Below are 144,179 nucleotides of genomic sequence, written 5' to 3' on the forward strand. Positions count from 1 at the left end.
TTATAGGTAGGTGGACGTATTTTCCGCAATTAGACTCAAATTTCGTCCGTTTTGCGTGCGTGTTACATTATAATTAAGAATAAAAACAAAATTACTTTTTGTCTACGAATATTGAACGTGTATTCAACTGATAATATTAATGTATTTTATAATACTATGTTGTATTTAAAAGTGGTATATTTCAGCTCTAGAATTTTCTTTAAAGTTAGAGGTGGCTAGAGATTTCTCAATAAATCTTACAAGCAAAGCGTGACGAATTACAGTTAGACACGCGACTTAGTTTTCAGTGGTTATATTTTTAAATGTCTTTTAGTTTGTAAGAAAAATCATTTATTTTTTAAATTTATTTTTAGACTGCCCAAGAATACATTAATTATATTATTAATCCTACACATTTTCAATAACATGTCATAAAATCAATTAATTTCTCAAAAATTTCATTCAACGTTCTTATTTTAAAACACAACACATAATATAAACACGAAAAATAGAAGTCTTTTTAAGCGTGATTTCCGCTAGTCATTGTAAGGTTTTTGGATAACTAACACGTGAATAATTATATATAAACTAAAGCCCGGAGCTAGATTTTTTTTAAGCCGGGGTAAATCGGCAGGATTATCATGTGATGTTAAATAATATTTCTGCCGATTAGACCCCGTATTATTATGAAAAGTCCCTCATCCAGTATACTTGCTTTTTAATTTTTTTTCGATGCAATGTAGAAACAAGAAAATGTGCCCTAAGAGTCAGGAATGTCACGTGATTATTTATACTAATCTATAGATTTTGTTGAAAGCGCTAGCAAACTACTAAGAATATGCCCATGATCCATTAAACCTCAATCACACCTTACAAAGTAAAACCAAAAGTGAGGCCAAAATAAACAAACCAGATTGATTATATCAAAATAATACTAATAAAATATTCAGAAGTTCAAATTTAGAATGCGCTTCACACTTTCATAGCAAAGCTTTTCCATACAGATAAGAACTTCGTAATTATTCATTCTAAATTATATTCCTAGTTCATAGTTCGGTTTCAAAATAACACGATATCAGAATTAGCTGAGTGATAAATGATAGTTTGGAATAACGGAGTCAAACATTAATAATTTCCTTTGATATATCGCAAATAAACAATGTCGAGTTTGTTGCGCGTGATCGTAAATGATTAATTTATGAATGAGTGTTTTACAATTAATTGCATAGATCAGGGTGTTAATAGTTTAGCTCACTCCAGATTATTAGATAAACCAGTTGCGGTACCATAGAACCAACTTCTTTCTTGGCTTTTAATACTGGGAAAATAAATCAGTGGCGCTACAACCTATTTAGGTCTTGGCCTCAGATTTTTTAATCTGTTTCATGATAATTTTTAAATCTAATAGGAAAGTAGATGATCAGCCTCCAGTGCCTGACACAAGTCGTCGACTTTTTGGGTCTAAGGCATGTCGGTTTCCTCACGATGTTTTCCTTCACAGTTCGAGCAAATGTTAAATGCGCACATTTATTTCTATAAAGTCCATTGGGTGCACAGCGCGGGATCGAACCTACGACCTCAGGTATGAGAGTCGCACGCTGAAGCCACTAGGCCAACACTGCTCTGAGCCTCAGATTTCTAAAATCTCTTTTATGATTATTTGTTTTTTTCTAATAGGCAAGTAAGATCAACTGTCAGTAGGTTTTCAGTCAAGGCATGCCGGTTTCCTCACTGTGTTTTCTTTTCACTGTAAGAAAGCGTATTAAATATGCACACTGACAGTAGTCCATTGGCGCTCAGCCGGGGATCGAAGCATCGACCAACAGAATTGAGAGGCACACGCTGAAATCCTTAGGACAACCTTGCTCTTTGGAATATCTTACAGCACTTCAGAAATAAACGGATATGTCTCAGATTTTATTGCTTAATAAATTATCGTTTGGTTGTAATCAATCGCATCGTGAGGGATAATTTTTATTGATAAATGAATGAATCATTTTTAATTAGATCATGACGTCTTTCTACCGTGCTGTCCAACTGTGTAAAATTACAGTATATGATGTATTTTGTCAAATAAATATATTTACTATCTAAACACAGACAGAATATCAACACGCCCTAGTTACAAACTTTATTAGACTGTTGATGGAGTATTCTAAAGTTCGGCATAGTTTGAAAACCAAACCAATAAATGAAGCATATGATATTGAGCTTACGCCGTGATGTATGAGCCGATATGCAAATGTATTCAAATGCATGATTTATTGCGATACACATATTTCAAGGCAGTTAATGCATCGGTTATTATGCATTATACTGCATAGAATACTTTGAAATAATTATCGCCCATTGAAGCTTGTTTATTAATTTATAATATATATTATGTTTTATAGTACTTTAAAGTTTAAGTTTTAGATAGTATGTATTGTATTAGTAATAAGCCAAAAAAAAATGAATTTAAAAGCTATTATTTTAAGTCATTCTTGCCAACATACGTCTAAAACATATTTTAATCATATAAAATAAATTTTGAAATGGTTATTCATTGGTAATATATAAGCTAACACCCACGGCAAAAGCTCTTAAATAAACTATTCATTGCTTTAAAATAGAACCGTAAAATACGTTTAATTTTATTGCTTATACAACTTTTATCCAGAGAAAACCGTTTTAGTAAAATATCCACTAACACCATTTAATGCGACCAATTCTAGGCCAACTAGTGCAAGTCGCCAATTACGTAATCCCTGATTAAAAGATATCTTCCTATTACCAAAGACTTGTAGTGTGAGAGCTGGGCTGTTATTTTAAATTAAAGTCGTTATTTAGTTATGGATGTGTTTATCTTAAATACGTGAACATCTTACTGCGGTGAATATAATAGTGTAGTGCATACGGATTTCTTAATAGTTAACTGCGTGGACAGTAAAGTAACTTTCGGGGTTTATTTTAAATATGACAAATCGGAAAAAATCCTATTAATCTTTTTTTTATAGAACATTGGGAAAACGGACAGGGAGCTCATCTTTTGTTAAGTGATAACGACATCTATAGACACTCTCAATGCCAGAAGGCTAGCGAAGTACTAACCGAGTTTCCACATAGTAATGGTGGGCGCCAAAAACTGTCTAAGAGACAGTTACACAATTCGTATTTGTGAAACTGTCTGAAGTAAGGACTGACATTTTTGGGTTCTCATATCTATGTGTTCTTAATAACGTATTTTTTGAGACTATCTTTCATCTAGTATATGGAGCAAACTAAGACAGAATCAGTCATATAAAAACCAGTTTAGTACCGCGCTTTATTTGAAATATTTGACTATTTATTTCAAATATAGTCAAAACAATACCAGGCAGGTTAAATAGTAAAATTTTGACTTGAACTCCAAAAAATGATTTTTTTAAAGTCTATCAAAAAGTTTACCCTAAAACTTTTTGATATCGGGAGTAACTATCGGTGCAAATATTTAGCATAAAGATATATTTGTTGTAGGCGATTGCGTTTGTTACAATTAAAATTATAGTTAAAAGTGCATTTTCGGGTTTTGACAATTTAAATCTTCAATTCGCAAAATCTTAGTGAGCTCTTGGGCTATAAGGTTTTAATGGGCATCTTTTAAAAGCTGGTAACGAGCCTGTTAATTAATCCACACTAAGGTAAGCCTTAGAGGTTCATTACATTTAGTTCTGAATACAAATTATGAAATGGTTAAAAAAGGTATTTAAAGCACAAAGTTTTATTTTATATACAACGTGAAAATGAGTTTTAGAAGTAGGTTACAGATTTAATTGTATAAAATTTTGCTTAGAAAATGTACACAGCAATAGTGAATTGCATTAAATAGTTTTTGCAATTGTGCTATTTAAACTGGGCCATAGTTATTTAGGCTAGTCAATGATGCCCTTCCTGACTCGTATACAATCGGAGACGGGAAGCTGAGGTGACTTTCAGAGTTCATTCAGAAATGGATAGACAAGCAGCAGGCTTAGACAATACCTTCACAGAGTCACCATAATTATGGCCTCTGTTTCCTCCGTTTTCGGTTGACTTTTTTTTATAGAACAGTGGGCAAACGGGCAAGAGGCTCACCTGATGTTAAGTGATACCATCGCCATGGACACTCTCAATGACGGAGGGCTCGCGAGTGCGTTGCCGGCCTTTTAAGAATTTGTACGCTCTTTGTCACGAGTGTAGTTTCGCTGAAGATACAGCACAACACACTTTATAGGTTTATTACTGAGGACTGGACCTGTCACTTACCGACATAGTGAAAGCATTGGTGGCGGCTTTGAAACACTTTTATAGCCAAACTACAAATCCATCATAATATATAACTAAACTCAACGCCGTACTCACGTACTCTGCTGTGAGTGTACGGTATTGGTTTTTTTTTTTTTCATAGAACAGGGGGCAAACGGGCAGGAGGCTCACCTGATGTTAAGTGATACCGCCGCCCATGGACACCCTCAATGCCAGAGGGCTCGCGAGTGCGTTGCCGGCCTTTTAAGAACTTGGTAGTTGGGCTTGCAGTAGCGTAGCTGACGCTCTTGATGGGGACACAGATTATTTCCAAAAAAGGCTCTTGTATATAAACGAATCTTGATTTAGATCAAATACAAAAAATCATCAAATTGTAAATCTCATGTGATCGGGACTTCCAGAGAAAGACGATACAAGTTTTCAATCAAGAAACTCTTTTTGAATTAAGTTAAAATGGACGTAATATATGTGTCGTTTGAACCTTTAGTCCCCTAAGAATATTTGTGAAATATGACATCATATGTCACGGACCACTGTCTTACGTGATACGGCGAAGGGTAATTCTTTAGGGCCGATTTATTGCGCGTTTTGAGGAAGATATAATTTTTTTAAATTGGTTCGTTTTAAGGCCTTGTGTTATGTGTTTTTATGAATTCTGTCTAAGACAATTTATCAAACAAAAAAATTAAGTTAAATTTCTTATTTAAGTCTAAATAAATTTACTCTTAAAGATATATAAAGGTCTACATTTTACATACCCAGTCAGAATCCTTCATTAGGTTATAATGGTCGGATTATACTCCCATCTTATTTTAGTTTCCTATCGGTTAAATTATAATTATTATTTCTAAATTATTATATTTATTTCCTATTTCCCTGAATTAACATTATATGAATTAACATTATCAATATAATGTCAATTCAGGGTTTAATGTTTCACTAAAAATAAGGTCACATGCAACCTTATTTCTTTAGTTATCCAATTCATATTGAAAGTTGTGATTCGTAGCTTTTAAAAATATTTGGTTTTCAAAATACATATTTTTAATATTATAAATTTTGATGAGAGTGATATTTTAATTCGACCGATCATCATTTGATTCACTTATTTTTTTGTTTTCTTGTACGTATTCTGTAGTATTGAAAGGTAAAGTATTAGTTATCAATTTAACCACCCTCATTATTTCCTTATCCTTACGACTGGCAATTTTGTGCCTTTCTTCGTGTCAAGGCGAGATATACTCTTAGCTGGGCTTCTTATTTTAAGATAACATTGTGTAACGTTCTTTATAAAATTCGATAATTTTAATGGTTAATATGCACGATTTTTTTTGTTTTACTTATAAATATGGCTGTAAAAGTACTTCTTATCTGTAATTTTCATCTAATTAACCCATACTTAATACATTTATAATTTAATATTGGCAAATTGTTGCCATAAACGTATATAAAATTAATTATTTTAATATATTTTTATTACATTTGTCACGTTAAAGATGGCTTTTAATATATGAATATGGGCTTACATGGATCCCTACCATACCAATGACTTAATAATAATATATTATAGGGATAAAAAAGTTTAACAAAACATTCGTCGGATTAAGAATCAGTCGTTTAAAACAAAATGGTATTATCAAACATTTCTAAAAAACCATTACGAACAAGAAAACAGTGATTTTTCCAGCTAATTACAGCAATAATTCTTTAATATTAGCCGGCTTACTGCGTCGAGAAATTAGACCACTTTCCTTATAGCCGATTACAAGCCATTATATTTTTTGAGCCTCTTATTTTCCTCATTTTTCATAATCTCATTACTTACTTTGTGTGTAACTTATGAGGCATGGAGCAGAATTCTATGTTATTGATAAAAACATATACTAAGGGCCTGTTTCACAATGTCCCGATAAGTTCCAAATAAGCTAATTATTACTTATTGTTATGATAAATAGTATTTTTGCGTTTCACGACTGCCAGATAGCGCTATACGTCATGAAATTCGAAGTATCTTATTTGGAACTTTTATCTTTCGAATAATTTATGTGTTGCATAGCTATTTGGCACTTTAGCCATACATTGTGAAACAGGCCCTAAATATGATACTTTTCCGTCGCTGTTACCGAAACCAAGATCTCGGATGTTGCTAATTTATTTCTTCTATAACAATATTCATTTCTGTAAAGGTTCCCAAGCCATAAATAAGAAAGAACTATTTATTTAAGCTTTTAATCTAGTCTATTTACTAACATTTATCAAATATATTACATACTAGTTAGTTTTTGTTAAGATTATTTGTGTATGGTCTATTTTTGACGACATCCTCGCAAACTTTCGATCAATTTCATCCCAAGCAACTTTTAAAAAACTGATGGCAAAGGGGGAGGAGGCACATCTAAGTAACACCAGGAGGCTCGCAAGTGCGTTGCCAGGCTTTTAAGGCGTCATATAATCATTCTTGTGGTCTTCCCATATATGTCTTTCCAACGCGTGGCTACACCTGTCCATCTGCAGTAACAATAAAGTTGAGAGAATAAATTTTCTAGTATATTCTTTTCAGCGTCAACTTTTACCCCAAATATGAAAGTTATAATATAGTCGGGAACAGACGATTAATTCCAAACTACCATTAACATATATTTTTCCTCTTCAATCCTTCCTAAACTTAGTTTTCTGAGCAATTCGTTTAACCCTCTGTTAAGATTGTTCACATATAGATTTCATCAAATTTAAATCTGATTAAAATGAGAGAGTTTTATTGCATTTTTTTTTAACTTTTTAGCTATTGCATAGATTTTTTGGGGCTTTGAGCGTGGCGACCGAATCAAGAAAATCCGTAACGTATGACCTTTGTCGCGCAACAATAAGAAGACTATGGTTACTTTAATACAAACGAACCAAATTTTCTAAAGTTTAATTTTATTGTTATACTAGCTGCCTCCGCGAGCTTCGTTTCTCCTTAATGCCTAGCCTACTTTTAAAGTATATATGCCAACATTTAAGGTTGTTCTGTGAATTTTTCTCTATATGATCCTCGAAAGTTCATGTCATAAGCTTGTAATTAACAAATAAAAATAAAGGTTAAAAAATTAAGGCTTGTGTATTTTTGTATGCCGTATCATAAAAAAATAAAAACAAATAAAATTGTCATAATAATACAAAAAAAGAATATTGGGCTAAACACCTCTTATCGCTTAGGGGTTCAAAGATAGATAGTAGCCGATTCTCAGATCTACTGAATATGCATATCTAATAAATTTTATAAAAATCGGTCGAGCCGTTTCGGAGGAGTATGTGAACTAACATTGTGACACGAGATTTTTTTATATACAGAAATTATTCAGTAAAATGAATGAATTAAAAAAATAGTATCGCGAACACTGTGCACAGTCCGAACCCCCAAAGGTAGGATTTGGTTCACGATTTCGGTTCCGGCGTCACAGTGGGCGGCTACGCCTCACTGCGGTACATAAATCTGTGCAAGACAAGTTGTAAGCTTTTAGAAAAGTATTAGCCATGGCAAAGTAAAAACTGTCGGTAAACTTGCGTTCGGCCATTTATTTGAATCCTACTGGGGAACTTGAGATTACTTTCGTATTTAAATTTGGCGAATGTATTTATTTTTAGATGTGTTAATGATATAGGATTAATGATAATTAATAAAAAAATATAATAAGTCAAAGTATGGTTGTTGTTTGTAACTATTTATGAAGTTGTTTTATATCAGTGATTTTTAGCCACGCTGGTTTCTTTATTTATACTTTTCTTTATCCAATGACAGTATATATAGAATACGTAATAACCAATTGTATGGACATATTATACTTTTTGGGAGGACAAGAGCAGTGTTGGCCTAGTGGCTTCAGCGTGCGACTCTCATACCTGAGGTTGTAGGTTCGATCCCCGGCACTTTGCTTTGCTTACTAATTGGCTTTCTTTGCGCATTTAACATTTGCTCGAACGGTGAAGGAAAACATCGTGAGGAAACCGACATGTCTTAGACCCAAAAAGTCGACGACGTGTGTCAGGCACTGGAAAGCTGATCACTTACTTGCCTGGATAGATTAAAAAAAATGATTATGGAAAGAGGTTGTAGCGCCACTGATTTATTTTGGGGGGAACACTACTTGTATGAAAGCATGCCCTTCTCCTTTCTAAAACCGTTTTCAACGGATATACCTATATTAGTAGTAGATATATTTTTGTTGGTATAAGATAATATAAGTGGAAAAAATAATCTTTGCCTTATATTATATATTTCGTTCGTATTAAAAATATATATCATAATAAAAATTAATACTTTTACCGCAGATTAATAATGCTCTCTGACATTTCCAATAGTTTGGTAGTCTGTATAAAGCTCGTTAGAATCATTAACATACATACTGTGTCGTTCAGCCAATGCTTGCTGCAGGGGCGTGTAATTTCCGGAATGACGCGGAGTACGCTATACATATGTATTTGTAAAGGAAGACTAAAAAGGTTGGCAAATTCAGGACTTAAAGGGAATGTTTCTTCATCTACACTATGCTATAATTTCGTTGTCTATCACCTAAGAATATTTCAAGTTTGAGTATAGCCTAGGCATATAATAAAACTGAGTGATATGCAAGTAAGAAACAAAAACCTAAATATAAATTTTAATCTGGTAAATACTAAATTATAATTTAGTTTTTATTTACTAGCATTAATCTTTGAAATATAACTACATAAGATTTAAATTTATACAGAAATCATAAGACTAATAAAAATCAAAGTCAAAGTCAAAAATCATTTATTCATATAGGTAACATCATATACATTAAATGAATCTAATTTTACATTTACTGCCAGTTTTCAAATCAAGGGCGTAGAAGGGAAGTGAAGAACTGGTAATAAACTCTCCGCCACTCGTTTTTTTTTCTAAATTTTTTTTAAATACAAGATAAATTTTGTATTGCACATTATACGTTATTTTTATCTAGTTATCCTATACATCCTATATCCTAACTACCTTCAGTACCGTCGATCGGAACCCCTTCAGTTTCTTTCTCGATTCACTTCCTGTAACCGCTTCTATTTCTAATATCAACTCTTTTTTCTACTTCCCCTTGGTCCGTTCCATAGAGTTGTATCACCATTTATGTGTGTATCTATCAGTTCTGGTTTAGGGCATTTATCATTTTTGTTTTATGTCTATTTACATTATACAAATAAAATGAAAGATTAATAACAAAAAAAAACTGATTTACTTTCATTATCTTTTATTCCGTCTGCAATCATACAATTCTTGATTGCACTAGTTAAAATTAACAAAGAAACGGTCAATTGTGCATTTATTTTTATTCGTATAAGTACGTAGGGGCAATAAAAACAAAGTACTTAGGAAGAATGCAGGTTATCTGCAATGCAATTCAGTGAAGCTAGTTAGGTTAATGCTTTTGTACCTTGCAAAAACCACGCTTGTATTCATTTACATTCCGAATAACCCATTTAACGAAGCCATCGTGTTTTTTGCGGTAATTTAATTGATTCAATGTTTTAATATTAGCACAAAGTAATAAGCTAGATAATGGAGTCGGTCGTTAACTTTATTTAAGGCTGTTCATAATTAATTATACAACGGAGATATCAAAATTTTTTAGAATTATTCTATGAAAATAATTTGCGCCAGTTTTCACTTGGCAAAAAGATGAAATTATTCTTCTCAAGGCACATTATCAACCATTCACATAACATGTCTCATATGTTTCTCCTTATTCAAAAAGTTAAATTATTCTAATTACAATGTTTTAGTAATCGTGTTTTCAATTATAGAAACACTATATTTTTAAAATGAAACTTCTTTAGGCGCATGAGGATATAATTTTTATGGATGAAACGTCACGAAGATGTGCAGCGTTTTTGTCGAAGAAAAGGGAGAGAGCGATTGAGAAAAAGTGAGAAATATTTTAGTAGTTACTAATGCTGTCACATACCGTCTTGTGCAGTAATCGCAGATTTTTTATTTATTTATATTAGTAGGTACGTATATAGTGTGTAAATAGTGTGAATATAGATATATAAATACATTGAGTGATCATATACAGGTACATGATCTATTGGGGCTTTTACCTTAGTAATAATTAATTTACAAAGAAGTTTCACTTCTGACATGTGTATTTTGTACGCACGCACTTTTTTATAAGATTTTGTTATGCAATTCTTGCATTATCATTTTTTTGTATATTTTCCTTACTAGGGTTATCTGGAAGAGATCGCTTGTGAGCGAGAAGGCTGCCCGTTGCATTCCATGTTTTTTTTATTAATTATGTTATTTGTTTTCTATAAATGTACCAAAGTGTAAATATATAAATAATGACTGTGTTACTTAATTTTAAAGATTTATTCACAACACGTATTTCTTGTTTTTTAAAATAATTATCATGATCTAAATTAAAAGCAGAACAAAGTTTCCCTTTCCACATTAATGGGATATAATGTTGGTGTCTCTAAATGGGGCATGCGCCATCACTCCGGCCGCTTAAGGGCCCGAATGGGGCACACGAGGACCATTATCTTGCACAGACCGTTGGGTTGGTTCACTCAAATGTCGGAGTTTATGCCTACAATGTTTTAGGCGTAATATATATAAGTTTAAAGTTGTTACATCCAATCACGGTTTGTGAATAAAAAAATTTGAAAGTTTAAATAAAAACCTTTTAACGAATATAAAAGCCACTATATTTACATACCTGGCGACTATAATATTTGATTTAGTTTGTATTATTTTTATATTAATGGGCCCGTTTCTTGCAGAATCGTAAATCGAATCGGTTTTTGTGGCCTTGACGGGCAGCTAAATTTACGTCTGTATAAAATAACCAAAAGTATCATTTTAAAATACGTACAGTCATAGACAACTGTCAAGATATTACGAAATGTCAAATTGACTCTAATAGTAATGAGATATGGCAGGTGTATATCAGACACATATATCAGTATACAGTATCCTCTGATTCTCAGTGTGGTAAAAAACAAGGATTAGTGCATAATTATAGAACATATTTCCTTCATATAAAAATCAAGGGCAATCCTTTACGTTCATATATAATAAAAAAGGTGTTCAAATAAGGGTTAAACTTTCCAATATGACCCGTCGATTTTTGAGGTTTTTTTGATGGGAGATGGAAGAGGGGATGGAGAAATACCCCCTGTGTCATTCCCAACCTGCGGAAACCCATAGTTACGGAGATATTCATGTTTAAAATTTTAAGGCTAGAATGGTAACAATTTAGAAATGTGTCCCTGAATTTGATAATACTGATTATGTAAGTGTCTCTTTACCTTTAATGGAACACCTCCAAGTTATTTTTTCTGCCGGAGTTCCGTCTAAATATTAATAAAGATTATTTGAAACTGTATAATGTATAGAAATTCGTAAATAAATCGTACATTTTCCATTGCTTATTTTTTTTTATTTTCAATTTATCCCTAATGGGAAAGGCAAAGGACTTTAGCCATACAGATTCCATTAGTTATTAGAGACGTGACATTTTGCATCAAAATCGTTTTTTTAATTTGTCGATAGTTTTTTTTGAATAAAAACTTCAATTTTATTCAAATATAATATAAATATTAGTTTTAATATGATAAATAATAGTTTTTATATGATATAAATATTAGTTTTTTATATGTTTATTGATGATTTCAGAAACAGTTCTTAGAAAAAAGAAATTCATATACTAACCTAACCTAACCGAACTAGATAATCATTCGGTTTATGAACGGCTCCGGCGCTACGGAAAACGCAGCCCCTCCACCCTTGCGTACCAAAGCACAGAGGGGCTGCTCTTCCTCCGCGCCTCCGATTATTTATATACACTCTAGGGGTAGGGCAGACAAGACCACGTGGATAGTGGGGTGCTCTGATTCGGTGTTGGGTACTTTTAGGTTATTAAATAAAATGTTATTAAAAAAAAATATTCATATACTAACCTAACCTAACCGAACTAGATAATAATTCGGTTTTTGAACGGCTCCGATTATTTATATACGCTCTAGGGGTAGGACAGACAAGACCACGTGGATAGTGGGGTGCTCTGATTCGGTGTTGGGTACTTTTAGGTTATTAAATAAAATGTTATTAAAAAAAAAATTCATATACTAACCTAACCTAACCGAACTAGATAATAATTCGGGTTTTGAACGGCTCCGATTATTTATATAAACTCTAGGGGTAGGACAGACAAGACCACGTGGATAGTGGGGTGCTTTGATTCGGTGTTGGGTACTTTTAGGTTATTAAATAAAATGTTATTAAAAAAAGTATTCATATACTAACCTAACCTAACCGAACTAGATAATAATTAAGTTTTTTGATTACAAATAATTAATTTGATCATAAGTTACAAATAATCTATGGTCCATATTGGAAAGTTTAGTAGTATCGATACGTCAAATTTTTCGAACCCTTCACTAATCGATACGTGAAATGGTTGATGTTTGACATCAGTTATTTGTCAAATTCATTGTGTTATGGCGTGTTATGGAATGATATTTGTCCATTTGTATGGAAAGTATAAATAAATATATCTCATGAACCGTAAGTTTCCGCAACTTAATACTTTACAAAACGCTTTCTTATGGTGAGTACTATCTACAAAAAAAATTTGAGCATTCAAATCGACGGGTCATATTGGAAAGTTTATCCCAAATAAGTTCAAATAAATACTTCAGAACTGATTGGCATTAAATTATACACACACAAATAGTAGTTCCGCGTAATTCAAAGGGAAATATGTTTTTAAATTACGTAAATAAAATCAGTTTTTTGCCGGCGCCACTCTGTGCGGTATGTTTGACGTGCAACCGGCGTGAAACGTTAAAAATTGAAAGGACTGAGCGAGGTCAATGACCTTTAAAGCCCTATATACACTGAATTGTATGCAGTTTTATGTTGTTCTATACTACTATTTGTAAGACGTATTTCTGATAGTTTGACTCATCATTTCTGTTTTTTGTCATCGTCAAACAAGTATCGAATAAATCACACTTTAATACGAATTGCTAATAAGATGTTTTCTAACGAATTTAAAAGGATTTTATGTTTTAACCTCGTAGCACCAATATTTGCATTCGCTTTGGAGTTGTTAGTTCAAGCTTAGTAAGTTGCACAACAAAATTTGTATTTGTTTTGCGTTTGTCTTACGCCCAGTTTCCATAACATACGTCTTGTATATTGTCGTTACTGTTACCAGGCGTTTTTTACAAAACAGTTTTATATGCCATGAATTTTATAGATCGAAGAAACAGTTACTTGAGGTGTCGGGTGTAACATAAATCCCAAAAATCTAAATTAATTAGTAAGAAAATAATTAAAAATTAAATGCTGCGAAACATTTACTGTCAGTTCTAAAATCACTCTCAACAACGATAACACAGAGTACCAGCATGAGTTGTACGATGAAATTACAAAAGACAAATCTGATGAATTTGAAACCTTCAGTCTTTTATCTAATCTTCTTAAACTGTAACTAAGAATCGGCAGCTTAGTACCAAAAAAAAATAGTCTATGCGTTTAGGAGTCATAGGTACAGACACACACAAACACAAACTCATAACACGTTCCGTTGGATAAACAGGAGAGAAATGTTATAAGCTAGTTGTAATAACAACGATGCATAGCAATATATTTCCTCATTGTAATAATTTATTCGAGCCAGTTAATTTTAAAAATAATTACAACTATGTACGATGAATAAACAGACCGACTTTTTCACAAACTATTTCCCATTATAACCTTACATCGCTTATGCAAGAACTAGAACCAAGTACATTACACGCAAATTCAATTTGACTAAGAGCCCGTTAATAAGCCCGTTTTATACATTGTAAGCGATAGAATACAAGAAAAAAGGGCAGAAAAGTCATCCGATGGTATGTCATACTGACGAGTGTTAGTTGATGCTGACGAGTGTACTGCCGACCTATTAAAAGGTTTACTTCAGTTAATTTAAGTTTTACAAAGCTTAATCCCAATGTTGGGCGTGGTTACTTTAGTTTAAGCTATTCACTAATATTGTAAAAAATTAAGTCAACATATTTACTAGTATAACATTTTTTTATTTATTTTCGTTTTTTTCTATTTTTACAGTAACTTAATACTAATACAATTTAAAAACAATAAATTTAAAAATTAAACTAAACACAATATAAACAAAACTTAAAATCTAAATTCTTTATAAAATACAATTTTTCTGAATTCAGCCAACGTGCAACTAAATATATATGTATATTCGTCTTACAAGCAATCATGTTTTGGGTGCGTAAGACAAGCGTAATTGATGCTGCTCTTAATAAATTTGTAAGCGCCCGAGGCTAGAAATTGGGATATAAGGCAACATAAAACAATCTTTTTATAGACAAAATGATTTATTTACGTATTTTATTTACATGAGAAACTTAATATGTGTATGCGAGCGAGGTACACGTCGCCATTAACCGTCCCAATTTATGTCTACTATGATCACTCTAACATGCATCTTTATCTTTTTGTCAAACGCGCCAATATTGCGAATTTTAGACGGTAATTGATAAACGCACACCCTCATACCGAATAGACTTCTTCAAATAATTTATACTCGGCTTCGGCAAGCTAAGCAAACTCGCTCGAAGAGTATTGTGTGTAGTTCTGTATTTGATTTTTTAAATGATAAGCTACTATGGAGTGAGTTATTTTAAAAAAATAATTAAGATACAGGTAGTACTGACAATAGAATAACCTTGCTCCAGCTTGGTAGCTTATATGCCTTCGTTTTGATTACTTAGCATATTAGATAGTCAAGAGGTTAGCCATATATCTTACACCACGCCGAGTGTGTCTCTCCCTAATTTCCAAAATACGGGCGTGGTGGTCAAAGTCAAAAATCATTTATTCATATAGGTAACATAATGTACACTTATGAACGTCAAAAAAAAGAAATAGACATTAAATGCTTCTAATTTTACATTTACTACAGTCCTCAAATCAGGGGCGTAAAACGGAAGAGAAGAACTGGCAATAAACTCTGTGGAAACATAAAAATAAATTTTCTGTTCATAATGTTATTGGCTTCACCTTGGGACTTGTGAAACGTGAATTATTAGTGCATGCAGAAAAGATTAGAGTAAAATTCTCAAAAACTTAAAAACCAAATAAAATGGTCCTCAACAACTTAATTAAAAGTCTTCATAAACCCTTGAGAAGAAAGCTCCACCTTGGAAAACTCTGGTCTACATTTTATTTCTTGACTCTTGGACTATACAATAATTCTTAGTAACTGATCGCATGTGGCAGTTAAAATCACAGTCCTCAATCACTACCGCGTCATAAATTACCTATATCAGCACGTATATCGCACTCAAAGGGGTTCATAAACAATTAAACATTTATTTAAGCTTAATTATACTAGCTTTTCATAAATTAATTGCGTAAGAAATTGTAGAAATGTGGTTTCTTATTATAAGGTGTTGTTTGAGAATTGTGTTATTCAAAACATTAAAGCACTGGTTGGCTGGTTGGCTTTAAACTAATTAACTTAATGTGAATCTATATCATATTGCCGTACTAAACGTCGGTCTGTACAAAATAGTTCATCAAAAGACTAGATAGAAACTTTAATAATCTTTCATTCATATGTAATGGGTACTTAAAAATAATAATTCGCTGAATATTACCAACACGATTCATTCTTAGACACACTTAAGAGTGTAATCAAACAAATATAACTGAAATTAAAAATATCAGCGTTACTTAATAGGTAAGTTTATTTATATCTTTACAGCATTGTAGTGCATTCTTATTGGCTAAAGAACGCGTCTGGGCTAAAGAAAAACAAGCCAACATAACCTTGTGCGATTCTTTGAAACTTGACGTGGCTGAAATATAATATGTTCTTCAGATTGATTCGGTGTCTAATCTCTATTCAGGCCAAGATGGGATATTATTCGCAGAATTTATTTAATAGCGTATTTGCTATTCATTAACTGTCAAACTCCGATGGGACGGATGTCCGACTCAACCGGGGCAAGAGCAGGCTTAGGACGGACGGATGACCCACCTAGCTCGTCTGCGGCACATCTAAATATGAAATACCTATATTTTAATATTAGTGGTTTGCTTTGCCACAATCTCGTAATAATTGCGTCACCTACTGTTTTTATACAAAACAAAAGTATGTACAGATACGGCAAGTAGTGCTTGGCCAGGCTTCATATTATATTTCATATTAATACTGCACATTTCGCTTCCTATGGAACAATGTTTCAGTGTATTTTTGTTTCAAGTTAACGTGAAACTCAAAACAATTCACAATCTTCTAATGAATTTCAACTGATAGCGAATCCTTCTTTGATTTTGTGGTAAGAAATACGATTGGTTGGATATTAGGTTATTTTTCATTAAATGTTAATTATAAATGTAGTGTCATTATTGTTATATTTACAGGTATGTATTCGGTACGAATTAACGATCACTTAAACTATTTAACGAGGATCTCGTTAGGTCACTACGGCTTTTTTACAGAAATCATTAGTTTCAAATAAGTCGTTAGTTTTAGTCAATATCTATATTTCGAGTTTTATTTCGGAGGAAATGATAGATCGAATAACTAATGTTAATCTGGAATGATTAAAAATGTAGTATTAATCCAAAATTTATAGGATTAATGAAACATGTAAAAAGGTTTTAACACATTAAGTGCTCTTTTATCGAATCGGAGAACTTGGGCGGCACCGCTACACACGGATCCGAGTGGAGCGGGGTCATGGTGTGTTTTATGCCGACAACTCAAATCCGAAAAATGTATTTTATAAAAATAATAATATACATTCATACATATTTTCAAACATACATATTTACTTAATCAAAATTCGCCATAAAAAGCTTTGGTTTTGGGCTATTACTGTGTTTCTCTTGTAAAATGTTTGTGTCATTCAATGTGCTAAAGGTTATCGTAACTAATAAGCAGTTACTAAAATATTTCAGGATTTGGCAAAACTAGTAACTAATATTTATTTTTCTTTCAATTGTTTGGTTACGCCGTCGAATTGTAGAATCAAAGCAATTTAATTTTAATAAAAGGCAGAAATACTCTTACAATTTCAAAAATCATAGGTCAATCTTCAATTGGTCGGGTTGTTTCATAATTGTTATATACGTAATCTGATGCATCTACTGGAAATAATTATTGTTTTAATTGAATTTTTCTATGCTACTCATTTTTTAATATCAACATTACTATAATAATGAAGTTAATTAAAACGCTCATGTTTTGTACCAAACGAGCCTGTCAAAAGCAAGCGAAGACTTAAGTAATAACTTCGTAGCTTTGCACAGAAATTGTGATACCACTTGTTTAATTTCCACGTCAAAATGTAATTTTGAAAATGACCTGGTTAAACTGTTTTATACATTTCAAATTGTATTAGACATATTATTTACTTTGAAATCACCATACCTGACTAACCAGAGAAATAAATATCGTGCGCCTAAAATTTAAAAGAAAACGAACAAGTTTCGATGGACTGTGATTGGTCGGTTGGTTTAGCGTGTCTGTAATTGGACTAGACACGCTCTTCACTCGAAAGTTTTAAAAATGCTTTTGTCTTGACTGTTTAGATTCTTTAATAAGCCTTTTACTTTAAAAACTATTAGCCACATACATAAACACACAATCCTGGATCAATACATTCTTACAAAAGGAAAGTAAACGAGCTAAATTCTCTTGGTAGATGCATTTTTATGATAGTAACTTTAGTATTTCGAAAGCCCACTGGATGTACAAAAGAAGATTTCAAGTAATTAATATATATAGTAAACTTTAGTCTCGCGTACAATGCACACATACTATGTAGAAAGAAACAAAATATTCACAAAATAAAATAATCCAAATTACAGATTTCTAAGATCAAAGTTACAACGGTTGGTAATTAACAGCCAGTGTGTGCCACTTTCAGTTCTAGGAAAGTAGATTTTTTGTTTTGAATTTAACAGAAATCTTATATTCCATTACGTACAAATAAAACAATAATTACATGATTTGTTTTGAGGTTTTATTAGCATCATTTATAAAACAAAAATTAATTGTAAAGATACAGTAGAAAGGATTTCGTTCGTTGTTCATATTCGAAATACTATTTTCGATAATTGAACTGATATTTCATTTTATAATACAGATTACATTACAGATGCAATTAATAAACAAGCTCATTTAATGTCAACGATGTACTTAAATACACACACAAATTACCGCACGGTGAAAACATTTATTTTAATATTGAACATTTGGTTCGCGTGCGTCTTGCGCATCACGTACTTGTTATTACGTCAAAGTCTACACTTTGGGGTCAGTCTTTAAATTAGTTATTCTTATTATAGACACATTTGTGCTCGAAAACCTGTAATGATAAGAGTCAGACACGACTTAGTGCTATGTATGATTCCCGAATCTCCCGTGTCCTACTTACCTGGGTTACCTAGTTAGATGGTGCCGCCGGTGAAAGTCAAAACATTTGATTGATGTAGATAAAAATAAACTTAATGAACAGTACGTAACGTACAAAAATCCTCGGAACAGGTAGGTCGCTCCTTGTAGCTTGTGAAGTGCCCAGGAGACTTCTGTGCTTCTAGAAGGAGCTAGGCTTGCTAAATTAGCCTAGTCTTTACACAAAACGGTCCAAGTTTAGGTCTAATTGCGGAAAATGAGTCCACCAACCTACCTATCTGCCGACAGTATACATAATTTCAACTAGATATTTACTAAGAGCAGTGTTGGTATAGAGCATTCAGTGTGCGACTCGCATCCCTGCGGTAGAAGGTTCGAACCCCAACACCTAGCCTTCTATGTCACTTCGCTAGGTTGTACGCTGAGGAAAAACATGGTGAGGAAACCGGCATGCCTTAGACTCAATTTGAAGCCCAGGCCACTATGGATGTACAGTTTTTTTTTTTCAATATTTACTGTCCATGTAAACGTACTACCAAATTAAAGAATTGGTATATGAAGGTATATATTGATTGGATATCTTAGTCATATAAAATAATTCGAATAATATTCCATCATGAGGAATCTCTTACATTGAAAGTTCATTCGTATTGGATTTCTTTAGAACCAAATAATGTGTATAAATAAAAGTTCAATACATGTATTTTGTGAGCGCTTCGTTTGAGCTTATTATAATCTTACATAAAGAAATGCTGAGTATCATTTTGAAATATTTCCAATATGTATTCAGAATTTCAGCTGGAAAATATCACTTGAATATTTATAAAAGATTATTTTTGATCGCAACTTTAGTATTGGTTTGAAATATTAGATATGCTTCATTGAATTTTTTGACAATATATGTGTGGAAATTGATGTGTAAAAATATTGCCTATTTCTAATAGAAACTTAAGTTTATATTTCTTATTTATCTTAGTCTCCAATGTACTGCTGTAAAGTGTATTGAAGAGCAGGATGTAATGGTTGATCACAAATATTTCGTAAATCAAAAAATCTTGGCGATTTTCAAAAGTCATAGACATTTTATAGCCAATTCTTCACATCCTTCATATGTTAACTGTTAGTAATTTTGAATTTAGAATCATTGATTTTTCTAATCTAAATTATCTTTCCAAATGTTGTCTCGGCTTCTTCGATAGTTAAACTAATGACACAAACGGAAATGATTACCAAGATGTTGACATGTCACGATGGATTCCTGTACCTTTACAGATTCAGGATTAAACAAAGTACTGTCTGTCCTTGTGGCGATACGGATGAGACGGTGTTACATGTTCTGACCGACATTTTAATGTATGGATACGATAGGGACGAATTTAAAGGAAATAATGTTCAACATTAAATTAAGAGGCATCTTTTTGTAATTTGATGTAAAGGTCATACAAAAAGTAGTTAAAAGAAATAGGTAGTAGTGTTTTATCATCCGAGTTACCAATACCATTTACGTAAGCTATTTCCGACGACTACATAGCTGAGGAATTATCTAGAAAATATTTATAAAAAAAGAATCTAAATTATTTACAATAATACAATAGATTCTATTACTGTTTTTACAGAAAATTATCTTTTAGATAAGAAGCATAATGTTTACAAGGTACTACGTTAACTATCAATTAAGAATTTCTTTATAAATTGGGGGAGCAAATATAAATAAAAACAAACTATAATTACATTATCAGTTTATTTGTTGTAAACAGTCTTATTATCGAGCGTTGTTTACATGATGTAAACGATATTTTGGCGACTCTAAGCGAAACTTTTAATATACCTTATTATATCACACTAAGGCAGGGTTAATTATATCTAATTTGTTTATGTAAACGTTTAAAGTTTGTACATACATTTTAGTGAAATATGTATTATCAATTTCATTTAAATGTATCAATTCTTTGCACTAATTTTCCCCTTGCCAATAAGTATGAACACTAAAACTGAGATCTATAGAATGTAATGTAAATATTTTTATTTAAAAACGCTAATGGTATGCAATTGCTCAAAGTTTTGCAACTTGCACGACGAAAATATCTATTCATTTTAAATACTTTTTTATACCTACGACACATTTGTTATCGCATTATACGATTATATTAACTGCAATAATAAAAATTAAAAAGTAAATCCAATAATATAATGAATTAATAATGAGTGTAGATAACATTAACTATTATTATATACGGATATTTTCAATATTTTACCTGATATCTATAATAATAATGTATTTATTTTCAAAACAGGCTTATAACAAACCAGTACCCGAGGCTCCTTATGTGAAAAAATTATTTCAGGAGCATATTTTTCAGTTTATACAAAAAAGACATGTCTGGTGCACATATACGAATATAGCGTAAAGTTTTCGGTTTTTCTCTTCAAATTTTTAACAACCCTAGTTCATCAGTAGACGGTGTTCTATTTGCAACAGTAACCATAATAGAGAAATGTTGCGTCTGGTTTTAAACCTAGATTCTATTAGTTACAGTTTTCGTAAGCACATAATTAATAATTGTTATAAACTAATGTCTGCCTCTATAAACGCGATAAACCCAAAAATGTCATTTACAACAAGAAATTGTGTGTTTTAGATGTATAAATTATAATGGTTTCAAATTGAATGTAATGATTATTAGTATTGTCTTTTATTAACATAACTTTTACACATTTAAAGAAAAACACTTTTTTAACGGATTGAAGTTGGTGTATTATTGTAAACTTATAATTATGTTATTAAAAGCAGATGCAGAAACCCTACATCTTTTAGTCGATACCAACTCCGGGGAAAAAATACAAATAATACAACATTTTCTACAGCTGTGATACTTTTTTGACATTTAACACCTTTTGTCGTCAGTCACCGTGACCACGCACGTTGTAAAGCACGCGAAACGTCGGTTAAATTAACTTCAAAAAACTTCAATCCGTTAAAAAAGTGTTTTTATTTAAATGTAATGATTATTATTGAACAGGACGCAAATAAAATCTACGCGTTATCTATAAAGACATACTATAGATCCCAGCAACATAACAATAAGAACACAATCTTATTTATATTTACAATTTGAAACAATGTTTATTGGATTACTTTAAAGCATACATTTTCGCATTTATTAAACAATCTCTACAGTACATACAAATATACACAACTGACTAATAATATTAACAATGTCCTTCGTATATGCAACCTTTCCTGTGAATTCGCTTTGGCTGCTTCGGTTAGACCTGGAGAAAAAATCACTTTTAACACTTCAGAAGGTAAATGTTGTAAAACAGTGGAAATAAAGATTTAAACCATAAGACAATTTACATGATGGAACAGTCATGTACGCACTAGAAGAATGCCGCATGTATAACGCGTGGGATTGAAAGATTGAGTCAAGTCTTTTGATTGTATTGAGTTAGTAGTAGTAAGAAAGCTATCTTATTATGTATATTGTATATATTTTAGCGATCTGTTTAAAATATCAACTCCATGGAGTAACGAATCCAGACACATCTAAGTGCAGACGTTTTGTAAATCCAGCGCCATTACTGTTTGGTCAGCGCTTCTTTGCATTTAGACGATCCTTTCTTAATAATAAAATTTCCCAATCTATATATTTTGAGATCGTTAAACTATCCAGATACAAACTCGTAAATCACTTTTTCACACACTCACTAGCCAAATTGGATTTCGAATCTTCAGAGGCCTTATTATCTTGGCATGAATTTCAGGTTAGAAAAATTAACACAGCGCACGATCTTAACATCTCTCAGCTACACCCTCAAATACATGCGTATACACACTCACACTCACACATTCACTTATACTTGATGTCTTATAAGACATAGTTGTAACACTGAAATTACTTTTTTTTTAAAACCTCTTTTAAACATGAACCACGGATTAATTATATAGTTACACAACACAGAGACTCCCTAGAGGTGGACTATGAATTTTCTCACAAACCTTCTGTCGTAAAAAAGTTTTTATTTATTTATTATTCAAGATATCTATTAAAGGTATGTTCCTCATAATATTGACGTCGTTTGAGGACTAAGACTTCAATAGCCGATAACCCATCCTTGACAAAAAAAAAATAATTCATAATTAATGGGCCACACTGGGCATTCATTCTTTTTTGACTATTTTAATCAAGTCGGATTATAAAATACAACAGATTACTGTAGGACTTAAATTTAAATTTAATGCTTAGTTTCCGGTTTTACTTCGAAATATGGGTTTATCCCTAATGGATTGATGTGACGGTTCTCGAGTAAAAAATTCGTTTGCTTTATAATTTAGAGTTCAAAATATTTAGTTCAAACAGTTTTGAAGCTGAAATTCAAATGGAAATGCTGAAAAAAAGATAAGTTTTAAGAAAAAATGTGTACGAACCTCCCGCCACGCTTATTTGATTGCTGAAGTCCTCTGGCGAGTTGAGTTTAATTTCTGAAATGACGAGGTCTGGATTAAAAATTGTCGCTCAAAATCTATTTTTTTCTATTTGTGTCTGGATTTTAGGTATCCTGTCGTAAACAAAATATCTTTGTCTTTCGAGAACTGAGATCACGAATGTGTTTTGTTTTTGTATTCATAACAACGGACATATATGTATACATACGTAACAAAGGGTATCTGTTTCATTTATAAAATTTTAATTAACGAGATAAGTATTGTTTTACTGGAAATCGGAACCAGATTAAACCAAACACCATGTGTGATATCGGTGGATAGCTTATTGTAAATTTCTTCCATTAATTAAAAAATATTAATCAATTCTGTTGATAAATCTTAATAAAGTCTTATCGCACTGTACGTATTCGTCTCTTTCTATCAATTAGTATTTAATATAAATGAAAAGAGACAGTTAGATATTTTCGTTTTCGTACATAAGACATCTAAGAATTTATGTTATCTTTAACAATAAAGTCGATATTAGTAGATACGGGCAGTTTGCCAGCGAAAGGCCGCTAAGCGAAGATCCTTTGCCAATTGTATACGATTTTTCCTCGAAATGATACTTTCATATCGACATATTCTCGCAGTCTCGATATTTGCTTTTAATTTTATTGCCGGCTTTGATACTGCCTCTATTCATACATCGAACTTTTCATTTTCGTACACATTGTTAATGTTTGTGAAACATACTGGTACTGGTGTGTTTTACCACGAATTTTTTCAGAAATAAAACTGTATCATGGCCGATGAAAATAAATGACTGAATAGAATTCAGTGTAGAGTCTTAACTAATGGATAGCAGTTTTACTAAAATAATTTATATCACCTGGGCGGCTTTGGTTATAGTAAGAGAGACTTTATTTTTAGTCACATTCGTAGCTTTTCGGTAACTCACTCTCAATATATAGTCACATGTTAAGGGCAGGTTGCTTCTCATTAATTTCCTATATTTGTTTTTCAATATTGTAGTATTGTTTGATGATTTGCTTTTCTAAAAGAGTACTGAGATTTTTTACGCCGGCTTTTTCTCTCAGCCCACACCCTCTGTCTTCTTTGCCGATGAGTAGGTATGCCTATAGGTTCGAATTTAATGACGTGGAATAAGTGATACCTTCATGATCTTATGTTCCAAAAATAAACGTATTATTATAAGACATTTTATGCTGGCTTGCAACTCAGAACCAACTTAAATCGCACCAAAGGCATACCTTGGAAAATATGTTTTAATCTCCGAGTTTCAACGTGACAGACTCACGTTGATCAAAACTGCTTTTAAGCCCTCATAAATAGGGTGAATTATTGCGCTTGACGAAGGAAGACAACATCTTTTTAAGTATTATTTTATTATTTATATATTTAATGTATTAATTGTAAAGCATATAATGCTAGATGTATTTATCCATAAAGGATGTGCCATTACCATAGATTATGTCGGTAAAATCCTTTTATTCATCTTTATGGTCCTAGAAACTGTTATGAAGCCTTCTCACGCACATAATTTGCACGCATGTGAAAACTTATATTTCTCCATATTAACTAGTGACATAGTTTAGTTTATTAGCGGAGGCAATTGAGTCCAAGGGGGAGGCTCTAGCGGTTAGTTTGGACATAGCGAAAGCCTTCGATCGGGTGTGGCACAGAGCACTGCTCTCGAAGCTTCCAGCCTATGGGCTTCCCGAGTAATTATGCGATTGGATCTCCAGCTTTCTGGCCGATCGGAGCATCAAGGTCGTCATCGACGGAGCATGTTCCGACCTTAAACCCGTGAACGCTGGGGTCCCACAAGGCTGTGTTTTATCCCCGACCCTGTTTCTTCTGCATATCAATGATATGTTGCAACTTAGAAACATTCACTGCTTTGCGGATGACAGCACTGGGGACACTCTTTACACTGGCCGGGCAAGTATTTCTCGGGCAGATGTCGATGAGTACCGGAACAAACTTGTGTCTGAAGTAGAAACCCTACTACGTGGAGTCTCTGACTGGGGCAGACTAAACCTAGTCCAATTTAACCCCAAAAAGACACAAGTTTGCGCGTTTTCCGCTAAAAAAACACCCTTTGTCGCTACTCCTCTTTTCGAAAACACTCTCCTTAAAGCCACAGCCAGCATTGGAATACTTGGCGTTGATATATCGAACGACGTTCAGTTTCGCGGTCACTTGGAGGGAAAGGCAAAATTAGCCTCCAAAAAGCTCGGTGTGCTCAGCAGGGCGAGACGGTACTTCACTCCGGGCCACCGCTTGCAACTATATAAAGCGCAAATTCGGCCCCACATGGAGTACTGTTCCCACCTTTGGGCGGGTGCTCCCCAGTACCAGCTTCTTCCACTTGACCGTATTCAACGAAGAGCGGTTCGAATCGTTGACGACCAAAATCTCTCCAAGCGGCTTGATCCTTTGGCGTTGCGTAGAGATGTGGGGTCTCTCTGCATCTTCTACCGCATTTACCATGGAGAGTGTTCAGAGGAGTTGTTCGGATTAATACCTGCAGCTGAGTTTCATCATCGGACGTCGAGGCAGAATACGAAATTCCACCCGTATCACCTCGACGTCCGCCGTTCCACAACTGCGCGTTTTTCCAGGCAGTTTTTGCCGCGCACCACCACTCTGTGGAACCAGCTGCCAACTGAAGTATTTCCGAACCAATTCGACTTAGGGTCCTTCAAGAAAAGAGCGTACCAATTCTTAAAAGGCCGGCAGCGCACTCGCGAGCCCTCTGGCATTGAGGGTGTCCATGGGCGGCGGTATCACTTAACATCAGGTGAGCCTCCTGCCCGTTTGCCCCCTGTTCTATAAAAAAAAAAAAAAAAAAATCTTAATACGTTCCTGTATGATTAAAAATATTAAGTACAGACCAGGGTCCAGCCTTTGAAAAAAAATTAGAGGAAAAAAGTAATACTGGGATGAAACCCATTGGAAAAGGAGTTCTCCACCTTTTACTATTATAAAAATGAAAAGAAAAATTGATAAGTTTTCAAGGGTATAAAACGGTTTCTCTCGATTTTGAAAGTCAAATGGCAAAGCTGTAGACAGTAAAAAATTAAAACATTTTTTCTTTTTTTTACCCTTAAAAAAAACAAGTTTTTGTTTTTTTATTGTTATCTTTTACAAAAAAAAACTTTATCAATACTAATATACAATTTATATTACTAAATACGCTGTAATTGTTATGATTTGAAATATTTTTTTATTTTCCCTTTTTTTGAATTTGTATCGAAAAAGCACCTTAATTTTCAATCGAAAATATCGACCCTGGTCTAGTAATGCAGAGTACCTTCCCTGTACCGGTGATGTCGCTAACCAGTATCAAATTCGATAACTTTAACCTAACCTAACACTAACGACGTTTTAGGTTTAAGGCAAGCCAGTTTCCTTCATCGTTTGAGCTAATGATTAATGCTCTTAAGTGTGTAGGTGCACAGTCGGGAATTGAAACAAGGACCTCAGACGTGAGAGTAACTGCTCTCTCTCGCTATAATAATAATAATAAAAGTACTAGTAATAATTATAATGTTACAATTTTTTTTTTAATATTTGCAATGGCAACCGTGTGCAGCCGCAAATCGGAGAACGAGGGCGCCTGGAGCCCTGCACCAACATAGTGGACATAGAAGTGTGGTCCCAATGCGTAATCGCAGCGGCGGTGCAATCGAGCGATGGCTGCCTCCTATCGATGCGCCCTCTGCGGGCCGCGTGCAATACTAACTTTAGTTTTATAAGATGTTAATTTTATAAAAATCCCTTCTTACCATACAACCGCAGGGTCCCTTCACTTTTCCCCAATGAATTGGTACTGACACAGTTGTATGTACCGATATCACTCTTTGAGAATTGTCGGATGGTCAGCCACATCGATACTTTGTAGGACGACTTCTCTTCGCGTATTGTGTATTTTGGGCTAAAAAATAAAAGATACATTTTATATACTTATATATAGATTGAGATTAAAAGTAAGATCGGTGGTTATAATTCGATATAAATTAAAAATTATACGATAATTATACGTGTCTTTTGTGCTAATGTCCATATACATACTGATAAAGTGACAATATTTCTCCGATATAATAATAATATCATTTAAGTATTTCCAACACACAATACAATATTTACAATATTATTAACCTACATCATTTTATATATTGGCATTGAATAATATTTTAATTATTATTGTCTTTTATTAACATAACTTTTACACATTTAAAGAAAAACACTTTTTTTTATTTTATTTAACACCTGTGTCTTCAGTCACCGTGACCACGCACGCTGTAAAGCACGCGAAACGTCGGTTAAATTTAAAATTATGTTTAAATTATTATAAGTTTAAATAAAATAAATAAACTTCAATCCGTTAAAAAAGTGTTTATCTTTAAATTTTAATTATTGTTAGAATGATCCGGAATATAGTTTACATTATTTAAATAAAAAAGAAGCATAATAGACGCATCATAAGAACAGAATATGATCTAGAAGAATAAAAGTTAAACGCATGTTGCTATCTAATGAAAAATAAATGCAATATACCTATACATAAGGTTACCAAAGAGTTCTAACATTTAAATTAAAAAAATTTTTTTTTATTAGCAATGTTTCTAACTGGACAGTTCTAAACATTTTCAGCGTTACCCACGTATCTTGAATATGTTAAGTAGTGAAATCAGGCCAGTGCGTTCTGCACAGTATCTTTATACTAGGGGAGCAAAAATACGATATTGGGATATTATAGGACGGCAACGAACTTGCGAGCTAAAAAATTATAGCGTAACATTTAATAAAACCTGGTAGATATTTCATTTTAAGTAACCCTTTCGAAAGCCACTTACCTAAAAGGTAGCTTACGGTATTAGAAATGTTATTTTCATCCTTTAAGCGTCATCAATCAAATAGAAAGGAAGTAATTATGTCGGTGCCCTTTGAGGTTAAATGTATAATTGTATAAAGGGTTTATACAATTCTAAAGTCTAAACTATTAACAAATTTATAAGGCTAATTATACAGCATTTTCTATATTTTATAAAGTTTTAAGAGCAAAATATAATATGTTCATATTTTATATCATACAAGCACGGATTTGGATTTCGCGTCGCAGATTTTTTTATTAATGTTTGTGTTTTTAATCTATTAGTAAAGTAACCGATATGGATTGACGAGAGATATAATATTATATAGAGAATCTGTACATATATCTATTCCATCCACTATCCAAAACCTGAACTGGTGTAAGTGATCTGTATATTTACTTTTCATACCAGAGTCACTTGCAATGCCTTTGTATATTATAGAAAGATTTGTCGAGGTGTTCTTCTTTTATTAAATAAATAAATTATGATAAATAATATGTATATGATAATACACTTGTGTCAAAAAATAAAAGAGAAACGACTTAACCTTACGCTTTTGTTTGTCATTAGATATAATTAATTGATGCTTATACAAATACACAATTTTAGAAAGAAAAGTTTAGTTTTGTCATCATTGTTTATTACATATTGGTTTCACTTTTTCTAAGCCAAACATAAAAAAATAATAAGAAAACGAGTAGTGCCTAGAACCTTTGTATCAAAATGTCTGAAAGTTTTAATAGAACAATGCCAAAATACGAAAGATACAACTGAAACTTCGGCGAAATTTGGCACAAAACTTGCTTTTAACGAATCATTAAGAATAACGGTACATTAACCTATGAACTGTGCGCTGAATTATTTTGTTTAAAAAGTATAAACTTAGCTTATTTTTGCACAGCGTAAAAAGACTTCTAGCTCGTTTATAACGTTCTGCTGGAATTTTGTACAGAAATCAGGTAAAAAGTTAAACTTAACATATTTGTAAAATACTCAAACTCAAAATCAAAACATATCTTTATTCATATAGGTAAACATGTACACTTATGAACGTCACAAAAAAACAAATTAAATTAATTGTAAATTTACATTTACAACCAGTTCGCAAGTCACGGGCGTAGAACGGGTAAGAAGAACTGGCAAGAAACTTTCCGCCACTCTTTTCAATCGCCAAGTTTTTAATACAAATTATATACAAAATATACGAGTAAGTATTCGAGTTTTCTTAGAATTTTGTATACACTGTCGTAGCTTTGTGTTGTACTATCTACTCATAGTTAGATCATATGATTTATCATTTTTACATTTTCACGTTACATTGTTTTTATTCCTATTCATTATACAGTTGTGGGAACAGATTTAGTATAATTTTATAATTTAGTCAATACAGTTGGAAGCTTATCCACTTTTGCCAATTTATTTTCAAATATACGAAATGCACATAATACGAATTCCATACGAAAATCTATAGCTTCTTTTCCTTATGGTAAGGTTACCATAATGTTTCCTTTCTTTCAATTTAAAAAATCGACCATTTATTAATACTAAAAAGTAACTTAAAAATAGACGAAGAACGTAAAATTTACAGATACTGTCCGTGCTAAATTCCATAAAATAGTTTTTCATTTTTAAATGTGTGATGTTCAAACATCAAACATGTAAAAATGAGGATCATCAGATACAAATATGTCATACATAAATGACATAAGAACTTTAGAAGGTACAGCGCTAACCATTAAATTAATTAATTGATGAATGATGTAAATATTATCCGTCTAAATTTCTTCTGCTCTGTGTACTAGATGTTTCTATTTGTATGCATTTTCAAAAACATCTTTCTCAGAATTTAATGAATACCAAGGAACGGACAAAAATAATAAGTCGAAACCAACTAAAATTACGTTCAAAAGCAAATTGGAAAGGTAAACATTTTAGTTTTATTTCCATGTATTTTATGTTCCCGAAAATTAGCTGTCTCGCGGTGAATAGAAGAATTTATTTTTTGCATAGCAACCACGTTGATTCATAAATTAGGTTTCATTTCGGAGTATATTTTCAGATCAGTATTGCAGAGAATTAATTAAACTTTCTAATTATTTATTTTCTTACCCATCTAGTAGCATTTCTCCTCTATTTTTGATCCAATAGTTAATTGTATTTGGGTATGCCTCCACATAGCACTTGAGTTTGACATCCGTTCCCAAGGGTGCTCCTAGCAGCTGGTTTGGAACTTTGACTGTTGGAGCAACTGGTTGAAAAAAAAAGATATGATTTGAAATACTAAGGGCCTGTTTCACAACGTATGGATAAAGTGCCAAATAGCTATTCAACACATAAATTATTCGAAAGATAAAAGTTCCAAATAAGATACTTCGCATTTCATGACGTATAGCGCTATCTGACAGTCGTGAAACGCAAAAATAACTATTAATCCTACCAATAACTAATAAATAGCTTATTTGGAACTTATCCGGACATTGTGAAACCCCTTAGAATATAACAGAAAATGATGGTTAGCTGGAAAAAGTACCAGGATTTTATTATCTTTATTAGAACAAAGGGCTGGCAAATTCCTTATTAAATTGCAGGCTATGTTCTATGTAGCCCCAGCCGTGTTCGTAGCTTGTAGCGTTCACTAAACGTATTGCTAATATTGTGTTGGTTACCTAGACTACTGCGCTATTTCCATACAAGAATGATAGTAACCATGGTAACAAACGTAGTTATAATAAGACCAACCATATTTTGCAAAAACTTATTTATACGAATAATAAATAAAGCGAGTATCACACACAATGTCAGGTTGAATTGTGACTTTATATACGAATTAAAATAAATGTTGCCAGTTACCAAGAATATTCTTATCGGGAAATTTATTTGACGCATGTGTAGTGCAATAATTTCCAGTTATAGAACGGTCTTTATCCCAAGAGCGTCGTGCGAAGTGACTGATGCAGTCCACGTCGTTGGCATAACGCCAGCACTACCTACATTTTTCACTATACGAAATAGTCTTGAAGTCTGAATTATAATACGGGTGGCAATGTAATCGATGTTCAGTATGCAGGTTATGACTTCTTAAGGTAACATAGTATTGAAAACTATGAGACAAAATAAATTGTTAGATATATTTTAAAAGGCTTTTTAAAAGGACGTTAATTAATTTGTGTGATATATAATTGTAATTAGTAATGCAACACAGCCTTTGATGTTTATTTGGTAACGTGTCGTTACACCTCCCGATTCTAAGTTCCAAAAAATATTCCACACACTTTATTAAGAGGAAATATGAAAATATTACGAAATTAAATACATCCAACGAAACAGGAAAAGAGTTTGTAAACTCAATTCCATTCAACCATCGTAAAACAGATTTTTCAATCACAAATTGTAAGCGGAAAATTGCATAATATACGAGGCAGTAGAGGTCAAACTCTGGATAGGTTCCAAGGCTGACATCGGAGCTGCCTTCACGGATTACGTTGTAACTCGTTAACCCTTCCCAGAGGTATTGGCAGACCGAATCCTAAGATCAGGTAAGCCAAAGAGCTTTACAATAAAAATGTTTTGAATTTTACTTATACAAAATTTAAACCAGTTTACTTTGCTTCATTTTTTTAATGATGCTAGAGAACAGTCGAAATAAATGAATGTTTTAAGCCCAAGGCGTTGACTAAATAGAATATTTTGGTTTACTGACAATAATTAGTTATGAGAAATGAAGCTATTAACATTGTTGGTTTAAAGAGTCCTTTTAGTAAAAACAATTTATTACTTAATTTAAATTGGTGATAACTCTAATATGATTAAAATGTTTTGTAAAATGGTCGTACTCGTTATGAAATATTAACGTTCTTCTACTACAATATATTCATTACAGTATTCATTATGTAGTTTTATGTGTCGTCAATAGAAATAATCTATATCCAATTAAACTATTTAGGAATACTTTATAATACAAATCCTATATGAACTAATTAGCCGTGCAGAATTTATAAAATATTTACCTAATTATTGGAATATTAAGTTTGAAATACTTTAGCAGACAATTCGTATTGCGGTACTCCCTACCCTCGCTCGCAACTTCGCGCGTATGATTAATTTCAAAATCTGGCATACTAACCACTTTCCAATTTAATGACCGTGCAAAACTATTTCAACCATTTCCGGAATTTCGCTTTCAGGATATTGGAGGGTTTATTTACGCAAATGATGTTTGGTTACTAATTTTATTTATGGAATAGAATTGGAAATATATAGTAATTTGACCGCGTGTAACGAAAATGACGAGTTACCATTGATAATTTAGGCTGTATCAAAAAGGCGTTAGTGGCTATTTAATTATGACGTAATGCATAAAATTTAATATTTTAAATTTTCGTATATTACAATGGTGACGAATTAAATAGTTGAATATAAAAAAATCGTTTGATATATTTTTCAAACTTGATTATTATCAATTAATAATTTCTAATGTAAAACATCACTAGTGTTGTTCTAAAAACGAAGTATTATTAATAAATCCACCTAAATATCTCAATTTTAATGTCATGAAATTGAGAAGAAAATATTATTACGATTTTTGGAACTTAAAAGCCTAATTACTTACAGTTAACATTAAGAGTGATCCTCTTGCTAACGGCCGGAGGCACATCATTGGATGCTATACATAGAAAGGCGCCCATTTGCCGCCTATCCACTCTCCATAGTGGCATTGAGCTGCCTACGTAACTTTCCACTGTAAAAAAACGTCATATCATTATTACTTATATCGTCAAAATCTCCATGCTTGCAACTTTTCTGTGTAAGTGTTTCACTACAATCTTATAAGAGATTGATTAGTTTAATTATATATTGTATATTCATCAGTCTCATATGTTCAGACATCCCGTCCATATCCTGGAGTAATCAAGGGCTATTTTAAAATCAGTTGTAGCTTTTATAAGAAGGAATTTTATTTCAGCAAAAGTCAAAAAATATTATTGAGTCCACCTTTAATTTTCAGATGAAACAATCAAACATTATTAATATGTAATAAATATTTGAACGTCGCCTAAACTTTGGCTTTTGCCTAATAATTTATGAGCTTCCTGCAGCACCATTCATATTATATGTAAATACTGTGTATCCTAATAATAAAATATTAGTTATACATATTAGGATATAGGAATAGGGGTCGTTTAAATCAGCTGTGCACCAATGAATTATTTTCATTTCAGACGCTTGGTGTGATTACTCGGCGAAGGAAAACATCGTTTCTTCAGGAATCTTCCAAATGGCAAATTGGATTGTTACGTGCCATACGATTTTAATTATGAACCAAAACACTGTAATTATGTTTTAGAATTTTGTAACGATACAAAATTGGTTTCCTAACAAAGCTATAGTAAATCACAACGACATTATATTGATTTAAGTTATTATTAACTTAAATGGCCAACCCATCCAAATGACCCATATTTTTGAACTTATTACTAATGGATTTACAAAGTTATAAATTCACTTCCAGATAATATTAAACGCTTTATACACGATTACTTTGAAACAAAAGGTATATTAAAAGCGTAATTAGTGTGCGGGCGTAGGTACTTATCGAAATAATGCTTAACCTTACGTAAGAATATTGATTTAGCTCGTGGGCAGGAAAGGTATTGACAAAGCCAGTAAGTAACGTATAAATATCCTACAAATCATGTTTTCATTCAAACAATACAACGTTATGGCACGGCAGGGGATCAAAATTATAAAGTTGTGTATCATATTAAATATGTGTGCAATGCTAATTGTGGTAATCACAGAACACATTTTACTTGTGTTACTTTAATGACATTGTAGTTTATGACATTTTTCTTTGACTATTTAAATGTAAAGGGAGGGTAAACTTACTAATAACAATCCCCTTAAAAATATGAAATATTTAATAAAAGTTGTAATGTCGCCTCAATTTATTTTTCGATTTCAAGAGTTCAATTTAAAAATCAGGTGAAGCGAGTGATCGAGTCTTTCTGATTAAAATAAAGAATGGATTTTATTTATACTCTTTGAAACTATAAAATCATTCAATTTATATTTAAATAAATTAAACAATGTTGTGTTTATTTGGAAAAATTGCGGTATCATATTTCGATGCTATCTTATACATTTAATCTTTCGTTTTAAAATACATGATTTAAGGGTGTGTAAACATGTCTTAAAATATTTCACTTGAACTCCTCAGACTCCGGGAGCAATTTACGGACACACCTGCGCCCGTTAAGGCTTAGGACACAATATATCTTCACATTTTCGCACATGACACGGTTTACTTTAAGGCTTCGACGCTAAATTTCCAACGATGTTAAATAATATACATTACTATGTTCTTGATTAGTCTTCTCAATTGTGACGAGCATAGTAGATGGACTACGCATTTGAAATAATGAACTGAATTATCATATTGTGTTAATTTTGTAAATTCAGAAATTGTAATAATTTTGAGACACAAATTATAAATAAAGAATGACACAAAATGAAATGTTTATTATTGTTTCCAATATTGAAATTTTTATCAAAATGTGACCATACTACGAATAATATTTCCTTTTGTAATTCATTCGAATTTCAGTAATAAAGTCAGGATATATTTTACGGCTTTTTGTCTTTTTACTTACAAAATACGTTTATTTAATTTTAAACCCCTGCATAACGAATACATACACACATACTAAAACATTGTTTTGTAACTTTAGAACCATAATCTTTATGCTCTATATTCCAATAGATAGAAGTCTGCGTTATTGGACCATATTGGTTTTATTAAAACAGGTAAATGTTAAGGTAATGCAGGCAATTCTTAAAACGTTTTAATCTATCCATAAATATCTGTGAGAATGCGGCTTATCCATAGACATTTATTTAGAAAGAGTGGGACTATCGTTCAATGTAAGTTCTATCTACTTTGTGTCTTTGTGGAATCAAGAAAAAAAATTCTTAAAATTTCCCAAATAAAGCGAAGAAAAAGTCTTCTACATAAACACCTCTTAACCTTTTCATACTCTGGTAACTATATTTTTTTATAACATTTAAATTGTATTGAAGTGATTCTTGACTTTTGACATTAGCTACACTGACATTTTTAATTTAATTTGTTAATTTAGCTACTTTTCACTTATTATTCATTTTAAATTTTTCTTATTAAGGTTGCTTGAAAGGAATCGCTAGTAAGCGATAAGGCCTGCTGTCTCCTCAGTATTTTTTAGTTATGTAAATATATGAAACAAGGTGTTAATAAATGAATAAAAGTATTTAAACTATATAAGTATGTCTTGAATATATAGTGAGTGACTAAACACTTGAAGCCTGAAATTCACAAGCGATTCCTCTATCATGAACATATTTTGTGTATATTACTTACATGACTCTGCGAAAACGCCTGTCGCTTGACCTTTCCCTTGTTATAGCGTAGGTTGAACTGTATCGTATAACGTTCCAAATTTAAACTCTTAGGAATGAAATGCCACCTTTGTTCTATTAACTTTTTTATTAATTGCCTCAAAATGCGAGTCGGCGACGATTATAAAACTTCTAAATTCAAACCACATTATACAACAAAAGAAGTGATTTAACAACATCCATAGAAATCCTATGAAAGTACGATTTTCAAAGTTCTAGCATAATGCAGACACGTAAAGAATTTTCACAATGTAAAATAATCGCGCGTGACACGAAACGACGATGCTTTCGAGTAATACAAAGGTGTGTGCACAATGAACTTATTTTATATTCGCTGTATAATTTAATTATGCATATGCATTGTATTTAAATAAAAGAATTATCTTTGTATTACATAAGCTAATTAATGTATCGATTATTACTTGTGGCCAGTCTCAAAGTTGATTCAACATGTCGCGCAATGTTGTAACGTAAACATATTAATCCCCGTATTTAATTAACCGCAACGTAGAAATGTCGTTAAGGGCCAACAACGCGACAGGGACGACATACACTTAAAAACTCTATTCTATGCTCTATAAAACATTGCCATATATCCTACTGTTTTTAACGTACGGCCAAAACTTCGAAGTAGATGCGTAAGCATTAAATGCTTTAGTTATATATTTATATGCTAGTCTGCTTTAATTTAGATAAAACAATTATTTTAGTTGTTTAACAGGGCCCGCTGAATTTTAGATTCTCGTGGGAATTCCCGAAATATTTTCAGTAGAGTAAATGAAGTAGTAATTCTGTGGTCTCCAAAACTATATTTTATACATAGGGTTATTAAACTTTTATGTATGATTGATACATAAAAGCCTTATTCCATATCCGTTATATATATCATATTCATCTAAACTCAAAACTCATTTTAGAATATATGAAAAAGTTAATATAAAAGATAAGACTCCCAATTGTCAAATACGCAAAGTTTATACCATTATAGACGATACCTTATATCGCGACTTGAACGTTACGCTAAACTTCGGTAATTTCAGCTAATAAAATTTTATTTTATTCAGCCCGTATGGAAATTATCAAGGATTTCATACACTGACTCCGAACTAAATACGAATAAAACGATTTTCGAACACACATTTCTGTTATATGGCCTTTGATACCGAATAGCGTCATTAGTCGTTAAAATCCTCTTCCGTTACGGGCGTGCTCAGTTTCATCTTAACGGACTGAGCCAAGTACTTAACTCTTTTGTATACTTTTTTAAAACATACACTGTTTTGTTATAATAAATTCAGAACCGTTTACAAAGATATCGTTAAGAACAAAATACCGGTTATATTGACTAAAATCAAAGGTCCCTGCGGGTTAAAGTATGTATTAGGTACTTAATACTACGAAGGTCATCGGTTTTTACGACCAAATATGAGTAGTCCCTTAGATGTCGTTATAATAAATTTTCACTGTAAATTCCTTTTCAACAAAAAAATAAATTTTTTTTAACTGGCCTTGAAGAGAATTAAGTGAGAATAATGAGAATAAAGATAATAATGTTTTTGGCTGGCATTAAGAGAATTAATTGTATAATGCGTTATTTAGTTCATTTATATTCAAAGGCTAACGAATAATGCTCATATTAACGTATTTTTTGCATACATTTCGAATTAATATTCTTCCATTTTTTATTAAAAATTCAAGACGTGGGTTATGATTTTTTTCTCTTAAGACTTATAGTATTACTAGCGGATCCGACAGACGTTGTCCTGTCTACACGTCTTTAATTTGAAAATTTCAAACTTTTTTTAATAAGCTAAAACATTCTGGACCATTTTGATGAAAATTATTATTCAAATGTTATGACAATATCTAACGATCCAGCACATGGTCTGCAATAACACAATGATAACAAAACTTTTTTTTAATTTGATCGCAGCGCTAACTGTCGGGACAGACTAAAATTAAAATTCGAATATTGTTAAAAATTTGACACTGCGTTGGTAGCGCCGTCTGTCGGATCCAATGTAAAACATTCCAAAATTAACAACTACTAATTAATTAAAAAAACATTGTCCAGCGGACAAAATTGTGAATCTAAACCATTCTCGAATCTCCACGAACACACACAAAAAATTTCATCAAAATTGGTCCAGTCGTTTAGGAGGAGTTCAGTCACATACACACGCACACAAGAAATATATATATTAAGATTACAGTAAAACTTTAACATGAATTCAAAAGAATTGAGCATTACTTCATTAATCTCTAAAAAAAAAATGATTTTGCAAGATATTTGACTTATTAGTTGTGATTACTGTGCTACTTAAACAACATTATTTTGTAAATTTTAAGCTTTCTGTACTTATTTTATTTTATTGTATTGAGATTGTGTATTTCAAATTAAAAAGTATATAAAAGAGTGGTGGAAACAACTATATCCTCCAGGACTTTGAAACAATTTAAATAATTTACTTATATATTAAGGGCAATGACATACATAACAACATTATAGCCATTATATTGCCCGTAAAACATAACACACCAATTGAAACATCAACATCAGACCCTCTAGGTAGCTGATGCCAGAAACGTTTTCAACGCCAATTCTTATTCAGGATGTCTGATATATTATTAGATTACTTATGTAATTTTTTTTTTAATTTTATATTATTTTTTGTTATATACGAAGTGCAAATTCAAATTCAAATTCAAATTCAAAATTTATTTATTCATGTAGGTAACAATGTACACTTATGAACGTCAAAAAAAGAAATATTAAATGAATTTAATTTTACATTTACTGCCAGTTCTCAAATCAAGGGCGTAGAACGGAAGAGAAGAACTGGCAATAAACTCTCCGCCACTCTTTTTCTCTTTGCTTGTAAGGAGCTGCAACCACTACACCATGTTCCATATGACATATTGAGTAATAAAGAATAAAAAAAAAATTAAAAACAAAGATTTGTCCTCTATCAGCAGGAGGCATGGTGAAATAGGAGCACGCACTTACGTACTCGTGAGAACAACACGCAAAGACGTAGTATAAACAACTAATATCACCGCAAACACGAATTCAAGTACGACCAGTCACCACAAGTAGCACCCGTTCTCGAGTATGACGCATGGCCAGCCATTGGCCCCCTCGCCATATTTTAGGGAGAGAGAGACAACCCGACGCATGGACGCCGCCACAAGCAAAGACATTTGAGTGAGCATGACGATCCTTGAAATGTGCACTTGGCTACACAAGAAAATAGTAATAATACTAATTATACTGAAATAATTTGATACCACATGAATCACGGTTTGTTCCCACTTTACATTTAAAAAAAGTCGTAGATGTCGATGATCGCCCCATACTCTGAAAATGCAGCCGAGAGATTCTGTCGCGTTACCTATTTATACTGAAGCAATTCATATCCAAGCACTATGATCGTTTAAGTATTCATTTATATTATAATAGGACTTAGCAAGCAGTTTTACTTTAGTGAACGATTTAAATTTATTTATTGACAATATTTGTATCTCACTAGGGATTTTGTTGAAAAAACGTATGCAATAACATATAATTGCCTTGGAAAGAATTACTCGTTTTATGCAGCCTTGTGGTTGGTGCGCTAATTTTGTCTTTATTACGAGTACTATAATTATGGAAGCTACTATTCTTTTTAAAGATATCTATATTTTTCCGCAGCTGGTAGCAAGTTTATACAATTTGTAAGTTTTTTTACCCGTAAAGATTGTATTTGGGTAATAATAATGGGAAAAGCAGTACCATAAATATCCTTACATAAGCACTGTTTATATAAAAATAATTTGACAAATATATACATTATAATATAGCCATCAAAGTGAGTTTGTATATATTATTCGTTAATTAAAAACTTTGTGATTTATATCATCATTTCTTCTTGGTTCAAGACAGTGTAACTGTAGTTATTTCGTTTTAAGATGGATTCTTATGTTTTTGATTTAAACCATACTTATGTCAAGCGTAGTGGATGAATGCTAGGTAAACAAGCAAATAATTCAACCGGGTCATTGGTACCTTTTTCAAACTCTCTAGAGTTAGGTTTCTTTAGCAATATGGGCTCGTGGTCTTCCCTCCTCCACGTGATCTTGGGGGCAGGATGTCCAGTCGCTCTGCAAGTTAGAGTCGCATTCTCCAACTCTTGAACCGATACATCCCCAGATGTATCATCGCTCATTATATCTGGAGGCACTGCGGAGAAAAAAATTGAATCAAACCTCTTAAAAAAATAGAAGAATATTTTTGATAAAACACAATATGACAACCTTCAATTTGACATTTCATACTGACATGCTTAAACAAGCTAATGTCGTTAAAATTTTAATATTGTTAAAATTGTAAAAGAAAAATAGTACATAAAAGAAAATTAATTGATAGTTTATTCAAACCGTTAATTATTTACTAACGTGTTCGTAATAGCGTAAAATTGCGATAAATTTTAAATAATTGATAATATTGATTTTAGATAACTCCACACGACAACCGACCACAACAAATAATGCCTATAAAAAATAGAGAAACACATGTACAGTTCATAATGTAAATAACACACCTTATGGCACTCCATTAAAAACATTTAAAAATTGCAAATTGGAATGAAAGTTTTGCCTAACAACCTGAATATTCAATGCCTGAGAAGGGACTAAGCGAAATTAAAACCCTAAATTTATTCTACCCAAATCAAATGAGACAGAAGAGACCATAAAAAAGCGTTCAATGCAAATAGGGGCCCAAGTAAAACATTTAAAACAACAAAAAGATTCCATGTTATTCCGTAAGACGATATAAATCATGAGGACATTTTGGAAATTTCACTTTTTGCCGCTCGAAGTGAAAAACTTTTTACGTTATTGTCACGCTGTTTTTCACCCAAGTTTTGATTTTTTACCGTTTTTTATATTATAATTTTTGATATTCATGAAGATTTCTTGAACAGCATAAATGTTGTTATTTCATAAATATTTTGTATAGCTGGCACTTAAAAGCAAGTGCCAAAGGATAAGCTTTTTACGACCGAACATACTAATATCGTTACGATCATACATCAATCATGCGGGATTTAACTGTACGGGGAAAGAAATTAAGCCGTTATGACACATTATTGACACAACGCAATTTGTTTATGGAAAGAATTTGAATATAGAATGTCGATTCCGAGGATTTTAGTTCTAGAATTACTTTTCGTCAATATGACAATGGTTATCCTGCTAAGCGCCTTTTGTCAGTTCAATTTTAGAACGAATATTTTGCTGTTAAGCTCGGATTTTAAAGCACAATAAATTTTTATTTTAAACCGCCGCAAATGTTATTTCCATTGCTGAAATGTTTATATGAAAAGATATAGGAGATCTTATATATTTTCATACAAACATAGATAAAGATATGAGAAGATATAATAAAACCTTAAAATACGTGAAAAGGATATACTTTCATAGGCCACAGACAACAAATTGAAAAAAAGAATAGTTCACAGAATAACGTCAGAATAAATTCGAAATTGGAAAGGAATTGTAATATTTACCGCACATGTTTATTCAGAACTGAAATATATAATCTTCTTTGTATAAAGTTATATACAGTTACGAATATTTAAGATCAGTATTGGCATAAGCAACCTATATAATAATGAAAGAAGAACTAGTCAAATATATCACATAGCATTAAAAAATCGACTTATTGACTAGTATAAAGGGGTCATTAGATGTAGGTTACATTCAATGAAAGAATTTCTTAATCAGCTTAGTTGAACTGCAACTCACCTGTTTCACGATTGGCTCCGAACTATTGACTAGCAGATAATATCTAATGTTATTGGAATAATTTAATTTAGATTCAATCAATTCATTGTTCAAGCTACTGTCTTATTGTTTGACAACTGACTTCTTTTAGGATTTTGCAACGCTTACAGTCGTAGTAGCAACAGACTTTGTACGATTCAATTAAATAGTACAAAGTTTCATCATCGGACGTCGAGACAGAATACGAAATTCCACCCGTATCAACTCGACGTCCGTCGTCCATAACTTAGCATTTTTAAAGGAAGTATTTTGTCTTGCACCAACGCACTTGCCAGCCCCACCATAGGCGGCAGATTTACTTAACATTTAGTGAGCCTTCTACCAGTTTGCCCGCTTACATAAAAAATATTTTTATTAACTGAGAACTTATGGAGTAAGCTGAGGAAGAAAGAAAAAGAAGACAGGAAGAAACAATCGTATGTATTTCAATAGGTAAATGATCAGGTACATATGTATTCGTTAGTAAATAAAAGTACTTGTAGGGCATTAATCACATAATGCCTTGGAAACTGAATAAACAAAGTCGATATGACTTTGTTTAGTTTATTTAGACAAATTTAAACAACGAAGACTACAGTCTTCCACTAAGCATTCTAATCAGTATCTGAGCTACGCTACCCTAGAATAGTCGATGTAATCTTAATATATATATTTCTTGTGTGCGTGTGTATGTGACTGAACTCCTCCTAAACGACTGGACAGATTTAGACGAAATTTTTTGTGTGTGTTCGAGGGGATCTGGGAATGGTTTAGATTCACAATTTTGTCCGCTGGACAATGTTTTTTTAATTAATTTTCAATTTACTAGTTGTTGTTGATTTTGGAATGTTTTACATTGGATCCGACAGACGGCGCTACCATCGCAGTGTCAAATTTTAAATAATATTCGAATTTTAATTTTAGTCTGTCCCGAAATTTAAAAAAAGTTTTGTTATCATTGTGTTATATCGTGTGTGACCATGTGCTGGATCGTTAGATATTGTCATAACATTTGAATAATAATTTTCATCAAAATGGCTTATTAAAAATTGAAATTTTGAAATTAAAGACGTGTAGACAGGACAGCGTCTGTCGGATCCGCTAGTATCCTATATATTATTCATTATTTATCAATTATGACGCATGATTATCTTGTTAAAACAATGCTTTAATGTTATTCAAGATTTAGAGCGACATGAAGGTAATTTTAAAATTAAACTAAATTTATATAGATTTACTAGGTATCACTTAACATCAGGTGAGCCTCCTGCCCGTTTCCCCTGTTCTATAAAAAAAAATATCATGTGGGTTGTGAAGCCATGCGTGTCATCAGGTTCGATTCCCGGTCGGAGCACATATTTTAATACACTGATCTTCTCCAAGCCGTAAAACTTGAATTGCTCACTACTTTTAACACTGTTATACCACTATAGTTCTTTATTCAAGCTTAAATACCTTTTTGATTCGACACGCCTACGCCCAATACTATTTATGATTGCTATAAAACATTAGGGGTTAGAATCCATTCCAAGGGCCATAAAGATAACAGTAGTTTATAGCCTAATGAAGTGTTTAAGCTCAAATCAAATTTCACCTTTATGGCTTTAATTAGAGAAAAAACTATTTTATAATCCCTAATTGGTTTTATTTTGATAAATGTATAAAATACATTATACACGTTATAATGCGTGTATTATTAAATAAAAATTAATTTAAGTAATTATGAAAAATTATTGGTCCTATTCCTTGATTTATATTTCTACTTTAAAACGTATTTATCGCTAAGTCAAACTTCTGTACTTCAAAAGTATAATGAAGTTTGACACACGGACAAAAATCTATAGTTTTTCTCAGACACGAAGAACGCCGATAACATACTTGTATATTAGAAAAAACAAATAATAACGAAACAAATAAAATTTTTTGTTTGTCCGTTTTTGAATTGGCACATGCGGGTATTTTTTTAAGGAACGTGACGAAGATATGCAGCGTTATTGTCGAAGAAAAGGAGAGAGCGATTAATAACGTTGAGAGAGAGAGAGCGAGAGAGAAAGGGGGATCGAGAAAAAATCGCTATTGCTTTATGTATATTAGAACTTTAGATGGAAAAATTATGTCGCATAACGTCTTGCGCAGTAAACGCAGACTTTTACTTACTCATATTATAATTGGCACGTATTTAGTGTATAAACAGTGTGATTATAGATGTACAAACACATGGAGTGAATAATCATATACTAATACATGATCATCTATTGGGGCTTTCACCTTAGTAATAATTCATTTAAATAAAAGTTTCACCTCTGTACTTTGTACGTACGCAGTTTTTTTTATTAAGAGTATAATTAACACGATTACAATAAATAGGAAGACTTGTAATTAATATATATTAATTAATGTTAATAAGTAGCGGAAGAGCAAGCCATGTGGAAGAGGTACATATTAAATATTTTCTACAAATGGGGTTATAAAAGAAAACTAAGCAAGCAAGTTTTATATTAAAGTGCTTACTTCATATAAATAAACAAGTTCAATGAAGTTTGGCATATTAGTTATTCCTTCAAACGTGAACACTCGAAACAAATACAAAATCACGATTCAGTTCATAAAAGTTATGAAAACTAAACTCAAACTTGCACGAAGTTTTCTTTTTAAGATTTTTTAACTCTTAAAAGCATTCTTCCACTAAGTGTACAAACGTTACATCAAAACTCCATCCGTTCGGATTCACAGATAGAGTTACAACAACTTTATTCAGAACTTCCACGGAAAATATTTAACGTTCAACATTTTATTTTGCTTTGAAGACATCGCATGAAAAATTTCATTGCGAAATGCAATATGTTTGCAGCGACGTCACGCGTTGATGAAATATCTTTATTCCTCGCGATATGAATGTGGAAAATAAATACTGTTATAGTGTCGAGATTATAAAATTCGAAGTATTATACGGCATGTCACTTCATATTCGCTGTTCCGTCAGAATATTCCGTCATAATAACGGTTTGTTTATTACATAATACAGTATGAGAAAGTTTTTTCAACATCTTTGTTCACTGTCATGAGTTTTGCAATACTTCGTCAGGGTGAAAGTTAGTACCAACTAAAAGGAATCCCATATTCAAATAACAAAAGATTTGGAGTATTGAAAACTTTGCAATAAAAGAGCACAAGAAAGATTTCATCAAAAATAATTCTTCGATGCCATGTCCCACCGCGTGACACTCACTCCAATAAAGTAGGGAACAAGTTCGAATTGAATAAGAAATCGCGAACGCCGCATGCAAATGTGACAATATTGCTGAACTAGGGCTGCCACAATGATATTATAGTGAGTAGCCATGTTTTTGATCTTTTTGAGATAAGTCGTCTACTATAGACCTACTAGAATTGATATAAGACATACATATATACTTGCCGAGAACTTGCAGAATGTTCCACAGTGCTGGTCATTCTGTCAGAGCAGTATGTACAATGTTCCAGTTGTCCAGAGACAATGTTGACAATCTGGACTACATCAGCTAGTTTGCGCCTCAGTCGCAAAAAAAGCCTATATAGCCTTAACCTGTTCACTACAACCTAATTTTAATACATAGTATAAGTCAATTTTACTATAATTCATGGTAACCCTACAGAAAACTGAACCTCTTTCATCTAAGCTCCAGTGACAAACTTTATTTTTATCCGAAATTGTATCCTGAAATGTCGGTTTAATACGTTTCGATAGTTCCGTAGTTCTTTGAGAATAATCAAATTCGTTTTGGATAAACGAGTGTTGTTTGTGTCGGTATTCCTCTTATTTCTCTTTCATAATCGTTTCATATATTTTTTTTTATATCATAGTCCTTTTTCAGTTTGCAAATGAATTAAAACCTGAATTAAAACGAAAGGCATTTTACATATTTTTAACACCTAGACAATCAATGTAAGAATGTAAATCATGATAAATTTTATTAAGTTGCTTGTTAGTGATAAGAACGATATATTCCTATAATTTACCAGATCTTTTTGTTTTTTTTTTAATAAAATAACTACACTAAGTTACACACTATACTTTGGCTGAAGTATTTCCAATTCGACTTAGGGTCCTTCAAGAAAACTGCGTACCAATTCTTAAAAGGCCGGCAACGCACTCGCTGGCATTGAGAGCGTCCATGGGCGGCGGTATAACAACAGGTGAGCCTCCTGCCCGTTTGCCCTCTGTTCTAAAAAAAAAAACACACACACACACTACAGAGTTTTAGGTAGTTTTAAACTGCTCATTCGTCTCTTTCTCTAACAGTATTTACTGTACGTAGAAAAGTATTTTCTAACCTAGTTATTAGAAGAATAATGTACCCATTATAATTATACAAAAATAATTAATTAAATTTTAATGATTCATTATTTTGTTCGCAATTTCCTCTTTTTAGCAAAATATACATTTCTAGTTACGAAAGACGGGGATATTTTAAATGAACACGGTGCACTGTATAAGACGACTAATTATAAGGAGAACAGGTAATTTCCACTGGTACAAGTCATAAGAAGCTCTGTAACATTATACAGAAGTAATCCTTTGCAGGCACGAACAAATCGCATTAAAATCTATGCCGCGCTAATATTATTATAAATTTTTATTCTAGAGGTAATTTGGTCTTAATGCTTTAATGATAAAGGTTTGTCTATTTCATGGCACTTTTAAAATAAAAATCACTTAACAAAACATTTTTTTTATTCAATAGTTCTGTTTATTTAATTGTAAATCAGCTTAGTAAAAAATATAAAAAATTAAAAAGGCTTTTTGAAGTTATCGTAATAAGATTTTTTTTTAATGAAGCTATAACAGGCTGTTATGATACCCATGCTAGTAGGTCTGTTGTCGGCCTTTCAGTACGCTTTTTTATGCAGTCGTATGTCTTAGCGTCTATAAATAAGCCTGTAGTACCGTGACAATTAAAAGTTTATTATACACCATACAAATTTTATTTTGTAATAATCAATAATATCTACGTCACATCTATTTAGAGAATTATCTGGAAATAAATTTAAAAGCCTCGCTATAAGTAAATTAAACAATAAAGCTTTTATAAATGTGACGAATACTTAAATGATCCTAATCCTTGGGATTGATTTGCTCCAGTTCAAACAATATGTATTAAAAACTTGGAGATTGAAGAGACTGGCGGAAACTTTCTTGCCAGTTCTTTTTGCCCACTCTATGCCCTTGACTTGCGAACTGGTAATAAATGTAAATTTACAATTCATTTATTTTTTTGAGCTTCATAAGTGTAGGTACTTGTTAACCTATATGAATAAAGATGTTTTGAATGATTAACAATCATCTCAAATGAAACTAATGTCAGGAAGAGAAGAGAAGGCAATTATTGTTCTCCATGTTAAAAATTAATTGATTCGAACTCCTATATTTATTTTGCACCTGATATTTTATTTCGCGAGCATATCGAACAAAAAATAAAACGCCGGCGAGTTCGTTTGTAGTAGTGTTGTCCTTGTCCAACAACACAACTCGATCCGTGGTATAGTTACCAGTCACGATGCGATATCAATATCTTTCGCATTCCACTAGAAGAGTAAACGTAAATATAATAATTTGGTTTCAATTATTTTGAGTATATAAATGGGACTAAATAAAAAAATTATGTCTTATGTTATCTCGAAGTTTGACATGGATAAATGAAATGTTTACAACGCCTCAGTCTATTTCTTATGATTATGGGAAAATGGTATTGAGGAAGTATCATTTCAAAACCTTTTAAAATTCGATTAGGTTATCTGATAGTTAAATGATTATGAAACCTATATGAATTCATTAAATTCATATACATCAAATTCGACTTAGGGTCCTTCAAGAAAAGAGCGTACAAATTCTTAAAGGCCGGCAACGCACTCGCGAGCCCTCTAGCATCGAGAGTGTACGGCGGTATCACTTAACATCAGGTGAGCCTCCTGCCCGTTTGCCCCCTGTTCTATAGTAAAAAATGAATAAAGATAAACCCTTCCTACATTTTTGAAATAAACCATGGTAGCCCACCAGCTAAAACAATATTAATATTTATGCATAGCAAAGAACATGTTAAAACATTCTTTACTTTCAAACATGTATAGCCAGTAAAGTTGATGATCAAAGGGAAATCAACTACAAACTAAACTGAAAATGAACGGGAAAATTATAAAGCATATTTTATACCTGACCTACATTCATGCTAACATTTTATACCAAAAATTCTGAGGTTATTAAATCATTTTAAATGCTATATATTAACTTTTATAATTATTTTTTAATGAGGTGACAAATTAAATCAATACCTGAATTATCACCTTTGGGTATTAATTAGCCTTATATGACATAGTAACTTTATAATATAAATAATAAAATATAATTTAGAAATAATAATCTCACAACTTCACTAGGCTCCTTGAAGACAGTATAGACCTCAGAGCGTTATATTATTAATAAAAATTATAAATTATTCTAGATATCCCAGAGGTGATAATTTCGATGCCAATCTGTGCACCTGTAGACATTCTATCTATGTGGCGTATTTAAAACCTGCTCGTAAGGTAAAGGAAAACATCGTACATGCATATGCAAACAGCATGCCTTCGACCGAAAAAGTTGACGCTGTATATCAGGCACAAATGCCGATCACTAGAAGGTGCAAGTATGCTTATTAGAAAAAAACAAATGAATACGAAACACTCACTTCACTGAGAACAGAAATCTGACACGATCTAAAAGGTTGCAGCGCCACACGTTATTACTTGTAAGTAATTTAGAGTGGAAATTGTACCAACAGGAATTTCACACAAGTATCGTGCAAGTTTTGTTTTATTATAGTACGCTGTTATTAATTATTAAACGTCTAAATTGTATAATATTTTTTTATAGAACAGGGGAAACGGGAAGGAGGCTCAGCTGATGTAAGTGATGCCGCCGCCCATGGGCACTCTCATTGCCAGTGGGCTCGCGGGCTAGTCTCAGTAGACGGTACCTCTTTTTACCTAACGTACCACACAGAATGAAAATAATAAAATGTACATTTAATGTCATGTTTGCATCTATGGTTTTACACGTAGATGTAAATGTGGTTATAGTCTGGCTTAAATGTGTTTAAATGCGTTTATCCGCAATATGTTTTACAACGTTTAGTGGGCTCATGTTTCAAGCCTATTAATTGTTCCGAGTTATCAACCGGTATAAACATTAAATAATACACTTCCTAAAAACTAATAACTAGACTTTTAAGGCAACATATAACGTCTTTGATTAATGATTCTAAATAACACGTAATACAACAATCCTACTCTACCCGTTTCTATAAAAAATGTGCTCCTTTACATCATAAGATACGAAAAAAAATGTTCCTTCCGGACTTACATAACAAAATAATAATTCTTAAAATCTGCTCTATATAACTTATGTATCGTTTAAAAAGAAATAACCCTATAAGCCGGTATTGTGTAAGGGCAATCGATCGTTGAGCCGGTCACGGGTTGAACACTGAACACGCTATCACTACATAAACTATAGTTTACTTTACCTGGATTGAATTTATAACGATTTTTAACACGGAGCTAATTTGTACGCGTCAGGTCGGACCGTCAATTATTACGTCGAATTTTTAAATTCACTCTGACCATTTACAATCATTGGATACTACTACGATCCCACGCCAGTTTTTAGAAAATATGTCTGATGTAGGAGTAAGAGGTCACTCTCAATTAAAATTAAGCCATGCATGCCCACCATGCTGACCAAGTTCGAGTATCAATATTCTTACGATGTTTAGTTCACTGCATAACCGACAGGTGCCATTGGGTCATTAGAGAACGGAAATTCAATTTCAAATATTTCATACAAAATCAATAAGTATATTACTACATTAAACATTATAAATCAAATCAAATCAAAAATCATTTATTCATATAGGTAACATAATGTACACTTATGAACGTCAAAATATACTTTAAATGATTCTAATTTTACATTTACTGCCAGTTCTTGATTTGACGGAACTGAGGAATAAACTCTCCGCCACTCTTTTTATTCGCCAAGTTTTTTTTACACAATGTTTGTAATGAGCTGCAACCATTACACCATGTTCCATATGACATATTGAATAATAAAGAATAATAAAATAAATTAAAAACAAAGATTTGTCCTCTATCAGCAACACTAACACAATTACAGACTAACATAACTTTGAATCGCGATTTTATATGTTAAAATTTACTACACTATACAAGACATCAACAAAGTTTCCTTCAAGGTCAATTAAACTAAGTGGAATATGATTTTAAAATATATTTCTTTTCCCTCGAGCATCCGTACCATTTCATTCAATATTTATAGCTGTTGAATACTAAACAAATAAGTGTCGATCCTTCGAGAATAAAACGGTAGCGAGACAATATTTCCACTTTTTATATAAAATACACTTCTGTTTCCGGTTCGGGCGTCTTGGAAATTATTTATTCAAAGGTACTGGCATACATCTAGTTTTAATATTCAAGAGTTTTCGATGTGACAATTTTGATGGGACACCTATTATTTATAGGTTATTTAAAGAAATGTTAAGGTATATTACCATAAAAATATTGCTGTATCAATCTCAATTAGGCGATTACACACGCTGTAGTTAGGTCTATATTAATTTATAATAGACCTGTGTTTAAATTCTAAAAAATGTAAGGTTAGGCTGGTTGTAATTTTTGTTTTGGAATTTTCGGAGATTTTAAACGTTAAAACCAAGTTTTACAGGACATCTAAGCGTGACCCAATTTTGAATAATTCGTGGGTAGGTGCAAAACCAGTATATTACATATATATACATGCTTTTAGCTTCTTCGGTGTTCGTTGTCGACTAAGAGGTATACGAACAATCAGGAGTTACCGCACGCAATTCTTTCTTCAATACCATTTCTAACGCCGAAAAATTCACGTAGAAATATCACAGTACTCGCCATGTGTGACGATTCACTATATGCACTGTACATAACATAAGTATTTATAGTCATAAAAAATGTGTTTATATTATAATGTTGTGTACATTTTCTTACAGAGAGCAATTCTACTAAAGTATTAATTTGGTATTAGTTTAGTAATTAAAGTAAAATTAATTGTACTGAAATACAATTTAACAGTACCGAATCTACACTCCGATAACCATTAACATCACGATTCTTTTGCGCATAAAAGCTAAAAAAGTAACATCAAGAACCCTTAAAATATAATTTTTAAAATTCAAAATCTTAAGGAATCGATGTCTTCATCAATTCTCTGAAGTAAAACACGGGCGGGGTGAATATATGAGTGTACATAAGAACGTTTAATCCACCCCGCCGTAATGGGACGTTATTTATAGCAAGGGGAAGCCAAATTATTATCCTTCGTCTTTCCGAATATTTTAGAACACGGATATTTTATTTTCAAGACGACTTTTCCGCGTTTAAATCGGCTTATATTTGACTTAATGTAAGGTAACGAACGTTAAGTTAGGTTATTATAATATAACTTCTAGATAATAATTAATATTAGTGTTTACTATGTGTCACTGATAGGTGACAGAGCAGATATACATTTTGGAAGAGTTAGACATTAATTAAAAATCTTGAAAATATTTCTTCTTTCTTACATCAAAATATATATATATATATATATATTGAGCGAGTGAGTTTTATTATAATAAATCTTCTGTGAAAATACACTTATAAGTTGATTGCATAACAGTAAATATTTGATTATTGGTATTTTACCAAATTATTTTGTGTATTTAATTAAAAATTGAAAGTGTAATTCATTTATCTATTATTAAATATCTATGAAATCACTTAAAAAAGAGTATGATTAGTGAAATCCATATTTTGTAAACTTATGCAAAATAATATACGCTTTCTTTTTTTAATATTTCAATTGAAAAGTGCAGCATTAGTAGTTGTTTCTGGTTTTTTGCTACGCAGATAAACAGTAGTAAATAAAATCAATCTCTCTTGGTCTAATTTAGTTATTTCTGTTCACCTAAATTTAAAATTTCCTTAATAAAATGTGAAACTCTAATTTATAATTACAAAACAAAATAAAATCCGCGTATACTCAATTTAAAAATTCTTTAATATGTTCAAAAACAATTAAAAGTGCTACATGTTCAGTGTACATTATTTCCTGTAATGTAACAATCTTAACTTATAACTAAACACGTTTTTTTAAAGCCGTATTGCTCTTTTTAAAAACTTAAAAAATAAATAAAACTAAAGTTTTTCGAAGTTTAACATTAACGAACTAAATTTAATAATGAGATAAACTATATGCATAGTTCCCATGCAATCTTCACATGAGATTTGCATTTTTGACATGAAATCCGTGTATACTAAAAATCAGTAAAATAGAAGCTTGAAGGAACTTTGCACCACTGGGAATTTCATGAATCGCAATTTTAATCTAATAAGTACTAAACGTCAATTTCTATTATGAAACGCTTTAAACTAGACTTTATTTCTCACGGGCTAAAAAGTATTAAGTAGTATAAAGTAGTACTTGATTTTTGTTTTCGAACTAATATAAGTTAGCAGAAAGTTCCAAGGTAAAATGAAAGAAGCAAATCTCCCGAGAATCGTTCAGAAACCGTTTCAAACAAGTGTATTTTAGTATTTATTGCTTTGGAGGCGAGGGTTTCGAAATTAGAGGGTTTTAGGTAAAATCAAGTTGGAATTATTCGATTAATATATTATCAAGGTGTGGCTGTAAATTATATAATTTTATTTATTTGGTATTACCGAAAATACGCTAATATAAATTATTAAAAAATGTAAGACTATTAATGATATATATGTTTGATAGAAATATGAATTAACTAACTGCTAACTAAATTTAATTAATACATGTAACTAAGTGCCAATAATTTGACCAGAAAATATCGAACGAAATTTTTTCTCTACTTAAACTTACCAAAAACATCGATACACCCAATCTGCCAGGTCATAGTTGGTTGGGTATTTATCTGGCACATATAGCAGCCCCGGTCTTCCGCCCTTAGTGGCCTAATACGTAGCTGCCATGTCCTAGGTGGGTCCAGGGTGACAGCATAGCGAGACCCAAGAACCGCCCGCTCATGCATTGTTAGGATTGTCTGATCCTCCGCACGGAGCCATCCAACCTGGATAAATGGTAATTAAATTAATTAACGTTAAAGAATAAACGTAAATTGACTACCGTATTCTGTTACAGAGGTATACAGCTCTCCTAAGACTGATGAAGAATCAAAATAGTGTAAGTAAAACTCCAAAACAACATCTAAGTACCAATATATTCTTATGTTTCACAATCATGACAATAAAGATGTGATGAAAACACTTGACGTTCTAGGAAGCAGAGTTTGCCTGTTTCATATTCTAGCTACTCGTGAGGTAATGTTGCTTGAATGTATATTGTGTGTGTGTGTTATTTTTTTTAATCTTACTATTGGATATTCTTTAACCTAACAATAGTTTGTTAAAAATAATTTTATGAATATCCTAACGAAAAAAGGTATTCGTATAGAAAAAAAATACATTTATGTCAATCCTTAAGAAATTACCCCTATTAATGTGTATTTTACGCCACAGAAAGCATATACTATAGTAATAAAATTCCTTTAAAAAGTAATCAAGTATTATAGCAAAAATGTTATAAAATAAAATCACAGAGCACACATCTTTTACAATTTATTTTCAATTGAAGCCACAGATAAAAATACAAGTACATTCGAGTTGCTACTCGATGTAGTATTCTTAAACCGAGTTCATTACCCAGCAAATACAACAGAAGCGTCAAGAATGCTTGTAATATTGTGGGAACAAACAGTTGTTTGTGTATTGTATAGCTTTATACCTAGTGACACTGATAAAACATGGTTTTATTTAGGATGCGTCAGTTAAAATAAAATTGTTACTTTTGTTATGAGGCAGTGACAAAAACTTGTTTTTAAAACTGACAAAAACTTTATTTAAAATTATGTTTACAAAAACTAGGGTTCAAGTGGGAATATGGAATAGAAGTGCTTTTCAAAGGTTCGGGACATAATACTTAAAGGTTTAAAAACTCATTAATCATAACTTATCACTACGTAAAGAAATGGTTTACTTATACAAGGTAAAGAAATAGTAATTAGGTAAATATTAATAAAACAGTGGGGACCACATAACACTTTAAGATCGATATTCTTTTTTAAATAGTTATAATTAATGTATTATTAAGGTTTTGAACACATGTCTATGTAGATTACATAAATGTTTTCTAACTTATATTACAGTGTGTCTGCGTTAAACGTCAAGAGAGGTTCGATTTCTAACGAAAAACATTTCAGTCTTTAAAGTCATATACTGCCTTTAATAATAAAATTAAATGAAACAAACAAAAATAATCTGACCCATTTCTCATTGAGAAATTACGACTTTATTGACTGCGCGAGGCCGTAAATATAATAACATTTTGTGAAGTATTTGTATACTGGCCATACGCGGCACTTTCAATTCATGCTTTTAAATTTAAAAGCCATACATATATTGCTCGATACATATAAAAATTTTCTTGCTCATCTTTGGCTTATACGAGTACTACACTTGTTACTGTTGCACTCGAAACGTGATGTAACGAATGTAATAAGTTCACATTTATTTATTTTGGACCATAAAGGATTCGTTATACTCTGTAAATCTAAACTGTCTGAAACAACAAGCGATAGATAAGCGATGCCTCGTGGTAGGGAGGTCTGCAACGGTAGGATTATAATACCGCATGCGATCACTCCACCGATCGTGCCCTAATCTGTGATGGATATGTATATTCCATTGTTGGACGACATACCCAAATAGAATATTTGGGTATGTCGTCCATACTTGGTATACTATATCAAACAAAACGTTTGGCAGATTGTTTACTCCAAAATAATATGTGTATTACATTGTATAGCTGAGGCATTTTGCGCCTGACATTTTGAAGTGGACAACGAAAAAAGCGAGGTCATAGAATGTTTATATTCGGGTTTAGGAATGATAAACTCGAATATAAACATTCATCAACTAAAGGGTATGAACGCAAATACGTACCATTTCAAAATATTAAGATGTAAATATTACAGAACTATGGTGCTCTAAGCAAGTAGGTTTATACCATCGTCACATCAAACTTAGTGCGACATGCATAATGAAATCAAATCATGTATTCCAATTTTTAAGTACTTTGAGCTATGATCAAACTGAAATTCTACTAGAAGTAATAAAATAATAATTTTCACATAATATGTTCTTGTCATGTCAAACACCCTTTAACACTCACTAACACACGCATGCGTACCCTTCCCCACTATCACACACAAATACACACACACTCACATACACAATCCCTTACAAACTTCCTTTAAATTTAAAGATGATTCTTGTAGGCCCTTCTAAAAGGTAGTTTTGTGTGGAGAAGTATGGGCAAGAAACTCCACATGTCTTACTCTTTATAAAAATCATAACAAAAATAGAATATAAAATATATTTGTAACTAATGTATAGTTAAATAATTATATATGAAGACGATGTACTCCCAGAATAAATTTACTATACAGATCTATATTGTATTGTTAGTGTACATGTTTGTTTGTATCAACAAATATCGAAACCGTATATTATACATTAACGAGTAATAAAAAACAATAAAACAGCGTGTGAGATAAACATAAAATAATTCATTTGTAGTATTAATTAATCAAGGATAACAAAAATATTATGTAAAATTAGATCAGTAACCAATTGATTTTGTCAAGGCTCTATGATTGCCCTATGGAGGGTCAGCATGAATTTAGTATATATAGTATATATAGCATAATAATTTTAATTTCAATGAGCATTATTTTAAATTCCCTTAACTTGAAAGAGAACACTTCGTTCGAGAAATGAGAACAATTAAAAAATTGCATACACATTGGGATCCGAATCGCGACAGCTATTGGAACTACACAGTAATCTCTGAGTCAGAAATAAGCGTATTAACATACGTTTTATCTTAACTAGAAATGTTTTTTCCGGTGTTAACCGAGTCTTGTGATCATGGTGAATTCGCGATACGGACGTGGCAGTGACACAACAAAAGCGCACCAATTCTTAAAAGGCTGTCAACGCACTCGCGAGCCCTCTGGCATTAAGAGTATCCATGGGTATCACTTAACATCAGGGGAGCCTCCTGCCGTTTGCCCCCTGTTCTATAAAAAAAAATCTCTTGTGACCTCAGACTCTGCATCAATTCCGAGATCCTTAGCCTTTTTTTTAATAGGCAAGTGTGTGATAAGCCTTCTGAATGACGTACACTCTCAACTTTTTGGGTTTAAGGCGTGCCGGTTTCCTCACGGTTTTTTTCTCTACCACGAGTGTTAAAACAAAGGAAGACCATAGGCACAGCCAGGGTTCGAACCTAAGTTGTGGAGAAGAGCCACACGCTCAAACCACCAGGCCAGGCTGGTGGTATACTTCCAATATATTAAGTTGAGAATTTTCTTACTTTGTGCTTGGCGAGGTTAAGAACTGAGCACCCGAGTACTGCTTCTCGGCCCAGGAAGAAGGTGTGGTTGCCAATAGGATGCTCGAATTCTGGTTCCTCTGTAAATTTCTTCGTCGTATGAGAGTCTGAAATAAAACAATAACATAATTACACTCTGTATCAACTATTTAATAAAATAAATAAATAAGTGTTTAAAATGCTAGTTCAGTATTAATACCTCGACGGGTAACATTCTAGAATCTAGAGCATTCTCGCGAACGTGTTGTGTTGGTTCGTGTTAAGTTTTATTTATTTATTTATAGCCTTACATCAGAATCATCAATATATACATTATAGCTATTGTTTTTCTGACTGAACTGATTCTGTGTGCCCACTGGCAAAGGCCTCCCCCATTTTTACATTTAAGGTTATACATTTGGGGGGTTAAGTAAGATCATAATAATTTCATTAAAACATTTCCCCAAGTAAAAAAAAGGAATATAATAAAAAATCCAACTTAATGCAAGGCATGCAGTAAGTACTAAAAATATTATTTTCATATCAATTATACTGACGGATTCTAAGTGATTTAACGATGAACATTTTGAGTTATGATAATATGATTCGTATAATAAATTAACATATAGTTAATAATCAAGTATTGAAGATTATTGCGAGACGCAATTGAACTTCTCGGTATTGTTAATAATCCCGCTATTCATATTTTAAGCAACATCATGGCGTGTCAAGCTGACTAGCTATCAGTACAGTCAACTTCTAACCACACCCAAACCTCGCCCGAATGAACAGGTAAGGGGTATAACACTCAAGTAAGTTTAGTATGTTAATATACATATTATATATTACGTATACACTAAATATGTACTATAAAATACACTTGTACATTATATTAAAATTATCAAAATATATTTTTGTCACAATATATAGCCTACTGCTGTCTTAAAGTGATTTTCTTTTTTTTTATAGAACAGGGGGCAAACGCGCAGGAGGCTCCAGGTGAGCCATGTTAAGTGATACCGCCGCCCATGGACACTCTCGATGCTAGAGGGCTCGCGAGTGCGTCGCCGGCCTTTTAAGAATTGGTACGCTCTTTTCTTGAAGGACTCTAAGTCGAATTGGTTCGGAAATACTTCAGTGGGCAGCTGGTTCCACAAAGTGTAAACAAATATAAAATGTATTAAATTCTATAAGTATAAAAAACTTTTTTATTTACACTAATAATAAAGCTCATTATGGATGGATGGATGGAAGGTTATTTTTTGTCACAAAAAATATAATTGTGAACAAATTTTAACTATATTTTTCAATGAGACTTGGATTTTAGCAGAGAATACAAATCGCTCTAAATCCCAGAAATGAAAAGCTAAGAGTCTTAAATTGCCCTCGTTTAGTAATGTTTAAAATGCTTTGTAATTAGACAACATACAATAACGTGACATAATATAGCCGTTATACGGTTTCTTTGTCACACTTAATTTAAATAAATATTATAAAAAGATATAAATATAAATACGAGTACTTTCTTTTAGAATTGTTAGTTGAAAGAGAAAAATGATGATAGTGAAATTTTACGATGTGCACACACACAAACACCTAAACTCGACATCGTAAAGTTAGGTCTAGGTGGCATGGAAATCGATAACTATGTTAAAGTTGTATATTCTAGTATTTTTATTAAGAACACGTGTTTCGTAACAGTACAATTAAACAGTGTGAATAAATAAATATTATTATGGTGTTTTTAAATCAATTTCATATACGACGGATATAGTATTTACTAATATTTTATTAATGAAATAAAATATTTTTGAGTAATTTTAATATTTATCGTTAATCACTACTGCATTTTAGTATTTTTTTTCCATACGCCAAACAAACATAAGTACACACTCTTTTTTTACATACACATTACCTGAAAGCTTGCTGGTAGAATAAAATCTAATTCGTATTTGTAGAAACTTATTATTTCCTTATCAAGTAAGTCATACTCTCATTGCACCATTAATAAACTTTTACTCCTACCCAAAAATTAAAGTTAAAACTATCTCAAAATTAAACCGAGCTAATACGCTATAATCTAGCAAACTGCATTAAACTTCTAAGAAACTATTTAAGCCTTGCAATTAAGGCCTTTATTAACTTAGTCATAGGAGTCAAACTCGCATAGATGCTAACTTGGTTCTACCCCTTTGTTACCGGGAAGTTTTAGTTTGCGACTTGAGTTTGTACTATATTGAAATATACTTATTTCAAGATGCTTTGTGTTTCGGCTTAGGTATTGATAGTTGAGAGTTTGAGATATAAGCGTGTTCTTAATTTAAGTAAACTCTAAAACTTCTTTGATGTAAATTCCATACTAATATTATTATAATGTGGATTTTTTTAGATTTAAAAAGACTTTAATTCTGGACTGATTTCTAAAATTCTTTCACCACTGCATTTCTCCAATGAACGAATATTTACAAAGAAGTTAGTATAACCCAAGTTGTGAGATACGCTGTGGGAACTAAGCTAACTAAGGTTGTATAGAAGATAGCTACAAAAACGTCTACAAATATATATCTAAGTATTAAATAATAAAATAAACATACATCCGTACATCCGAGAACGATAGCAATATATACGGAGCAATGCATTTACCTCCAGCTGCATATTATTGAAAAATGGCTTTATAAATTAACAACGTTAAAATGAAATAACAATAACGACAGTAATTAACCATCAGTAACGCCGGAAGAAAATATGGATAGCTACTAGTAATGCAATTACTCCGACATGGATAGTAATCTCATAATAATAATCGTCATATATATATTTTTATCCTATGTCACAAGATAGGTATTTTGCCACCTTATTCAGCTAAAGTTTAATGATAAAAATAAATACATGAGTGGCGTTTCAACCTGTATGGGTTTGGCCTTAGATTCTTATATATAAGATAGTCCAATCATGCACAGCCAACCTTGAGAGTCGCACGCTGAAACCACTAGGCTAACACAAAATAAATATCTTTCACTAAATAAAAATTTTAAAAGCCAAAGGAAAATGACGAAAAAATCATATTTTCCTACGGCTTTGCAGACTTTTTCAGGATCCTAAAAGGCTTGAGGATTAAGATGATTAAGGCGCTTTCATAACTCTTATTTTTTTAAGTACCTTGGCTGAGGAAAGAAAATGCGTTTGCAAAAGATTATTGATTACGTTTCGTTATATTGTTCCATTACAAAATGGCTACTTACTTGCCTATGAATTGCAATTGTCAGTCTTAATTCCTAGAATACTTATACATATTAATTATTTTAAATCAATATTATAAAGACTGCATGTAGTATTGTCTTTTATTAACATAACTTTTACACATTTAAAGAAAACACTTTTTAACGGATTGAAATTAGGTATTATTGTAAAATTATAATTAACCTTAAGATACTTGTCGTTTAGTAAAGTTGAAATAATCTTTCAAAATATAATTATGGCCCAAACCTAAAGCTGTTGTTTTTTATTATTTTAAATATATATATGTTTATGCAATACTTGCTTGCTTACTTTGATGGTAGTCGAAAACCGCTTGTATAATATATATATTTGCTATATTACGTATATAGCAAAAATCTGTACGGTAAATAAAACCATAAAACAATACGGTTAGACGCGATATATGTAGGAGTTAGCAAGTACTTATATGAATTCAGTAGCCAGGGGATTATTAAAGATCTAAAGAAAACCCCGAACCCGTGTAGCCTTTCCGAATTGAAACCCACAAATTTAAAGCTCCAATGACCACACAAACGTGTTTATACGGAACATTACTTAAAAACAAAACACAACTTCTTTTCCCGGTCGACCGGTCACAGCCTTCGCGATAAAACACTTTTCACACGTTTTCCTCAATAATTTGAAAGCGGCCTCGGTGAAAAACGCAATATACGAGTTTGGGGCGGCTCGCACCTGCCACGGAATGCTAATGCGAATCTACTATTCGAAATGGTCACAAATCGATTTCGAATTCAATCTTTTACTCGACTAGAAAATGTGATTTTTAAATTCTAGTTCTTAGTTTAAAAAATGCGTTAGACAGTTCACAAAACGTCGTAAATATTTTAAATTAAAGTATATATAGACTTATAATTAAAAGTTACAGCTTTACCCCTTAGTTTAAAAAATAACAAAATTGAATAAACGAAGTGTTTATGCGACAAGTTGGTAGATTAAACAGAAAAATCTCATTTTCCTAAATAAGGTTTTTCATTAAATAAGTTCCAGAACGTTTTGCGTCCCCTTTGGAGTGGAAATTGTGGTGAAACTTTCACGATTATGTTAACTTGACCCGTTTTCAACGTCGTGCGAAATTTAAAGCCGTCTGTCAGCTTAGATTGTGCAATTTACTTTATTTATACGTGTATCCTAATATATATTTTGAAGTCTTATATTACAAAAAAAAATGTGGGTAGGTAATATTTTAACCTTCAAATAAATCTTTTACGCACGCTTCGGTGCTTTATGGTGTACTCAGTTTTACTGATTTATGATTCATTTCCAAACTACAGTTGCTGCTGATTTTTGCGACATCTATTTATGAGTTACTGGACGGTGTAAGGTTGTGTGGAGTGGAGGTTTTTCTGTTTTACTTGGAGGTGGTTCAAAAAAACTTTGGTTTTTATTTTATGCAAACGAACAGGAGGCTCACGTAATGCTAAATGATAGTGATACTTGGCCTTATTCCACGGCCATGGTGCAAAGTCGGGGACCGAGATGACAGTCGTACGCTGAAGTCACTAGTCCCTGCTACAAAAAATAGTAACATATAATATAATATATATATATATATATATATATATATATATATAATATATTCAATGAATATAACGATGCTAATCGTTTGATCACCTTTAAAGCATAATTTTTTGTTTTCAAGTTAAATTATGAAAACGAATATTTAATAATATTTGAACTGAACAATAGTAGCCCGTACTAAATAAAGAACACTAGAACGTTTTCGAATACCTACTCGGAATCCACTTCTGGATCATTACAAAGCTCGCACCATTTATCGGTTCTCGCCAACAACGTACATTACGGCTTTGACCATTACTTGTACTTATAGTGGCTTACTGAACCACCAATGTACTAGTACTTCGATAAAGTGCCACTTTGGAGCTTATTAAAACGTTTTATTGGAAACTAACTTAGAATAAGATACACTTCTCGTATAAAATTATATCCAGCCATCTTACAGGTTGCAAAAAATAAGTACTTCATTTATAGGCCTAAGTGTAAGAAGCTGCTATGACATGATTCCTAGTGAAATATTGGAACTTTCAACAGATTCAAAACACATTAATAAAACCTTGATGTGTAAAGGTTACTACACAGTTAATACCTAGTTAAACTACGTAGAAGATAAAAACGCTTGGCAATAGTTCGAATTATATTGTTATAATTTGTTTTGTTATCTTGGTGTTGTGAATATGTATGTAATGGTAAATGTGGTAAATCACAGAACAGATATTTATTTTATTATTTACTTATATAACTTAAATGACGTTATGGTTTATGACATTTTCCTTTGAATTATTGTTATGTAGAGGTAGGATAAAACTTGCTGAGTTTCTTGCCCGTTCTTCTCAGAACAAGGCCTCCTGGTAGTTTTGCGAACGGATAGCGTAGTGTTGCTCTTTCGCGAATTTTGTAAACGTATTTGACATTCACAAGCATGCCTAAATTGCATAAATGAATTTTGATTGATTGATTGATATAATAATAATTATATTGTAGGAATAGCATATTACTTGGACGCTCATGAGTTTCTTTCCCCGAAACAGTAATTGCCTGCAACACAAAAGATTGCCAGACCGAACAGTCGTAATGTCTGCTTTATTCTTCATTGGATTCGCAAAGCTTATTTTACCCTCAAAGCTTGTATATATATTATATATTAATATCAATCGCAATCAAGTTTATTCAAAGAGCGATATTTCCCACACAGCGAAAACATCTCCCTAATATCGTGAAAGATTTCTTTGGAAATGTTATTTCTATTCTATTGTTACTTCCATATTTCCATATCAAAAAGGGTATTGGGGCGGATACATTGGAATACCTTGAATGTGAGCCACAATAATGACGAGACTTTCATCTTCGAGTGCGAATTGCCTTTTCAACTTGATACCTACATTTTTCTTTGAAAGACTTTAATCACTAATTTAGCAGTCTTCAACTTGTTTAGTGGTATTATTTTTATACCCAAGTATACCTTTGCAGCGCTGTTTAGAGTTTCAATATCCATAATACCATTCGTAAGTCGTTTTTTTCGTGATAACATTTGCAACCTTATTCTATTAAAGCCTCTATTTAGGCAAAAAAGCCGTCCGTAGGTAAACACAAAAAAGTACCGATCACAATCGCGTTTATAAATAACAATTAACGATTCATTTGTTTTTTACTTAAGCGGGGAGAGGAGCATACACTTCACGTTAAATATTTATATATATCATTAAAATTTACGTATTTTATGTACATAAAATATATAATAATAATATCGTATATTCAGAGAGTTTTTAACGTAGTAGAAACACACCAAAATGGTGGAAAAAAATGTTAATGTTATGAAAAATCATATATAGTTAATGTGTAGATGTATTAAATATATTATAAGCTTTTCAACTTATGTATCACACTTGCGATTAATTTATTTGAATTTGTATCGTAACGTAAAAATAATTTAAACTGTTATCGTTTAAAGTTTAATAAAAGTTTGGTTTTGACGGGTCATTGACATTTAAAATGACGATAAAACGTGACTATCTTTACAAAACCTTAGAGGGTGCGGCGTTGCCCGGTGATATTGATCAATCAAGGAGATTGGCCTCTTTGTCAAAATAGAAGAGGATAAGGATAAGCTCATACAATTAATCTTTTAAGAATGTTTTCATTAAAATTCCATTTTTGTATTTACAGTATATTTTACTTTAATTAGCCTTGTTGATAAGCATCTCTTCTATGTGAACTTTATCGTTGATAAAACAGATCGAAACATTTGATATTGACAACCTTGATATTGGACTCACATTTCTGTATATAAGTAATAAAGTCTTTATTCATTTTAAGTACATTTTCTTTTCAAATTGTAAGATTTGAAAACCTTTTTAAGTAAAATACCTGTGTCAGGATTCCCAGCTCTTCCATAAACAAACTTAATTACTTAAAATAATGACATTATTTAACCTTTTTTTTAAACCGTTTTCTTTATATTTATCTTTTTTGAACCATTATCATCACACCTGAGTGCGTGAGTAAGTGTGTGGGTGTAAATGTGTGTATTTCGAAATGGATTTTTAAACAGGTATATTGGTGACCAGCCTACTATGTCTGACACATACCGTCAACATTTTAATTCTTAGACATGGTGTCTTGCTTAAAATATTTTCGTTCATAGTAGGAGCCAACATTCGGACATAGAAGCTTCATTGGTGCACAGCCGCTATATGAATCTATGACCTCAGGTATTAGTCGCTTAAGCTACTAGACAAACACTGCTCAAAACGGGTTTCTAGCCTCAAATCTAAGCTATGACAAATCGCTGTAGTTTTATTATTATATTTTAATTTAAATAGTGTTATCATTTAATTGATCTGTCTTTGATAATCCCCAAATAGTCGTTAAACTGTCGCAACCGCTTCTCATATGTCAATACCCCAACCCAAATCTAATTACCGCATTGACCGCAAGATACATCATTCTTAATGACAGATTTTAATTAACCACAAATATGCAGCCAATTAGAACATTGTCTTGTTTTATTAAAATAATTATTTATATAAATGTGTTGGTCTAGTGACTTCAGCGTGCGACTCTCATACCTGAGGTCGTAAGTTCGATCCTGGACTGTGCACCAACAGACTTTCTTTCTTTGTGCGCATTTAACGTTTGCTCGAAAGGTGAAGGAAAACATCCTGAGGAAACCGACATGTCTTAGACCCAAAAAGTCGACGACGTGTGTCAGGCACTGGAGGCTGATCACCTACTTGCCTATTAAATTTAAAAATGATCATGAAACAGATTCCAAAATCTGAGGCAAAGACCGGAATAGGTTTGTAGCGCCACTGATTTATTTTAACCCTGAGATATTGCGTTTTAACCCCAGCAACAGCAAAAAGTTTACACATTTGCACACAGTTGGTTAAACAACCACATGATAGGAGTTAATATATTATATGTGTCCAGAATAATCAAAGATTCGGATTATGGTTTAAAATTTGATTTATTGCAGCGTCGGTAATGAATATGACCGTTAATGCAAACTTTTTTTTATACTTTATTTTTAGCGAAATATTTTAGTACCAGCAAAAGTTTTAGTTGTGTTGTCAAGGATAAAATTCTAATTATAAGCAATTAAAATTAGTACTTCGATAAAATGCATATTTCTTTGACTGATAGCAATATTTAAGTCGTTGGAAGTTATGTGTCTTGGTGAGAAAATATTTTGGAACGATGTGGCCTTCTCATAATTGAATAATAGGATAGGTATGAATAGATAAAATATTTAAGATGATAATCATTTATAATATAATGTACTTTCAAATAGTTTTTAGCGTACTGCAACGTGCAAACATTCTCACTCTTCATTACTACTTACACGGCGTTTTGTTAAAAATGTTTGTTAGGAGAGGTTAATAAGTACTATAAGCCTTCAGTTAATTTCTCTTAATACGCAAGCAAACGCTCGGCAAATCACAATATTTATCATCTCATATAATAACTTTATTTGTCGTTCTAGAATAGAGTCTTTTTCCTTTTCTCCAAATATAATCTTATTACATCTATATGTCCCAATCATTTTGAGATGAGATTTGATCATTAAAAGATCACACTCTTGTAGATCCAACGTTACATGGAAAAGGCAGAAAAATACTACCAGTGAAATGTTAAGATGCGATACCTTTAAATACGTTATTTACTTGTATTTGTGTATACATTCTTCAGTATGAGTAAGTAGTAGCTAATTTAAATTTGTATATAGAGATTACAGACACTTTAATATCTTTAATATAATAACGAATTCTATGACCTAAAAGCGTATTTTGAATTTTTAAGAGTGTTAAAGTTTGTTTTTGTTTTTTGGTGATTGACCTATCGAAGTTGTAATAGTACGAGATCTGGCTGCACAATCAGTACTTTACGATGAAACAATAACATTAGCGAGCACTTTTTAATGATGCGTTATTAAAGTCAAGTACTTTGCTTTTTTCGTAACACAAAAACCACGACTTCATCTTTATCAATGTTATTTTACGTTAATTTATAGATACACAAATAAAACAACAATGTAAACTTAGAACGATGTTTATTACGAATTCCTAAACAGAGTGGTTTATATGTTAAAATCCGTTGAGAACACTAGCATTCGACGCATGCGCAATGGCTTAAAAGCGTCGCACAGCCGGCAATCACTATCCTTGTCTGACAAATGATCTCTCTTTCACTGCCTTAAATATTTATGATCTTTAACCGCCAGCAACCCTTTGCGGCCACATTTAATTAGGCTCCCGTATATAATAATTAATAGAAAAAATAGGTTCCATTTGATATATAATTGATAATTGTTCGTTATAAATGAATTTAAATTTATAGAAATCACACCTGGCTGCGAATAGGTGCGGCCGGATGAGCAAAGGCAAACGTGATATTTTTTAAATCTTAATGGAATTTGCCGTGATGTAGACATTATTTTATTTAAAACAAAAACGAAATATTTACCTAATATTCAATTAAAATACTAGCGGTCAAATTTTGATATGTATATAGTAGATACTAATCAAAATTTGGCCGGTACATATTCTCCTAATTATAAACATACATAAAAAATTGGTTTTTAGCAAATAACCAATGAACGCACTAATCCTGCAGCCGGATCTTAGACCTTAGGCATGTGAAACGCTTTATGTTATACTAGTGACCCGCCCCAGCTTCGCATGGGTGCAATGCTGATGAAAAGCAGGATTTTATTATGTTTTGTTATTTCCGTCGCTGGAAAGCTCCGATAATATACGCGTTCGATCGCTGCTAAATAAGCTGTAATCGGCTGTATAGATCTATATTAAATGAACAATGTATTCAAGGTATTTAATTGGTTAAGGATTAATGCTGTATTGGTTAAAATTGCTTCGAAATTTAGTCATTATTTGTCGTAAAAAGTAAATGACAAAAAAAAGTTATTGTGGGTTATCCATAAGAGATAGACATATCACGGACTATTCTATAGACCTTTTCAATGTGTACAACACTTAGTACATTATTTTCTTTTCCACTATTTAATGTATGTTATTATAGTACATTACATACGTTTACACATACATTTTTGAATTTAAACAATATTATTAAAATGAGTTTTATATTAGATTCAAATATTTGTTTGCATTAATATTATTTAATAAAACAATTTATCAGTTAAATATTTTTATACTTTTAACCTAAATAATAATATTTTTTTTAAGTTTAAACTTATATTATTTTATTTGAATATTCAGTTTATTATGTTATATACATTCATGTTTTTTTGAGGCTCATCTCATGCTCATATTATTTTCTTGAAGAACCTAAGTCATAATGGTTCGGAAATTCTTTAGTGGGCAGCTGGTTCCATATAGTGGTGATGCACAACAAAAACTGCCTTGAAAAACTCTCAGTTGAGGACTTCCAAATGGATGGAATTTCGTTTTTACCAGGAATATTCTTATATATTTATATCCTAATTTATGGGACTTGTGACTATATTCAGATCAAACATTGTAACCAATATACAAAAAACATTGTTAGCCCATCGCAAAGAACATTCCCTAAAATAATTTCATTAAAAACCTACATCAAAGCCAATACACGTTGATACACAAAACAGTCCATATTTTAATACAATTTCACATGACCCGACCCTTTCAAATATTAATTTTATAAATGGTAATGGAACAAAAACGTGTTTACCTCATGAATTGGATTACACAGCCTTTGTATTAGAAGAATATTTATGATAATCTGCGTACTTCACACCTGTCCATTAAATGAAAGCGATTATTAGATTTAATATTATATTTTATTATTTATTATTTTATTATATTATTAGATTTTATATTAAGTTAACGATCAGCACCGAGACTGTTTGACTTAATAGATTTTTCTATCGATATCATACCATGCATAAAATTTAATAGCAAAAATTAGCATAACGATTAGTTTTAGATTATTATTCTAGTGTACATATAGATTAAACGGCGCTCAGAGGCAATGAGAATTTGAAGAAACTGATCGTGATTGGTAACTCAGCAGGTAAAAGAGAGAAAGAGAATAAAGGGATTTAAGTTTTTCAATGCGGAATACTGAAATCTTAATCATATCTTACTAAACATTGTTTCTTGCAGGATAAATATATGCTGCATATAAAATTACATCAAACTTTAAACCATGATTGAAATCATCGAAATGGGACCGATCGAGACATGGCCCGATGTCCCAAAATTGGCGACGTGTGAGGTATCGAATAACTACTTTTGTTTGTAGATCTTTTGAATATATAATTTTCGCTATATTCGCTTGCGGACCAAAATGTCAATTAATTAAATATTATAAATATGATATGCTAATTAAATTGCTTAACACTTCTTGCATCTGGCAATACTCTCTGTGATAAAGTACTGTTCTTAAAAATTAACAAAATCTAAACCTGAGTCAGCCAAATGTACTGGATTCAAAAACAGAAGTAGAAATATGCTTTACACTGTGGGCATGCTAATAGCGTAAACACATCTTGTTTATGCCTGGGCTCATAAGGGGTTATGATTTTCTCGAGAATCATATGTCATCACATTCATATAATGATATAAAATCATTTAAAAACGGAAAATGTTTTTTATGGATTTAGAAACAAAATATATTTCAACGTTGAACACGGCCATATTTTTTCAACAGTATAACTTTGTTTGGCGATGTCGGATTAAACTCAATAACTATTCCTTTATCTTATATAAACTCGAAAAATACTAATTGATTGCTTTTAAAATTATTTCTTTATTGGAATCCCAAATTATCCCTGAGTTATGAGGGAGGCATAGATAGATATATTTATTTCCAAAAGAGCAATGTAAAAATATTTTTTTTTGTATTATAAAATATTATAAAAGCCTCTTATCTGAACTGCTTTAGTTCAGTGTGCCTCTTGGCAAAGGCCTCCTCTAAAAATCCCATTTTAGTTCCTTTAATGCTTCTTCAAGTTCTAATAAAGATTCTGGTGTTCGTAAGGTTCTGGTATTTAGTGTTACTATGTATAACTTGTTTTCATTCCTTTTGTTTTTTATTCTTGTTAGAGGGTGATGGTCTAGATCTTCCTTCTTTATAAAATATTAATTTTACTTTAATTATTTTAATTTTGCACAGCAGAAGTTTCATTTACCTAACATTGTTTCCGTCTTAATATAAGCAAATTAAACAGGTCCAATATGTATTTTAACAGTCGTTAACAGTAAATTATTTTTAACACATTAATGGAATATTTAAAAGTTCTGTAAATTTATTTTACAAAACGATTCAAACATTCTTAGTCTAGTTAAGTAAACTACATGTGCATTGCTATACACTGCGTAAATTATTTTCTGTTCTTCGAAACAATTTATATAAAATGTCTCAAAGAATTTATTATTATACCTTTAATAATTTATTACATATATTACCTTGATATATTTAAATTATCAGTAATTGTTTGAATCTTTTTTAGGTTTATTTTAAAACTAAGCGTTCTTACCTTTTAAAGCCATCGTAGGCAAAAAGGCCAATGCTTGTAGCATCGAGCAGAACCAGGATCGTTCCGACCTCATTCCGCAAATTATTCACTTATCACCTTAACACAGTACATTTCCCGTTCATTTGTTACACTATTTGTTTATTTGTTACACGGAGTGATCATTTGTTACACTAACTAATGTTGCACTAATGTTATTGCTTCAATATACGGAGACTATAACTGTACTAGTACAAAAGATTTCTTACTATTACTTACTATTCTATACTAAATTACACCAAAAATTAAACATTATATTTTATGGCGTATTTTAAAATAATATGGAATATAATATAATACAAGACTGTGAAATGGTGTTTCAGTTATGACTGATCCAATTTCACTTCAATCAATGTTTCAATTTTGATGAAATCTCACCCAATTAGTTTGAAACGCTCTTTGTTATACAATTGCCGGTCTCAATATTATTAATATTTATAAGAGACTGTTTGATCAAGTAGTTCAATTAATTCCATTCGAACCAATTCAATTGGAGAATTGAACATTTTTCAAGTGAAGATGAAATTTTGCTAAATATCAATGTTACAACACAAATGACAAGAAAACAAAATTACTTTAAACTGCTTGTCTATAATTCTTTGACTTACGCTACTAAATAACATATTCGTTTAAACGAATTTCTGAATTTTTTGTTTGGTTAACGTATTTTTAAAACACGGGAAACATCGAAACGAGGGAAACGACTCTCACGCGTCTGCCCCGTAGCAGAATTCGTAGCACACTGAGCGCCGGGAGCACACTAATACGCCGCCTACGTAACATTGCATGAAAAGGTTAGTACTCCAACGTTTAAGCCTTGCGCCTTTTTCATGAATACGAGTGTCTTGTTTTCTGTTCGCTGTGGTTTGTTTTAGAAACGAGCCTTTGTGAGTGTAATATCTTCTAATGGTGGCACAACTGCTTACGTCTTTATTATTCATACTTCATAAATCCTTGAGCCATGGCAATTATGCTATCTACGCCGCTACGGTGTTTTTGTTTTTCCTTTAATACAATGCTTTGGTCTGTAATTCTATAAATGTATACCGCAATATAGAGTTTCGTGTTAACATTATTAGCCTAATTTATGGGGTTTTAACACGATCTTAACACTTAGTTATAAGCTTATTACAAATTTGACCTTGTTTATTAGTTAATGCTGCGAGTGTTCAAGAAATTCGTATATTTTCATTTAAGCCACTTAAGTTATGACACGTTATAAAAAGATTAGTTGTGAAGAAGCCGGCGACCTAAGTGTTTTCTCACTGCTTATTACACTTAAGCAGAGGTGACGAACATTTTTACGTCATGTCTAAGTAAAACATCACGTTACTTTAACTTAAAATCTGAATACAGCAGCTATTTAGGCACTATTTTGTTTTACATTTTTTAAATATGTTCGTATAATTTGTGCAGTGTGGCCTAGTGGCTTCAGCGTGCGACTCCCAGACCTGAGGTCGTAGGTTCGATCCCGGCTGTGCACCAATAGAGTTTTTATAGGCGCATTTAACATTTGCTCGAACGGAAAACATCGTGAGGAAACCGACATGTCTTAGACCCAAAAAGTCAACGGCGTGCGGGCACTGGAGGCTGATCACCTATTTGCCTATTAGATTTAAAAATGGTCATAAAACAGATTCAGAATTTTGAGACCAAGACCTAAAGAGGTTGTAGGGCCACTGATTTTTTTCCGTTTAATTTAAAAACTGCAATCTTTGCTTTAAAGGTAAATGAACATCCTTTTTAGGTAGAGTGAAGATAAGAAAAGAAATGGTTTGCGAATTCAATTTTCATTATTGTTATGTTGTTTTTTTAAGTAAATGCAATTTTTGTAATTTTATTTAAACATCATAATTATTGATTTTATTACAATATTAACTATAATTAAATACGTGTACAATTCAGTAAACAGATATTGCTTGTGCCAGTTGGACTCTTAAGTTGAATACTCATATGTTATAAATGCGTGCATTGTGTGAATAGTCGACTATATGTGTGTGTAAATATATATATATATCTACATTAAATTACATATAAATGAACATTGAACATTTCACTATTCAATTAACATATTAATTAGACCTTTAATTACTTACGAATAACTTTGCAAAAAATAAGCACAGCAAGTAAATTTTAATTCGAACTAAGGATCGTGTCGCACGTCTGTGATTGAACTAGTATAATTATATAGAGACTTTACCAATCGCAAAGAATCGAAAGATGCCATGACTTTTTCTAAGCAACACTAAGTATTAAAAGTTCAATATCCCTGATACACTGTATCATAATTTCTATGGTTTCCGCTAAGAAACGAAACCATATAAATTAAATCGCTTTAATACGTGTACCCTAAGAATTGTTTTATATGCTTAAAAATTGTTAGTGTAAAACTACTTACTACTTCTTTATACTAAGACTGACATTATCTTTAAAAGAAAAATCTATATTATACGTTAGTCTACGAGTTTTACGCCGTTTTTTTCGTTCTGCGCTAAGTTTTCGTGTCACTTCACTGACAGTTGGCTCAAAAATGTGAGTTGTAGAAGTACAGCTTTAACTGACAGACCGTAGCTGACAGTGACGGATAAACCACGTCATGTTTTCGTTCGCTGTGAAATGTACCTAAACCTAAGTTTTTAAATTAAATAAAAAATCTGATTTAAATGGAAATTTATTCATTATGAACATCGTATCATGTACATGTTTTATTGTGGTTGTCAATTAGTTTTGCAAACAAAAACTTTAATGCATAATAATTAAAGTGACGTCATATTAATATTTCATGGGTTGTTATTTTAAAATTGAGGTTTATTTCATGGATGATGCTTTGACGTATCGCAGAATTTTTTAAAACGCCCGAGGGACGAGTCCTTAAATTTTAATTAAAGGCAACACGAAATTCCACCATTGGGGCATTATGTAGATTTATTTGGTCATCTTTTTTATCAAGTTTCTCTTTCTGAAAAACAACCTCCAACATACGAGCCAGCTCATTGTTCAGAACACAGAATAAAAAAACCGAAAACGAAAACCGTAGTCCCAAAATAAACAGATGTGCAATCTGAGAATATGTATATACACACACATATATATCTTAGCCAAGTAAATAACATTAGAAACCTTGTAGGAACCCTAAAAATATTGTCAACACAACCTCTCTTATGAAATTATAACTTTATGGCCAATAAAAGCGGCAACGGAGCCATGAATTTTTTATCTCCGTTGAATAGAGACGTTTGCAATTAATTATTTTACAACGAATTTCATCACTTTGTTTGTTCTTATAAATGGATGGGGGAAACACCAGGCAATTTAAACAATCATGAATGCCTCAATGTATTACAACCAAAATAGGTTTTTTTTTTATAGAACAGGGGGCAAACGGGCAGGTGGCTCACCTGATGTTAACTGCCGCCCATGGACACCCTCGATGCTAGAGGGCTCGCGAGTGCGTTGCCAGCCTTTTAAAAATTGAATTATTTAATTAAATAAAATTATTTTTTATTTAATGAAAAATATATTGTGTTTTTAAAGTAACAATAGTTTAGATTTGTTCAACTAGATTTTTTTACAACCCTTAACACAAAAGGTTTTTTCTAAAAGTTTGTCAAATCCGATTATAGAACGTTGTCAGATTATAATATTTTTTAGTGCGCTGATTCAGCCACTATTCGAATAACTTACGATGACCATTTGGAGGTAATATGAATAAAATATCTTATGTATTTATTTATAAACAATGGCGTCATTATAAGACAAAATCGATTGAGGGATAATAGTTTTTTTTAACAATACACCTTTTTAGAGTTTATAGTGATCTAGTAATTAGTATATTAGTATAGTTATAATATAATTAGTATTATACCTATTTTATTAGTAGAAAATGGAAATGACATAGAGGACTAATCGGTGCAGAAATTCGCCATTAGCCGCTTCTGGAAGGCGTTAGGCTGGCTAAAGTAGCCAGGGCTTTACGCAAAACGGACCAAATTTGAGTCTAGTTTCGGAAATTGAGTCCACCTACCTAACCCTTACCTAAGCTACGCCATTAGCCTTGTGGCTACTGCTCAGATTTGGGTTGAATCTGATATGTTTTAATAAAATATTGGTAACCGATACCTTTCAACTACATACATGACAAACAGTTGTCAACAACACTATCAATCACTAACTCGTTGGGCGAAAGCTGATTTCAGAGGGCGGAAAATGCTATGACGTCTTTATTGGATAAATATTTTTATATTGATCAAATATTTCCTCATATTGGGGGTTGGAAATTGTTCTGTTATGGGTAAGTCTCTTGTCTAGTAGTGCATGCTTTATTTAATCCGTTCATCGAGGTATATTTATTAGAAAAGATCGTACAAATTATTAAAAGGCCGGCAACGCACTCGCGAGCCCTCTAGTATCGAGAGTGTCCATGGGCGGCGGTATCACTTAACATCAGGTGAGTCTCCTGCACGTTTGCCCCCTGTTCTATAAAAAAAAGAAGGAAAAAAAAAGAAAAAAAAAGGCCTTTCAATTTGTGTTAGAACTAATGTCTACTTTATGCCCAATACACACATTTGTAGTAATCTGGTTTTTCATCAAGGATGATTATTTAATCTATTTACTTGTAGTGTTACTTGAATTTGCATTATGCTCTGTGTTGATAAATATGATTCTTAATTTATCCAACAGGACTGCACGGCGAAGGGTCAACATTATAAATGGTTGGATTTGCCCAACGTGCTGTGGTCAATTTGATTTGTAAGCTTCATTTAAAGTCCTTCGGGGTATTAGTGACTGTCTAAGAAAGCTATAACTTCTTGACGTAAATGTTAGTTGTTGTTACATAAAATTACTATACAATACTATAAGTTGTTACATATAATTAATATACATTCAAATAATAATGGTAAAATAGCAATCAAGAACAATACTAATACTGCAAAACATTATAATCTCGTAATTTTTTTCACACATTGCACATACAGAAATTTTGGAATAAAAATAATAATAATAAATAAAGCACTAACCGATGTATTCCAGTCAGCTCTATAAAATAAGAGAAGAACTGCAATGCAACTTATACTCCAAAATAAAAGAAAAATACATAATTATAAATAATCTAAACCTAATATTACTAAAATACACCAAGAATATTCATTAAACATACCAGGGGGCTACCATAAGCTGTTATTGCGAGCCTATTGACAACCTACAACTGAGATGTATCGCTTATTCATACCATGACATGGAATAAGCGAGACAGTTTATGATCCCACGTGACCTTAGCGGTAATCAGATTTCGTTCATTCAATTTGTATGAAAATTCGTACCACTGCCGCTTGGCTGAACCAAAATATGATTATAGATATTAAAAAATGATTAAAAAGTAGAATATATGATATTCAATATTATATTTAAAACTAGTTCATAATGTAGATACACTGTGTCTTATAGTAAAACTTAATTTTTATATTTCGGATATTAGAAAGATTTTCGGTTAATTTGAGTGGTTTGGGAAGTGTAAAGAAGAATTGATTTTTAAAAAATCGACGAAAATAATAAACAAGATGAGAATCATCGAGTTTATAATTTGTTATAGATCAACAATTTTGATCGTAAAAATGTTCAGTATACCTGCACACAATTGCAGAAACTATGTTTCATAATATTCAGTTAATTAATAAGCTATGTAAAAAGACAACAAAATTATTTTTAAAAACAGTGTAAGGCAAAAACGCAATCGATTAAATAGTATAATAAAGTAAACAGTATCATAAATATTTAACGACTCAGTCGACCAAGCAATGGCTAAGAAGCTGAATGGCTAGAAAACTTAAGATGCAACTTAAGTTTTCTATCCATTCAGACTGACGATGAGATGAGAGTTGCACGCTTAAATAAAGTCTAGCATATAAGTTTCTTCACATTTAACCAAACAAATCGATAACCACTGATACACTCACGTACCACACATAACAATATTGTATCATAAATGTTAGGGTAATTACGCATGTGAAGTTGGGAAAACTTTGGTCATTAGGCAGGACCATACTAAGTGGGGAGTACCCGTTATATCCACCAAACGGCCCAGGTGAAACCCAATTTACTTCCTTAAGTCATAAGAGTTTTATTATAGATCTAGAAAAAAACATTATTTAAATCCATAAAATATTGATTAACTATGCTTTTATTTGATTTATATGTAGAGTTTATGTCATGTGGAAAGGTTTACACGACCTTTATTTAAATTAACTAATAATAAGAAAACGTGTGTCACTCGCGGACTGCCGCGGTAAAGCTATTACATAGCATTTTGTATCAACTTATGCAATTATAATTGTTTATTTATGCCGATTTTTTAAATATTTTCTTCGATATAAATTCAATCTACCACTCTACCACACTAACAGATTCTGACTAACACGCCTAGTCTGTCTTACTCATACCAGCTGCAATGGCTGCGTTTACGCTACATCACCGATTACGCCAGACCGATGTGAGACGCAGTATGCGTTTTGTCCCGCTCTAACGCGTATTGGCCACATCTATATTACGAAATCGTGTGTTAGATTTTTTTCGTTACGGAATTTCTTGATTCGGTCGCCGTGCTCAAAGCCCGCGATATAATCTATGCAATAGCTTAATAATCAAGAAGAAATATATACATTTAGTTTGTTGCAAAATACAAAAGAAGTGTTACAATCTGTTTTGCAAGCAGATTAAACACTTTCATTAACATACTATGCGCCGTTGTACCTATTTAATATTAATTTATTATAAGTATAGCCTGAAAGTTCAGAGATTATTTAGGTGTCTCATATTTTCAGGACTCATTATTATATTGCTCATTTGAAATTTTAACTTTTTTTTAAGTTATTTTGCTCCATAATACTATTTAATTCGAAGTTATTATAACGTATTGCGAACAGTAAATTCATTGATGTCCCGTTTTACATTACAGTATCTCCTCTTGAGATTTCTATGACTAACTTTAAATTACACCTTAGACCACACTCAAAACGTCTAGGCGCGCTAACTGCCGAACTTCTAGCTATTATGTCAAAACAAGTTTCAGGAGCTTTCGTTACATGTATTTCACGTGGAGCTTTGTAAGCTCGGCCTCTGTGTTTGTTATTACGTAAATAAACATCATTAACGTTTGAAATATCATTCTATATAATACCAAGCCTAGCGTTTGTACTTTTTTTCTCATTCATCATCTTTTAATTTTTTTAATATAAAATATTAACATGTGGTAATGCGTTAATCTAATATCTGGTAATATATGTTTGAATTTATATTTATAAATAAAACGTTTTATATTAGTTATAATTCTGGTAAAAATAACTTAACTAACTTACCTTACATAAGTGGTTATCAAATTTTGTAGATTAGTTCTTGATATTCATGTTACATAACTGATATAATAATATAGCCAATTAATTCTGAAACTCAGTCACTTTATATATTTGAACTTTAATATATTTTCACTCCAGTATATCTCGTAGTTCAGTGTGCTTCTTGACAAAGGCCGCCTCTAACCCTTTTCACTGTTCTCTATACATAACTGTTAAAGTAAATTAAAGATTCCAAGTATTGCTGTTTGTATTTCATATTGAACAAAAGGGTTCAAAAATTTACTTATTATATAAAAATAAATTAATAAAACGGAATAGTATTTTGTGTCATGTGGAATCGCAATCCAACACCAAATTTCAGTATAATATTTCTAAAATTGAATTTTTAAAAGAAACAGGCTCAAACTGCTTAGTAAATGTAGCCAATTTAGAAGTGGATCTTACTTTGGGCCAAACCGTCATTTCATTCCAAGCGCAAATGAGATCACATCCTGGTGAAACTGAGTGGATCTTCCACTTAGTTTTTCGCTAAGTAATGATCCAATCAAAAGGGCGAAGAAAGCCTGAATTTATAAAAAAATAAAGTTGATATACACTATGTTAAAATTAATAAAAAGATTAATAACATTGATTAACATTTATAAAACACACATCCGTCTCTATTAATAACAAAGAAAACCCAAAGACAGAAAGAGTACTTAGTTAATACTATCTAAACTCGTCAAGTGTTTATTTCGAATCGGAAACCTTAAACACGCATATAAAAAGAACAGGTTACATAACATAATAGGCAACAGACGGCCCTATAGCTTACACGCAGTTTCTTTCTCAAGCTTAGTATGGAAGTACATAAATAATTAACAAATAAAACATAAAATTACGTGTAATACCAGAAATATTGTAACTAAAATAAAATAAACTAAAACTATAATGACCATACCCTAGCGCACCGTACTTAATAGAAGAAACTATTTACTTAAGGTAATAACTACGTTAACTTAATATAAGGAATAACTTATTTTCATTTAATATTCTGTTCTATAAAAAAACTAAAGGCTTAACTAGTAGAGCCTTTTATATAATTATTTATAGGCATAGAAGATCTAACGCAAGCTCGCTTATACGCAAGTTTTGTATATGATACCATCATTGATTTCATAATAAACTTAAACATGATATGTAGCTGAGAAGTTCATACACACAATATGTAGTAAACTTATGTTAAAATACAATACGGAATTAGTGTTTCATCTAACACATATTACGCTAGCGACTGCAGCTGTCTTCCTCAAAACCGTAAACCCTTTGAATAGAAAATCTAATTCTGTATACACATAGAATATTTACAGTAGTTGACAGTTGCAGACACGCTCGCACCCTCAAAACAATCGCTTCCACCCCTAATACTACGGCATTCCCGAAGGAAATATAAATATAGCATTGAAATCTCTAATATGTATCGAGTCCCCAAACTGCACCTATACCATTGTAGCATAAACTCCCCCATCCCCCAATTCCTTTATAATTCGAACGTAATGGAACGCTTTGAAAGCCTTCCTAAGGATCAAGGAATATTGGCTAAGTCTAAACGTTCGATACGCGAGCTACTTATAACTATGAATATTTATAACATATTAGTACACGTTTCTAAAGCTATGTTATGATTTTTTTTTGTTTGTCTGATATATTTTAAATAAGTTATAAATTTAGATTGAACATAAGAAAAATGGGTGAACAATGATTTTCTTATCGTCTGATTATCTAGATATTTCTAAAGGATTTAGACCAATCATAACAAACGATAGAGTCAGTTTAAGTGTGGGTATATTCCTACAGGTAAACAAACACACTGATTAGGGCTGACAAAACTTAGAAGGATCAATATTAATGTCAAGAGATGTTTAACATTTAACTATTTTTCACGTTTAGTTACAATTTTGAGATCAATGTGAATATGGTCTATGTTTTGTTAATATTACTTTTAAGAAGCTGATGTGAATTGCGCCTTAAATGCAAATTATGAGTGTTTGTATAAAGAGTTCAATTTATATTCTAATGCAATGACTTCCCGCTAGGGGGCGTTCTCTTCGCTAACTGAATAGAGCTGATACGTTTCCGCTTATTTTAAATAGCAAATCGACTTGCAACAAAATTCATTTTAGATATATGAACTGATTCTTAAAATGGTGTCAATAATAACACTTTATTGGAATAATAGATCCTTCTAGAAAACAATTACCGTGAAATGTAACTTTCAACCATTGAAATTATAATTATCAACAACAAACATATTTCCTGAATATTATTTCAGGGCCGACATAGTTGTAATCTGTTGTGATAATGATTTATTTAGCCTTGAATATTTTTCGAAATTTGACTTGCAATGGTTTGTACCAAAACGACAAATAAAAGTTAGTCATCAATAAAAAATTTAATGCGATTGTGCAACAGAGCACAATTCAGGTGAAGAAGGCATCGAAAGGTATAGATAGGTACGCACATCAGAAACCAATGCAGAAATTTCAATAAAAACCTGTATTAGTTACCAATATAAAAGGTTTATGCATATTATGTTTATTAAAAAAAATCATCACAACAAACACATTTTAATCCTAAGGAGAACACTACTTTTATTGTCACTTAAAGTAGTTTTGGCACTGATTTTATCTTTGCTCCGGAAGCGTTCCATTGCCAGTGCTATTATTATTTCCTCCATTACCGCCTCCATCACCACCCCCATTTCCACCTCCATTGCCGCCTGCATCACCTCCTGCATCACCGCCTGCATCACCGCCTGCATCTCCACCTGCATCACCGCCTGCATCTCCACCTGCATCACCGCCTGCATCACCGCCTGCATCTCCACCTGCATCACCGCCTGCATCACCGCCTCCATTTCCGCCTCCATTTCCGCCTCCATTTCCGTCTCCATTTCCACCTCCATTTCCGCCTCCATCACCACCCCCATTACCACCTCCATTACCGGCACCATCGCCGTTTTCTGTATCTGTCTCGTTTTTAGGTGGTGGTGTGGTTGAGGTTGTGGTAAGACTGTTCTTCAAATCATTTAATTCCGTATTGAGCCGATTTCTTTGACCAGCTATCGCCAACGTTGAGACAAACAGACAAAATGACAGTAACGAGAGAAGTACGATTATCTTATTATCGAGCATCCATGCCTTTGTTCTCTCCCAATAATAATGAGTTGCCATGTTTAAGCACAAAAATGACGTCGAACCAACTGTATTATTCTGTTGAAATTAAATCGAACTTCAGTATTATCGATTTATCTCTGAGTTTTGAAATGTCTATGATAAGGTATGATAGAGTTATCATATATCGGGGACACTGATAAGAAATTATATTTTGAATATCACTTAGTCATAAAGTAGTAATTATTGTTTTAAACATTCTTTAAAAAGTGCGATGGCAATTGATTTTTGTTTACTTATTTTGTAACACTTAAACATATGTATGTGACAATAGACAGATAGATAGGTAGGTTGAATTTTTTAATAGATTTAGTAATTTATACCACTGTCAAGTTATTGGTAATTAATTATACTTTTTTAAAAGAGTACCGCCGAGTTACGCCGGCTTTTTCGCTCGGCCTACACCCTCTTTTCCGATTACTAAGGATGCCTACGGATTCAAATTTAATGACGTAGAATAAGTGATACTCTTATCTTATGTTCCATAATGACATATTTTATTTTATTTTAAGCAATTCTAGCTATCGGTTCCTCTGTTGTCCATTCCAATGATAAAATCGTCCTAAGGAGAAACTTTGTTGTAGTTCATCCAAGATACGTAGAATATTGCTATATTGGTTGCTATAGCTCCGAATCACATGTTAAAAAAATTAATCCCTCTATCATCTTTGCCGATGAGTTGGGATGCCTACAGGTTCGAATTTATTGACGTGGAATAAGTGATACCTTGATGATCTTATGTTCAAAAATAAACGTATTTTTTTTTCAATATAAAATCGAATCAATTTCGCAGTTGAATTTACGGGGTAAACCTACAGGTATTATGTCTGCGATATGTATATGTCGTGGCATCCAAATGGCTAGTTCCGTACTGCTAACTCGTGTGTCTTATCTTGAGGAGTAATTTCTTACATCGGTACGACGACCTAAATGCATTTGTCTTTACTGTCGACTTCGTACTTGAGTCTATTTGTATATATAGAAACACTTATATACATCTATATAACTAAAAATTTAATAGTACAGTATGTATGTATCAACACTTAAAGATGGCTGGAGCACTTCGAGTATTTTTTAATTTGAAAAAATATGTATATACCAGAAAACCGAACACGCTGTATAGGGAAGCTTAGCAAAATGTTTTTTTGTATTTAATTACCAAAAGAGCTAAGTATCATATCATATTAAAATATAACGGGGAAGCTAGTAAACCAAAAAAATATTGTTTACCTGCAACTTACGAAGCTATAAAGAAAGTAAAAATATAAGTATAAAGGTTTTGAAACAAGTCATAAAACATCAAATTTTGAAATTATTGAATACAAAAATTACTCCAAAAAACCTTTTTAAAACTTAGTCATTATTATAGATTTATATTTTTTTTGTTATAACATATATAACCTCATTCATGAATTGAAGATTATATTGACCAGGTCATCTAATAGCCATATATAACATTAGATAATGTTATATATTAATATCATAATGTAGTATGTGAATAATATATTATGCTGAGTAATAGACAATTAGGTAACCGCATTGAGAATGGAATTAGGTTCTGCAATATCACACGATGTTTGTACAATGTTAAATTATGAACTGTTAAACTTAGTTTATCGTGCATAGTATGTTAGAAATGTTGCTTTTTTTAATATATATATATTTATTTACTTATTTATATTATACCTCATAAAGTAAAATTTTATATTGTATTTCATAAATATGTTTGTTTCGAATAATCAAGCCATTTTAGCCTAAAGGCAGTTTACGTAAGTATATAGCGACATCTACATTCTACAACTACAATAATTACGATGACGTCATAACGCGCTAACGAAGAGTTATGCATATTATTTACTTCTCGACCTTAGCCACTGGGATTAGCCATTAAGATAATCTGATCGAGAACCTTCCAACTTAATTTGAAGGATTTGTTCAAATCTTTCACAAGTACAAGTCAGAGGTCCGCTTCAATTCCTAAATATTCATCTGATTGGAGGCTCGCCTAAAGACAACTTAAATACCAACGAAACAAAAGTTTGACAGTCGACGTGGTATTGGTCCCATGGTATATGTAGATGCAAAATCCTATAAGTAATTGGCATTAAGGACATCCCAATAAATATATTTACAGACACGTGAAATCAGGTGTGACACGTTCCACTGCTGATTTCCCAAAGGATTGCTGCGATAGAAATTTGATTACATTTTATGTTTGCTTTTTAAAAGTTTTATTGTTTATGCGTGATTTGTGACTTTTACGGTCTTTTTTATGGACATTGAATGACATTTCGTGCCTTTGTTCCCATTGATTTTTTAGGTCATGAGCCTGTATAGATGAAGTGTTTATTTGTTTATGTATGATATGTTTTTATATGATTGAATTATCTAACATTCCATTCAATTATCCAATATCTATGGAGTAGTCATAGCCTAGGCTTGAAGGGGGCTGTATCAGGGCCGCCCCCTTTAAGGGAACCCTGCGTTCCGTCCATAGTGAGCAGATGGGGTTCTTATATACCGACCAACCCTCGCGTCACTTTAAGAGCTGTCCCGGCACGGAGGTCAGAATATTGATGTCCCAACAATTAAAAAAAAAGAATTGTGCGAGGGGTTCTCATACCTGACTAAGTAAGTTCGAGCTTCACTTTTTTATGTATGACATAACATGTATGTATGTATGTCTTGTATCCAAAAATTTTGATACAATAGATAGAGATGGCTTACCGAAAAATAAATAAGGAAAAGGGAGAAATGGACACTCCGTTTAATTAATAGTGTTGATATGATTTGTTAAGATATTTTTACGTACAATTATCTGGTTATGGTTGTCACAGTTAGGTTAGGTTACAAGCGGTTTATTTATTGTTAAAATATTTATTATGGGAAAGTAGATTATTAATAGTTTTAAGTATATACCTATAGGATTATAACTTGGGCGTAGAAGGATTTTTGACAGTGTGCGAATTTAATCGTTACATTTAGATAAAGCTTACATAACATACCTTACTTTAACTTTATCTGAAATATATTACTTACTTACTACTACTACTACTTTTTATAAATTATTTACATTCTTAACATAATAATTATATATGTTTTAGAAGGTTTCTAAAAGACATTCTAAAGACGTTCGCGAGTGCGTTGCCGGCCTTTTAAGAATTTGTACGCTCTTTTATTGAAGGACCCTAAGTCGAATTGGTACGGAAATACTTCAGTGGTCAGCTGGTTCCACAAAGTGATGGTGCGCGGCAAAAACTGCCTTGAAAATCGCGCAGTTGAGGAAAGCGAATTAATGTGATTAATGTGGAATTTAATAGTCTAACTAACTTTTAATAATTTCAGAGTACATGAATATAATTTGGGACTACCTCATGCCCAACAGTAAATATATATCCAGTAATAGACATAGCTTTAGCTTAATTCTTGAGATACTCTGTATTTAGTATTATGTTTTGAGTGCGTACTCTTCTAATCCTTAGATCTGTTGATTCAGACGTACGAAGTTGGCGTTCATTCAACAGATTATATCCAAAGCTATCTTCATTTCACAGACGGAGCGGTGTAATGGGTTTTCAAATTGTGTTCAGCCTCATAATTTCAGTTGGAAGCTAATTGTAATGAACTGTAGGATTGGCTCAAGTATTGATATAACCGTTTTCTGCTACTATTTTGAAAATGAATGGGACCTTTCATTCGATTTAGGCTCTGTTTCACAATATCCTGATAAGTTCCAAATAAGCTATTTATTACTTATTGGTAGGATAAACAGTTTCACGACTGTCAGATAGCGCTATTTGTTGTGAAACGCGATTTTTCTTATTCGGAACTTTTATCTTTCGAATAATTTATGCATTTCATAGCTATTTGGTACTTTATCCATACATTGTGAAACAGGCCCTTAAGGTCGTTTTAAATAACTTTTTTGTTGATAACACTGATTCGTCAGTGAAGTTGTCATAAATCTTGATAGAAAAAATGGAGAGAATTAAGGCTGATACTCAAAGGGGATTTTGTAAGACTGGTTGTGCTATACACTTTTCTTCTTTTGTTGGAAGGCACTAATATGTAGACTATGTTGAAATACTTCGTCTAATCAAATCAACGAGTATTGCGCTGTTACTCGAAATTCTTGTCACTGTATTGTTTCTTTATTTTTGATTTCTTTAATATAAGTTTAAAGCTATTCATGTAAAAATATTTTAATTATTTAAAGAAACTTAACGACGTAAAATACATTTTGAAATTATTTACTTAGGTACATATAATAAATATTTTACGAAATGTTCCCTCTATAAACGCTTGGGTATGCATATCTGAAAAACTACTGATCTAATTTTGATAAATTTTGAACTGCTTTGAAAGTGTGTACCCGGTTAAAATTAAGGATCGATATGACTTTCGGTTATGAGAAATTAGTCGTCACATAAACACATACACAAAAGTAAAACTTATAAAAGAAAATAGGGGCCTTACAATCTCTTTGGTCTTGGTCGCAGATTTCGGTGAAATGGATAATTTCTAATGAAGCCGGTTAATTAAAATTATAACGTGTATTAAACATTTTACATTAAGCTAAACAATTAAGACTATAAATAACATATACCGATCAATCTCCTTCGTGCCTTCTTCCATCTACAATACACTGGCGAAGTACTTTGTGCCCAGTTAGCACAAATTAAAGCCATAAAAAAATAATAATATATAGATTAACTATTCCAAGCAATCAATTATAACCATTCACTTTATGGAGTAAAGATCATCAATAACGTACAAAATAACAGCACATTCAGAGAGCGGGAAAATTTCCGCTCACAACCAAAACTATATTACCTAAATCTCCAATCATTACGTACAGGGCAAAAACCACCCAACTCTGCTAGTATAGTTTCAGAGACGGAATTCGTGTCGGAATCCACGTCAAAGTCGTGGATTTTTATAGTCTGTGGTTACTAATAACTTAAATTTACAATATCTTTGCGGCACGGCACATGTATTCGTCAGTCGTGGAAGTTTCTAGAAATTTAATGCGTTGTAAGATTGTTTTAACTGTGATAATTGTAATTCTAAATTAGAATGACTTTAGAATTGAAGTTACCAGCACGTATAATCGACAGAGACGTGGAAATTTGAAGGAATGTCTGTGATTACAAATAATTTGAAAAGTAAAAAATATTTACTACAATTTCGACTATTTATTTGCCATTATTCCCACGAGAATGTAAGTGCGTGCTCCTGTTTCACCAGGCCGACTACTGACAAATCTTTGTTTCTACTTTAATTATTTCGTTTACATATTTTTTATTAGTATAGTTTTATTATTAGTATATTACTTAAAGTGTCTCATTGAACATGGCGATGGTTGCAGCTATTTATAAACATTTTGTAAAAGAAAAGCTTTAATTTAAAAGGTGCCAATTCTTTTGTTTCATTCTAAAATCTAAGGTCTTGATTTGAGAACTGGCAGTCGGTGTATAATTATAATCATTCACTATTGTATAATCTTAATTCACGTTCATAAGGGTACATTGTCATTGTATGTTCCGTTGATAGTTGTATCTGTGATAATATAATATTTAAAAATTAAATCATGATCATTTTTAAATCTAATAGGCAAGTAGGTGATCAACCACCAGTGCCTGACACACGCCGTCAACTTTTTGGATCTAAGACATGTCGGTTCCTAACGATGTTTTCCTTCACCGTTCGAGCAAATGTTAAATGCGCACATAGAAAAAAACTCCATTGGTGCACAGCAGGGGATAGAACCTACGACCTCAGGTATGAGAGTCGCACGCTGAAGCCACTAGGCCAACACTGCTCCTGAGCTCATAATTAGTATCCGAGATAATAATAATTCTAATTTTGAAAGTCTCTTGAATTTTTTTTTTTTGGCCCACAAAATTAGGACAAACACATGCCAACATCAACTTACATGCGAAAAAAATATAAAAAAGCGGTGCCGTCCCTAGAACATGTGGACACGACAAGCGAAATTAGGTAAATACAAAAAAAAAGTGTCAAAACAAAAAACAATCAAAAATTTAAAAATAATAGCTATAAAGAATTAAAACACTAGAACATTGAATTGAACTTGAGCTTGAATTTAAATTACGTTCAGCTCTTAGCCTATCCGTCGCGTCGTTTAGAACGGTAAAAAGGAGTTGTGACTAATGTCGCGCGGCGGTTGCAGTGACGTGAGAAATGGTCCTCTTAGATAAGGGCTCTGCGATTGTAACGAATACTGTAAGAATGACCCCGTGTTATTTTCAAGTTTGCTTGAAATACTATCGAAAAAGTCACAAACGCAATATTGTTAAGCCATTTTTTTTGTTACATTAAAAAAAATTACATAATGTACACGTTAGCGATATTTTTTGTCTTTTTCGAGAGCGTATGCCAAGTACACCTTATCCGGTAGTGAGACCTTAAGAATTTTCATATTTCAATAGTAATATGAGTTATACGTAGACTAAACTAGTTGCCAATAGGGAGACGAGGTCGGACCACACGGTTTCTTGTGAAGCGATGTGTGTTCTAGGCAGCACCACACCCTGGCACCTTGAAGCTAATGCTAAATGAGTGAGGCGGTGCGGCCGCCTCTGCTACTGAATCGTGCAGATAATATCCGGTGGCTATATATATACACAAAACAAACCAGTCGGCTGCGAGGGCTGCCACTATTGCGACGCTGATATTGTCGTTGCCCAGCATGGCAGATGGAAAGGAGACCTCTACAGGGCGTGCTACAAGATGAGAAAGCTTCTGTCGATAAAATTGTGAGAATGGCATTTACAAGCACGGACAGTGACGTCACGTGGGTTATCTTCCAGAGATTCTGCGAATCTCTTACACCATTATTTAGTGGGGGAACGGAGTTCATGCGCCCAAAAGAAGGGATGCTGACGTATCCTTGGAAGCATTGTGCCTGACCTCATCTAGCTTTACTGGATCAGAGCGAATTGGTTGATGTGAGTATGGCTCTTGCTGTGCCAAGGTCCATTCTACGTTCCACCATAGGGATCCGCTGTTGCCTTATCCTACATACACAGTAGCAAGACCCACAAAACGCTGTACCATAAGGCAGTCGCGACGCGGTAACATGCGTAACTAATTTCCTTACGAAAAAATATGTAAGTTATTGGGATTAGTGACATAATTAGTATCACGTATTATGTAAGCAGATTTACTGCAATTTATGCCTATGTGAGCAAAAGGAAGCAAAACTTTTTAAAAATAGTACATAAACGTATTCTATTTTTGTAGGAATCCTGGAAAATGCATTTCGTTTTCAAGGATAGACAATCTGTGGATAAAATGTATAAACACATAAATAATTACTGTTGACGTAATTATTTCATATTTATAAGAAAATCAAAGTCTCCCCCCTCCCCCGGGCCCCTGTAATACATGAAGTAATACGGCCCCATATGTGTAAACTATGATAGAAGAGGCATAATAATATATTATGTTAAAAAGTTTAGCAACATGTTTATATATATTCATAACAAATCACGTTCGTTAAAAATCACATGAATTTAATATTCAAATAGGTATAATCAGCAAATGGATAATAATTTTTGATTTTATTAAAATTTACGAACGTCTCCCGCGTCTTTTACGATTATGGTAATTCATTAAAAGGCTTCGCGTGTACAAATTACTACGGATTCACGGATTATTCATAATCAAAGGGGATTTTGATATAAAATATATTTTTTTAGAAACAAGACTAACATGCTTATTTTTACTTTCTATTTCCAAAGGTATACATATAACTATTAGTACGTATTATTATTATTTATTAACTTTGTCGCTACTAAAATTAACAATTGTACGATAAAACAGATAAACTAACGGATAGACTATACGTTATGGCAAACTTACCAGTTACGCAACACAAATAACACACTTTCTTTGTCCAACATTTTTTCATTTTCCTTTTTAATCACTTTCTCAAAAATAAACTGTTCACTCTCGATTAAAAATTTTATGCATTCACTAACAAACCATAGCAACATTTTCCGAACCTGTCTTATGCTTCTTGTGCGAATTTATTAGTAAAGTTAAACTGTGTAGATTTTATTACATTAAATACCTGTTATTATAAGTATGTGAAATGGAAGAAAGTAGCTTTTACATTTTAATTAAAAAAATGTACATGAGCTATGGATAAGTAAAGTTCCTTATATATTTTAGTTAATAATGAGAAGCGCACACCAAATAATAGCAATCATCGCATACTTAAAGCCAAAATAATCGCTTTAGCAACACACTCATACATTGTATTATAATATTCTCGTTTCCAATTATATCCAATACAGAATGTCACCTAGATTTAAGAACCCTTAAATAAGACAAGTTACTTTTTGTTAATCGTGCGTGCACCCCATTTGTTGTTTGTATGTTACAAGAGGCAGACGTTTGCCTGTTTGTTCTATAAAAAAAACGAGCAGGAGGCTCATCTGATATTAAGTGACATTGCCGCTCATGAACACTCGCACTGCCAGAAGGCTCGCAAGCGCGCTGTCAGCCTTTTAAGAATCGGTACGCTCTTTTCTTGAAGAACCCTAAGTTGAATTGGTTCGAAAATACTTCAGTGGGCAGCTGGTTCCACATCGTGGTGGTGCGTGGCAGAAATTGCCTTAAGAATCGCTTAGCTGTGGAACGACGGCCGTCAAGGTGATACGGATGGTATTTTGTATTTCTGCCTTGACGTCCGATGACGAAACTCAGCTGCTAAGCTCATGTTTTAACAACCGCCACCGAATATAACTTGTGTTATTGTTTTTTTCTTATTTTTTCCTTTTCAGGCGAGATTTGTTAATAACGCAAAATAAATTAAAAAATCCTAAGTATGTTATCAATTTGACTTGTAATTTAATGTATATTTAAGTAAAGCTTCTCCGATCTGGATGCTCGAGGGGACCGACTTCCAAAAAGTAGTCTTATAGTATCTTTATACCTCTTTCATATTCATTTCTAACGTGATTAAATTAAATAATTGATCTGCAGGTCCCGTTTTTGTTAAAAATCAGGTCTTGCTTTTTCTGTCATTTGTTTGACTCCCTGTTTTCCAGTCGACTGTCTTTGTCATTTCTTTTCTCCATGAATACAGTTTGACTAGAAAAGGAAATATTTACCCACTTTAGCATGCATGTTATTAAATATCTTAAATAGTACAAGGAGAAAATGTAACATAACGGATTTGTAACATAAATTTTCAAACTAAGTTATAATTGCGAAGTAAGATAATTATCCTTAATTTCAAAAGATACTCAAACCAAAGTTCATTATTTTATAAACTTTTAGGTTTTATTATAAATTTACGTAGCTTGTGAAAGAGTTACTCAACTACAATTGTATTTTTGTAAAATATATAGTACGATACAAATAAATTTCGACTGTTTGAACGATGTGCAAACCTTATATTTTAAATTAGTGTATTCAAATGGTGACTGCATATTTTGGCAGAAAGTAAGTAAAGATAAAATACATATTATATACACCTTAATATGTATAAATCTCATGTCACTTTTTGTCCGTGATGGACTCCTTAACTACCGAACCGATTTTAATTGAAATTTTTGAATTTCGAATTTTAAATTTGGTCCTTCGAGCCAAATGTGTCACGTGATTAAACAAACATACATTAAAAATTAACAATTTTTTTTATGACTTTGTATACATGTATTAACATGTAGCCTATATCCCGCAGTTTCACCCATGTTGATTTAGTCAGAGTGCGTTATGTCACATACCTTATTCCCTCGATAAATTTCAGCACTTCCGTTTCCGTTCATAAGTTTTCACTTCACTTTTGAATAAAATGACATTATATAGTTTTTAACAAAAAATAAAATTTATATTATGGAGATATAAAAGTTTGTGGTCATTCTAAAAACATAATTAAGCTAAGATTAATTGAAATGTAGGCAAATAAAATCTTCATATGTTGCCTTCACAAGCAAACTTATAAGTTATGGAGTTATGAAGCCTTTGATCATCATGTTGCCTTTTTCATATTAACATTAACATGATCGTTTCTTTGCAATAATAAAATGTACTATATCGAATGGATTGATTGAATTAAGTTGCATTTGAAAATAGATCATTGAAATAGATTTCAACATTTTGCTGCTATGTTTATACCACATTTACTTGTAGTCTGTGCTCTGCTGTCGAAAATATTGACCTTAATTCTGGCTGTAATATCGTAGGTGACACTCAGCTGTTAATGGCAGTACCTCTCCGAAAATGGAATTAGGACGATTGCATCTGTTTTCAAACGAATTTTTACAAATTTCTTTAAAAGAAATAGAATCCATTCTGGTGTACTCTTAAATAATTTCTTCGGAAATTTCAGTTTATGTTCTGAAACGTATCAATATAATTGCAAAAACCCAACCAAGCTTCCAAAGGACCTATTGCTGCAAACTCGAAGCATTTGAAGCATGAAACAGAAGATTTATTAACTGTTACTCTGTAACACACCCTACACATACACACACACGCACATATATACACACAGAGACACACACAAACGTATGCGCACACACACGCGAAATTTAATTTACAACGCCGTTTGCAATGTTTTTCTTTTAGCGTTTACTTATTTCTTCTATTGTATATTATGACAATGTGACAATTATGACAATGATTGTATGTGTTCCGGTCCGGCGGTGGAGAGGCTGGCTATCTGTCACTCAGGCCTCTTGTTACAGAGACCCGTCTCTCACACACACTTTTAAATGTTATCATCTTAGTTTTAATCATTATAACCTTGTATATGTGAGAGCTGAAATAAAGATTATTATTATACATATTGGTCCAAAGAAGTATAAATTGTGTTAAAATGTATTTAAGACAATTAAAAGTAACCTTGTATATTAAAATTATATATCACGCTCAATTATCGAGCAATTCCAGGAATTTAATTATATTCCACGAAAATATTCAAAACGTCCGAACTATCGGTAGACGATGGCAATTCAAAGATGATGCAGATTCCATCTGAAAATACTGGCCACAAATACTTGAAATATTTGATCAGAAATAGTTTTATAAGATTATTTGAAATTAAAATGTTGTTGCATACTAGTTGTGCGTTCTAACTCTGCACACAGTGGATTGTTCGTTCGGTTCCTGCAATTAACACTCGGAAATATATAGCGAAGGAAAACATTGGCAAACTGGCTTTCATATTAATGACTATGCGGATTTTATAAGACTGTATTTTTATTAATGAATAAACTTAGGTTTTTAAAGTCAAGGTAATAAGGTAAAATTAGGTTTTTATAGATTGGGCGAATATTTGGCTTATATAAACTTATAAGCCAAATATAAAACGATTGTAAATAGCTTGACTTATTAATATAATATGACTGATGTTCTTATTATATGACTCTATGAAAACGAATGTATCATTTGTATGCCTATTTATGTGTGGTTGATTGTATGGATTTTTGTAAGTGATCGTTATTAATTATTGTAGTTAAAGATTTAATAAATTAAAAGGATCAGTTTTTCAGGTATTACCTTGAATATTTAATATTTAACTATCCTATATTAATTAATAACATATAAATTACCTAGTCGCTCTACAAAATCCTGAAAAAAATAAAAAAATCAGTAGTGCTACAAGGTGGGCCTGGCCTAGATCTGGGCCTAAAATTTCTCTATCTATTTCATAAGCATATGTTAATCGGCAAGTAGGTGATCAGCCTGTGCCAAACGCCGTCGACTTTTGGATCTAAGCTATGTCTGATTCCTCACGATGTTTTCCTTAACCGTTCGAGTGAATGTTAAATGCGCACAATAAAAGACAAGTACATTGGTGCTCAGCCGGGGATCGTACATACAACCTCAGGGATGAGAGTCGCACGCTGTAGCCACTAGGCCTACACTGGTCCAATCATAAAAAACCCAAATATGTTCTCAAAGGATTGCATTGGATTGATTTGATTAAATCATTACTGTCTTACTTAAGAGCCACTAAAGAGTATTAGAACAAAACATATGGTTCCGGCATCTTAACCTATAATAGTCTTATGTCTTGTTTCTTCACGGCTTAAATACAATGTGACAGAAAGAAACACATATAGTTGAAACATAAAAATAAACCATAGTTTTAATTAATAAGCGATTATAACGACCGTTTCAATTTCATTATGAACAAATATGAATTCCAAAAATCCCGCTTCACAGATTTCTAGCGTCGTTTTCTATTTGCGCAGGCTGTATTCATTAAACAAACCTGTAAAGAACTTTCACAGAATAATACCGAGGAAATCGTAAATTTTTCATTTTTATTTTATTTCAACAAAAGGAAACTTGATGACTTTTCGCTTCATACTAAAGTTGATTCTAAGCTGCAACTTTAATTAACGAAAGAATTATGAAGTATGAAGAAGTAATATTGTTAACAATGCTTAGTTTATGCGTACGTATAATAATCTGGTTAGTTTTTCATTTTCAGGACATAGAATAAAATCTATTCTCGTACTGTTGAAGAAGACAGTTATAGTATGCTCATTAATGGAAATATAGTGTCACGATGCACGTGGAGTGGTGATCTACCTCAAGCCTAAAAGGGGGTCCCTGATCATCAAAACTGGCCGCCATGAAGGCTCCAGGGGCTAAGGTAAAAACGTTGTATATACTCGTATATAAGGATTCCCGTAGTGGCGGGAAAAACTTAGCTATCGGGTTCAGGACGTTGCGTTGAATCGCAGAGATTAAAAAAGGCAAAGCACTTGCGAGCCTTCTGGCAATGAGAGTGTCCATGGCCTTTTGACCGTCTACCTATATATATATTACATAAAAAGATTGTAAGTGTAGCTATAGACTCGTACAATCACAGTCTTCCCAAGTCTTTTTTGCTGCAATTGTAGTGCAAGTAAAATATCATTAATTGTCAATATACACAGGGTAATTCATAAAACTATATATGTATATATAGTAACGTCGTGGACTTTGAAGGAAGATTGTTAATTAGTGATTTAAGAGATTAAATTATGTTTGTGACATTGGATTCTGAGGATATTAATACTTTAAGCTTGGTAATTTGGTAAGAGCTACCCGCTAATATGCAGCGAATATTCCAGTGGGATCTGACCTGACAGTAGTCTGACGTAATCAGCCGATTTGCTTGTAAACATTAAAATAATACCGCATTTTAATAAAGGTCAAAACAAATAACCCGCTAAACCTCACAATGCAGCTATCAGATTTAATGCTAAAACCCGAGTAAAGAATTTAATTTCCCGGAAAAAATCGGCCAGTCTCGCTTACACTGTATAATTTGCGTAGCCCAACAAAAATAAAACGCACGATAAAATAAAAATAATTACTTCTCTCTCTCTCTAAATCTCACGGCCCGTAGAGAACAACAAAACTAATTAAAAATGTGCGCAAAACAAAAAAGGGCAACAACAAAGATAAATTACTAAGTTTTTCACTAAAAACAGACACATTTTTTATTTAGAGCTCCCTCCGTTTGTGGGTTTTATATACGAACAGTTCGTACGCTAAGCGTTGAATGTTCGGTATTTGCTCTTAAATTATTTTTCTTTTGTTATATTTAATTATAGCCTGATATAATGGATTTACACAGATAAAAGTGATTAAAAAATACTGGGTTTAGATCAGAACTAGATTATTCATTTTAATATTGTATGGTCACGTTTATACACGCGTTAAAAGTTATACTTCTTTGGCGAAAAATATAACTAAAATGCCGTAGTGATTAACGATAAATATTAAAATTAATCAAGAAAAAATATTTAAATAAATAAATTATTAGTAAATACTATCATATAATTGATTTAAAAACACTAAAATAATATTTATTTATTCACACTGTTTAATTGCACTGTTACGAAACACGTGTTCTAAATATAAAAATACTAGAATATACAACTTAAACATACTTATCGATTTCCATGCCACCTAGACCTCTCTTTACGATGTCGAATTTAGGTGTTGGTGTGCGCTCGCATCGTTAAAGTTCACTCTCATCATTGTTCTCCAACGCGCCAAAAGAAGTATAAGTTCAAAAATTCTGACTATTGATCGCTTCAAAATGCACGATTCTAGTACTTTGGACTCCTTCTACAAATATACATTTAAGGTTTCTCTCAGCGGAACTACAACTAGCTTGGTGCGTTACACTAAGAAAATCGTCCTACAAACATTCATATAACTCTAACTGAGAGCACCGTGTATAGAAGCCTTAATTTGCTTGAAGGCGTTTTTAGATCCATGTTGAACTAAGGCTAAACGGTTTCATTAATTAATTTTATTACGCAATTAGGTCTTTTGTTAAAAAAATATGCTCGAATTAACGAAATTGGTATTATTTTGTCGCTGAATTTTCGCTTTATGTTGCGTTTGTGTTTTATTTCATAGTAATTATAAAAGTTGTTATTAAAACCATTAAATATTTATACCTTCAAATAGGCAATGAATCAACCAATGATAAGGAAATATGGAAACTACTTTACTGGATATACCTTACACAAAATAAAAATAATTAGATCTTTAATACAATTGTTTTAAATAAAACATGGTTTTATTGTTTAAACGGATATATATTATAAATTTTAACCGCGAATTATTCAGTTAAAAATGATTAATAGTAAGCAATTCAGTTAATCCAAATATACCTTAAAGCCCGAATTAGATCAATCCGTGATGTATTTTGAATCAATTAGTGTAACCGCAGAAATACCCCCAAATGCCTACAACTGTGTAATTTAATCTAAACACTGCGTACACCTATAATCGGTTGAATTGATTTGCAGCTTATCACCTAACAGACACTGTAGGCACTTAAAATATAAGTAAAATATTTATAAATTATTGCTTACTGTTGAGACAACATCATTGAAATCATGCATTTACATAATATTACATAATACTGGAAGAGATCGCTTGTTAGCGATAAGGCCGCCCGTTGCATCCATTGTAATCTATATATATTGTGTTATTTGTGTATCTTTCTAGCAACGAAGTGTGAATAAATAAATAAATATTTCAATTTTTTTATAGAACAGGGGGCAAACGGGCTTACCTGATGTTAAGTGATACCGCCGCCCATGGACACTCTCAATGGCAGAGGGCTCGCGAGAGCGTTGCCGGCCTTTAATGAATTGGTACGCTCTTTTCTTGAAGGACCCCAAGTCGAATAAGTGGACTATTATCAGGTTTTTAATTTTTTGAAAGGTCCATAGCCATGCGGATCCTTAATATTCTTTTACGTAATATATAATGATAGAAAAATAATTGGAGCTGTTTTAAGGTGGAGCCGAGTTTGGACAAATTTACCATTTATTTTTACACAAAAATACAATTTTGAGTCGAAATGGTTAGGTTTAATAATACTATAAATTTATATAATATTTGATAAATAATCAAAATTAATATTTCTATTCATTATTTATTTATTTTTGTATTAATACTATTGGTCGAAATACATTTTTTATTTTCATACATTTTCATCATGGCGATCGTCACATTTGATAGTTACTTTGCTTAATTTCGCTTGGGTTATGCTAGACGCATTTCTATTTTGATTACATTTTTGCGTATCGCGGAGACTACTGCGCGACTCACGAGATGACCCTAATACATTAGAATTCGGCACATACCGCATTTTGATCTTACAAAATAAAAATAACTGAAGCCATAAAAAACTTTTAAAACTTTTAAACAATAATATAATGATGAAAAACAAAGCATGTCTTAGACTAAAATTCGCCTCCAATTGTTGTTTATATGTATCAAACAACAATTGGAGTCGAATTTTAGTCTCAGACATGCTTTGTTTTTCATCAAATAAAAAACCTTATTGACTCTCGATAGACGATGATCATATAGGTAATGTAGGCATATATCCTGATAATAATAGAATATTATAAAAAGCCTATTGCAGTTCCTGTAGCTACTTTTAAAATATCGTTTCCCTGATAATGGAACCTGACTAAAGATGAAATTAACCAACTGCATTACCAGATGAGCTAAGGCGACGGTAAAGCGATAAATTATTCACAGTATTTGCACCTTTCCTTGCAAACTTCTCTGAGTCAAATTGGAACATGTATCAGGCGGTCAAAATAGCCTACTCAAAGGGATCCCAAATCGAATTTTGTAGTGCTGATCAGGGAGTTCACCGATATTGAACCGATTTTCCAGTACAATACAAGATTGAGGGCTTGAGACTGGACGGTTTTGATCGCGATTATTAAGCAAATATTCGTATAAAAATAAAATTAAGAAAAACAATAATAAATTATTAAATAATTTAATAATACTATCAGTTATAGAACACACTAAGACCGAACAGAGTACCTTTCGAGATTGTGTAATTCAAGTACATATTTGAATTCAAATATTATTATTTTTTTCAAATGTCAACCCAATTTAGACCCAATAGATAATAATGATTGTTAACATCATCATTGTGATAATGGTTTATTACCATTACGAATTGATCATCTATATATATGATCATCTAAAGTACTCTTTAGATGATCATATATATAGATGATGACCTTATGCAGTTATCTGAATACGTAACCGCCTAAAACATGCATGGCTACCAACTGGCATCCCTTAAAAAGAAGATTCTCAATTACGTCAACAAGTTCTATTTAAATAAAAATAAAATTTGTTTATTATGAATCATAAGATAGACAGGTATCACTCATTCCACGTCATTAAATTTGAATCTGCAGGCATCCCTACTTATCGGCAAAGAAGACAGAGGGTGTAGGCCGATTAAAATACGAGAATGACACTTTCTGAACCATAGATTTCGGTTTAATATATAATGTTTAAGAATATATAATTAAAAAACATACACTTGTAATGTGTACATACATATGCATGGACATTTGTACATTAGCAAACAACAAACGACAACAAAAATATCTTTATTCATATAGGTAAACAAGTACACTTATGAACGTCAAAAAAATTAAATTGATTGCGAATTTACATTTACTGCCAGTTCCCATATCAAGGGCGTAGAACGGAAGAGAAGAACTGGCAATAAACTCTCCGCCACTCTTTTTATTCGTCAAGTTTTTTTACACAACGTTTGTAAGGAGCTGCAACCATTACAATGGACCATTCCATATGTCATCTTGAGTAAATAAGAATAATAAAATAAATTAAAAACAAAGATTTGTCCTCTATCAGCAGGAGGCATGGTGAAATAGGAGAACGCACTTGCATACCCGTGGGAACAACACGCAAGTACGTAGTAGAAACAACTAATATCACCGCATACACGAATTCAAGTACGACCAGTCACCACAAGTAGCACCCGTTCACGAGTATGACGCATGGCCAGCCATCGGCCCCCTCGCCATATTTTAGGGAGAGAGACAACCCGACGATGGACGCCGCCAAGCAATGACATTTAAGTGAGCATGAAAAGCCGTATAAATAATATTAAAATTAAAAGAATATAAGCTTTGAGCTTAAATTGTATCTTAAGAGCTTTTAAATAATCGTAAAGATCGATAGGCACAAAATTTTTGGCAGCCTCACACAAAACCGACAGCTAACAAAACTCATTAAAATTGCTAATTTCGTAACTTTTCAATCTATGATATTATTATGAGCCGAATCTACTTTAATGGAATATTTCATTTCAAACTTATTGTCCTAAACTCGGCTTTTCCATTATCCTAAATTACAACTGGGATAATATTAATTTCACTGTTATACTTTCGTTTCTTTAGTTTTAACATCTGCAATTAGTCGGAAAATTTAAAACTAATTATAATAAGATTTATTTTATATTGGAAAAAAGCAACGCAGTGTCAAAGTTTTTCAATGTTGTAACCATGGTAACAAGCCATCCTTAGTTCACATCAGTAGTTAAATAAACCAACAGTGAACTTACTTTATATTCTACGTATTGTCTTCTACAGAAGGAAGCCTCTGGAGCGGACAATCTGCTTCCACCGCTTTCTGTCCAGCGCCTCTCTTATGACAGTTTATAATTTTGAGGACGATGAGTCTTTCAGTTACAGTACAGCTTTTGTTTGGACATACCAACCTCATGCATCGATTTTTTAGTTCCCAAGGGTGAGATTTAAAAATGAGGCTAAACGTTAACTTATTTACGTATGTACGTCAATAATGTATTGGATTTGACTTACTTACCTTGGTTCTCGCTAAGTTAATTTTCTTATGAAATGCTCTACTCTAACTAAAAAGTTCGTTTTTAAATCTTACTTCAAAATGTGGCGGTATCCTCAGTAATCTCTGACACAGTACAAAACCTTTACCAATTCTTAAAAGGCCGGCAACGCACTCGCGATCCCTCTGGTATTGAGAGTGTCCATGGGTGGCGGTATCACTTAACATCAGGTGAGCCTCCTGCCCGTTTGCCCTCAGTTCTATTAAAAAAAAGGACCAATACAGAAAGATAATTTTAACTTTACATTAATTTAATTAATACAATTTAAACTAGCAGAAATAACTCATGCACTCTTTGAAACCATAATATAGGATTAATAGGCAAAGCAAGATGATTCCTTCGTTGTCCGAATAAGGGCCACGCGTCAACTCAACAGGCCCATAGTAATAAGATTTAATTTTATGTGTCGTATATTTTCAGGATATCGTGTCCTGAAGCAATGAATGATATTTATTAGGGGACGGCATTTTATACGATTGCTAGTAGAGATTTGTCGTCGACCGCAGATTTCCCCTGGGCCATCTCTTACTGTTATTGTTTCTACCTGTGTTCAATCAATCTACGTTCAATGGCAGCATGTCGATTATGCCCGAATGTTTTCAATTGGCCAAGTATGTAGGCTTTGGCCAGTATTGGCCAAGTATGTACCTTATCTAAAGTATTTTATGCCAACACAGGAGGCGTTTATTCTTATTCAATGATATGACAATTTATTAAAATATAAATATAGACACAATAGTGAAAAGACTAATAGTGAAGCTAATAATAATAGTGTATTCGTTATATTTTTCTTTAATATTAATTACTCAATGATGTCATCAAACGTTATTTTTAGAATATAATTTTTATTTTTATTTGTTTCAATTATTTTATTATTATATATTTATCTATCTGACTAACATCACAGTTGAAGGACCGTGTTCTTGTGGTGGCGTCCATGCGTCGGGTTGTCTCTCCTTACAATATGAAGAGGGCGTCAATGCCATGCGTCGTACTCGTAAACGTATGTTACATGTGGTGACTGGTCGGGCTTGGAACTGTGTCGTAGTGTCTATCGTCGGCTGTGCACCAATGTACTTTCTTTCTATGAGCGTATTTAACTTTCGCTAGCACGATGAAAGAAAAAATCGTGATGAAACCAGCTTGCTATAGACTCAAAGAGTAAACGGCTGTGAGTATACGGAATGATCACCAACTTGATTATTAAATTCAGACATCTGAGGCCTAGATCTAGAATGTTGTAGCACCACTGATTTATTTTTGACTCTTTGACGTATCTAATATAGGAATGTTTTCTTTTGCTATTTAAAAGCTCTCACCACTTATGGAATCATTATTTATGTTAATAATAGATCTACTGAGAATCAAAAACTAACCACGCCTAGGTATTAATTTCGATACTCAACAGTCCTAAAACCATCTATTTTAAATAAATGTTTAAAATTTAGTTTTATAGTATTTAGTCAGAAGATGTCAGAAGGTTAAAGGTTTTAAGTGTAGTGCCCGCAGCACTGGTGTTTGTTTCTAATTCATAAAAGTATTACATTTTCGGGTTGCTACCAAAAGTAAAATCCTTGTACAATGATGCCGTTTGCCAGTTCTTCTTACCTTCTCTACGCCCTTGACTTGCGAACTGGTTGTAAATGTAAATTTACAATTCATTTAATTTGTTTTTCTTGACGTTCATAAGTGTACATGTTTACCTATATGAATAAAGATATTTTGATTTGATTTGATTTGATTTGTTTAGACATAAAAAGTAAAAACTTAGATTCGAAGTATAATAAAATACGTTGGTGTAGGTAATTATTAAACTACTATAATTAGATTAATTTATACAAAGACTTTCGAAACATTTTATAACAACAAAGAAAAAATAATCGCCTTTTTCGCGTTATTATAACACATTATGCATAACTTCGTTTAATTTTGACAAGATGAGCGCTTCAACGTTGCATTTGAAGACCTCTCTACGTTAGTGTTTGTAGAGGGCATAGTATACGGTTTGCTCATTTTGTAAAGCGCTTTACAATGTTATTTATGAAACGTAGAAACTTAACCTAACAACGCTGTAATTTTATTTTAAGGCCTCTTTATTAATAGCCCAATGTTGTACTATTTAGATAAAATGTGCGCTGATGGTGCAACCCAAATGTAATAATGGCCTGCAAAACCAGAGGAGATTTTTTTAGTCTATGTAATTCACTAAGGTGCACTTATTGTTCTAATTTCACTGTCTCATAAAAAAATATAAGTCGATAATTTCTTTTACTTCTCTAACAGTAGAAAACTTACCATAATACTACTCTTTCTACACACAGATTAATATTTAAGTAATAAGTGGTTGCCCGAAAGAGATCGCTCGATTGTTTGGTTCGGGAAGCGGATAAGGCTTTGTTGTTACCGCATCCCGCGATTGGCGATATGGCGATTGTTGGTGGCGCCTGGGGGTTTTAGTGATATATATATAGTGAAATAACCCTTCCGCACCAAGCAGTCGCGCCGAGGAAGGGGGCAATGCCCCCTCAAGTAAAAAAAATGTTGTTTGGTTCTATACTAAATAAAATCTATAGATCGCATTAAGGCGTTGAAATCATTACAGTAATGTTTTATTTCCTAAGTTGTTGCTTGCGTGAGATCGCTTATTAGTTGGCCCGTATTATTGTGTACTGTAATGACAGTAAATGAATTATATGTACGTGTTGCTTATTCCGTTTCCAAGCACAAATAAATTTAAAATAAATAAATAGACTCACACGTTTATTTTCGTGGCAAAAGCAAGATTTATTTCATTAATATCGTAAAATTTTCATTTTGAATAATTTTCTCTCTTTCCTATAAAAGTAATAAAATAATTTCATTTACATGTGGAACTGAATTTAAAATGTAACCTGAATTTATATTAAAACATCTGTTTTTGAAAACAACGAAAATTTATTACAAGACAAATTTGTAGTACGAATAAAATAAATTTATTCGCACAACGCTTCTATCCAAGATAGATTCTTCTGTTCAATTTACTGCCATAACATTCCAAATGATTGATTTTCTTTCAACAACTATTTATTAATTTTAAATTATGTAAAATGCGGGTTTTATATTTTCAATTAATTACTTATACGGTAAAATCATAGTCAGAAGAAGGCACCCATTTCTATTATCATTCTTATCTCAATGACAAGTAGGTGATTAGCATTCTGTCTGACACAAGTCGTCCATATTTGGTTTTGAGACATACCGGTTTCCTCACGATGTTTTCCTTCACCATACTAGCGAGTATTAGATACTCACAAGGTGATCCTACTACCTCAAAGATGAGAATCGCACACTGGAGCCAACACTGCTACTTCTTCGATACAAGGCAATATATACATAATATTTTTAACTAATTTTTTATTTATATATTTTCTTTGGAATGAGCATTTGTAATTAGTATGATTATGTACTACTTATTTCTTATTAAGAACTATTTACAGCATATTTTATGAAGGTGTCTCAAGATTTGTTATATTAATTCCTATATTTTATTCAATGATGTACTTATCGTAACCCTACTTTGATTTTAGACATGTAATACAGACGGCTTTCTGCTGTGTTAATTCATATAAAGAATTCCGAACTCTAAAACAACGTAAATGGCGATGGTCGCTATCTTTATACACTGTAAAAAACATAATAAATTTGACATATGGAAGTCAGGACTAATCTAGCTTCAACTTAACTAACTTTCAACTCGAATAAGACTTATATTCATCACGGGCACAAACAACAAAAGCCAGGATCGCTTCCAAATCAATGGAAGAAATAAATTTACGTATGTCAGCACAGTACATAGAACTTTGGCAGCAAACATTTAATTGTTTGAGTTTACTATCGCATCTGTGTAGGCTTTTAAATGCAAAATGTGTGTGAATATTTGGGAGATATTGTAAATCAAGTGATGGGAATTGACGGGCGCAATTCGCAGCTGCCTTTATGAACTAAACGCCGCTGTGGTATTTCGACTATAAATTTTATTGTCCATCTCTGTGTAGCAATTCTCATAATTTAATGCCTCCAACCGGAAGGGGCAATGTATGGCCAGTGATTAGTGTATGCGGATTTGGATCTATTTTTCGTTTTATCTGTTATTTAAGCTTTGTAGAGAGACCAACGTTAAAAAACCCAAAAGTGTTGAATTATCGTAAGTGTAATAGCGTATAAGCAAATCTTCAGAACAGAAATAATCATCAGATTATTTAAGCATAAACTTAACAATGATATACTTGCGATGAATTCTCTCTATTCGATTATCGGTGTATAATAATAAACGCCTGCTTTGTTACAACAATAACTAAGTATATTTCCAACACTTCTTATCCTTAAACAACCACACAGCTTACAATTTAACGTCCGTCTTGGTCAAGCGGATCGGTCCGACTGACCCCCGCTTCTTTTTGATCGTCTCAAGACGACTCGTCATTTTGTTCGTGAATGTTGGTATCGAGTCAATCGACTTACATCGAAACATATTTAACAAATACAATCATCAAATAATCTATACTCTAAATTATAAATAATAATTTTAAGCATAATAAAATTGTAAAATAATAATAAGTTATCATAAATTCATTACATACTGTTTATTTATTTATTTTTATACTTTAATACCTTATTCATACACATAACAAAAATAATAAAAAACAGGTTACAAAACTTATAATGCAACGGGCAGCCTTATTGCTTACAAGTGTTTAATTCCAGGCAACCCTAATGTGAAACAAAGAAAAAGAAACACCTACAGAGGGTGGAGTACAATAAATGCAAAATTATTAACAAAAAAACTCAAAATAACACGTTACTATAACTAATATAAAATAAAGTAAAATCTAAAAACTTGTTTGAATATATCGAATTAGTCAGTATTTAGTCAAGCAAAAATTTAAACAGGTACATTACCATCAAAATGGTGATCTAATTTACGCCTTATATCTATAACAATACTGAATAAATTATATAATGTATAAAATTTAATTAGTTTATTTATGTATCCGATATTTAAATATACTCCTTACAAACATATAGATCACGAAAAGGCGATTCAAGACAATGGTGACAAAAACAGTTGATTGATAGATGTCTTGGCGATGACAGCTGATAATGATTGATCAAATTCCCAGTTCAAAGGGTTCTTTGTCTTAACTTCCAGACTGGCTATACATAGATTATTAAGACAAGATGTGAACTACTTTAATTTTCTATAACAGTTTTACTATATATATGCTGCCGTTGTTAAAATTTAGGGTCAAAGTCCCGTATGCAAGCTTTTTGTATTTTATTAAGATGTGTCTTCTAAGTAACTTTTATCAACAATATTATTTTATTACGTTTTAATTATGCGGGAAATCATACGTCTTTTTTGCTAAGTAACCAAACTGATGTTAAAATTCAAAGAGTCAAAGTCCCGTACAAGCTTTTTGTATTTTATTAAGATGTGTCTTCTAAATAACTTTTATCAACAATATTATTTTATTACGTTTTAATTATGCGGGAAATCATACGTCTTTTTTGCTAAGTAACCAAACTGATGTTAAAATTCAAAGAGTCAAAGTCCCGTACAAGCTTTTTGTATTTTATTAAGATGTGTCTTCTAAATAACTTTTATCAACAATATTATAAAATACGTTTTAATTATGCAGGAAGAGCATACTTTTTTTAAATAAGTTTACTATAATACAGCATTTAACAATCCTCACGAGTGATTGTTAAATGCTGTATTATAGTAGTATAATAATATATTATAAATCTGTGGTCATAGAACAGACAAATATAAGGTCCATATTTCTCCATATGACTTATCATATTCAGACCTATATAGTATTACTACTGTTGTCTTATATCAAAAGGAAATAAACAACACGTAGTGTTAATAAAATTTTATTAATCAGACGTTTTATATTCGTCTGCTGAACACGTCTTGGTTTTCCCGGGAGATTTAATTCTCGTGTCTTGCTCCGGGCTGAGCTGAAAAATATAAGAAGCTTATTTCTAGCAGCGCGGAATTAGATTAAATTAAAAATGAAGGAAATATTCCCCGCTTAACTATTTGCATTCAGCGAAGTTTTCCATTGGTTACAGATGTGACAACTACTTTTTATCGAGTAACGTGACTGTGTTGTAAAATGACGTACCATTGAACAACATTGTATGGTTTATTGTAAGGAATGCGCTCACTATTCTGATGTAATCAGGTGCGATTCGAATTCACGCTAGATTATAAAATATGGCAGCCTGGGCTTCTTAGCTAGAATTAGCCGTTGGAGCATAGTTTTTGACATAGAGTGTACTTCAGAGATTTCAGTTTCGTAAAAACGTCTCGATGCTTCAAGAACTCGATATTAAGCAGCGTCTGTTTTCAACATCGGCTTTCAACTTCGGACACGTATCTCGGCGTGGTGATCAGTCCATAGAATGCCTTGGCATCCAGGGGGAGGTGGAAGGCACTAGACCGCGCGGCAGGTCACCTACACATTGGACTGATTAGATTAGGTCTGCCGTAGGAGAATCACTGAATCAGTGCAGCAGGATGATAATAGGCAACGATGGCGGAAGGCGGAACAGCGCTCGTGAAGCGCATCACATCTGTCCCTTCTATTACGATATAGCGATCACGACCGCTCTGTCAAGAGTGTTCCGAAAAAGAAGAAGAAGAAGTACTTCAGAGCTTTACTTTAGGAGTATCATATTTTTATGTCATGTGATATGACAATAACACAGTACAGTACAGTAGCATCATAGTTATATATCTAAATATAAACAAGATGATTAATCTTACTGTTGATACATTTTACGTCAACCCTAATTATAATAAAATGCATAGCCATTTCAAATTAAGCGAGCAAACAGACCCTCTAAAGTTTGTTCAGGCGGTGGAGTAATAGCATATAACTCTAACGGAATAAACGGCCGGCAGGTGAGCGACATCTTTATGGCAAGTTTTAAATAAGGCTACATTGAACTTTACAGGATTTTCACTTCGAATAAATACGGATGTTAAGTAAGAAATAACTTGAAGGTTAAATTTTATTTAGCGTTATACTGTAAGTCTTTATAATCTTCAAACAGACAAATAAAGAAAAGGAAATTAATAATTTAGATGTCACAGTTTTGTTGTCCCGCAGATTTTGTGGTTTTTTGCAGTAATTATAGAATAAATAAAATAAAAAAGCCTTTTAATTCTTACAGCAGAACAAGATGGATGAGGTAAGTTTAGTATGCTAGTGTTAGTTTTGTTAGTAATTAAATTTTTATCCTAAATTTAGTTGTGTAAGTTTTTTTAGGAATTATATATCTATTAATGTCTTTTATTAACAAAAAAGACTTTTTTAACGGATTGAAGTTATGTATTATTGTAATCTTATAATAATTTAAACATAATTTTAAATTTAACTGATGTTTCGCGTGCTTTACAGCGTTCTTGGTCACGGTGATATTTTGACTTAAATCCGTTAAAAAAGTGTTTTTCTTATATTATATATCTACTGGAAACCGTATAATGTGTTATATATATGTGAGATTTATTATCTATGTAGAACTTAAGTAATACTAAAACCGCTACAATAAAATATCTAAGCCACAATCTTGATGAGAGCTTGGATCTTTTATTTACCATAGTTCCCGCAAAGTGCGCATAAAGTCAGCAGACGTACCGGTCCATAACTTTTTAATTATTCACATAAATTATGTAATTTCCTCGAACCTTACGCTTGCTTTCATTAATGCGGTGGCCACTTTAAGGATTAAAAAACGAGTGCCGTGTGCTATATTATTAAGAAGCTTTAAATCATGAAATGACTTTTCATAATTTTAATGAATAATTTCTGCAGTTTTAATGATGTAACATTTTTTGTTGCGAAATAATTTTATGATGATTTTCAAATATTGTCAGTATGATAAGTATTATTAACGTCAAAAAGATTTTTGCATTGAGGGTTTTGGAAATGACATATATGAAAACTTTAATAGTAATATTTTAAATAGTGTCGGCCAAGAGACCTCGTAGCGCGGAAGTCCTGCGTTTGAATGACAGATATACATGGATTAATTTTTCATTATATGTACACTTTTAACACTCGCTCACATAATGCTTCAGAGAAAATATTATCCTAGTTATTACCTACAGGTTGCAGCGCCTTTGGGCTTTTTTGACAGTGCAAACAAACTGGGCAGTGGATTGTTCACAAACCAAAAAAAACGTATTTTTTAAAGCAAAACTATTTTTATTTCGGCGGGAATCTATCTCAGTTTAGTCAATAATAAATCTATGAAAACATTTATTTAAAAAATAAATGTTTATAAAATCCCTTTACAAAAATTATTCACAGCACGATCAAACCTTAAAAAGTGAAGCGACTCGAATTAGAAATCTTAAATATTTCCTCACCATAAATAAACGCAAACTTCACCGGCTGAAAGGGTGGAAATTTAATTATTCTTGGGAAGGGGCGCCTTCTACTAAATATTTAGAGAAACTGTTTATTTTGAAAAGTGATCAACGTTGAAGGAATTATTTACTTTTTTCAATGTAACTTTCGACCACAAAAACAATTAAAGTTATTGCCAACTCTCACTCTAAAAATAGGCACGGCAAAAATTAAGTACATACAAAAACGTCAACCTTTATTTTTTATTGCAAAGTTAAAACTATTTTCAATATAAAAAACAAATGCAACGGGGAGCCATATTGGTATTAAGCTATCTTCTCTGTAATTCTATTAGGGATTATAACAAGAAATTCAAATCACTTTATTGGGAACCAACAAAAAATTCTTAAAAAAAAACATATACTTCCTACACGGAAGTTTATGTTTTATTTTCAATGGGAAACAATACCAAACCTGTAAGATCATATAAAACTGTTACACACAGGAAATATTTCATTGTTTGTTTCTTTGAATAAGTACCAAAACCAAATCATAACCATAGTTGATTGTATTTTGGGGGGCCAAAATGCTCATTCTGAGCTTAGAAGACGAAGGAAAATATAAAAAGATATTCATTTTGTTTATAAAGTAAATGAATAATATTCATTAAACATTCTCCATGTCTGATAACAAAATTTTAAAAATGTTATTATACTTACGTTATGGTCCTTATTACTAATCACCCTGTGTAGATAGAATAGGTTCTACAGCGCGAAGTACATGTACTATAGTCTCAACTCTCAAACAGCAGAATAAATAGGGGCGGAACACAAACGCAACACAACGTTGCGCTTCATCATTTGTATCTCAATAAGGATGTTTGTACACTGTACCTCGTACTTGAATATATTTAGCGTACTTGGATAAGAGGGTTTTCTCATCTCATACGAAAACAATTGACTACATTGTTATCTCCAGCATATTAATTCGCATTAATAAAAGAAAATATAATAATTAAAACCTACACGGCGGTCGGACGGTGTATTGTTCTCGTCTCGTCGTCATTACGTCAACTAAGGCAACCATTTTTTTTATAATTTCTTGTAGTCTATGATTGGAGTATGCCAAAGGGCAATGGAGTGTCTGATTTTTCGATTAAATCATAAAGATAAAAAAGGTGTGATATGAAACGTTGGATCTCATACAAAAGAGTTAAAGTGGAAATAAGCCGGTCACATTGCACGCATTTGTGATGGGTCAAGAAGCCTCTTACTTGGAATGTCCCAGTTGGAATAAAAAAGAGAGGAAGCCTACCAGAAACATGGGAAGATGGAATAAAAGGGATAGCAAAACATAATTTAAAAAGTGTCTCAATGAATAAAGACAAGTGCAAAATGCGGACTTCACTTCGTCGGAGGTCAAGTGTCCTTTGGTGTATTAGTTGTCCGTAAATAATACCATAATACTATAAATATACCATTTTTTAAATAGATTCGCTACGCCACAGGATATAAAGATGGGGAGGAGAGTGTATTTTTCTTGAGGTCCTCATGACGAGCAGTTACGATACGGGTGCAGGTTTCGATCAACCTTTAATTAAATATTTGTAACGATACATTCTGGCACGGAAATTGAGTTGAGAATTCATGGAAGTAAATTCTTATTCTATTGTCATTACAATAATTTATGAATTGAACGACATAATAAATACGTGTGTCAGGCCATCAGCCAGCCAGGTCAGCTGCCATTATCATTGTCACAGACCTATTTTATATTAAGAACTATATATTATATGTATATAAAGAACGTCAAAGTCAAATATGGCTGCCATTTGAAAGTTATTTTATTGAATTGTGAACGAATCAAATTGGCCCTACGAAAAATCCAATATATTTTAAACTACAGTTTTATCAAATTATTTTCTCGTTTTCAGGACTGGTTATACTTCTTTGGTATTGGAACATTCTAGAGTGGCCTTTCTAAGGATTAAGGCCTTTTAAAAGACTGAAAACTATAAAACACCGTACGACATGGACTGAGTGATGTGCGTGTGAGATAAAAAACACGTACGTTCCAATTGTGCGATAAGGACTACTAAAACTTATTTATATTATAACGGCTTTAAGGCCAGCCCAATGCCATTTCAGTTCTTGAGCAAATGTTAAAGACTGTGACTTTAGTGATGGCTCTTATCTTTGTGTGTCTTTTTTGTCCATTTTCTTTATGTTTAACAACACAATTATTTACCCGGACCAGCATCGAATATTCATCACAAACTTTTCGAATCAATGTATATTCTAGAGAATACTTAAAAATTAAGGTGTTTTGTTATTTTTCGTTTTACGCTCGCACACTAATAAATTCCGGATGAGAAAGTACGAAACGGTTCGCTCACGGTCTGTTTAACAAAGATATTTCGGCAGAATGATAAAATTTAATAACGCTACGAGGTTTTGGCTCCTCGTAGGATAACTATCAACAGTTGGACAGCACTAAAACACGATTAGACCCGTAAACAATATTGAGTTAAAAGAATTAATTATCTTTAAATTAATACTAATTATAACCGGTAAAAAACACAGTAAATGTAAATAATTTATGATATTTTAGCGTCAAGCATTGTAGACAGATATATATATAATATGCTTTTTTATAATACCTATCGTATGTTGTTTTCGTTATAATTCGAATATGACATTTTGATTGTTTTAAAACACTTTTTTTACAGTAAGCCTAGCATATTATATACACTACAAGTCTTTCAGTCTTTGAAAAAGCTCGACATATAATTAAAGCGCCCATCATTTTTGTTTTAATACAATACCAATAAATTACTTTTGTTTCATTTCAAAGTTCCGTCTTTATTGGGTTAACTGTAAAATCTATTCTGTGACAAGGTCGCCCTCGTAATTTTTATCTGATACTGGTTTCACGAGTGTTATTGGATCTTTGATATTAATGAGATTATTGTGAATGCTTTTCAGAAAGGTCCACATAAAAATGTTGTTATTGAAGATCTAATCCAAATTATAGGGATATATTATTTAAGATACTACTATTACAGGTTTAAGAGCTTTCTTATATCCGATTTTTGAAGTGAAACTTCTTAACGCACGCTTGACTTGGAGAGTAAGAGTAATTACTGACGTATCCAATAATAAAAATAATTAATAAAAATAAAAGATCTATGCAAAAATATTAATTTACCAATGAAAACATGAAATAAATTTAAATATTTGTAGAAAATTAATATATGTATATGTATGTGTCAATTTCCGTCTGTTTCCTTCCATTTTCGTTAATTTTCGTATTTTTTTTCGTTTATTTCCGGTAATTTTCGTCTTTTTCCATCTATTTCCGTCTGTATTCCTCTGTATTCGTCTGTTAAAAACATTGGTAAATTTTTTTTCAGACAAAATGTAATTTACTCTTATCTGTCTTACTCTTTAAATATGTTGTATAAGGAGGAAAGTGGCTTTTATATTGTTATTGTTGTATAAACAAATATACCACGAAAAATATGTCTTTATTTTTATTATTTGACATTTCTACTTAAGATCCTACAAGAGAAGAGTTCCATAAAAAAAAACGTACCCTAAAACTCAAAAATATGACGCTAAGTTTTTTGTGCCTTGGGTTAATTTCACTTCAAAATTATGAATAAAACATATATAGGGTGAATTGCTGAACTGTAAACAACATGTACGCAGGTAATTGTAGCAATAATTCATCCATAAACTTACCTAATTTTTCGGTAACACTGTTTGCGAATAATAGAGAAGTGGTACAAATGAGAATGTATGTGAGAGCATTAGCCGACGTAATTACGTTCACTATCTGTTGACACAAAGCAACTTAGCGTTTATTATCCTTACCTCTAATTGTATTATTGTGTGTGTGTATTTCTGTTAAGTAATTATAGTATCTCCACAAAACTAGGACGCTTCCAAAGGCTCCCTTTATCAGCCGCCAGCACTCAGCAGTCGCATGAAACTTCAACAACGATGCAACGATGGAGATTCTCTGCAAATTGTACCCCTGGACAACAGTAATAGATGACACTAGCTACAATACTTGTACACCTAGGTCTATGGAGAAAAGCCACTACAGTACGCACGCAGAGCTGTTCTAAAAATGTCATAGGATTTTAATATATAAATAAATTCCATCCGTTGTTTATTAGTTTATTAAAACACTAGCAGACTCGGCCAAGCGTTGCTGTGGCTAAGATTTTTGTTATATTACATAGTAGTAAATTAATCAAGGGAAACCGTAGGAGAACTTATGTGAAACGTTGGTACCACGACACGGACCTAAACTAAACTACCTTTAACTCAGCGCCATCTTTTAAAAATGTATCAAATAATAAACAAATGTTAATGTTATCGTAATTTTAGTAAGGATGCCTATTTTTTTTGAAAATTTAGCCTATGTCACTCAGGAATGATGTAGCTTTCCAACAGTGAAAGAATTTTTCAAATTTGCCAAGTAGTTTCGGAGCCTATTCAATTCATACAAACAAACAAAAAATCAAACCTTTCCTCTTTATAATATTATTATTAGTATAGATAAAGGATAAGAAAAGGTTACATAAATAAATAGGAGCAACAGGCGGCCTAACGGCCAAACCCAATAACCTATCTCAATCTATTTTTGACCATCTGAGATAGACATCTTAACACAAATATTGATATACATATGTGTGCCGTGTAATAGCCATCTGTGGATACAACTTATCCATGGAAGGTCGGCTCGGTGTATGTGTTGTCCTTTGTTTGAAAATGACAGTTCAACTGTGTTTATATCCTATCTTAAGATTTTAACTTACACCAGTTTTTGAAATAATTAACGAGCTATTTTATATGTTTCAAACATATTTTATAATATTTGTACGGTTTTATTTACTTTATTTGGTTTATATTGATTATCAAATGTGAGTGTAAAGAGTGAAGAGATTGCATTCTATCCGTCGCCAAAAATGGATTGTCTTCGTAGGGTTTGGTTATTGCGATGGAGGTAGGAGATAGACAGTCACGATGTGATCTCAGATTGTTGTCAATCTGGCGTTCCTATTGTGATTGCTTGCCGTTCTCGGTGCTACCCCATTTATTTTCAAGTCATAATAAGTCATAAATACCAATTACTTTCTTTAACATCTAAATATTATTACCAATCTTCAATCTAGGTATCTCAAACATTCAAATCTAATCTGAAGAATGCGTAGTTCCCAGGTAGTTTCGTCCTCGTAGTTAATTTCAGTTAACCTTTCGAAACATTACAACTATAGTTTTATACTTTTATAAGTTAAAAAAAAACAAAACAGCTTTAAAAACGTATTCTAGGAAATAGTGTTCACTGGATATGTACCACTATAAATTTTTGTATGACGAAATAAAGAATTTTTGAAATTGAATTGAATCAAATGCAGGACACAAACCAATGATGTCAACAAAAGCGCGCTAAATTGAGGTGTTTGTAAGGCTCTATTTAATCTTTTGTTTTTTTATTTTCAAAGAATATTTCAGTATATTTAGGGTATTTAATTTGTAATAAATAAATCAGTGACGCTAAAACCTTTTAGGTCCTGGCCTCAGATTTTTGAATCTGTTATGAAACAGAAAAAAATTATCATGAGATCATTTTTTAAATCTAATAGGCAAGTAGGTGATCAGCCTCCAGTCCCTGACACACGTCGTCGACTTTTTTTTTCGGTCTAAGACATGTCGGTTTCCTCACGATGTTTTCCTTCACCGTTCGAGCAAATGTCAAATGCGCACATAGAAAGAAAGTCCATAGGTGCACAGCCCGGGATCGAACCTACGACCTCAGGTCTGAGAGTCGCACCCTGAAGCCATTAGGTCAACACACAATAAAAATAGCATAAGAAAATACATGAATTAAAAAAGTCACTAGTAGGATAGTTAGACTATCGTTAAAATAATATTATGTAGAAGTTATATATATGTAGAATTCCCATTTAAATGGAACAAATACCCAGTATGCATTATCAGGTACGATGTTATTTGTTAGTACTTGTATGCAATGAAATTGGCGCTTAGAATTAAGCTGCCGATTTATGAGTCGGCCATTTGCAATGGCTCCATTTCAAATCAAAGACTGGATAAGCGGCTTAATGTGATTGTAGTTTTGTTAAACTGTAAAATAGGTGTTACGAAATTTCTATTTATGTCCACATATACAAGAGGGACAAAATATCACATTTATTTATTTCACCATGCCTCCTGGTGATAGAGGACACATCTTTGTTTTTAATTTTTTTAATTATTCTTTATTACTTAAGATGTCGTATGGTTAATGGTTGCCTTTACAAACGTTGTGTAAAAGAACAAACTTGGCGAATAAAAAGAGTGGCGGAGAGTCTATTGCCAGTTCTTCTCTTCCGTTATACGCGCTGGATTTCAGAACTGGCAGTAAATGTTAAATTGGAACCATTCAATGTATATTTCTTTTTTGACGTTCATTAGTGTACATTATGTTACCTACATGAATAAATTAACGACTTTTTGTTTTACATTCATATTACATCCCCGCACTCGAGGCAAGAACATTCTTAATGATTAGTTAACAACCGCCTCCATCTCTTAGTGGTGTGCCTTAAACGAATTAAGATGTAAACGGTTGGTCATCAATCAGCCATTAAAAATGTCAAATTTCAAAAAGCCGAATAATTTACCTATTATAATCGCACTACATTGCAGTTTTTTCTTACTAGTATACATAGAAGCAGTAGCCCTAGAAGATAGAACAAATATTGTAATCAGTCATTCGGAGGCAATCCATTGGTGCAATTATTTTATTTGGTTTAAAATTTTAAGGCAAACATCGTAAGAAAACTTACACTTAAAACTCATAACTCGACGTCTTACACCGGCGTGGTAGCCTGATACTTATCTATAAAAAATATTAAATAAAGAGGCTGACACAAGCATAGGCCCAGCAACATAGGGTTGTAGCTTCACTGGAATATTTTAAAAGGGTTATTATATTATTTATAGTTATTTATACTCACTAATATTTCATAATTGAAATTATTTGATAACAAAGAATAACAGTCAAAAAACATTTAAAAACATATTTGTGCAAACACCGTGTATACAATATATAAAGCCTACATAATCCGTAAATTGCAGCAAATGTTTTTAAGTAGCCCCTGAATGCGTGATACCACGAAGGCGGTGATAAGGGCAATACGTAATCGATAAAGACAGCGTTAAGTGCAAGTCAACTAAGCGCTCACTGCGGTGGGGTCAGCTCGAGTAATTACCTTGGCTTAGTGCAGCCGCATTGCAGCCTCAAACATTCTCTTGATACTAATTTACTGATACTCTGTGCTTTGATGTAATAATAATTTCACGTTGACACCTGTGCACCCATTTTATTGGTCTATTACAATTGACACGCACCATCATCTTTCGTTCTTCACTGTTTGAATTGTTTCAACTTAACAACTGTTTCTTAGGATTATAAGCAATTCATACGATTATTCCTTAATTTTACCAAAGTCGCATTACAACTGAAATTTTTTTTTAAAGTTTATAACATTTAATAAATTATATGTAAATTCAAAAAGGCAGTAAAGATGCATGTTAAAGTGAACACAGTTGACAAAAATTGAGACGGTTAATGGCGACGTGTATATACATACATATTAAGTTCTTTAAACATTATAATGAGTGGATAGCCAGCAGGATTATCGAGATTAAATTTAGCTATTTATAATATTAACGGTGGTTTTTGCTTGTGATTTTTAGTGTTGTAAGAAATTGATTTCCTAAGTATAACTTCTCATACAGGTATTAATGTAATAATCATTGAACCCCGTCCGATAGTCTATACCAAAGACAAGTAATGATCATTGATCAAATTATAATGATTTTAGAGATTAGGTGATATGGCAAATTACATGGAATCTTTGGTCACTGGTTGGATTTCACTTTGTGTATGCATTTATGCGTCTGTGATGTATGTGTGTTTCCTATAAGGTGTGCCACTGGTGATAGAGGCTAAACTTTAGTTTCTTCTATTCATAGAATTCACTTCATTGTGGAGCAAAGTTTTATTGTTGTAACTCCTGCTTTTGAAAAGTAAAACTAAATAAATATATTAAATATAAATAAGAAAAAAAACAAACTTGTCAATAAAAAGGAGTTAAAGAGAATTTCTTGCCAGCTCATTTAATACACCCCTTGCCTTACCCTTGATTCGAGCTTGATTAAACTAGCAGATATAATTTTTTTTTTTTGATGACCATAAGAATGTTATAATCATATAAATTATACATCTAAGTATTAATGTGAGTGATATGACAACAAAATTAGAATGAGAGACAGTTCTTAATTTTTATTCAATCTACAATTTATTTAACAGTTAGAAGATATAGAATATAAATAAAAGAAAAAAGCAAGTAACTAAGCGATTTTTAACCTTAAACAATAATTAAATAAAGGATACGAATGAACTGCGGTTGTAACGAAACTAAAAATATAAATAAAAGAAATAACGAATCTAAATGTGAATTTCAAAATATAGAAAATACACGTTATGCATGCAAAATGCGTTCTAAAATTGCATGATAATTGAATATAATTCTGTGAGGCGCATACAGATGGTTGAGTTTTATTCAAATATGCTCTCGTATCAAATATTGATATTTGCTTTTTTAACAACATATATTGTTTTAAAAAAGGTGAGCCTCCTGCCCGTTTGCCCCCTGTTCTATATAAAAAAAAAGATATGAAAACAGCGCATTTTATGACAATGATATCAATTTCTTCGCACGTGGTTTTCTACCTATATTATTTACCTGAGGCTCTATTTCATACATAATAATACAATACAAAGAGTTTAGTCAGTATTTGTTTTCATCACTCGCTCGGCTGCGACCCAAAATGTGTCTTGACTTCCGAAGCTCCTTGTTCTGTGCCAGTTACTAGCTTTAAGCTGCAGCAAGGCCTCCTACGATGCCAATCTAGTGGTTCCTGGGACAGCTGAAAATAAATTTAATAATATTGTTTTTATCATCGAAATGAACTGAACTGAACTTTATTTGTAAAAAATATTTTCATAAATAATTTTACAGAGTTTTTAATAAAACAAGATTATTAATTAAATTACAGTAGGTAGCTGCAATCCAGAGGACCAAAAAATTGCGGAGTTAAAATATAACAAGCTTAAAAAAGTTACATCATCGAAATCCCAATATTCAAATTAAATTTAAAAATAGAACAGCAAACTTCAAACGGATAAAATTTTTGATTAATTAAAAATATCAAAAAACTTGCATCGAACCAAAACAATGATTTCCCCAGGGATACACATATTTTATTAAACGTGATATTTGCTGTGGTCGCGTATCAACCTTATTACACTTGACATACAGGGGTTGCCAGTGATAAATATATTATTAGCGAGGGTCTGTGGTCATAGTGCCAATTTTCAAATTTCGAAGAAACTATGAAAGACTTGCTGTGTCTACATCGAATACCATTTGTTTTATTACTTTCAAATACACTTATTGGCTAATGTATATACCATAAAGTCTTTCATAGAAATAGTGCTAATACCACATATTGACAAAGCAACGCAATTACAAAACAACAAACCTTATCATAAGATTTGTTGTTCTAGAAGAATACAAATTAATTACATACTCTTTTTTCTAGATGTTTAGTTTTATTCTTTAATTAAATTCTATTCACTTAATTAAATAACGCCGTTAAAGTTTACCCGGTTTGGAAAAAGGAATGATTGATATATTAATGAATATTTATCATATAAAAAATATCATATCGAAAATACCTACGCTGGTAATTACAGGGTACAACATGCAACTTTAATAACTATTAATAGAAACCAAACATTATTTACCAAATGCTCTAATTAATATCATTTCCACAGTGTAAACACAATTTGGCAGTTTTTGCCGCCCACCAACATTATGTAAAACCACCAACTCACTGAAGTGTTTCCGAACCAATCCGAATACATTCGACATTATCACACTCCTGTTCTTTAAAAAAGAAAGTGAGCCCTTTTATAAAAAGAGAGTCTAATAAAAACTTTTGAAACAAATTATGCATAAAGCTTTAAAACAGATATGTATATATCTTCCCTCTAATCACATTTAAATCATATTCAAAAAGAATTCAGAGCTGCAATATCCTCTCATTTGTATGCACATCTATTTTATAGTATTTAAATCCCACGTGAAAATTATCATACTAATGAGTAGATTCGAGCGAGTAATATCGTTTATCATTTGTAAGATACAGAGAGTAATATTTCAACTCTGCAGTATCTATTTAAACGTCTTGAACTCATGATCTTTTTATATAAAACTTTATATAGTTAAGTGATACCGCCCATTGATAGCCGCTCAATGTCATAGGCGATGCAACCTTTTTAAGTATTGGTACGCTTTCCTTGAAGGACGGAGTAAGTCAATTGATTGGTAAATACTGTGCAGCTAGTTTCACATTGTGGTGGTGCGCGGCAAAAACTGCGAAAAAAAGTTTAGTTGCGGAACGACGGACGTCAAGGACATATCGTATTCTGCCTCGACGTCCGATGACGATCAGTACTATCCGAACAACTTCATTTACACCCGTACAGTGATGACATGGGATAGCACATTATAATGCCAATATCTTTATTTGCTAATAAATAAACGTAGCGATAAACATAAAATATATTACTTGAAAACTGACTTGCTTGTATTAGTTTATTATATGAAATATTAGTTTCATTAATTTCTTTACCATATTAATTTGAATGTATTAAATTATATAACTGGAGGATTTAAATCTATCGAGTGCTTTACTGTCAATTGAAGACTAACGATGTGGTAAGTATGTAAATGAAATTAATCTGATGTTTAATTGAATTTGATAGACAGTATAAACGAACGGGTACGTATTATGTGTGAAGATTGATTGGTAGTTCTCCTCGTTCCTTTTATTTAACTGGATTTTTTTAAATAATATTCTGAAAAAGACTACTATATATTACTATACGTAATATATTACCCGTTACAATAAAGGAAGTGCTTGCCCATATGAATATTCAATTAAAACAATTTGAACGGTCATAGGATTAATGCATAAAGGCTTCAGCTGATGTCATTAGACCGGGGCCATCGCGTTGCAATTATGAACAAGAGTCTCACATTGACAGCAAATAAGGCTGTTGACATACGATGCGCTTGTCTTACAACAAATAATACTTATTCATAAACACAGCATAAGAAACTATTGTTTTAAATATGTCATTCTTGCGTCTCCTGAAAATATATTAACGGGACAAAAAGTTCTAAAATTAATAGTGGATATAACGATTTAGTCTTCTTTAGCCTTCCACTTATGTAAGATAATGTAATGTATATCTATATAACTCGCATAAAGAATTAGTCTAGCTATTCAAAGGGGGAACGCTGCCAGTATCTTCGGAACCTTGCCTAAAGGGACTCCTTTTAATAATATATTTTAATTATTAAATTAATAAAATTGATATACGTTTAAAAAACACATATATGTATAATAAATGTTTATGGAAATATTGTGCATTTGTAAATACGTAGTTGAATAAGCGGACAAACACGAACACGTTATATTTGATTTTTTGGATGTATTGTAAAATTGATTGTATGGACTTTTTTTTAACTTCAGTGGTTTTTAAAATAATTGCAATATCGTAATTGGTTTTTACGTTATCGAACAAAAAAATATAAAACGACTTAGGAAACGCCGCTCGAATTTATGGCCTTACATCCCCATTATCGTTTCGAAGGTTCGAGCGATTTTCTGTCGAGTCAGCCGCTATACGTTTCTGTCATCTCACGTCCACTGACGCCAGCGCATGAGTGTAAATGATGTGTCGATAGATGGCGCTGTCAATTCGTATGATAGAAGGTTATGGTCAGGAATCTTCAAATGTCAGGAATCAGGATTGATTTTCAAGAGATCTAATAATTTAATTTTAAAGCGAAATTTTTTACCCAGTTCAAAAAGAAAATACCGCAACCACAAAAGTTAAGTCAAGCCTCTTTCAAAATAACTTTTCATAATATGTTATTCATTTGATTTCACGTGTTCCCACAGCTACATTTATAATAATAATTCTCTTATCTACACAATACATATAAGCTAAAAACGGACAACATCAGCTAATATTATATTGAAAAAGCCAATTTCCTTTTGCGCACTTCTACTTACTAAGACACTGCACTTATTAAGTATACTAAGACATATTATATTTTTTTATATATTACTTTGGTCTAGTTCCGGAAATTCTTATCTATATATTAGATCTTTTTTATTGAAATCATAATTATATTTTTCGGGATAACACCCTCATGTTTCTAATATATTGCCACGTACGAATACATATAGAAAATATTTCTATTTCATTAGTCCTATAGTATTTTGGAGTAAGCTCAAACCACGAACTTGTTAATATGAAGTCGATATTAAGGTTAGCGCAAACCAGTCTAATCTGTTTTAGGGAAGTCTTAAGTCTTCTTAAGTCTCACCTAATCCGGCCTTCCATAGCAATTAGCCGACTCCACAGATTAAAAACGTATAGTAAAATACAGTCTTATACTGTCAGCATGAAAGGTGCACTGTCACAGGGAACAAACATTTTGAATGTTTCTTTTTTTTGTTTTTTGTACTGCTTAAGATTTTATTTATAGCGGTTATTACGGAGAAATATGTGCAAAAAATACTTGCTTACCTAATGCTAATTGATACCGCCTCTTATTGACACTCAACGCCAGAGAAGAATTGGTACGGCTTTTTCTTGAATATTATATTATTAATAAGTACGTATAGTACGTACCTGTCCGAATGAACGACACATATTCGACATATTACAGCTTGTTTAGTACGCATTTTATTTAAAATTAAAGAATTTAGTATTTCTTACATCCTATTGGTCTTGAAGATGACAATGTACAGTTAAAAATAATGCTACAGTCTGACTAAGGAAAGAAGATAACGAAAAAGCGCGGCAAAAAAAATTCGGAGAGTGCGTCAATAGTATTTCTTTTCCGATAACAAAAAAGGTAATTTAGATAATTTATAGTTTTCAAAATATTGCAGCATTCTATTTTCCCAGTCGTTCATCCATATCACGTCAAATCATTTCAATACTGTTTGTACTAAAACTGTGGTTAGGGCTTTGTAAATGGACTGTCCATGTTCAAGGTAAGTCCAAATGGAAATGCATTAAAATATGGCGATTCCTACTTAAATTAGAGCTTTTTAACTTTGCGATTAAAACGAGCTTTGAGCCATTTTTCAGCTTTCACTGAATTATAATTGGAGTTTCGCTGTCGCATTTTTTGAATGGATAGAGTTTTGAAGAAGTTTAGTTGAATAGAATTATATTGCAGCTTGTTCAGTACGCATTTTATTCAAAATTAATGAATTAACTATTTCTTACATCCTATTGATCGTAAAGAAGACAATGTAAAGTTAATACTGCTTAAATAATGCTTGTAAAGTAGACTGAGACAGAAAGAAATTTACAACAAATTTAAAGAACTGTTTATGACAACTAAGGTGTCAATTTTAACGTTAACGTAATAAATAAATTGCATATTTCATAATATTTTCATACAAAAGATTAATTTCTAAATATCTTAGTGCGTCTACCGTGTCAGTGGTTGTATATGATTGGCAATATCTGTTCATCGTGTCACGCCTCGCACAAAGCAGAAATCGCGCCGTTTGTAAATTTACCACGTTTTGTACAAAGGTAGTATTCTTGATGTAGCTTTAGCTTTAGACAAGCGGCATAGAAATGTTTTTTACAGCCACCCATTAAAAGCATTAATCTAAATATATCTAAGTGCAACGAAATGTTAGTTTTGTAAATGGATTAACGGTGTAAAAGATTTTATTTGTATTAAACTTACTAAGCTAACGCAAATTAGTACTACTTTACAGCAGTCATAATCAGAGAGAACCTTCTTTGGTTTACAATCGGTTCTATAGTGAAGTTATTAAAATGTTTTCTGATACAGCTTTTATTAGTTTTAAACAGTACATTTTACAACACACAACACCCATTGCCTGCATGAGGTGAAACTAGTGCTAATCAAAGGTCTAACTTGGTGCTTGGAAGACAATACCTCAGAGTTGGTTTCCATAAATAAATATCGCAATACAGCGTGTTACAATACAATACATTAAAAATACACTACCCCAAAGCAAAAAGAAACCAAATTTATTTTAGTATTTTATTAATTTAGGTTAAAGTTTAACAGTGAATTAAGCTACTATTTTTTTAAATAAGCTTCATTGCAATGTTTACTGTGTACGGCATATTGAGTATCGAGTCACGCGCCGTGCAATAGTAAATAATAACGTTCATATCTGGCCCTGCGATGTTTTGTTCGTAAACATGCCGTAATGAAGTTATTTACGTTCAGTTCGTCAAAACAATATTCAAATAAAGGGTATCCTAAAATACTTTATGGGTAAACAATAGCGATAGAAAAATTAGATATCTTGGGATAATCAAGAAACATTTATTTTGTGAAAATTCTTTATGCGCATTGGGTAAGATTTTTGCGGATGATTTTGAACGCTGACGTTTCGTCACGAACATATGCAGCGTTTTTATCAAAGAAAGGAGAGAGCGATTGAGACCGATCAAGAAATGCACGGTATTGGTATTATTATTTATTTATATTCTCATTAGCACGTAAAGTGTGAATATGGATGTACAAATACATGGAATAATCATATATATACCTAACGTACGAAAGATAAAACTAGTTTTATTGTTTTTGCTATGATTAAGCCTTGTGGTTTAATTTTGTAACCTGCCATTTTTAAGTTCATTATTGTGTTATATTTTGGATTGTTCGAAATGGTTTATATTATAAACATTTGGAATGACTTATAATATAAAGCAAAAATCCCATCGCACGAAAGGGACTATTTCATAATATTAAACAAACATTAGTATCGTAATAATTAGTATATTACTTATTAACTATTATATCTAACACAGATTATAAAACATAGCAGATTTTCTATTTGAAATATTCAATACATAAATTATGATATAATATGTACATTACACGTAGTACTCTTAATCCAAACAATAAAACAAAGTCAACGCAGAACTTCCAGACTTAAAATTGAGTTTTACTGTGAATTGTTTGACTTTCAATTGTTAATGAGTTACCAGAAAATAACTTTGCGGCAACCAAATTAACTCATTTTAATGTTCTGACAGTCTGTTTATTACATATATGTAATAAATTAGAAATTTAATATATTAAGAATAATTATGTCAGCTGTCAGAAAGTTTAACAATCACTAGGTGTTATTGTGACATTAGGTTAACACTCCCAAAAATATTCTAATTTCGAATAGTTTCATAAAGACGAACACAATAATGGAACTTAAAAATGGCGAAATGAAATATGCAATAATTCCTTGTCTATTGCATATTTTACAGGCATCCTAGAATTTAAAATGTAATAAAGAAAATCGTAAAAAGCCAATATGCTTTTCACTATTTTGAAATTTTGTCTGTGGAATATCATCTACGCATATATATTTATTTCTTAAACATTTTTTACTTCTTGTCATTTATTATGGTTCCTTAGAATAAAAAAGTATTTGATAAATTTGTATATAAACAACTTTACATAATATTTCATTTACTTTATAAAATTATTAAATATAAAATAGTATTGATTTAACCACAGACCATTTAAAAAGATTTTCATTTACAAATAACACAAAAGTGAATTAAAACCGTACCGAGATCAAAAGAAGTCATTAAAATGTCAAGTGATATTTCAACTTTAAGAGAGCTTTTATTGAAAAGAAAAGTTTGACAAGATAGGGTTGGACGCTTCCTTTAACACAGGCTTTAAAGTTGTTGAACCATACGGTAACTTTATTATTGAGTTGTGCACTTTTTGATGGCCACATATACAACAATTAAAGTTTTGATATTTATCTCACATATAACAAACAGACACATTAAGGGCATGTTTCACAATGTATGGATAAAGTACTAAATAGCTATGCAACACATAAATTATTCGGAAGATAAAAGTTCAGAAGAAATTTCGTGCTACCTGACAGTCGTGAAACGCAACAATAGCGTTTATCCTACCAATAAGTAACAAATAGCTTATTTGGAACTTATCCGGACATTGTGAAACAGACCCTTAGTATCTATTTGTGCATATAAGTTAAAATCTATATTAGTAAAATTCAAAACAGTGTCGAATAAACCGTTTTCTTTATAGTATTAGGCACATAATGATAACGCTCCTTATAACTACGTCATTCTTAATCATAAAAAATACATATACAAATATTTCGCAGTAGGACCGTATCAGATGTCTTATATAAAATAAAAATAATAATAACAAATCAGTGGCGCTACAACCTCTTTAGATCTTGGCCTCAGATTTCTGAATCTGTTTCATGATTATTTTTTAAATCTAATAGGCAAGTAGGTGATCAGCCTCCAGTGCCTGACACACGTCGTAGACTTTTTGGGTCTAAGACATGTCGGTTTCCTCACGATGTTTTCCTTCACCTTCGAGCAAATGTTAAATGCGCACATAAAAAGAAAGTCCATTTGTGCACAGCCGGGGCTTGAACCTACGACCTCAGGTATGAGAGTGGCACGCTGAAGCCATTAGGCCAAAACTGCTCTGTTCTAAATAAATATCTTAATCTAAAAAGAATTTGTGTAATAAATAACAGTTACATAAACAAAATAATACAAAAAGAAAAATAATGGCAAATAAAAGATTATTTATTTGTTCATTACGTCTAAATACGCGAACGCACTGCGATAGCTTATAAGGGCAATAACAGGGTCCAATAAAGCCAGCTCTTGATTTACTATTCACCCACGATACAATTGTTTATGTGGACCTCATGTTTTATGAACGTAAAATAACTTTGTGGGTCGTAATAACAAAATTCCGCAATAAAAGCCATTCGTAGGTGAAAAAACGTTCCGAATACTTTTGAAAAACAGAGTTGAATTAACTTTGTTGCGGCATAAATATCTAATTATTACCAGAATATATTTAAACAGTTTTTGAACAATATTAGCATATTAGTAAAACTTACGAATTTCGTCGTTAATAAGATATACTGTGCAAATAACTAATTTGTACGGTGTCAGAACTTTGGGAAAGGCCTGGGAACTGCTTAAGTTAGATATTAAAAAATAATCGCCGAGAACCTACTTGCCTATAATTATATATGTAAGTTTAAAAATGTAAGGCCATAACCCATATTTGTAAAGCCACAGAGTATAATGTATATGTACTATAATTATCTCAATAGGAATTCCTATTATTCGAAGGACAGTGAAGATATATCTGTTAAAAATTAACCGATATATAATGTTAATGGCATCCTGCTTCATCAACATTCCATTACAAGCCCAAAATAACAAGAAATGGTGCCTTCCGATATCGACTTACCCATAATTATTATGAGAATATTTCTGGAGTAACGTCACCCTGGCCCGGCGGGCACCTGGCGTACCATATACTTTACATAAGTGGCGAACAACTAAACAATAATTACTTTAATAAGTTAATAGTAACTTGGTGATAAGAAAGATTTTACACTTGACGTCAGTGTAATTACCAAAATATTGTAAGCTAGACTATATCTCTTTTTTATGTTATTTGAGTTGGATGCACATACGACATAGTTTCAACTAAAATTCATTAATAACACGTTGAAGTTTTTGAAGAATCCATAATTAAAACATTTAAATGAAATACAAAGACTGAGATATGAGCCATCGTTTAGTTTATCGTTTCTTGTTTAATCAAACGCTTGAATCTCTTATATATTAAAATGAATCTGTTTATCTTATATAAATACTACGTTATTTAAGGCATCATTTCTTAAACTCATATCACACATCACAATCATTATTTTTCTATGCCCCAATAGACAACATCAATGTCATCTTATGATATGATATAAGAATTATGAAGCCATCTAAATTCGTGTATGTCTTCTGTCTATATCCAGTATATGAGTATGTTAACGATTACTCGAAGTTTATACAAACACTATACAAATATATCCTCTAAATATTATAGGTTTTCAATGTTTTATTTAGTTTATTGCCAGTTCTTCTCTTCCGTTCTACGCCCTTGATTTGAGAACTGGCAGTAAATGTAAAATTAGATTCATATAATATTGCTTTTTTTTGACGTTCATAAGTGTACATTATGTTACCTATATGAATAAATAAATTTTGACTTGACTTGACTTGACTTCTAATCAGAGAGTTAAATAATAGGTCAAAAGTGAAGCAGTGGCAAGTTGTTAATATCATTTGACGATGCGCTGATCTATCTCAATTATTATTTTGTCCTTTAAAGGCGATAGACAATTTTCTCCGTACTTCAATATCTGATTCAGTCGTTCAATGTCACCTTGAATTACATGATACAAAAACTTTACATTTAAATAGAATCCGTATTACATTACAAAGTAAGCTTACTGATGCACCTCACTTGATTTGTGGAAGCCTCAGTAGATTGCACCTCAAATCCGATGCTAAGAAAGTATATACTTAATTAAAGCGGAAGAAAGTTAGGATTTGGGTGGTACAACTGTGGAAATTCTATTTTCATTATAGGATTATGAATTTGGCAGGGGCGTATACAGCAGGTTTCTATAGTCACACTATGTACCTAACTAATAGTTAAAGATTGTATACCCGCAAATCTACCAACTTTCACGCCTTATTTGATTTCAATTAATGTAATGAAATTCGTCACTTCGGTGGACAGAATTGTAATCAATTTAACATAAATTTCTGTTGTATTATTACCAGAAAGCATCTAAATATATTACTAGAAAGGCTTCATTTCCTTATCAAATATATTCACGGGATATGATGTCCAGGCCTTGTCGTACCCTCGATTGACTTGATTGAGACTGGTCACCTACGCAGGAGATATTGTTACTGAAGCAATGAGGCGATTTATTACAACTTTCCGTAACATAGGTATACCGAAGACTATCCACGGTATCATTTATAAAAGACTTATTAGAGGAAGTCTTCAGCTTGTAATCAAATATGCATGACGTCATTCCCAAAAACGAATGAAAATGTTGCCGGATTTGTGATTCTGTCCGGCTAGTCGGTGTTTGTAAATGATTCACGTATTCAGCCAACTCAGCCTTTTAATTTTTCCACAAAATTGTGTTTTCAAACATGCATGAATATGTGTGTGTTAACGTGAACAGAATAAACGCGTAACGCGATAAACGTATTTAAGTTAAATCAAAATTTCTTTAATAAAAATATTTTAAAATGAAAACATCTTTAACTATTTAGGGACAATTCAGACCTTGTGATAAAGTCAAAGAATGTTTAAATGTTGTGTTGTTTTTCATTTCATGGAAAAGCGGGCAAACGGTCAAGGAGACTAATCTGATGTTATGTATTCCAGTGTCGCCAACGCCAGAAGGCTTGCGATTGCATTGCTGATAGATTAACCTATAGAAGTGTTAACAAATAATTGCGTGTATATTATACGCCACTGGATTGTTTCCTTTTTGGAAAACTTAGCAAGGCCATGCTTAAACCTATTAACATTTTAAGTTAAAAATTCTGAGGAATTTAATCTTATCAGATCAAGAATATAAATATGATAAATAATGAAGAATACAAAGATGGTTATAAATTCGTATTTTGTAAATATTGATGGATTGAAACTTGGTGCTTTATATTTTATCTAATGATGTAAGTCAATTATATAATAATTAAAGCTAATGTCCAATATAAAACACATGGTAACCCTGGTGTGGCCGTAAATTTAGATTACCAAGCGGGGAATAGAAACCTCTAACATCCCTATCTTTGCGAAAGTGATTTATTAGGAAAAAAGCGCTAGTAAATTTTGGTAAAACTTAGATATACGTTATCTTTATTTTGATTTCTCTTAAATGAATTATGAAAGTACTTTAATTTTTGTGAATAAATTAATAAAATTAATACAAAAGTTATAAGCAAATCAAAAATCATTTATTCATATAAGTCATAATGTACATTTATGAACGTCAAAAAAAGAAATATACATTAAATGCTTCTAATTTTACATTTACTGCCAGTTCTCAAATCAAGGGCGTAGAACGGAAGAGAAGAACTGGCAATACTCCGCCACTCTTTTTAATCGCCAATTTTTTTCTTTTACACAACGTTTGTAAGGAGCTGCATCCATTACACCAGATTCCATTTGACATCTTGAGGAATAAAGAATAATATAATTAGAATGAAGAATAATGAAATAGGAGCACGCACTTACATACTCGTAAGAACAACACGCAAATATGTAGTAGAAACAACTAATATCACAGCATACACAAATTCAAGTACGACCAGTCACCACAAGTAGCACCCGTTATCGAGTATGACGCATGGCCAGCCATCGACCCCTCGCCATATTTTAGGGAGAGGGACAACAGCGCATGGACGCTGCCACAAGCAATGACATTTAAGTGAGCATGAACGAGAAAGACTGTATCAGTACAGACAGTATTTCTCGTTACAGCTTAATACATGGTACATAATATTTCCATTATATAAAGACTTTATTCTGCTGTAAGGATGTCTTCCGTTTGTCAAGGTCATAAATGTCTCAGTGGCACATACTTTTCTTGGTCGGCAGCTGAAATTGTACAACAGTCGCCATTTTGGTGCGTACAATACATAAGTTTATAGTCTACCAACAATATAGAATAATCCAACTCAAATGTATTTAGTTTTAATCCTTGCGTTATTAATTACAGGGGCTCTGATTGCTAGGTATCTTAAAAGATATTATTTAATTTTATTTTATTTTTCACATTTAGGTACAAAAACAGAAAACAGATTAATTACATACATAAAATTATTACACACTAAACAACATTTAAAAATCTGACTTCCAGTTATATCTGTACACAGCATTTACACTAAATATCAACTAAACAACATACACATATCAAACCGAATGACAAAAAAATAAAAAATAAAAGAAAAAACTATATCTATACATACACACACACACATGCTTATATTCATATACATTAATCAATTAAATTAGTAATTAAGGTTGCAAGTATTTACTATGAACTATCTTTTTAAATTTACAAATATTATTGTGAAAAATATCAACCTCAGCACACACAGCATTATAATATTTGCACATTCTTACGAGCGGAGCATTCTGGGAAACATTGTTATCAGTCATAGGTATAACAAATAATTCCTGGATGCGCACAGAACGCGTCGGCACCTTGATCTCCAGCCTCTCCAAAAGGCAGCTGTCAAATGAGCCATTTGCTATTTTATGCAAAGTGCACAGGTCGCTCACCCACCTCCTCCTTTCAAGACTCACCATTTGAAAGTGGGCAAGACGCTGGTCATATTGGTTTATTTTTCTCCTAAGACCATACTTATAGCACAATGCTCTGACAAACCGCCTTTGTATAGCCTCCAATCTATCTATATGAGTTTGGTATATCGGGGTCCATACCGCCGAACAATACTCAACTATGGTTCTCACGAGAGAGCTATATAAGATAATCAAGGAGTCGGCGCGCCTGAATGGTTTAGCAGTTCTAAGAATGAAGGACAGCATCCGGCCAGCTCTGCTACATATATCATTATAATGAGGTCTAAAAGACATAGCAGAGTCAAATAGCATTCCCAAGTCGCGAATCACCTCAACTCTATCAACTAGAATACCCTTAACATTATATTTATACTGGATAGGGTTCCTACTTGTTGTAAATGTTATAACTCGGCACTTCTCAATATTCAGAACCATAAAGTTTTCATCGCACCAAGCAGAGATAGTATTAATATCTGTTGGCGACTCATAAATAGAAATATAAATATATTATAAGTTAGGTTTGGAAATTGTAACTCTATAAATAGAAATTAAGTGCGACTGTTAAGAGTTATAAGTTAGACAAATTATGTATACAGATTTAAGTGAGAAATATGGTTCAGTTATGAATGTAAATATATTAAATAAATAAATAGAATACTTCGCCGAATAAAAGGGTCACAGCTCTCGACGCGGTATACCGGCGCAAATGTATATAAGCGTAGCTCTCGTCGCGGTATACTCGTGGAGTACTTAAGCTCGGCGCGGGCGAGTCTCAAGGCAGTCGCGGTTCAGACTTGACACGGTGCACACGGGCAGTCGCGGTTCAGACTTGACACGGTGCACACGCGCAGTCTCGGTTCAGACTTGACACGGTGCAGACGCGCGTAGAGACTCGGGCTCTTTCCTCTATCCCGTGACAACGAGCTGTGATCCACGAATAATCGGCGAAGCAAGAAACAAGAACAAGCCGCAGTTTCATTTCAAGACAACATCTACAATTACGCACTAGCAGGGGTGCGTGGGTCGAGGCGGTACCAGCGTTACGTCGAGCCGTCTTGACAAACGAGTACGAAGTCAAACCCCACCGGTATACAAAGCCGCACCGAGGTTGCTTAGGTTACCGCACGGGTGTTATCAAACGAACACGATTTAAACGTACTATACCGTGCGGGCCTTAGTATATCTGCGAGTGTCGGCGGTGGTGATTGGCTAACCAATCAATAGTGGTCCTTCGAGCCGGATCCTGCAACAATAGTGGAGTGAATCAAGAAGTGAATATTGCGAGAAGAAAATGCCAATCACAAGATCACAGAACGGGATGCAGCGAGGAGAATCGACGTTGACTGTTACCTCCGCCACTAGGTCCGAAGTTCAGACCACAGGCGAAGAGAAAACGATCGAGCAGTCCACGTCGACGAGCGCAGCCAGCCAATCAGAGCAAGCATTGACTCTGACACCAGCGGGTTATACCCGGCGGGCCGCATCGAGAACCGTATCAAAAGCCAGCTCAAGAAGACTAGCCGAGGCCAGAGAAGAGTTGGCTCGCTGCGAACTGTGGGAAGCGCAGGCAGCAGCACGCCTGGCCAGATTACGATTAGAAGCAGAAACGGAAGAGGAAGACTCCGTTATAGAGGACGTCAACGATGACCATGAAGAAAAGGTAGCAAACTGGATGCGCTCATCGGCACAAAGGCCAGAAGTTATAGAAACAAAGAGCGACATTCGAGCAATAGCCGACGCAATAAAGGAAGTCATGACGAACCACGTAGCACCGCAGCCGAAATACATTCAAGAGCTGCCAATATTTGAAGGGGACAGCTCCGAATGGACGGCGTTCCGGGTCGTATACGAAGATACATCTCCCATGTTCTCGGACATTCAGAACATGGCGCGGCTACGTAAAGCGATAAAAGGCACGGCGAGAGAGAGTATTAAGAGCCTCTTGTACTCAGAAGCGAAGCCAGAAGAAGTAATTAACGCTTTACGCCGAAGATTTGGTAGACCCGACGCACTGGTGCTAGCCGAACTAGAGAAATTAAAGGCACTTCCTGGAACAACGGAAAATCCCAGAGACATATGCGTATTTGCTAGCCAAATAAACAACAGCGTGGCCGCCATAAAAGGATTGAAGAAACCGCAATACTTGTACTCTCCGGAAATCACGAAAATTATCATAGAGAAGATGCCTGCGATTCTGAGGTTCAGATGGTACGACTACACGGCTGCGAGGGAAGAGGAATCGTTCTCAGATATTCAAACAATAAGCAACTTCCTCAATTTAGAAGCGGATAAATGCGGCGCATTCGCTATACTCGAAGAGAGCAAAAGTGTACGACCGAGCGCAACGATAAGAAAACCGGTGAAGCAAGCTACTTTTAATATTGCTGAAAAGAGTAGACCAGAAGAAATCAAGTGCCCAGTTTGTGAAGGCAACCATAAGCTCAAAGACTGCCAAAGATTTCTGAATGCAGCAGTCAACGATAGATGGGAAACGGTTAAGAGGCTTAAGGTTTGCTTCAAGTGCCTTGTTGGAAAGCATCGGAAAGAAAGATGCCGAAGACCACCGTGCAAGTTGTGTCAGAGATGGCACCACAGCTTATTACATGTGACATCGGAGAGAGAACAATGTCATGAAGAGGCAGCGACCGAGACAGCGACGGTCCATACAATTAGTACTCCGAAAGCTATTTTAAAGATGCTTAAGGTGGAGATCTACGGACCGACTGGGAGCAAACAGGTACTGGCGCTGCTAGATGAAGGCTCAACGGTGACACTGCTCGACGAAAATGTGGCTGCTAGCATCGGTATTAAGGGTCCTCGCGAAACCTTAAACATAGAAACTATCGGCGGCGGGCAAATGAAAAGTCACGACTCAATGATTGTAGACATCAAAGTGAAAGGGATAAGACAAGGCGAGACGAGTACACTCAAGCGGGCAAGAACTATCAAGGAGCTCAAATTGACCCCACAACTCGTTGATAAAACTCGACTTAAGAAGTACCATCACTTGCGGGGTTTACTGCAGGACGTGTGCTACGAAGCTGAGGCGCCGAAGCTGCTCATTGGCCAAGACAATTGGGAATATATTGTCTCGTTACAGATACGACGCGGAAAGCCAGGGCAGCCGGTGGCGTCAAGAACAAAGTTAGGATGGGTTATCCATGGCTTCGATAGCAACGGCGTGTCTCCGATCAATTACGTGAACACATGTGCACACGCAAGCGTCGTCGAAGATAAAATAGATCAGCTGGTGAGGGAACACTTTAATATTGAGTCTTTAGGAGTTCAGCCGAAGAAGCCATCAACGGATATAGAACAGCGAGCACTAGAAATATTGGAAAGAACCAGTCGACAATTGGAAGATGGCAGGTACGAGGTCGGTCTGTTGTGGAAAAGTGAAGACTTACAACTTCCAAACAATTACACAGCAGCTCTCAACAGATTTCAAGGCATAGAAAAAAAGCTGCGTAAGGACGTTAAGTTGAAAAATGAATATAGTGCGCAGATTGAAAATCTTTTGAAAAGCAACTACGCTGAAGAAGCACCAGTCGACTGCAGATCCAACAAAAAATGGTACCTGCCTCATTTCCCAGTGGTTCACCCTCTTAAAAAGAAGCTGAGAATTGTCTTCGACGCTGCGGCAAAATACAACGGAGTGAGCCTCAACGATGTATTGCTGTCCGGACCGGACTTACTACAGTCAATATTTGGAGTGCTACTGCGATTCCGCCAAGGCCCTGTAGCGATAGCGGCTGATATAAAAGAAATGTTTCTGCAGGTGAAAATATCGGAAGAAGATAGAGACAGTCTTAGGTTCCTATGGCGGAAAGACAAGGAAGAGCAAGTGAAGGAATACAGAATGTCATCAGTGATTTTTGGAGCCGCATCGTCGCCTTGCACCGCGATTTATATAAAAAACAAGAACGCAAAGGCCTTCTCACATAAATATCCCGAAGCTGCGCAAGCAATAGAGCGGAATCACTATATGGATGACTATCTGCAAAGCTTTCACAGTGTTGACGATTGCAAACGAGTAATGCAGCAAGTTGACTTGATCCACAAGAACGCGCACTTCGAGCTACGAGGATGGGCGTCGAATAAAAAAGAGATCGTAGAAGCCGGTGGCGAACAGGAAGTGCACCTAGGTGAAAACGAAGAGAAGACCTTGGGACTGAGATGGCTGACATCAGAGGATTGTCTTGGATTTAGAAGCCAATTTAGAAGAATCCCTGACGAGATAGCACGAGGCATGCAGACTCCAACAAAACGAGAAGTCACGGGAGCTGTGATGTCTACCTTCGACCCACTCGGACTGCTTTCACCCATTCTCATTCAAGGAAAGAAGCTCATTCAAAAGATATGGCGCAGTGGTGTCGGATGGGATGACCAAATCACTGAAGACGACACCGAAGCTTGGAAGAGCTACCTAGAGCATGTCGGTAAACTAAAAGACATCCGCCTGCCGCGATGCATGTCACCATTTTGCACTGAGGGGGAGCTGCATACTTTCACAGACGCGAGTGAGACAGCGTATGCAGCCGCAGTATACTGGCGAACTAGAGGTAACGGAAAATACTTGATAAATCTCGTCGCAGCCAAGTCAAGAGTGACGCCTCTAAAAACCAATTTCCATGCCGAGACTTGAACTGCAGGCAGCGTTGTTAGGAGCTAGACTTGCAGACTCAGTGGCCAGAGAACTCGATCTGCAAGTTACAAGGAAAACCTTTTGGACGGATTCGAGTGTTGTACTTTCGTGGATAAAGGCAGATCCCAGAACATTTAAGACCTTCGTAGCACATCGAATTGCGGAGATAGAGGATCTTACAAAACCACAGGACTGGAGATGGGTGCCGACAGCGCATAATCCTGCTGATGATGCAACTAGAAGTCCACCGGAAGAATTTAACGCGGAACATAGGTGGTTCAAGGGTCCAGACTTTCTGTCAAAAGACGAAGAAAAGTGGCCAGCTCCGCGAAGTTTTAAAAAAGAAAAAAGCGAGGAAGACAAAACGACGGAGCAGGTGAATATACTTCGCCACAGTGAAATTACTCCGGTTCCTGAAAACTTTTCATCGTGGACAAGATTGTGGAGATCGACTGCCAGAGTACTACAATTCATCAATCTTTGCAAAGAAAAGAAGCTGTCGAAGCATGAGTGCTGCAATAAAAGTGCAAAAAAGAGGCAATTCCTTCCGATCGGTGAGATACACCTATTAAGAGCGGAGGAGGTTCTGATCGCCCAGTGTCAGCAAAACAGCTTTAAACAAGATATTAAAAATCTTATGCAAGGGCGAAAGACGGAGAATCAAAGCCAATTGAAAAGGCTAGACGTCACTATAAAAAATAAACTTATAAGACTACAAGGGAGAGCAAAAACAGTAGCGGGCATCGATAATGACTACTTAACACCCATTGTACTAGATGGCAGGAGCGTCATTGGTAGATTAATAATTAAACATTACCACGAGAAATACAACCATGGTAATCAAGCTACGGTAATGAATGAAATCCGCCAAAAATATTGGATGTTGGGCTTGAGATCAGTGCTGCGTAGTATACAACAAAACTGTCAACATTGCAAGCTGAGGAAAGGTAAACCATCGGAGCAGCCAGCGGGCAACTTACCTCAAGAAAGGCTGAGACATGGTGAGCCCGCTTTTACGTGTACAGGTGTGGACTACTTCGGTCCAATGCTTGTGGCGATTGGGAGGCGAAGAGAAAAGCGATGGGGAGCTTTATTTACCTGCCTGACCACAAGGGCAGTACACATCGAGATAGTGCCCAGCCTCACGACAGACTCTACAATAATGGCGTTAAGGAGATTCGCAGCACGAAGAGGGATGCCAAAAGTAATTTATTCCGACAATGGAACAAACTTCGTTAAAGCTAATAAAGAAATCCAAACCGCCATCGCGGAACTTAAAAAAGAGGAAGTCGTCACGGAAGCAGAAAAGGTTGGCGTACAGTGGAAATTTATTCCGCCTGGCGCACCGAATATGGGTGGAGCTTGGGAACGATTGGTGCGCTCAATTAAGGTGGCGCTAGACGTTACATTAAAGGAGCGCATTCCACGAGAGGAGGTACTGCATACGCTGTTGTTGGAAGCCGAACACATGGTTAATTCCAGGCCAATAACCAACTTAGCCGACAATTCGGAAGAAGAGGCGCTAACACCAAATCACTTTCTTATTGGGCGATCCAGTGGAGCTGCGCGCATAGGGCATTTTCCCGATGCCAAGCTGGTGGGCAGAGAAGATTGGAAGACCGTCCAACGACTCTCTGATCATTTTTGGAGGAGATGGCTACGGGAGTACTTGCCCACGCTACTGCCCAGAAAAATGACAGGCCGACGGGAAGGCGAGCAGCTGCAGCGAGGCGACGTGGTTCTTATCGTGGATCGCACTCTACCACGATGCACTTGGCCGAGGGGAATTATCGAAACCACGTACCCCGGGCCCGACGGAAGAACCAGAATCGTGGACGTCGCGACCAAAGGTGGAGTGTTACGAAGACCATCGTCGAGGATCGTGATCTTGGTGCCTGCGAAGTCGCCGTGCAGAAACGACGGTGCTGCGCACGAGGGGGAGAATGTTGGCGACTCATAAATAGAAATATAAATATATTATAAGTTAGGTTTGGAAATTGTAACTCTATAAATAGAAATTAAGTGCGACTGTTAAGAGTTATAAGTTAGACAAATTATGTATACAGATTTAAGTGAGAAATATGGTTCAGTTATGAATGTAAATATATTAAATAAATAAATAGAATACTTCGCCGAATAAAAGGGTCACAGCTCTCGACGCGGTATACCGGCGCAAATGTATATAAGCGTAGCTCTCGTCGCGGTATACTCGTGGAGTACTTAAGCTCGGCGCGGGCGAGTCTCAAGGCAGTCGCGGTTCAGACTTGACACGGTGCACACGGGCAGTCGCGGTTCAGACTTGACACGGTGCACACGCGCAGTCTCGGTTCAGACTTGACACGGTGCAGACGCGCGTAGAGACTCGGGCTCTTTCCTCTATCCCGTGACAACGAGCTGTGATCCACGAATAATCGGCGAAGCAAGAAACAAGAACAAGCCGCAGTTTCATTTCAAGACAACATCTACAATTACGCACTAGCAGGGGTGCGTGGGTCGAGGCGGTACCAGCGTTACGTCGAGCCGTCTTGACAAACGAGTACGAAGTCAAACCCCACCGGTATACAAAGCCGCACCGAGGTTGCTTAGGTTACCGCACGGGTGTTATCAAACGAACACGATTTAAACGTACTATACCGTGCGGGCCTTAGTATATCTGCGAGTGTCGGCGGTGGTGATTGGCTAACCAATCAATAATATCCAATTGTAAGGTCTCACAATCTCTTTCATCAGATATACGTCTGAAGACTTTAATGTCGTCTGCATATGCCAAACATTCACTGCTTATTTTGCCAAGCAAGTCATTCACAAATAACAAAAAGAGTAAAGGACCCAGCTTCGATCCCTGGGGCACGCCCGATGTTGCTAAAAAAGGCACAGATTCGTACCCACTCAGAGCAACCAGTTGGGTACGGTTCAAAAGGTAAGAACTTAACCATCTATATAAGTTCCCATGAATCCCCACATGCTGAGCCTTCACAAGCAATGCAAAATGGTCCACTCTATCAAAAGCTTTTGAAAAATCGGTATATATAGCGTCCACCTGCTTTTTATCATTAAATGATGAACATAAATAAGTAGAATAGCATAAAAGATTAGAGTTGGTTGACCTTCCAGTAACAAATCCATGCTGTCGTGGGCTCAATATATGTTTGAGATGGTTATACATATGGGTATAGATGAAACCCTCGAATATCTTAGCGAATAAGTTTAGAATACAGATAGGTCTATAATTCAAAACATCACCTTTGTCTCCAGATTTATACACTGGTGTAACTTTGGCTATCTTCCATAGGCTAGGAAATACTCCCTCGTGCAAAGATTTCTCAAATATAATCAATAACGGTGTAACAAGAGCAGTAGCGCAAAAACGAACAAAAATAGGTGGAATCCCGTCAAAGCCAGCACCCTTAGAGAGATCGACACTTTGTAACTTTCCTAACAATTCCTCTCTAGTTATCTGTAAATTACCAATAGAGAAGTTTGATGACGGAAAGCTAGGAAAGTAGTTATTTGTGGTATTAGAAGAGTAAATTGATGAGAAATGACTAGCAAACAGGTTTACAATATCTTCACCCGTAGTACCAACTTTGTCTTGATAACACATCCGACCAGGAATATTATTGGTGATACGTTTAGATTTTGTGTAGCGCCAAAAAGCTTTTATGTTGAGTTTAACATCCTCTTCAATTCGTTCTATATATGTTCTGAAGCACCTCTTAATAACTTCCTTAGTTCTAGTTCTGAGCATAGAGAACTCGTCATAGTCCCTTGGGTTACCAAATCGCTTATATCTAATATGAGCTTTGTTTTTAGATGTAAGCAATTTAATTAAATTTTTGGAATACCATTGCGGATATTTATTGTTTGGACCATTAGACTTAGGAGTATATTTTTCTATGATTGAATGTATATTGTTGTAAAATAACAGAACAAATTCGTCACATCCCATATTGAATGAATATTCAGCCCAATCAATTTTCAATAAGGATATATTGCATTCTGCAGCTTTCATAGTCAGTTTTACGAAAACATAGTTTTTTAAGCAATGTGTGCTGAATCAATGTAGAAGGAGTGGTTTGAAGTATTAGTTCAAATGTCGGATGGTTCTCATCTAGACGACTCATGTGTAAAGTCGGTAAAATTGTAAATAAGTCTGGACAGTCAGTTATAACTAGATCTAGTATTCGACCCTTATAGTTTTTATTGAAATTTAGCTGTCGCAACATAGTAACATCGAATAGGTCACACAAAGCTTTTGACTTTTCACAGCAATTGTTCAGAGGACAGCCAGTTTCAGTTGACCAGAGAACATTACCAAGATTAAAATCACCCAATATACAAGTCCTGTGATCAGACATGTCACCAACTATGCGACCACATTTCTGAATAAAATCGCAAGCTGCATTTGACGATAGATATCCAGGCAGATATGCAATACATAGATTCATAGTAAAATCGCCATTCAATGTGACTTGTACCCACAAGTCCTCAACACAGTCAGACTGCCAGTCATCTCTCAACAAAATTTTGAGTTTCTTAGAATAAGCAATTAGTACACCACCTCCATGATCCTTACCATACCGTCGACAAAATCCAGGATCACGATCTCTACGTACCACACAATATCTGTCATCGAACAGTTCAGATGAAAATACATCAGCATCTAGCCAAGTCTCGCATAAACATATTATATCAAAGTTATTACACAATACACTATTATAAATATCAACAGTCTTGCTCTTCATACCTCTTATGTTCTGATAGTAGATTGAGAGAGACATTTTAGCTATTAATTAGTATTTATTTTTACCCGTTATGGGTACTTGAATATGCACTGATAGTATTAACTTATTAGAGCAAGGCTTTTGTTATTCTTAATCAATATATACTTAGAATCAATAGTTTTTCGAACGTATATACGTCCACTTTTTACCCATGTAAATTTATATCCAAGTTCTTTCGCCCTTTTACGAGCCGCGGCATGTAAAGATTTGTTGGAAGGCGACAAATGTTCACTCACATACACTGGTTTCTTATCACCCGCGATTCCTAGTAAAGATGTATTTAATTTGTCACTAGAGTTGGATTTATTATATCTATATACAGCAGAGTAAAAGCTATCACGATCTTCCACGCATCTAAACTTGACAATTATACTACGAGGTAGCTTGCTTTCTTTATTCAACTTAGCGACTCTAGTGCACTTTACTATTGCATCTTCCTTCAAATCATGACCTATTACACGAGAACATTGTTTAAGAAGATTAGGTAAATTTTCATTATGGTGCTCAGGTACACCTTGCATCTCCAAGTTGTTCTCGCGCATATGTTGCTCCAAATTATTTAGGCGATCAGATAGTTCTGACACAGTGGACTTGAGTTCTAAATTTTCCCTAGAAATTAATGCATTAGCTTTGGCTAAAGTTTCTATCGCAGACTTCATTTCATCATGCATTGTGCTCAGGAAATCAACAGACTGGCGAAAATCCAACAAGTCATCTTTAATGGATGATAATTCTGTTTTCAATATTCTAGATATCATCTGCGGCAGTTCAGTTTTAATAGCTTCAAGTACTTGATTACTTATAGCTGATACCAAGGCGTCCCTATCCTGTAATGAACCAGTATTACCAGGTATCTGTTGGCGATCCGATTGCTTCCCTCCCCTTCCCAAGACCTCCGTGTCCACGTTCAAGGGCGAAGCCGAATTAGGTGTAGGTGAAGTCGTCGAAGTAGTAGCTTTCTTTTTTATCTTACATGCCGAACACTTCCACTTCATTCTATTCATAGGTAGAATTTTCTTGAAGTCTAATTCCGTCATTTCTGCACAATAAAAATGCAACCATCCTAGGCAGGAGACACATTTAATGCTGTCCCCATCACATGCAATTTTTAAACATTTACGGCAATTCATTATTATTGTTTCCACTCAAAACCGTATGTAGGAATAATCAAAGAGTATGTCACAATAACTAGGTCCAAAATGCTTGTATCCAGCCGCTTGTATGGCAATAGTGCCGCTGGCAGATGTCAAATGCCAAAAATCAAATTAACCAATGAACATAGATATTTCTAACCTCATTAATCCAGCCGGCGACTTTTAACACTAAATGCAGTGTGATGTCCAGGATAACGTGAAATCAACACTTCTATCTCATTCACAACACTTTCTTTATAGTTCGTGATGTTGTAATAACAACAAGTGAGCGTAAGTATTTTTCAAAGCACAATATTATCGGGAGCTGCACAAGTATGATGTTTACTATTTGACGTCCGGTGACATATGGTTGTTGGTGACATATTCATATAATAGTGAAAATCAAAATCGTATCAATTGTTCCTAAGTTTGTATCACATTTTTTATGGCTTTAATTTGTGCCAACTGGGCACAAGGTACTTCGCCAGTGTCGTGTAGATAGAGAAGGCACGATGGAGATTGATTCCACATTTATTTATTAAAATGATTGATTTGACAAATGATTCCCCTTATTTTTATTAACTGGCAATACTAATATACAGCGACACACTTACTCGCTAAGAAAGGTATATATAACATAAAGTAGTTCCAATCAAATTACAAAAAATAACACGGATAATAAACATTTCACTAGCCGAATACGCGGACCTAATTTTATCTACAACTTTACAACGAAATAAATTTCCGGCGACTCTTTCCTTGGAGTTATTTATGCGGCAATCTCCGCTAAATGCTGTTTAGTTTTAAATTCATTAAACTGCCTTTTTGGGGAAGCTTGTTTTTATTTAACTTTCGGAAAATTTATTTTTGTCAACTTCTCATCAAAGGGTTAGCTTTTTCTTTTCGGGCCACTTTTTAATTAATTTAGGGGCGGTTGTGAGTAACTTATTGTATCTATATAAGACATTTTTATGCGGGACTTTCAACCAATCACGCGTTTTAATTCCGGCTTGCCTGTGGACTTTTCTAATAAAGATGTAAATAATAAAAATTCACAATATGTTAAACCCAAAAATCGTGGTCTGTTTTAGGGGTTCAGCTCGTGACTCTTATAGATTAAGCAAAGTAAACAAAGAAACAGACTATTGGTGGGACCGCCATTTTAAAAAAATGTAAACTACCACTTAGCTGCATCCGGTTTATACATAAATCTTTAAGATAACCTCTTAATAAGCACATTACAACTCGGAAAGAAGATTATGTTTTTTCAGTTAAATCGATATCTGAATACAATATTAAACCTAAACATCTATTTTCAACATTATTATGTGCACAGAATTGTTTTAAAGTCCGCTGTCTGAAATGCGAAATAATGTTAAACTATATTATACACAAAATTAAGTAAATATTGTGCGTAACCTATGCAAAACCGCGTAGTGCAAAAGGCGAAGCTTTACACGTGAGCTTTAAGCTTTTATGAGCCGCTTGTTGTGGAAAGTATTTCATTCATGCTACATAGGTATGATTCAACACTACACAATTCTAGGATAATTCATGCACATTTTTCGCCGAGCGAAGCCAGTTATGGCCACTGTTTATATACTATTTGAGCTATATAATCCGAATATTTTCTATCCATTACTACTTAAATACTAAATACAATAATAATTGTATATTTCTTTCTAAACCAGTATTTACTGGTTTCATTCGCGAGAAATATATATTTCAACTCTATTTAGAGTTTAAATTTAATGCAATGTAGTGGCGTCCTTAAAATGAAGTGAACCAGCAATGTTAATTTTATTTCACTCCGTGTAGGTCTTATTTATGTGTCTAGACTGAGACAACACTAAATTCGGAAACAAAAACATACCCGCAACTGGACATAAGGCTTATATAATGAGACAGATTAAAAGATGTGCTTTGTAAATAATATGCACTTATGAACACATTGTTTTGATGGTAGAAGGTTTGAAACAAATCACATAAAGCGATAGTAAGTGAATAGTCTCATAGTATACAAACGACGAGGGTTTTTCATTTTTTAGATGAAGAACATTATTACGAATCGCAAATGATTGTGCTTTTATGGTTTCAGATTTTGGATATTCTATAAAAAAAAGGGTCAGAAAGGATTATTTCTCTTAAGTTCTAAATTCAATTCTTTTATTTTTTTGTTGTAAGATTGGCACAACTGCAACTCAATTTATATAAATTAAATTGCATATGTTATTTCAATTAAATTTACTGCAGTTTTATATATCTAGTGAGTTTTGTGATTTTATTATTTTACATAAAATTAATTTAAAAGATAAATAAATAAGAGAAAGCTTAAGAAGAATAGAATTAGAAAAACGTTCTTATGATGAGTTTAAAATCAGTAGAGCTTCAATAGATTTGTCTCTATCCGAAAATTACAAAAAATAGCGTCTCTCTCGATTTGCACCATTTCAAATAATAATGTATGTACATCGCACAAGAGTCGCTAAGAATATGATGAACAGAACAATTTCCGTGCGATATATACGATAGGTATACGATTTTAATTTAAAAACTAGTCAATGAACTTTTAAGAGAGAGAGACTATAACTGAAAGCCCAAGACAATCAAAAATTAAAGTCATGTTGAGATGAGTTTTCTTAAATATAGGAAATAAATTTATTGCAAGAAGAAAGTTGGAAAGTAAAATAATTATTTGAGAGGTACGCGGCGTTCAAGAAAGCAAATCCAATGAAAAAGGCCAGATTTGTGTAAGAAAATTGTTGGATTTAGCACAACAACAACAACTTAACATTTGTTAAGTTGAACCATTGAACTTATATGTCTCCGGGCGATATAAGTATTAGGAAGTACTTACAAAAAAGTCTGATCACAGAGTTCCTTATATATTTTTTTATTATAGAACTGGGGGTAAACGGGCAGGAGGCTCATCTGATGTTAAGTGATGATTAAGATATTTGTAGCTTATTTTATTGTGTTTAAGGGCTTCAAGTTTTATACTCTATGCTAGAATTCTTTATGTGTCATTCCTACAAACTGATGACATCAAGTATTCCATAGACCACTTGTTATTGTCATAACCAAAGTTGCGGTTGACTGATTTACAAGTGACGATCATAAACCCAGCCGTGCCAGACAAATCGAACTAGCCGGTACTGACCACAGAGAAATGCAATTTACAGATATAATTCTTTTAGAGAGTTTTTAAATTGAATCATCTGGACGTAACTAGAAATTTGTATTTATGTTTGTATAACATATGTGACTAAACTATTTCTTTTTTTTCCTTCAATTAGTTATTCTTTCTAGTAGGTTCAAAGCTCATGGGATTTTTTTCACTACATACTAGACCCGTCCTGCATAAAAAGTGATTTTAAGATTTTTTTTTTCTTAAATCTTACAGTCAGTGTTTTTCTGTCTCATGTCAAATTTTAATTAACTCATAAAAACTGTTTCTGGTGTTTGACGTTTTCGAAAACAGAATAAACATGGAAGCAGAAGAAGAAACAGAAGAAACAAAATAGAAACATGGCATTAAATGTATTAACATATAAGTGTTTATGGTTGGCCTAAACTCGGAAAATAGAACATCATAATGCGAAAAACAATCGCTCAGTTTTTGTAACGCCACACAAAGGTTTGCTGCAGGCGTTACGTTGTCTTTCTTCAGTACATCATTTATACAACCACCATTTTAAGACGATCCTTTCATTCGTCTTTTGCATGCACTCGGTATATGAAAAATATACGAAAATGTCATTTTGGAAAATACAAACGGAAAAATAAATTCTTAAATAGTGAGAAAATGATTTATGCATTTTTAGAACACAAGACATTTTCTTCTTGACAAGAGAGTAAATTCGTCTGATTTAAGTCCGTCTAGTGTTGTTCCGAAAAAGAGTAGTAAAAGTGTCTTTTGCACTTCCGAAAAAGACAAACCAACATATTAAATTTCTTTTATATTTTGTTTAACCGAATAAGGAAAAATTATGATTAAAATGTTGATTCCAACTTTAGTACGAATAAGTAACATTTTAACATCTTAATACTCTTTGTTCATATGATACAAAACATTGAAATGAGTTTGGCAAGTCCAATCACTTTTTTGGTATGTTTTTTTTTAAATAGGGCAGTGTTGGGAATCGTAGAGGTCTCACTACACTGGACACTTAACACGTCTTTGTTCTGAGACATAATATACGAGGGCGTTTTCAAAGACTGTGGCGTGTCATGAATCCATCTGCAGTTGGCGGGTCTTTGGTCGTACATTCGTTGGTCTTTTTATGAATTTTCATTTGTGATGTAAAATGAAAGTTTATATGTTGGTTCTAAATTATTTCTCCTTCAAAAATGAAGCTTGTGTTATTATCGTATTTGACAATTTTCTACGAGAATTAAAATCAAAATTATAATTGCATTGCAAATTACTTCAATACATACGTTCAAAACTCACGCCATCTGTCGGCGATAGTTGAATACCGTCGCGCGTTTGATTTATAAATGTACTAAAAGCAACGCTTTCAGTTAAGCATAAACTGTATAAGTTAAAAGCGCTTTACTAGAAACTTTATGTTTAGTAAACAAATATTTAAGTTCTAAGTGTAGATCGGGTAGCCAAAGACCGCTCTCAAAATGTTGGGATGGAAGAATGTTAAACAAAAGACGACGGCGCGTTTCGTTTTTTTACGATTGGTAACCGCATTAACTAATCACAGATACGTGACGTAAACCGTTGTTTCCTTTGGCCAATCAGAATAAAACGAGATATATTTCTCGATACTTTTACGTAAATTAATAATAATAATTAATCAGGTTTCTTTTGTTTTATAAACCTGTGCATCTATTGGAGCATGATACGTGGTTCGGAATCTTAATAAAGAGTGTGATATTCGAATCACGTGCTGGACAACAAAACAAGAAGCCAGTAAACTAGATTTCAGATTGAGACATGATTACATTTTTTCTGGCCAATTAGTAAGCAGTAAAAGATTAAATTTTAAGTATTTGCAGTAGTAGTAACTTAATTTAATTTTGTGAAGGCATAGCAATAATGTTTTGTTTTCTATAGTAATTCTCTGCTTTGAAGTCAAAATTAAATTTACATTCGCTCTCTCATGCCTTGCATCGTCTAAGATGTAGCGTACCACTTACTGAGCAACTGACGAGAAGTGAGCCACACTTTGTAATTTAAAACCCTTCCACATGATAACGTTTCATACATACACGTTCTTATATTTTATTCTCTATGTAACTTGCTAGTGATTTTACTTAGCATTAAGAAAGCCTTCTTAGTAGTATGAAGAAATATTTTTTAATCAAATACTACCATAGAGTCATTTTCATGTAAATTTTGGTCTTATTTAGATAAATGTTCGAATTTATTAATTTCAATGTTTCGAGTGTTTTTTTTTTTGGAAATCGGGGTTAACGTGAGATTGCTTCTCGATAGTATTTTATTTATATTATTTTAAACCAAACGTAGTATATAACTTTATAAGCTCGGAAGCGTGCTGTTTGAATGCCCAGGAAAGGCTTCCTTCAGCTTTCTCTCGTTTTTGCGAAGGGTTTTAGAAGCCCGAGAGAAGTTTTTTTCTTGAAATATTATAATATAACTTAAATTAGTTGTTAGTATTGTAATTTTTTATGTAGTGCGTAAATTAGTATATTTATTTTAATTTTGTTGGCTTTTTTGTTTAATAAATATAATAATTGAATTGTAAATATTACATTTTTGTAATAAACAATTGAAAGCTGCCTGTGTATAAACCTACGAAGGCTACAAATAGCAGAAAGATTTCTCGTAACTTATGTGGTAGAAATAGCAATGATATCATTGTCAAGTAACTATTAAACGTAACATTTGAAATGAAGGAAAATGTTTACTACAGACTTTCAGCTCAGCTAGCTTTATTATAAATTGTGTAATTTAGTCATTTTCATATAAAAATATTCAAAACAAACAGTCTTTATCCTCAATTATCTTTGCGCAGTTCTTTCTCTTAATTCCTCTCGCCCGGTAAATATGCAAATTACGAGGAAAATTTAAATTATGCTTAAATGCGATAGTTAGTATAATCAGCTCTGTGAAATTCTTTGCTAAAGGCTTAATTAAGGTTTTAACATATTATTTTAATGCGCCTTTAATCTACGCGAAACAAATTTATTAAAAGATAAAATTGGTAAAATTATTTACGTTTAATGGCTATAATGCGCTTCTATAGGAATCACAAATTATGTTACCTTAAATGCAGTTTTAGTGAACTTTTGTGTCAAACGTCGGTTACACAGAACATCGTCATCAACATCAACATTCAAAGTCGGACTCGTATATAAAGTATTAGATTAAAATTACGGACGCGATGCTTGTAAGATTTTCTGTCTAAATATTATATTGTCTAGTTGGTTTTCACATCTACTCTC

At 33.0% G+C, this 144,179-nt stretch overlaps 2 protein-coding genes and 1 long non-coding RNA gene across 3 annotated transcripts; all 3 read right to left on the reverse strand.

Moving 5' to 3' along the window:
- Positions 1–11,335: 11,335 nt before the first annotated feature.
- LOC123689202 lies at positions 11,336–11,615 on the reverse strand. The gene is made up of 2 exons (XR_006750228.1): positions 11,548–11,615; positions 11,336–11,430 (listed from the first exon to the last, which is right to left on the reverse strand). It is a non-coding gene; the product is annotated as an uncharacterized LOC123689202 (long non-coding RNA).
- Positions 11,616–21,623: 10,008 nt separating this feature from the next.
- On the reverse strand, positions 21,624–69,326 carry LOC111003187 (lachesin). Its single transcript, XM_022273582.2, has 10 exons — positions 69,205–69,326; positions 68,561–68,784; positions 55,774–55,898; positions 52,201–52,408; positions 39,493–39,666; positions 32,626–32,754; positions 30,126–30,264; positions 26,928–27,076; positions 23,116–23,169; positions 21,624–21,959 (listed from the first exon to the last, which is right to left on the reverse strand). The coding sequence occupies exons 2-10, from the start codon at positions 68,631–68,633 to the stop codon at positions 21,859–21,861; spliced, it is 1,152 nt and encodes a 383-aa protein (XP_022129274.2). The 5' UTR covers positions 68,634–68,784; positions 69,205–69,326; the 3' UTR covers positions 21,624–21,858.
- Positions 69,327–78,134: 8,808 nt separating this feature from the next.
- Positions 78,135–79,221, reverse strand: LOC111003179 (circumsporozoite protein). Its single transcript, XM_045628362.1, has one exon. The coding sequence runs from the start codon at positions 79,155–79,157 to the stop codon at positions 78,609–78,611; it is 549 nt and encodes a 182-aa protein (XP_045484318.1). The 5' UTR covers positions 79,158–79,221; the 3' UTR covers positions 78,135–78,608.
- Positions 79,222–144,179: the final 64,958 nt, after the last annotated feature.

The sequence above is a fragment of the Pieris rapae genome, chromosome 5 (genome assembly GCF_905147795.1).
Source record: "Pieris rapae chromosome 5, ilPieRapa1.1, whole genome shotgun sequence".
Taxonomy (NCBI): Eukaryota; Metazoa; Arthropoda; class Insecta; order Lepidoptera; family Pieridae; genus Pieris; species Pieris rapae.

Coding starts and splice junctions, on each gene's coding strand:
- LOC111003187 (XM_022273582.2), bottom strand. CDS start 68,633: ATGAGGTCGGAACGATCCTGGTTCTGCTCGATGCTACAAGCATTGGCC. Junction 32,755..39,492: donor CTCTAGAGAGTTTGAAAAAG/GTACCAATGACC, acceptor GTTTTTTTACAG/TGGAAAGTTACGTAGGCAGC. Junction 23,170..26,927: donor AGGGACCCTGCGGTTGTATG/GTAAGAAGGGAT, acceptor TCGTCATTTCAG/AAATTAAACTCAACTCGCCA.
- LOC111003179 (XM_045628362.1), bottom strand. CDS start 79,157: ATGGCAACTCATTATTATTGGGAGAGAACAAAGGCATGGATGCTCGAT.